This window comes from Gadus morhua, chromosome 16 (genome assembly GCF_902167405.1).
Source record: "Gadus morhua chromosome 16, gadMor3.0, whole genome shotgun sequence".
Lineage (NCBI taxonomy): Eukaryota > Metazoa > Chordata > Actinopteri > Gadiformes > Gadidae > Gadus > Gadus morhua.
This window is the reverse complement of record NC_044063.1, coordinates 406,314-529,017: the sequence shown is the minus strand read 5'-3', so window position 1 is coordinate 529,017 and position 122,704 is coordinate 406,314. Positions and strand designations below refer to the sequence as shown.

Genomic DNA, 122,704 nt, shown 5'->3' with positions numbered 1-122,704 from the left:
GGGGGGGGGGGGGACCAGCATGTCCATCAGGCTAGGGGGGGGGGGGGACCAGCATGTCCATCAGGCTGGGGGGGGGGGGGACAGCATGTCCATCAGGCTGGGGGGGGGGGGACCAGCATGTCCATCAGGCTGGGGGGGGGGGACCAGCATGTCCATCAGGCTGGGGGGGGGGGGGGGGGGGGGACCAGCAACAGGAGGGAGAGCGTTTTGGCTGTCTGCATCGGCAACGACTCGGCCATGAGAGCCATCAGGGTTCAAAGCTCCCCACGTGCAGAACAGCAATGGAGGACATCAAGCTGTCTGTCAAAGACAATAATGTTTAACAAGACTCTTGTTTGTGCTCCCGTTCCCGGGCAGCAAACTGCTCCTGCTGGACGCAGGTGCTCATCCAGGATTCAAGCATGTGGTTTCACCTTAGAGCTGGATTTAAATGAGTCCATTTGCTGTATGTCCACACACACCATTCATTGGCTTTATGTCTAAATCAATGTAATAATTGAACAATGATTTGATACAGTCGTACAGTACATTTGTCTGTCGGTACATTAAGGATGTTCATAGAAATAAGTGCCAAGCACAAACAATCACTAGGTTAACCCATCCCCGTATACAACACAGATAGCTAGGATAAGATGCTACACAATGCTAGGTACTTTTAAGGGCCCGGTGTGTAAGAGGGGTGTGGGGTGTGGGGGGTGGGGGGTTGTCAGGGGGAAGGCTTTCATAGTCCAGGTGAACTCTGAACTAGTAGGTCTTCTCTCTCCCCATCACATCCATAACATCTCATTTCAACCCGTCTGGCCATCGGCCCGTCTCCATGCCAACGCACTCCTTTCACAATTGAAGAAAAATAATATGAATCACGTCTGTTGGTTGTTGTTGAGAAAAGAGATATTCTGAGCATCTGTTCTTTCTGCACGCATACAAAACTAAAACACACCAACACACAAAAACACAAAACAAACCAAAATAAACGCAAACACACACGTCCACAGGTTGTAAGAGCCGTCTGAGAAAGACCTAGACTGTCATCAGATGACGTACGTTGATGCATATTGACCGGTGGAGAACCTCGGCGCAATAGAAGAGGGCTGAACTGATTTAAAGACGGTAAATAAACATAATGCCTTCCTCAGGATGGAGAACCGTTCTGAAGACGAAGGAAGATCACCAAACAACCGTTGAAGTTATCGTCAAAGAAGGAAATATATACCTGGGAGAATGATGCAGTAGAATAAAAACAGAGCATTAATCTTCTCTTCTCCCCCGTATAAAGAAGGCCTGATGGAATCGCCCATCGGCGTGATCCATACAGCAGACCTCCGGGTGCAGCCACAACCCTGGCCCTAGCCCCCTGCCTCGGTCAGGCCCGGACCACCGGGGAGACCCCTGGACCGGGTTCTGAGCGCTCCGCTGAAGTGATGCGTCCCCTGAGCGGGCTCGGGGTCGGTGTGTGATCTGATCTGAACGCTCCACGCACTGCAGAGAGGAGCGGAGCGCACACACCAAGCGCACGCACACGCTAAAAAAAAACACACGCACGCACACACACAGACAAGCGTGCACACACACACACACACACACGCACACAAACACAGACCCACACACGAACACAGACCGGCACACACACATACACACATTCACAGACCCACACACAAAGAGACACAGACGCTCCCAGAGACACACACACACACACACACACACATATAAAGGCGTTTTTGGCTCGCGCCATTTTTAATTTAGGTGAAAACATTCCTGCAGCTTCCTGAATGGCAGCTGGTGAGTTGTTTCTGTCAAAAGAGTCTCAGTAGATCCTGGGAGGGTTCACAGGGTTAGGGTAGGCTAGGGTTAGGGGTAGGGTTAGGGGAGGCTAGGGTGCAAAGGAGTAACGAGGGAGGTTTGTAAGAGATCGCACTTGGACAGGCTGTTCTATAAAGACACAGATATTGTCTGGGGAAGGGTTCCTGAAACAGCTACCGTAACCCACAGAACCGTCATATTAAACCAGCATGTGAGGAGAGCTCGCTCGCTCGCTCTCTCTCTCTCTCTCTCTCTCTCTCTCTCTCTCTCTCTCTCTCTCTCTCTCTCTCTCTCTCTCTCTCTCTCTCTCTCTCTCTCTCTCTCTCTCTCTCTCTCTCTCTCTCTCTCTCTCTCTCTCTCTCTCTCTCTCTCTCTCTCTCTCTCTCTCTCTCTCTCTCTCTCTCTCTCTCTCTCTCTCTCTCTCCTCGTCTCTCTTCCTACACGGCCGTTCCCAGGGAAACGGAGGGAGGGGCACAGGAAGTCTCGCGAAACAATTCAGAGACACACAGAAATTAATATTAAAGTTCTGTGTGTGTGTATGACGATTAGGTAGCAAGAGTTTAAAGCAAGGAAATCTATACAGAACTTCATTATATACACTGGATAATAGAGAGAGAGAGACAGAGACAGAGAGAGACAGAGAGAGACAGAGACAGAGAGAGAGAGACAGATACAGAGAGAGAGCTGATAGGAGACAGGATGGAAGGAGTCAAAAACAGACGGAGAAATAAAAGAGGGGAAAGTGGGAGCGCTGCCAGCTGGGATGGAGGAATGAATCACAGTGGAAGAAAATGCCTTTGTCTTCCTTTTCCCCTTCGCCGTCCAATGACGTGGCGGATGTGCTGTGTGTCTCTCTTCATCCCCCAAACACACACACACACACACACACACACACACACACACACACGCACGCACGCACGCACGCACGCACGCACGCACACACACGCACACCAACACACTAGCACATAGACATGCACACGTACAGAGACACGCGTGTACTGTATGTCGCATTACCTGTGCGGGTGTCAACAGGCCAGCAGCAAACCTCTAATCCAGAGGTTAGGGTTAGTGTTGTGTACATGTTAGGGTTAGTGTTGTGTACATGTTAGGGTTAGTGTTGTGTACATGTTAGGGTTAGTGTTGTGTACATGTTAGGGTTAGTGTTGTGTACATGTTAGGGTTAGTGTTGTGTACATGTTAGGGTTAGTGTTGTGTACATGTTAGGGTTAGTGTTGTGTACATGTTAGGTTAGTAATAGGGTCAGTATTAAGGTTACCAAAAGGGTTAGTATTAGTTTTAGGTTAAAGGGTTAATGGTATGGATGTTAAAAGTGTAGGTCTTAGCTTTAGGGTTAGTGTTATGGTTATTAAAAGGGTAAGTCTTAAGGGTTTAAGAGTGGATGCACAGAGGAAGACCCAAGCTCTCGGCAGAAGGGGGAAGGTGTCCTGAAACTGTTTGGAGACGAACTGGCTGAAGAAGATACCGGTCAGAATGGTCTGTTTAGCATAACCATCCGCTACATTGTCCTGCTTCTCAGAGGCGAGGCGGGTACCAGCAGGCTAAAATGGGAAAGGCAGGTGAGAGAGAGCTTTTACAACCCAGATTTACCGGTTAAAATGTACACATTACATAATTGTTATCTGCTGCATCTCAGAATGATGTTGATTCAGGTCAAACCATAATTGTATGGGTCATACTATTATCTGCATGCCTACTCGGAAGAACGAAATGTAATCAAATTGTATCACTTACTGTGTCTGTAATTAGATCAAGGGGAACTTAACCTTGAGTATTTATCACGACGTTCATTTTGTTTTGTTGAACTATGTCATTTCAGCACCCTCTGCTGGTGGGTGCTGGGTGTTAAAGATCCATGGTCATCCGTCAGCTATTTAATTATATTTAATTAGATGTTCCACGCGAATGTCGCAGAAGTTTTTAGAAATTTAGATATATTCTAGCCCGACCAATTAGCAAATGTGTCAAAGTCTAAAAGCTCTAAGCGTTAATTTTCCAGTTTCAAAAGGCATCAACGTGTGTGACGTCAGGGGCAGACATCTTGATCGTTTTTTAAACGGCCTCAGCGGCTTCCGTAGTGCAATCCTCTTTGTTTCAAACCAACCCGGTCTGCTGAACAGGAGGGAGGAAGTATTTTTCATGTATAATTATTTACAATTTCAAACACAAATTATATTTTTTGTGCTTGACAATATGCATGCATGAATATAGTAAAAATGCATTACTTTTACTTTATGTGAGGGCTATAGTGACAAGGCATTCAACTAACCACATGAAACCGGCTGACTCATACATGAAGGAGGTTTTCATTTTACAACACACAATGTTTTTATTTCACAACATGGCAATTAGAATACAATTTAAGAAGAATTTGTTAAAACAACTAAAACATTTTTGGATGGCCGTCCAAACCCTTTTGAAACCAAGTGAAGTAGTGTGTTATAAAACTCGCCCCTGCCTGACCAACTCTAAGCCCTGACTCTAAACCCTAACACTAAGGCCTTACTGTGATCTCTGAACCTCAAGCTGAAGGGAATACCCCCAGAACAGAAGAGTGAGACATGGGTTAGGAGCAGGAGTGGTCCTCCACCCACAAACGGGTGGAGGAGAGAATAGACAGGCAGGAACCTAGGGTGTCATGTGTTTGACCAAATAGAGTTGTGCTTGGGCACAAGAGGTAATTCTGCAATGATAACTCCAGCGGTCTGTTCATTCTTTGGTCATTCTGAAATTTGCCCAAGAAAAATGCATAAATATGTTTGCATAATGATAACTTAAAGGTGGAGTATGGGATTTGCGAAACGCCAGCAGATTTTGAAAATACACAACTCAAATGGTCCTACCCCTTCTCCTTCAACGCCGACTCTGACTCCACCCATTCCAAGTACATCGACGCGCAATCATGCACGAGCGAACACAGATGCGCGAGAACGAGCCATTAGCTAGTTAGCTAGCTCCAGTAGCTACCGCAGGATAACAACAGAAGCTTGCATCAGGGTCACAAGCTTTGAGTATGTGCACGAAGGGGTCGGGAGGGGGAGTGCAGTACGACCGTTTGATTGACGTACTTACTGTCCAATGCCACTCGGTGGGTCAGGAAACCATTGGCTGGAGTTTTTAGAGCCCTGCCCGTTCCACAGATGATTGCCTTAATTTTCATGTCAGTACTTCTAACTCGGTGGCTGTAAGTGGGTTATGATTAGTATTTCAAGTAATTTTGCAAAAATGGCCAAAAAAGAGAATTCCATACCCAACCTTTATGCCCCGTTTACACCATCCTGCTAATGGCCGCTAATGGCCGATGGACCACCGATGTGGAAGTCGGGGTGATTCGGGTGACATCGGGCTAAAAATGTATGATCGGGTCAATTTATCGGGGTAGCATTTACACATACCCGATGTTATAACGATAACATAACGATGTATGCCAGGAAAGACACCCGAAGTGCGTTTGGCGTCATTTGACGTCATTTCGAATGACGCCAAACATTTCAAATGACGCGTTTGGCGTCATTTGGCGTCATTTCGGGAGAAGGCAAAGGGGAGACTGGTTTAGACTGATATTTATTTATATATTTATTTATATTACAATAGCGATTTTATAATAATAGAACGCCGGTTCTAAATGGGCGAAGTACCCTGTAATTATAAAAGTAGGACATCCATCCATCACCCCCTATTTATACACAAGTGGCAGATTGAGGGTCTTCCTTAACACAATCTGGTCACTCACTCTGGTTATTTGTCTAGGGTTCTCGAGGGTCTTTCGTGTGTTGAGGTTGCCGATATAAAGACAATAAAAAAAGATAAAGCGCGGAAGATTAACGAATATAGCCGATGTGCCCAGGAAAATTCCCGAACGATTTGCGATGTCTTACGTTATACTCCCGATTATAGCCGATTAGCCCATAGCAACACCTGGTAACCGATTCTACCCCGATTGACCCAAAATTAACAAACATGTTCGTTCTTTGCCGATGTTGCCCGTTGTTGCCCGATCATTGAGCATTTCTTCCCGTTGTCTAACGATGTTCCCGGGAAGAGTAACGGTGTTTCCCGATGCAACCACGCTATTTGCCGATGTTATAACGATAGCTGCTGATTTAGCCATCGGGCACCATCGGGGCCCACTATCGGGTAGGTGTAAACAGGGCATTAAGGACAATGGGGATTTATTTATCATCGACTGATTCTTTCAACTGTAGTTAATATAACCTGGCAGTGGAGTGCTGACCTATAGAACCTCCATATTCTCCTTGAGGATGATGCTGAGATTAATCTTTTGAGGAAGGACCAGAAGGACGTCAGGATACAGGTGTGACCAACCTCAGGTGCTTCTACTCGACCCACAGGACCTCCACAGCATCCTGGAACCGGGGATTATTCCTGTCCCTCCTCCTCCTCCTCCTCCTCCTCCATCTCTCGTCCACCACTCTCTTAACAAATGGTGGTAGAGTGTATGGTAACGAACACGGTGGTAGGTTGTTTAGTCTGGTCACAAACCAAAGTCCTGGCGGCAGGGTAAAAGATAAGATATTAAACTTTAACAAACATGGACATTCCTGGCAATAGCAGAGAAGGACCGAGCTTCTTCAGTTATTTCTTATACAGAAAAATGTCATACATCATGTCATACATCATACATCATACATATATTCATCAACACTAAAAATCATCTCTAAGGCCGCCATATTTGACCCGGTAACAAACCCATTATTAGAAGTTTGTCTGGTCAGGTCACAAAGACTGCGGTAGTTGGCCCCAACCGTCTGGCAGTAGTTGGCCCCAAACATCTGGGGGGCCAACTTGGTCCCACCATCCACCCTCAACCTCTGGTCCTGAGGGGGGACCCAAACATCCACCATTAACCCCTGGTCCTGAGGGGGGACCCCAACATCCACCATTAACCCTGGTCCTGAGGGGGGACCCCAACATCCACCATTAACCCCTGGTCCTGAGGGGGGACCCCAACATCCACCATTAACCCCTGGTCCTGAGGGGGGACCCCAACATCCACCATTAACCCCTGGTCCTGAGGGGGGACCCCAACATCCACAAATAAACCCCTGTCCTTTAGTGAAGCAGTACATAGATCAAGATGCAGTTCACCCAGTGGGGCATTACCTGATTCTAGTCGCAGCTTTCCTCTGGGTCTGAAGGACAAAACACTACTTCTTATACAGGTCATTTTGAGAAACGATTTAACTGTACTACACATCCAACAGCAGCCAGGATGCAGTCTACAATTGGGAACTTTTCTCTACAAAACAAACGACAAAAAACACAAGGTCTGGTTTGGCCAGGGGTGGTGGGTTTCAACACAATCCTGAACCAAAGTCCTGGCATTAGTGTAGAAGATACGATATTCAACTTGCTTTAACAAACATGGACATTCCTGGCAATTGCAGAGAACGACCGACCTTCAGTTATTTTTTATTAATTAAATTGAACTAATTTAGAAGCAATCCTTTATCAAAATTAAACACCTCTGGTGTAATATAAGTTCAGGGCAAATTCTTTCTAAACTAAAAGGTTGACCATCAGTTGGTATTTACCTCCAAGATGCTAGCAGTCCCATGGTTGTCCTCCCATCAGATCCTAGTGGGACATCAGCTCCATCTTGCCACCACACAAACAAAAACATAAAACTTTTAATTACACATCAAGAGATATATAACGTTCTCCCTCCTCAGCACATTTAGTTCCATTTGTTAAATTATCCACGCAACACTTAAAGTCTGCTGTACTGTGTGAGACACAGTACAGCAGACTGTAGCCTTCATATTGTTGAAGGAAATTGTGAGTAAATAAAACAAAATTACCCTGGGACTCCTCTCTAAATGTTGCTCTGAAGCCATGTCTACAGTGACGGGTAGTAGTAGTAGTTGAGTGGCTATTTAAGGAGTTGTACTCCATTACCAGGCTCAGAAAGAGACATTACAGTCCAGGGCCATCATTCTCCAGGCAGGTCCTTCAGCACGGCCCCTCTTTCAACACAGCTCCTCCGTCAGCCCGGCACCACCGACCCCTGGTCCGGTAAAACCCCACAGCAGTTTGTTCCAACATCTGGTAGAAAGGGCCATAACAAAACTTGGGACGCAAAACCTGTAAACTATTTGCATTGTTGGTTCATTGTAAAAGGTGCAGTCAATATCCAAGAATTTACTCTGATCACATAATTAATAATAAAAAAAAATCCCAGTACAATAACTGGTCTCCAGAGCTAAAGAACTTCAGTGCTTTGAGATTTTAAAGATACTCTTTGTGATGTTTACCCTCTGGTGGCCAGCATTAGCCTCTTGTCCTCCCTGACATATTGGGCATTGGGCAGGATCAAGGCAGCTTGAGTCTGCCCTACTGTCATAAGAAACATCCAAGACAAGACCTCATGGTGCCAACACACTCATTCATCTGGCCCAATAATCATCCTCCTGTATAATTGGCTGACTCATTAATTCCCTCACTCACTCACTCACCACCTCAAGCTGGTGTGTGTGGTGAGCGTTCTGGCGCAGATTGGCTGCCGTGCATCACCCAAGTGGGTGCTACACACTGGTGGTGGTTAGTGAGGTCCCCCCTTCACTGTAAAGCGTCTTTGATAAATTCAATCCATTATCGCTGGGCAACACTACAATGGACCAGAGACTGGAGGCTTTCCCACAAAAGCCTTGTCGTCACTTTAGCAAGGCGGTATAGAGCTGGGAGGTATAGCGCTGGGTGTGGTAGCAGACACCTTCAGACAAACTACATTTTAACTGAAGCTCTATTTTTGGATGGGAACTAACACAAAGTGTAACGGGGGGGGGGGGGGGTAAGGCAGGACCCAAGTGCACAGACTGACAATGGTAACAGGGCGGTCCAAAGGTTTATTGTTGGCACAGATGATCAGGATCGGGCAGGCAGAGTAAACGGGGGCAGGCAAGAGTTCGGGGACGGGCAGGCAATCAGGTAGACTTGGGGTTCCGTCGGTGGGCGGGTGGTCAGACAGGCGAGGGATCGGGAACAGGCAGGATCAGCTTTGTAGAAACAGTTCTGGAGTTAAGGGAAAGCTCTGAGTAACAAGAGACGATCTGGCAGAGACTGAGGCCACGTTTATACGTAGCAGGGTATTAATAGAAACGAATATTTCCCCCCCTCCGTTTTCAAAAATAACATTGTGCACACATGGTTTTCAAAATAGTTGTCGTTTACATCAAAACGCATAAATACGCCGTCGAGCGAAATTAAAGCCATGCAAACCAATCACAATAAGCAGAATCAACAACAACGAATAACACGAGCGTCTTCCCGTAACAAACAAACTGTAAACATAGGGCGCTCATATGACGTTAAGCATTTCCTGGCGCATAATGTGACGCTTCAGAACCTAAAACCCCGTTTCCCCCCGTTGACACGACAACACGTAACCGGCGTTTTCAGAAAACTCCACTTTGGCCGGAGTTTTTAGAAATGATCGTTTTCTGTGACAAAAACTGCGTTTTCGTGTAAATGAGAGGCCAAACCGTGTGGAAATATCTGCGTTTTCACTTCGTGTAAAAGGGGCAAGAGTGGAGAGAGAGGATTTATATAGAGGGAGCACAGGTGAAGGTGGTTGGGTTAATTAGGGGAGATCAGGGTGGCAGGCAGGTGAATGTGAAAACCATGGGCGGACCATGACACAAAGTATGGTTTCAAAATATATACATTAGCAATTAAAATGGTTCAACTTCTGTGACAATAAATCACTTCCTTGATATTTAGAATGAACATAAGGTTTGTACCAAAGAAGACTGGCATCATCAAAAGTAAATAGAATATTAAAATGATACTCAAGCCATGGTCAGGTGCTGTGTGAATGTAGGAGCCATTGACACTCCAGGGTGGAAATGCCAATTTGCAGCCGCTTGGAAATTATTTGCAGCCTGATCGCTGAATCTATTGCCAAAGTGCGAAATTTTTCCGCAGTTAGAACTTAGTTTTAGGTTTATGTAAATTTGCAGAAAAATGCAAATTCTGTTGATTTGTTTGTCAGTTAGGCTTTAAGAAAGCTCTTCCTAAAGTACCGCAATATGTAGGTAAACAATGACAGTTGGCCATTGTTGTAAAGCAGGGATGGGCAACTTTCATGATAAAGAGGGCCACATTTTTCATCATAACCATCAGAGGGCCACATGACTGCACACTTCAACTAAACGTGAGCTGAGAGAAGCTACACAATTTTGTATTCGGTAGATATGATTTCCTGTATTCTGGTGCATTTTGAGGATGGCCACTAACTAAAAAATCTTCCAGAAACATAATCTATGTACGGTATTTTAATTGAACCAACATACATTCATTTCATGTTTTCCATGCTCAAACAGCCACATGAATTGGTAGTATTTTTATCAGTGCAAAGGGCTCACATACATCATCATCATCATATTAAGCGCTATATAAATTTCATTTATTATTATTATTACTATTCAATGATGTCACAAAACTGAAAAACAGTGGCCCAACATTGAGTGCAACACTCAATGAACTCAAACCCAACAAGCATGATATTCATTACAGTTGTAGTAGTTGTAGTGACGACTTAAGTGGAAATCTCTAATGACTGATATCGTTTCTAAGCAAACTAGACGCATGGGTTTGCCTTTGAATTCTATGAATTCTTCTCATCTTTCTTGACCGAGTTTTCTGTAACTCAATCAATTTTTTTTTTTTTTCTTTTTTTAATTATGTGCAGGCCTGACTGAGTGAGGATGCGGGCCGTATGCGGCCCGCGGGCCGCCAGTTGCCCATCCCTGTTGTAAAGTAATAACATTGTTGTGAAGATAATAAAAACTACTGCCACGTGGTTCCCCAAATCCAATCCTGAACATACAGCCAGGTGCATCACCCCTCAGCCAACTCAAATCAATTCCCACCATAAACTAACCACATCAAGTGACCATTTTAGCCTAAATTATCCTGCAGTATATCTCCAGCATTAAAGTTTCACAAACTTCAATTTTTTAACTACTAACTACCATCCTCTGCATGAATCCTGACATCCTAGTAGGATCCAAACCAGCAATACGGAAAATAACCAGCTGTAGTCCTTCGATCTTCTCATTGTAAACACATCCAACAGACTTACCTTGAGGTTATCTAGTAGTTTGCTGCTGTTGGTTTTTATTTCAGTGACTTTACATTACAATAACTAAGTAGTGGACTGCATCAACACCCAGACATCCCTCTTCTTGGCAACAAAAATGCAACCAAGGTCACCGAGGAGCATAAGTCAACGTTCGCCTCCATATATCTTGAAGCACCAGTGAGGGTTTCTTTACTTCTTCAGCTGAAGAGCAGTTTAAAGAGGATGTTTTACTCAATACCAGTTTAAATCCTAACTTTGTCACATGTAGAAACCTATATCAGCTCAAACCCTGGCCACACTGACCCATGTATAACAAAGTCAAAGTCAAAGTCAAAGTGTGTTTATTGTTGCATGTACCAAATTGCTTCAGCACAGCAAAATTCTTACGACTTGGCAAGCATCATTCATCTACGCAGTAGACGTCACACATATAACAAAAATAACATAAAACTCTAAAACAATATGACAATAAACCAAGTTTTTTAAATCTCTCAATTTAAAAAACAACACATATCTCTGTAGCACTATGACATTATAACAATATAACATTTAACATTAACATTCCACAATTAGAGTACAGTAGAAGGGCTAGCAGCAGTTTAAGTGTGAATAGAGAATAAGTTAAAAAGAAATGCTAAGGATAAGTTAAAAGTTTTTAAAATTGTGCAAATATATCTCTGAAGTGAATTGTATGAGTGGGGGAGCAGGGAGTAGGTGGAGGTGGCAACTGTTCAGAGGTTCAGTGTTTCTGATTCAGAAGCCTTACAGCCAGGGGGAAAAAGCTATTTGTGAGTCTGGTAGTCCGTGTTCGGATGCTCCGGTAGCGTCTACCAGACGGCAGCAATGAGAACAGTCCATAGCCTGGGTGGCTGTTGTCCTTTAGAATCTTTTTTGCTTTCCTCAGGCATCTACTGTTGTAGATGCCTTGCACGGAGGGGAGATGGCTGCCGGTGATACGCTCCGCTGTCTTCACCACCCTCTGCAGGGCCTTGCGGTCGGCAGCGGAGCAGCTACCATACCAGGCAGTGATGCAGCCTGAGAGGATGCTCTCAATGGTGCATCTGTAAAAGTTTGTTAAAGTTTTTGAAGACATGCCAAACTTCTTGAGTCTCCTCAAGAAGTATAGCCGCTTCTGTGCAGTTTTGACTGCTGAGCCTGCCTGCATGGACCAGGTTAGGTCATCCTTGATGTACACACCGAGGAATTTGAAGTTGGAGACTCTCTCCTCTGCAGCTTCCTGAAATCCACAATCATTTCCTTGGTTTTGCAGACGTTGAGAGACAGGTTGTTGTCTTGGCACCATTCTGCCAAGACCCTTACCTCATCTCTATAGGCGGTCTCATCGTTGTTAGAGATGAGACCCAGGATGGTAGTGTCGTCTGCCAGACAGTCATGCGTGTACAGGGAGTACAGGAGGGGACTGAGTACGCAGCCCTGGGGGGCCCCGGTACTCAGGGTCAGTGAGGAGGAGGTGTGGTTGCCCATTCTCACCACCTGGGGTCTGCTCGTCAGGAAGTCCAGGATCCAGTTGCACAGGGGTGTTTTAAGACCCAGGCCCCTGAGCTTCGGGACGAGCTTGGCAGGCACAATAGTGTTGAATGCTGAGCTGTAGTCCACAAACAGCATCCTCACATATGTGTTGCACTTTTCCAGGTGGGAGAGGGTGGCATGTGTAGCTAGGGCAATGGCATCGTCTGTTGATCGGTTTGGACGGTATGCAAACTGAAAGGGGTCCAGGGTGTTGGGAAGGGTAGAGCAGATGTGGGTTCTGACCAGCTGCTCAAAGCACTTCATAATTGTGGAGGTCAGTGCTACCGGGCGGTAGTCATTCAAGCAGGTTACTGATGTTTTCTTTGGTATGGGGATGATGGTGGCCTGTTTGAAGCAGGTGGGGACTTCAGACAGATGCAGTGATAAGTTGAATATGGAGGTGAATACCTCCGCAAGCTGGTCAGCGCACCCCCTGAGGACGCGGCCTGGGACTCCATCGGGCCCCGATGACTTCCGGGGGTTCACCCTTTGGAGCTCTCGCCTCACGTCAGCCACGGTCAGGGACAGAGTGTAGTCGTCCTGGTCCTCGGCCAGTCTTGCTGAAGGAAGGGGGTTGGTTGCCTCAAACCTTCCGTAAAAGGTGTTGAGGTCGTCAGGGAGAGAGGCGGCAGGCTGATCATCACTGCTATTTCTCCCTTTATAGCCAGTGATGTGTCGCAGGCCACCCCACAGGCGTCGGGGGTCAGAGCTGAGGTAGGTGGACTCCAGCTTGTCCCTGTATTCTCTCTTTGCATCTCTGATGGCCGTCCGCAGGTCACATCTGGACTTCCCCAAAGCCTCCTGGTCACCAGAGTTAAAGGCAGAGGACCGTGCTTTGAGCTTAGCACGGACATTACCATTTACCCAGGGCTTTTGGTTTGGGAAGGTCCTAACACTGACCCTAGGTACGACATCATCAATGCATTTGGAGATGTATGAGGAGACAGAGTCTGTGTATTCATTGATGTCCCCATCAGCTGCAACAAAGAACATCTACCAATCTGTTGTGTCAAAGCAGTCCTGCAGAGTGCTAATGGCTTCAGCACTCCAGCGTTGAACTGCCCTAGAAACCGGTTTTTCCTGTTTTAGGCGCTGTCTGTAGGTAGGGATAAGCATAATGGAGGTGTGATCCGATTTTCCGAAAGCGGGGCGGGGGAGGGGTTTGTAACACTTTCGAATCTGTGAGTAGCAATGGTCAAGAATCTGATCACCCCGGGTAGGAAAGTTTATGTGTTGATAGTACTTCGGTAAAACTTTCTTCATATTGGTCCTATTGAAGTCTCCAACAACAATAGAAACCGCCTCAGGGTGAGCATCCTCAAGTCCATTAATTACTCTGTAAAGTTCCTCTAACGCGCACGTTTTGTCCGCCTGCGGTGGAATGTATACTGCTGTGACAATAACGGAGCTGAATTCCCATGGGAGGTAGAAGGGGCGAACTTTAATCGATAACAGCTCCAGGTCTGGTGAGCAGTGTGCTGAAAGTGCAGCAACATCCGAGCCCCAGCGAGAGTTAACCATCAAGCATACCCCTCCTCCCCTTCTTTTACCTGACTCGGAAGTCCTGTCCTGCCCGTAGATGGAGAAGCCGGTCGGAGTGACGGCAGAGTCAGGCACCATAGGATCCAGCCAGGTCTCGGTAAACGCCAGTACACAACAGTTTGCAGTGTCCCGCTGGAATTCAATCCGTGCGTGTAGCTCGTCCAGTTTATTGTCCAAAGATTGCACATTCGCTAGTAGAATGCTTGGAAGCGGTGGGTTGCAGTATCTCGTCCGAGATCTGCACAGGATGCCGGCTCGCTTGCCTCTCTTCTTTCTCTTCCGTCGGCGTATTGGTAGGCATACCGGCGGTAAGACAAAGGAGTCACAGCAAGCACTCCGGTAAGTTGAGAAAAACTCTGTTTTAAGTGACGAACGAATTTCCAAAAGTGCCAGTCGATCATACTGAATGAGCGACAGTGCAGTACGTACAAAAAAACTAACAATAAAAACAATTATAAACATAAAGCTGCGTAGTGCATGCGGAGCCATTGTCAGTGCGACCATCCTCTCGGCGCACCCTCTCTCAGTACCTATACCAGGTCCAACCATGGCCACATGTATAAGCCTATACCAGGTCCAACCATGGCCACATGTAGAACCCTATACCAGGTCCAACCATGGCCACATGTAGAACCCTAGACCAGGTCCAACCATGGCCACATGTAGAACCCTATACCAGGTCCAACCATGGCCACATGTAGAACCCTATACCAGGTCCAACCATGGTCGCATGTAGAACCCTATACCAGGTCCAACCATAGCCACATGTAGAACCCTATACAAGGTCCAACCATAGCCACGTGTATCACCCTATCCCAGGTCCAACCATGGCCACATGTAGAACCCTTTACCAGGTCCAACCACAGCCACACTGACCCATGTATAACCCTATACCAGGTCCAACCATAGCCACATGTAGAACCCTATACCAGGTCCATCCCTGGCCACATGTATAACCCTATACCAGGTCCAACCTTGGCCACATGTAGAACCCTATACCAGGTCCAACCATGGCCACATGTATAACCCTATACCAGGTCCAACCATAGCCACATGTAGAACCCTATACCAGGTCCATCCACAGCCACACTGACCCATGTATAACCCTATACCAGGTCCAACCATAGCCACATGTAGAACCCTATACCAGGTCCAACCATAGCCACATGTAGAACCCTATACCAGGTCCATCCCTGGCCACATGTAGAACCCTTTACCAGGTCCAACCACAGCCACACTGACCCATGTATAACCCTATACCAGGTCCAACCATAGCCACATGTAGAACCCTATACCAGGTCCAACCATAGCCACGTGTATCACCCTATCCCAGGTCCAACCATGGCCACATGTAGAACCCTATACCAGGTCCAACCATGGCCACATGTAGAACCCTATACCAGGTCCAACGATGGCCACATGTAGAACCCTATACCAGGTCCAACCATAGCCACATGTAGAACCCTATACCAGGTCCAACCATGGCCACATGTAGAACCCTATACCAGGTCCAACCATAGCCACATGTAGAACCCTATACCAGGTCCATCCCTGGCCACATGTAGAACCCTTTACCAGGTCCAACCACAGCCACACTGACCTATGTATAACCCTATACCAGGTCCAACCATAGCCACATGTAGAACCCAATGCCAGGTCAAACCTTGGCAATGTTCACATGGCGCCCAATGATAGGTCGAGACCCTGATACCCCTCACACGGAGAAGCCTATACCAGGTCCAACCCTGACCACACTGAGCCATGGTGTACCCTATGCCAGGTCCAACCCAGTGCGTTTGAGTTTCCTTTAAAGTATTTGCAATGCCCGCCCGCCATATTACAATCAGCGCCAGAGATTCAAATGATGCACACCATTCTTCAGTTGCGTCCAGGTGTAGGGTATCTCCTGAAGTCACACCCTAGCAGTGGAGTCGTTTCTTGGATGAAGAAGCCTTCATAGATGCCAGCTGTTGCTTTGATAAGCCTGAGGTCAGGGACAGGACTTGGGCTAAGTGGAGAACAGAAGGTGTTCCGTTCAGAAGGACAACCCAGTGGTGAAGTTGTAGGTCTTGAAGAGCAGGATTCCCCATCATACCCTCTGAGCAGCAGGACAGATGATCCCCTGCTGGCTCAGAGGGAAGCATTCTGTGGACTGTGTTTTGGATCCTCCCAAGAAGCCCTCTCTTGCCCTCAGAGTTTCTCAGTGGACATCTTTGAGGATATTCCAGTTCATGCACCTGATATTATGACAGACTGTTAAGATAAGATAAGATAAGATAAGATACAACTTTATTAATCCCCCGAAGGAGAAATTTGTTTGTTGCAGAATATAAGCACATAGCATCTCCTGAACACCTCCAGAACGGCAGCCTTGAGCATCAACTCTTGATATTCATCCAAACAAACTACCTCAACGCTTCCCAGCATAAAGAGAAACAGTGACTAAAGGCCAATTTCCACTGGAATCGGCACGGAAGCGGCACGGCAGCGAAGCGGCTGTGGTCCGTACTGCAATCCCCACTGGACACGGACACGTTCCGACTATGGCTCAAGACGTGCATAATTATAATAATTATTCATACAATATTATTCACGAGTTATATTCAAACCCTACATATTATCTATGCGTCAATATTATAACCCATTAAATACGGTATGATTTATGCCTTAAGTCATGATTAAGCAACGTCTCGGTCAGCTCGCGACAATATTGCGACTAGAGAATAGAGGAGAAATTGACGCAGAATTTCATTTCTTCTCTAATCATCTCATCATTTTCCATCGATCGACCATGGGTAAGTAAAAAAGCTCAGTTATCACGTTTCATCTATTTTAATTGTGATATAGGCTATTGTTTTCAAGACTATAGCCTTCACTTGTTCGTAGAGAATTTTATTGAATAAATGTTAGCCATGAGCTAGCTGTAGTTATAAAGTAACCTAGGCAACACAATCATGACTTCCATTTTATCCCGGTGTTGTTCCGAATATGGATATAGCAGTGTTTATATCATATCGTCACAAGATGAGCAACGTACACGATAATGAACTACGAGGGGACTAAAATACGTAATAGCACAGACGAAATAAGCGAAAGCGCGTTCACGCGGAGATTGGGTGCTATTTGACGGGTATTACATTTTCGGCACAACACCTGTATGGGCTATAACCAAACCTACCATCCTTTTCTGACAATATTTTATTGTTGGAATTTATATGTTGTCAGGATCCTGTACAAGTCTTTAAAACATTATCTAACCTATTATTTTGTGCGATTTCATATTTGATGCAGTGCCAGTTAACAGAAGGAGAGTAGCGTGTCTACTTCTCCTTGAACAGCAGAGGATGAGGAGAAGTCGCTATTGGGTACATCCCATAAATCAGAGGAGGAGAGAACAAGGGGATTTTCATCACCTTGTAGCGGAGTTGCGGCTGGACAGCCAACGCCACCATCAATACTTTCGAATGAGTGTAGTGCAAATGGAAGAGCTTCTGTCCACAATTGGTCCTGAACTGACCAGGCAGTCAACAAATTACAGAGCTGCCATTGAGCCCAAACAGCGACTGGCTGTTGGACTGAGGTAAGCTATACTTTTCAGACCTCCACTAAATACCCACACGGTGTGATCTGCGACATACATGGTGTGTCCAACCACAAAGATTACCGAAAGGCCACTAGTGATGTGTTTAATGATATGCCTGTAGGGACTTGCTCTGGTTAAGTCTGCAATATGAAATCATGTCAATGCATTATTAACTCAAGGGTTTCTTCCTTAAATATTTAGTCATTTAGTGAAGTTTAACTTTTGCTGATGTCCTCCCTTGCAAATTAAGTCTCTCTCCCGTAGCCACATCTGTGGCCCTGAGTTAGATCGATTGTAATTGCCACCTACTGACCTTTCTTGGTAGTGCTAGCTGTAAATACTAAAATCAGTAGGTTGTGTGGCTACTTCAAGAGAATGCTCTATTTGCCAACAGTGTGCAGTTTAAGTGACTGGCAATTGCAAGTTCAAAGTGGGCCTTATTATGGACAGTGAGAGACAAGAAGTCGTTCATTGAATTAAATAATTTAAATTGTTTAATATAAAACAAATCAAAGAACCTGGAATGAACCCATTCAATATATGAACTCATTTTACATCAACAATCAATAGTAGAATTGATTGAACAAAAAAAACATATAACAAAAACAAACTAAATTACTAAATTGCCATATTACAACATGTAAAAAAAAAACGACTACAGCTCTTGGTAGTAAGGGTCTTTGGACATGTTGGGGTACGGCTCTTGGGGATTTGGAAATTGTCTAAAGCTTGAGGTGTTGAATGGTGTTGGTGGTGGTGCTTGTTGCCAATGTTGTGGAGGAATCAAATTGGGCTGTAGTGTGTTGCCTTTTTCTAGGTTATGCAATGTTTGTAAAAAAAGGATCTTCGCTTGTTGCCTCCTGTCAGTGTCAAGCCTGTACAGAATTGGGACCAGGCTTAAAGCAAAGTGATGACATTCATCAAGTTCATCTTCTGGTGGCTTGTATGGCTCCTGCAGAAATGATAGAAGCTGCTCTTGAACATCAGTGTTGTTCTGCCTCTTATTGTGACGTCTAAACTGAATCCCCTCTCCAGTGGTCTGCTGTTGCTGAGGAACGTCTTTGCTGCATCCAGCCTCAGATGTTTGCTGGGTATCCCATGCCTCTGTCTCTTCACTATTTCTTTCTTTGTCACTCAAGTTGCTTTTAGAGCTAAAGGATATGAGGACAAACAACAGAAAGAAATATAATTACTCTAGGCTAAGGGCTATTGGAAACATACACAGGGAACGTTTATAACTGTATGCATGGAGCATCTGTCCACCTATGCATTAACCAGTGCAATTATGTTAGTCACGATTGAAGTACTGTGATTGAAATATACATGCTGAAATGTTGAAACAAACCTTCTCTTTTGTAAGTGAGGCAGGAGGAAAGACATGATCTCTGCATATTTCCATTCCCTTTGAGTCCCACCAGCTGATCCACTTGGCGTGTTTTTCTTACAGCTCTTCACGAATGACTCATGCAAAATTGCCCATCTCAGCTTAGAAACTCCAGCTGAAAAACAGAAGAATAGCATATGAATAAACTGTAATTATTAACCTTTGCTTTTACTTCTAGGTACCTTGCTTCTGGCGACTCGCTGATCAGCCTGGCATTCAGCTACAGATTAGGGCACACAACTGTGGCCAACTCTGTACATATGGTGTGTGCTGCCATTGTCAAAGTGATGATGGATCAATTTCTGCCCAGGCCAACACAACAAATGTGGGAAGAGGTTGCAGAGGGCTATTGGAGGAAAACACAATTTCCTAACTGCATCGGGGCAATTGACGGGAAACACGTCACAATTCAAGCACCACCACTCTCTGGTAGTCAGTATTTCAATTATAAGAAATATTTTTCAATAGTACTCTTTGCACTAGTGGATGCCTACTGCCGGTTTAGGGTGATTCAAGTGGGGGATTTTGGACGCACAAGTGATGGCGGGGTATATGCCAATTCCGATTTAGGAAGGGTAATGGAAAGCAAAACACTTCATGTGCCACCTAGTGTCTCTCTGCCTGGAGCGGCTCAGTTGGGCGATGTACCATTCGTCATGGTTGGTGACGCAGCATTCCCACTGAAGCCATACCTCATGAGACCCTACCCTGGGCAGAATTTGACCCATCCCAAGAAAATTTACAATTATAGACTGTCCAGGGCAAGGAGGACGGTGGAGAACGCTTTTGGCATCCTGGCTGCTAGATGGCGGATATTCCACCGTAAAATCAACTTGCACCCAAAAAAGGTTGACAATGTAGTGATTGCTGCTTGCATCCTGCATAACTTTTTGCTGAACCCCACAGACAATCAGAGGTACATCAATGAGTCAGAGCAGCAGGGGAGAAATATGCCCGCAGTTCCAAACATGGGAGGGAAAAGGGCGTCAAAAGAGGCTCACCAAGTGAGGGAGGGGTTCTGCACATTTTTCAGTTCTCCAGAGGGCAGCGTCTATTGGCAGGACAGGATGGTGTAATATCATGTTTTTGTTTTGTTCAGCACTTTGGTCCACTGTTGTTTTTTAAATATTCTTTACATATAAATGTACATTTACAATTAACATTTATCAGTGTCCTTGTTCCCTAACCTGTATCTAAAGAGAGAATGTATTACACACTGCGGCATTTTTTTATATGTTGTATATTGACCTTGTTTTACTTTCTTTTTGTTCCCTATCTGTGCCAAATAAATCAAATATTTTTCTATCATTACATTTTTGCACGGAATCTCCCTGCTTCTGAAATGCATGAACATCCCCGCCAAGCGCTCCTCCGCTGGTCTTACGTCAGCATTCCACTGCGACCATCCTTGTTGCGTATGCTATGACCTCACACATTGTTGAAATCATATGCTGCTGGATACTTTAATCTTTCTATGTGGTTTTTAGTTAATGATCGGGCTATGATAACACCACGTTGGCTATATAATCTCGGACAACAGGGGACATTTCATAGTGGTTGGTGGAAACTCGGGACACTCAACTCAAAATCGGGTACCGGGACGTCTGGTCAGCCTATCTTAGCTGAGCTATAAATGTATAGTGCTAGTCGCTAGTTAGCCTATATGAAAGTTGGAAGTGTTGATAAATTACAAGATTACTCACCGTCCACTTTCATCACTCCATCGATTGTGATCCATGCTCTTTCCCTCTTTGTGTTGTCTTTGTAAAAATGATAAGAAGTGTCATACAGGAGGGTCCGTGTACTTTGCGGCCAATGGATTTTCGTTTTGAAATGAGAAAACCAAAATCGGGAAACGAGCTGTTTCCCGATTACCATATAGAGATAGGAAAACAAAAATCCGAAAATGACCCATTTTCCCGAATTTTGTTTTGAGAATAGAAAACGGAAAACGGTAAAACGACCAGTTATCTGATTTTCTTAGATGTGCTTAAACATGGACATCGGGAATTAAAATACTGCGTGGAAATCTTCTTTCTCAATTTTGCGAAGATTTTGTGTTGTGACCCGGAAGTTGCTCTCACAAGCTTAACCGTTACATGTAATTAAACATGGAATGGAAATGGAGGGCTTCATATTGTTTCGCGGACCCAAACGGCTGACTATGAAGCAAGAGGACATGTCTGCAGACAAAATTTGCAGGATTTTTCAGGTGATGTTACTTTTCAACTTATAATTGACACTTTTATCCATTGCAAAAAAAATGCTCACACAGTTCACAGCGCCTTAGCTTGGTGGCATGTCATTCTACGACAGGTAGAATGAGTTAATGTTAGCATAGCCGCGGCTATTTTTTGAGCGCAAAATAGTTTTTTGACTTCCCACATGCAATTTTACAAACGGTAACATTAACATTTTGATTTTAACATTAACTCATTTGTTGGAGAGACTAGTGATGTACTAGTAGTGGTAATAATACTAGTTGACATGACATAACTGTTTAGGGATGTTCTCTCAACTAGATTGATTAGTTAGCATAGTTCGCTAAATATCTAACTGCCAGGGCTCGCAAATATCTAGCCACTCCTTCATCCACGATGCCGTGTGAAAGACGTTGTTGTCACTTGTCAGTCACAGGACACATGGTGCTAAAGAAGCCGTCAGCTTTACTGTCAGGGAATGTGAACAAGGTAGTTTGCCACACCAGCTGGCGAAAGGAAGACTAGATTGTGTCATGGTGTGGTCAATGGTTGTTTGACAATAAAGAGACATTTTCAACCATCCACTAAAACAATGGCTAAGAAGCCCAAATCATTTCTGTTTGATTTGAAAAGATAAGAAACATTTGTATTCAACCAAACAATAGCTAAAAAGCCGTAATTCCGACGCCTCATTGTTCCGACGTCTCAATGTTCCGAAATATTTCCCATTAGATCGACATGTCACTATTCCGATGGTTCAATGTTCCGAAAACGAAACCCATTGGTCCGAAGGTCCGTTAGTCCGACTTTTCGAAAAGGAGGCGCATTAGGCCGACGGTTCAATATGCCGAATAGGAAAAATAGTTTTATACCTCGCTCGCTCCCTCTCCCTCTCTCTCTCTCAATCTCACTCTCACTCTCTCTCTGTCTCCAAAATACAACCTAGGCCTACATATCACGTTCACGATGAATTTTGGAGGGCAAAAAGACAACGCTTCACTTCATTTCGACACGTTGTTGCAGCACCATGGACAGAGAGCGGAGGTCTAATTCTCAACACGGGCACGAACACACACACACACACACACACACACACACACACACACACACACACACACATGCACACGCAGAGTGAGAGTGAGAGAGAGAGGGAGCGAGCAAGGTTTAAAACTCTTTTTCCTATTCGGCATATTGAACCATCGGCCTAATGCGCCTCCTTTTCGAAAAGTCGGACTAACGGACCTTCGGACCAATGGGTTTCGTTTTCGGAACATTGAACCGTCGGAATAGTGGCATGTCGATCTAATGGGAAATATTTCGGAACATTGAGACGTCGGAACAAAGAGGCGTCGGAATTACGGGCAGGCCCCGATATATTAATGTTCCATATGGAAAAGCAAAGAGAACTGCTAAAGACTTGGCGCTCTGAGATTCTTCTGAACAAACTTCTGAAGAGTGCGTTACAAGTAAAATTAATTATTATTATAATTATTATTAAAGAACTGCTGAATTACAGCACCATTGTTTAAGTTTTTCATTAATGAAAAAAGAAAACATGTTAAATGTATATATCCGTCTTTTGTCATGATTAATATACAGAGAAAATCGGTAATATGTGATAAATCATGATTAATCCACAGATTAATCCACACTTTTTTTTAATCATTTCACAGCCCTAATATATATATGAATTGTTTTAAGAATGTTGACCTGTGATGTATATTTGTTATGGAAACACGGGATTAGCATTAGTATTTGTACTATTTAATTACAATGTTTTTTAATCCTTTATGGTATTTTTCATTTAATTCTATTAAACAGGTCAGTTGCAGCAGTCTTTATATCACGGACGACTCCAACACGGCAATATTTCCAGAGCCAGCAGGCCATTTTTCAATAATTAATCTAACTAATCGCAGTCATTATGAGGTCCACGGCGATGCAGAGCACCTTCCACCCGCTGCTGGTGCTCCTGCTTTTGGGTTCATGCGCCGACCCTCACCGGCTTCTGCTTCTGCCACATCTTTTTCTGCGTCTGGTTTTTCCACTGAAACACCACCACCACCACCACGAGCTGGAACTCCACGAGCTAGTGGAGCTAGCTTGTTCCAGGGAAGATCATTCCAAAGGTTACTTGTTAAATATGTAACTGATCTCTGCTGCTAAAATCTCGTCCTATAATATATAAATATCATTTTAGGCCCATAGGTGTGATTTTAAGACGGTCTGATTTATCCCCAGGTCAATTTATCTGGCAGAAATTGTTAATGAGAAACTCAGTCCTTCCAGGACAGTAGTTGTGCGCTTTTTGGAAGCTTAGGCCTGCGTTGAACGAATTTCGGCCAAAGTTCAAGATGCCGCGGGCTCTGATGAGCCTATTACCTTGACGGACACCCAAGGAAACGAAATAATGGACTCTGAGGGCACAAGAAGTAAGTTGTATGATCAGAAACTTGCTTCTAATTTGTGGTTTCTAATAAACCTTAATGTTGATTTTAAGGGAGTCATTGATTGCAAAAAACAAATTTACCTTGTCACAGTTGATTAACGACAGTTCAGTGGGTAAAATGTACATACAATGAACCCTTAAAGTCCATTGACACTTCTTTCATATGCAAATCTCACAATTAAAAACCGGTAGGTATGTAAAGCAGGATTTGCTAAGAAGATGTAGCTGGAAAGGTGCTGTTCTGACCCTTTGTTCATTACAACCGCAAGCTGTAGTATTATGTTGTTGCTAACGTATCCTCCCTGTTTCTATTATCGGTAGATGTGATGGTTTAGTTTATTGGCAATGTGGCTAACGTTATTTCATGTCCCTGACTGTGTTTCATTCAAATAAATAACACGTGTTTGTTTACAGCCCAACCAATGTTACATACCCTATTCGGAGACCGTAAGGAACCGTGTGAAATACCCCCAAAAAGTCAATGACCCCTTTTAAAAACAGAAGTGAAGTTAATGTTTTCTGACTTCTTAGGTTCCCAGTTCTGGAAACAGAACTCAAGAAAAATATATGCTGTGCCTGAAAGTGACTTTGTGGAGTTTCAGAATGGGAGAAGAGCTAAAACAAGGTAATACAACATTTGATCTGTAGGCAAATTCATATATGAACTAAAACTTCCTGAAGGAAATACCAGTGTAATGCAAAAGTTAAGAAAGGAAAAAGAAAAGAAAGTAGAGTGGAAGAATAATTATTATTTGAACTTAATTTGGTCTGCTTTTTTGAGTGATGATCATGAATGAAGTCATTATGATTCAATTATATGACAACAATGTCTCATAGGTTGACGCTTTTACAGAGTAAAATAAAGATTTATAAAATATTCAGAAAGATATTCAAACATTTGTTCATATGCACCATTTGAAAAAAATCTTTAATCCTTTCTTTTCTGTTCATACATTTAAGTCGAAGGGATGGAGATTCAAGCCTGCAGGAGGTCCTTGGACGTGTTGACCAGCTGAAGCAAGCCGCCGGGAGTCTCCAAGAGGTCACTAATTCAATCATCCAGCTGTCTCAGCTGGCCAAGTCTCAAAAGGAGGAGATCATGGCAAATGTCGGTTTGCAGCCCTTAAAGGAAGCCTTTGCATGTCTTGTGTGTAAAGGTACGTGTAAGATATGTAACAGTAGGTCATTCTACAGTACAAAACATAGCCGCCTGCCACCCTCAAGCACTGCGCTGACCAGCTGTCACGGGTGTTCATCGCCATCTTCAACATTCACTCGGCGATAAAACACACTTCTGATTGCTTACAGTTAATTTCCTTCTATATTGCAACTAACAATTAAATGTTATTTTCTGCATCAATTTATAATATATCTTTTTTTAACCTTGCAGCTGTAATGGCAGATCCCATGTTCGCCACATGCTGTAAATCGATAATTGGATGTCGTACCTGTGTGGAGCTGTGGTTAGTCACATCAGACCACTGCTTGAAATGCAGGGCAGGAGACTTTGAAAATAAAATACATGAAGTGAAGGGTCTCTCTGCTGCCTTGTCACTTTTCAAGGAGAGAATAATTGGATAGATAATTGTTTGTTATTGTTTGTTATGTTTACATTACTGGAACTACCTCAGTTTGTTTGTTGGATGTTATTATGGGTACATGACCAGAAAGATGTTGTTTGTTGTAATGTTTATATTGTGTGTGACCGTTTAAAAAAAATAATAAAAAAAGAAGAAAAAAAAGACAACTTCCACTTTATCATTGTTGTAATAAAATGTTATTTTTGGTATACTGCTTCTTCATTGACCATTGCAGGTCACTGTGTAACAGGTCGCACATGTCTTGAGGTGATATCAATCAGAGACCTCACTGCATTTTTAAAAGGGCCATAGTTATGGTTAACCACATTTTGGTAGAGGGATAGCAAATCAAAGAGAGAACCAAACTCAGTTTCAGTCCATTGTTGGGCTTCTTCAGAGGGGAAAGGATCACTTCCAAAAATGGATTCTCTTTTCAAGGCTGATCCCATTTCCTGCTGATACAGGTCAGCTGCAACTGCACCGACTGGCAGAAGGTCCTCAGAAAGTTTTGCAGGACACCCTTCTTTAGCCAGTTCGTTTGGTATTCCCCTTCCTGCAAGACAGTAAAGCGAGTAGTGAGATTAAAGGGGTTACACTTGTGGGGAGGTAATCATTTTGCCCATGATGTTTTGACTTGTTATTTTAGTTGTCTTTCACAGCATATTGGAGTTGACAATAATGACTAAGCTTCATTCAGATGGGGGTCATTCCTACAAAATTCACCCAATGTAAATGCCCTCAAATTAAAGATGAATGTCTGTGCTTTGAGCATGTATTCATTTACATTCAACTCCAAACCTGTAGAAGTCATCTAAAATAGCAAGAACATGGTCAACGTCCAAAAAACTTGATTCTAACGAATAACATGTTTTACTAATTGAATCTGCCCCTCTACAGTAAGTACTGGATTTGCAGTGTTGCAATTTGAGCTACACATTTGTGAATCCATTTCAGATTGAACTCTACAATAGAACATCAAAATTAATTTACACTGCTTTATTAGCAAGTTATGCCTGTAATACAGCCAGTAAAATGAAATTAATCATACCTGGGATCCTGTGTGCATTCCATGCCTGTATGACATTTGTGATGCCAATCCTAGCCAGCTGGCATGTCAGGTTTGACACACAATACCTGGATGTGTTGTCCTCCATGTCCAGTTCCTCCTGGTCCACCAGCTGTACCAGAGCTGTCTTCAAAGGGTAGTTGACTCGAGCATTCACCTCCGACCACATTCTCTCTATCACATGGTTCTGTGCAGGTTATAAGGATAGTGTCAGTCTGCCTGCCCTCATTAGAAATACGCCTCAATGGCAAGAAACCAGGATTCATTTTTAACAACACATTTATTTTACCCTTGTAGAAGGTGTCTGAAGGTAGGGCTGCCTTTGAGTATTGTGTCGATGTTCTGCCAGTTTTTCCTGGATGAATAAAGCCAGATAGAATTCTTTCCCACAGTCAACTCTGACCTGGTCCCATAGTCCATAGGAAAGAACAGCAGGCCTGAAGATAAATCACCGACAAACATAAAATATACATAAACAGCATCAGTCTCTTAGCCATGGCCAGCTAAAGTGACAATTACATTTTTTGGTCAAAATTGGAATGATATCAATAATAGTAAAACTGGAAAATGAACTAAGAAACTGGAAGAGGGAAAAAGTTTTGTTTTTTCCAAATTAATTATTTCCATATTACAAATCTAGGTTTTAACCTTTTTTAATGTACTTGTTCAAGTCTGGGTCCTCCTAAGGAGACAACTTTGGGTTCCACCTTACAAAGTCTGTGAAGTTAATTTACCGGTTCACTTCCTCATAAATCACGATGTTGTTCTTTATTGGCATGGTGGAGTGACCGACCACCTTCTTGCTGAAACCATCGATAGCCATAACATGAGTCACTCCAAACATAACAAGCTTCTCATTCTGATCTACATGCAGCTTGTGACCCATGTATTCTGCATTGTAGGGTATGGGGTTCAGATTCCGGGCACCCTAAAATATAAGAATTACATTATAATAAAAACTCAATAATTTTCATTCGTATGATTAGAATCTCAACACGTATGTTCTATTGAAATGTAGAAAACACAATGCTATTTGACCTTACCTGCTGTCTTGCAATGTGGTAGGGTTGATGAATACTTCTCAACACATTGCCCACTCTGCTTTCAGAAGCTTTAACCCCTTTTGCGGGTAGATATCCAGTCATCATTTTTCGACCAAAAGACAATCCAGTCTGGGGGGGGGGGGGGGGGGTAGGTTTGATGTTTAGCACACATAATATATATACATATTTTAAAACAATTGGGTTCTATCGAGTTATTAAGCTGTTTCTGATTGGACGAGAGACGTTCCATGAGTTGGAATATCCCAGGACATCCCAACTCGGACTTTCACAGCTAATAATAAATCACTCTGCGATGTAACATTCTAAAGCGCGTTGATGATAACTGTTAGTTCTTGTAATTCCAAACCAAGACGTTGACTGGAACTATTTTTTGTTGCGGAGAAACAATGGTGAAATTAACATTTTTTAAATCAATAACTTCGTGTTGAAATGTTAATTGGTTGAACATAAAATTGTTTTATAAAAGCAAAATATAGTACTCGTGCGAGTGGGGTAGGTAAGGGATATTGTTACCTGCTGTTACCTACGGCTGAACACCACCCGTGGGAATATCCCTTACCTACCCCACTCGCAGCCTACTATATTGCTTAAATATATATATTTAATTATAAATAATAAATCATCTTAGTTTCAATGTAAATTTTATACTAAATGTTACATTTGATAATAATGTGATTAAGACGTGCATTTTTTAAAAATACAGAAATATTTTCTGTTGATTAACAACCAACGTGTTTATGAATTAAATCCAAAAATTGCATTAGCACCAGTCAGATGCCCGACTTTGCATATAACTGTGGTCAGCTTTTTATGTAAGAATAGCATTCCTTTGTATGTTTAACAAAAGCGGTAATCGTGAAAGGTGGATGATAAAAAAAAACCTACCTCGAGAATACCTTCAGCGACTTCAACTTCAAGTTGACTATCAGGGCAGAAGTCCCTGACAAGCCCCTGCTCAGCACACCACCTCCGCACATTCCTCTCGGAAAACCCCCGTGTAGTTCCAAACTGGGTGCATAACGCAGTGGCGATATCCCCACAGGACATTCCATTATTTCGGTGTTCTGAAATAAAACCTGCATATTCGTGCAATGCCATTTTGAGGTGCGTCTCAAGGATGTCTGGCTCCAAATTAAATACACCGCCAACTACTGATAGCTTGGCTCCAAATTAAATACACCGCCAACTACTGATAGCTTCCGGGTCACAACACAAAAATCTTCGCAAAATTGAGAAAGAAGATTTCCACGCAGTATTTTAATTCCCGATGTCCATTTTAAGCACATCAAAGAAAATCAGATAACTGGTCGTTTTACCGTTTTCCGTTTTCTATTATCAAAACAAAATTCGGAAAATGGGTCATTTTCGGATTTTTGTTTTCCTATCTCTATATGGTAATCGGGAAACAGCTCGTTTCCCGATTTTGTTTTTCTCATTTCAAAACGAAAATCCATTGGCCGCAAAGTACACAGACCCACATGGTGTTTTTCCACCTCGAGGATCAACAATTCATCATCCATATTTCACTTGGTATGACTTCTGACTGAAGTATCAATCGGGGGGGAAGTGTAAATACATGAATATTCATAGATTATGCTTTCAAAACGGGTAGACTACGTCTTGGTGGCTCAAGACGTGCCGAATTATAATAGCCTATATGAATTGTAATTAGAATGATTAATACAATATTATTCACGAGTTATAATCAACCATACACATAACCCATTAAATACGTTAGACCTATGATTTCTAGATGTCATGGCAACGTCCACTCGCGACACTGGACTTGCGAGGCATCGACACAGACTTTCATTTATTCTTTGCCACTGATTGGCTATTGATACCATAGATAGACTGTATAATATGACAATACCCTGTGAATTGTATAGGGATCGATGTGAGCTCATGAATATTCATGAGCAAAGGCAAACTGATTGGCTGTAGTTGTGTTCTGAGACACGGCAGCGAACCGGCAACTTTCAGAAATAGAGGAGGCAAGTATCGTAAACGAAGTGCCGGTTTGGGGACGGTTCCGTGCCGTGCCGGTGCCGTATCCAGTGGAATAGCCTACGTTGACTTTAATGGTTTCTATTATTTTCGGCGAGCGATTCGCTACCGTGCCGCTTCCGTGCCGATTCCAGTGGAAATTGGCCTTTACAGTTCGCAGTTCCTTGTTCTTTGAGTTACACAACAGAACCACAGTTTGTCCTTCATAGTTGACCTGTGAAGGTGTGTAACAAGCAGATTAGTTTCAGAGCTCAAACTAACCACTCAAGAGTGGCAATGTTGATTGAAGTTCCAATACACAATCAATAGGCATTTGTTTTTAAGTGACAGTCAGTGAGCCCTTGGGGATGACTACAGAAAGATAGTCTACCTTGACAATCAGGACAAGGCAAATAAAACATATAGGCTACATATTCAACCCATAACTCTTTAACTGTATAGCAACACACACACACACACACACAGGATAAAGGAAGGGATGTGGGGGTGAGACGAGGGAGACACACTAATACAAATTGTCTAGGGTTAGCCCACCTCCCCTGGCGGGGGGGTGGGCGTGGGCAGCATACTCAACTCCCTAACCCTAACCCTACCCACCGACCATTTTAAGAGGATTGCCAACCTATAAATATTAGAGCTGTCAAGCGATTAAAATATTTAATCGTGATTAATCGCATTAATGTCATAGTTAACTCTAATTAATCGCGATTAATCGCAAATTCTTTTTCTATGCTAAATATCCCTTGATTTTTTCGTCCCATAATTCTTCTCATTTTAATTCTCTTATCAACATGGTGAAGTGCATCGGCTTGCCTTGTGCAAATGATTTTTTATTGATAACAACATTGGCATATACACTGATCAAAACAGGACGATACAAAAAAAGAGCCTATAGTGCAATTAAACGACTGCTTTGAACAAATGTCATTTGAACATAGCAGTCAGGCTACTGCTTCTTTGTTTTGAGCAAAAAAAAAAAAAAAAAGATTTTTTTTTTTTTATAAAGTAATTACGTTAATCGCGCGATAATTTTTTTAACGCCGTTAAATTTGGTTTGCGTTAACGCCGTTAATAACGCGTTTAACTGACAGCTCTAATAAATATGCTAACATGTTTCTTCCCACCTTGATGATTTAATACACTGTCTGTGCTTGGCACCCCTGCCCCAGTCTGAGTGCTAATGCCGCAGCAGAGAGCAGGCAGTTTGTACTGCATCCTTCTGCTCCATGGGCCTCCGCCACTTAACAACGCGGCTCTGGGTGTCTGTAGTCCAGCCCACCAGAACCTTCATAGAAATGATGAGTGGTCATGTGATCATCTCAATAAAGTAATCAAGACTAAAGAGGTCTCCTGCAAAGAAACCTGGAGATGAAAGCGAAGAGGAGATGAAAGGAGGAGAAGAAGTGAATGACAGGACACAGAAGAGGTCAGAATTAGAGATCAAACGCTGAGGTGTCGCCCCGTTTCCCAGCCCCTAAAGGAGAAGGGTTCCCCTTGTTACTTTGTTGCCTCTTCCAACATTAGTTCCAGAAAAGGTATGCACAGATCTTACATGCTAGACCTAGGGCACCTAGGGCGTTACTTATACGGGTAGTCAGCCCGTAACCTAATGTCTGTCTTTACGTGGTGCGTTGAACTTGAAGTATGTACCTACAACTTCCTAGCCTGGGTATACCCATGCTGCCTTGGGCACGATTTCATTTCGTGCTGCTTGGCAGCATGGATTCCATGGATCCGAATTTCACCTGAGAGGGAAACAATCACAGGGGGGGAGAAACGGCAAGACGAGGACGGCGTCTATTCGACACACCCATCGTCTTCTTCCTCATCTAATTTCTGTCGCTCTACATTCGTCATCTGGTATAATTGATACGATTGGCTATGAGCTACGTACAGACTCATTTGAATGACATTCGTAGCTCCCAATAAACGGCTCCGGGCAATCGTAAACCACGCCTCAAATGAATGTGGGGTTCCCAGAACTCATCTCAATGTAGATTGAGATGAGGCCTGGCGTTAGCCAGGCTAAAACTTTCCCTGGGTGAGTGCAAACTTACCTATGACCGCCCCGGTCAGGGGTACTCTTATGGGGGTCGGTCAGGTTAGAGGTACATTCCGCAGGTCCACTGCACCTGGTCTTGGTGGGGTGAACCGTCAGTCCAGGTGACCATCCCGTGCTTTAAATCCAGTCGTCTAGGTTCCCCAGTGTACTCACAAACCAAAGGTTTGCTCATGGAAGAGACGGGAACAGAAACATGTCCTCCGTGTTAGGGCCTACCACTCGGAGAATCACCTGCAGACCGACCTCCAGACACTCTCAACTCAGAGTCTCACTTCCTGAGACTCACCTGCAGCCTCAGCTGTCGCTATTTACAGCTAATGAGCACCTCAGCACCGGCCCCCTGTGTGATGTCAGTACTGACCCACACCATCAGCACACTAAACTAACCCCATTCCTAATTACGTAACACAGGAAAGACTTCTGGTCCACACAGAGATCTCATAACATTATTGCTTTTCCAGACCCAAGCCTGGGCCTATTTTCGGACGTGGTTTGAGAGGCGAGCTGAGGCGGGCTGAGCAAGGAGGAGATGCAGAACAAAGTGCAATACATGGGAGTCATCATGGAATTCCCCATCCAAGTGGAACACAACAGAAAACATGTTTCTAGACACAAAATATAATCAATGTCATACTTCCCACACCAAACACGATTAAATATATGAATTTAATATTAAAAACAAGGTTATATTAAGAGTGTGTGTGTGTGTGTGTGTGTGTGTGTGTGTGTGTGTGTGTGTGTGTGTGTGTGTGTGTGTGTGTGTGTGTGTGTGTGTGTGTGTGCTATATAATGTCCTTCACACAAATAAGTTACTGATGAATAACATGCGTGCAGTTACTTTTAGAACCTGGGACGACTCAAGAGTGAAGCAGAGTGAAGGAGAGTGAAGCTCCTTTACACAGAGTGAAGCTCCTCTACACAGAGTGAAGCAGAGTGAATCTCCTTTACACAAAGTGAAGCAGAGTGAAGCTCCTCTACACAGAGTGAAGCAGAGTGAAGCTCCTCTTGACAGAGTGAAGCTCCTCTACACAGAGTGATGCAGAGTGAAGCTCCTCTTGACAGAGTGAAGCAGAGTGAAGACCCTCTACACAGAGTGAAGCAGAGTGAAGCTCCTCTACACAGAGTGAAGCAGAGTGAAGCTCCTCTACACAGAGTGAAGCTCCTCTACACATAGTGAAGCTCCTCTACACAGAGTGAAGCAGAGTGAAGCTCCTCTACACAGAGTGAAGCAGAGTGAAGCTCCTCTTGACAGAGTGAAGCAGAGTGAAGCTCCTCTTGACAGAGTGAAGCTCCTCTTGACAGAGTGAAGCTCCTCTACACAGAGTTAAGCAGAGTGAAGCTCCTCTTGACAGAGTGAAGCTCCTCTACACAGAGTGAAGCTCCTCTACACAGAGTGAAGCAGAGTGAAGCTCCTTTACACAGAGTGAAGCAGAGTGAAGATCCTCTTGACAGAGTGAAGCAGAGTGAAGCTCCTCTTGACAGAGTGAAGCAGAGTGAAGCTCCTCTACACAGAGTGAAGCTCCTCTACACAGATTGATGCAGAGTGAAGCTCCTCTTGACAGAGTGAAGCTCCTCTACACAGAGTGAAGCAGAGTGAAGCTCCTCTACACAGAGTGAAGCTCCTCTTGACAGAGTGAAGAAGAGTGAAGCGCCTCCACAATCAGAGTGAAGCTCCACTCAGCATCTGAATCCTTCCACAGCTGGGCTAACCCACAGCAATTATCTCTACATTAGCTTCCATTTACATCAGGACCAGACACATTCTCCTCCATTCAGCTGGCAAAGTGTAGCACTGTCTTTGTGGTTGTCTGGCTCTCTACTTATGGCCGAAGAACGCACAGTTACACCCTTTGTGAAAGTTGATATCTTTGAATGGAAATCGAGATGTTGACAGTGTTTCTCTCTTTTATTGTAGTTTGGGACGATTGAGAAAAGCAGTGCTATTTTACCATGTGTGCACACTTCAATTGTGCGTGTATGTGTTGGAACATATTTTTGTGCATACTTTGTGTGTGTTTGTAAAAAACTGGTGTTGTAGCAAGTGAAATTAGTCTGTCTGACCACACATCCAAGTAAAGATACCATCTGCTGTCCAGGAAAGAGCACACACTAACTTAAGCTTGCTCGTATAAGCTCATGTCCACAAAACCACACACACACACACACACACACACACACACACACACACACACACACACACACACACACACACACACACACACACACACACACACACACACACACACACAACTACACCCATCTGGCCCCACTGTAAGCTTTGAGCCAATGCGTCTGTTTGTTTGACAGACGCATTGCTTACAGGAGTTCATTCTGAATTAGATACAGCCACCAAAACAAACCTATCAAATGTAAAGTAAGGCATTGGGTGATTTAAAAGGACGGTGGTTTGCCATTATGCTGTCCAATGTTGGAACCAACTACCAACAGAATTGAAATCTGGCCCTACTGTAACTTATTTTAAAAAATCTCTCTGTAACTCTATTGCCTTCAATTAATCTTATTTTTGTTTGGTTTTATTCTGTTGTTACTTGAATAATTATATATGTATTTCTTTATTTCTATTTATTTTTTTATTTTTTATAAATTTGACTTTGACTGATCTGAGATTCTAAATAAACAGTTTCTCTCGGGTCCTCTATGTTTCCTTTCGTCTTGCTTCTACCAGGCAGCAGCGTTACCAGGATGTATCATTGGCTGGCTACCTTCCCAACCAGGTTTCATTGGTCAGTCCCCCTACTGCTGCTTGAGCCATACCACGCCATTTAGTGATTCTGGACCGCCACTCAAAATGTCTTTCATTCATCCAGTACAGTGCTGCCATCTGCTGTTTGGGTTTGCACCCGTAAACGTCAGACCATCGAACATCAAATACTAATGTATGGTTGTACAAATGGGCTACAGTAGAGTAACTTCTACTGAATAATTTCCTGCCCCTAAATGTGACTCATGCTGTTATTCTCAAAACAAACCGATAACAAAGTGCTACACGTGGTTTAATTCATTCATGTTATCATTTGTTTTTCCGCGTAAATGAGGTCCAAACCTAAAAGCAGCCATAAATAACCATATAGCCATATATCCCAACATGGGACAGGTGCACAGAGGCACACGTGTATAAACGAAGATTAACAAAAAGGTGCTGTGGCTTTTAACACGATCATCAACGGTTTTCCTCGGATTAAAATAATGTTTGGATATAACTCAGGGTTCCTAACGACTTTTGGAAATAAAACGATGAAGGAAATAGACACTTTTCCTTCGTGATTTGTTTTGTAACAAACCATCTGTTGTTTTGTAACGCGGGTCTCTTGAACGCGCACCGCCGTGACGCGCCCGTGACGTAGTGACGTGTGGACAACAAACAGTCGTCGGGTCTCCAGCTAGCTAGCAGAAGCTAACGCTTTATACACGTAGCGTCTCCTTCAAACCCCGTACGGGGGGTTTCCACTTGCGCCGGGATATTAATTTAATTCCCCCCAAAAATATCGAATAGCATCGGTTCATTCGGTGGACGTAGCTGTCTCTGGGAAACAAACCGCTAGCGCTGACGTTAGCCACCGAGACGTGTTCCCTGCTCGCTGTTTTTCTCCTTGAGTCCAGGCTTCTGGTGAGCCGCTGTCCAGGGCACCGAGACCCGGTCACCAGCCAACCGAGACGCGATCCCAAGCCCACCGAGACTCGTTCCCCAGCCCACAGAGACCCGGTCCCCAGCCCACCGAGACCCGCACTTCAGGGCAGCTAGACCAACTCTCCAGACCTCCGAGACCCGCTTTCCAGCACCGCAAGACCCGGTCTCCAACACACCGGGACCCGCCGCAGGTGACGGGACCGTTTTACCGACAGAACACCATATAGTTTGTCAGAGGTCAAGCCTTTGGGTCCCACGAAAAAGTGGACAATGAAGCCTCATCTCGGCCTACATGTCATCGGGCATTAAGTTGAAGCTAGGTAGCGCAGCCAAGTTCATGCAAATCCACTGGTCTGGACTGGCTCACTGTACTGGCTCACTGTACTGGCTCACTGTACTGGCTCACTGTACTGGCTCACTGTACTGGCTCACTGTACTGGCCTAATGGAGGCGCCCTGACTGAACTGGACGTCCTGATCTTTCAAACGCTGCATGCAGTTTGCTGATGGCCTGACGGCTGTTCCTGCGTTATCACAGGGGTATGTCTACTTTGGTTTATTGGTCAAACAAAACAAAATCCGTGTGTGGATATCAAGGTGGGGGTCAGAGAGGTAAAAGTTACATAATGTACAAGGAACTGAAACACCCTGGGGAATGAGTACATGAATCGACCATGTCCTTCTGTTATACATCAGTTTATTTTAATCATTATGCATACAAAGTCAGCTTCATAATTTGAGCAGTAAATATGAATGATAGTACTTTTGCATGTCAGTAACTGTAAATTGCAACCATTGTTTATACTAATTCATCTAACATTTATCTTTTTTCATCAGGGTCAAATTGTAGAACCAAATAATGTCCACTGCCTGATTGATTGGTACTAGTAGTTCTAGATCTAGTACCCAGCCTCTCTGCCAAAACTGAAGACTGCATTAACTGGAGATGAGAACATGAACATCGAGGAGCAGCCTTTAGATCTGTGCAATGTTAAAACACAGAGCAGCGTGAACCATGAGCACAACAGCAGCCACACAGAGGGCGTCCTGTCCCGGATCACTGAACTGATGATGGACGGGGACACAGGCAAACAGAACAATGTCCCCCCACAGCCCTGTGAGACGTACTTGCTCCCCCCGCGGACTGACCCCCTGAGGGGGGTGGAGGAGGACAACCACCCGGGCCCGGGGACTCGGCTACTCGACGAGTTGAACGGGAATATGAACAGCAGTGGTGCCCCAGACGGCCCCACAGCTGGACACCCTAAGGACCGTTCGGGTCTGGAGGAGACCCACGGGGACATCAGGGTGGAAGTCATCGAGCAGAGCAACACGGAGAGTGCCAAGTTCGCCATGGGGGACGGCGGCGGGGACATGGACATCGGGGTGGACTTGAGCCTGGATGAGAGCGGGGTCCTGGAGGGCGACTTAGAGAGCCCGGAGCCGTCGGTGACCGTGGAGTCGTCGGCGGCCGCCTGCAGATACACCAACAAGGAGGCAGAGAGCCCCTCCGAACGAAGCCAGGAAAGGACAGAAGCTGCTGCGGCCCCCGACCAGGCCCTGTTGCCCCCCAGCCTGGAGGATGGGGGGGACCACCACAACGCAGATACCAAGAAGGTGACCTTCCCCTCAGATGAGGATATTGTTTCTGGAGCTGTGGAGCCCAAGGACCCCTGGAGACATGGTGAGTCCTTGTGCGTCGACGTGGACACTGTGTTGAAGTTTGGTAATGTTACGATGGTTGAGTTCATCACAGGCAGTGTGGTGGTGCCCAGGAGTCTCTCCATACATTGGATTGGAACATGCCCTCAAATGATGAGATGGAAGCCCAACAACAGAGCCCTGTTACTGGAGCCATGCAATCATTTGAGTATTTTCATAATAATAATATCATGCTATTTGATACACTTTTATCCAAAGCGTTGGATAATTCTGTGAGTGCATACATCGGTTCCCATGTGCCTCTCAAGGCTAGTGAGGGTTCTTGGAGCAGCCTGGAAGCCTAACCTGAACCCCAACTGCAAGATCCCAAGGCCACGTTCTCGCCTGGCTAAGAAAACGGAATGCATGCAATACGTCTACAGACGGAGCAGCACTGGGCCTCACTGTCTACCACTCCTTGAGGTGTGCCTTCTTTGGTAAAGGTTTTGTTTGTTCAGAGAGAACGTCGCTGTAGGAAGCACTGCAGGATGTGTTGTGAGCGTAGCACTATTGATCCAGGGTCCTTCTTTAGCAAACGTCCAGACAGGCTACAACTGCTCAGGCTAGGGAGTTGTGCACAGTGTCCATTGTCAGAACACGTGTCATTTACGAGTAGCCTCTGTTTGTTTTTGTGATCATCGTAAGGGCTGAAGTGTCTCTCAAGTCGGTTGGTTTTTTCTTTCTACAGTTCTGTTGTTGTGTGTTGTGTTGACTCAGCCTACTTCCTGGTAAAACTTGTGTGTTCAGCGTTCTGCTGGTCATGCTTGTCTCTGAATTGAGTTGTTGCTCAGTCTATCAAAATACAAATGTGGGCCACTTGAAGCCAAGGGTCATTGAGGTAGGGCCGCCCGGCAGGGGGAGGAGGTGCAGGACACAGAGACACGAGCAGCGAGGTTCAGGTACACTCAAAGCTGGTCCGTAACGTGCAGACTGCTGCTCACCAGCAGGGAGGAATCCATCTACATTCAGGGCATTTAGCAGACGCTTTCTCCAAAGAAACTTACAATTAGTCCATTAGTCAAAAGGAGAAACGACAATATATCGCTGTTGGTACAGTGGTACCACAGGTACACAATATTTGTGTACAGTAAGCGCCAGGACGTACAACATACAATATGTGTGTACAGTAAGTGCCTGGACGTACAACATACAATATGTGTGTACAGTAAGTGCCAGGACGTACAACATACAATATGTGTGTACAGTAAGTGCCAGGACGTACAACATACAATATGTGTGTACAGTAAGTGCCAGGCACAAAGCAAAGGTATCCAGATAATATGTTCTTGTTCTACATGATTTATCTCTAGTGCTATTGAAGTTCCAAAAGTCCAACTGATAGTATCGGGATAAAAAGGGAAAGGCCGTGAGTGTCTGCTGCAGAAATCACATGATGTTTCATGTTCCATGAAAGCCTTAACTATAACAACTTAATCACATGATCATGTTCCATGAAAGCCTTAACTATAACCATTCAATCACATGATGTTTCATGTTCCATGAAAGCCTTACCTATAACCATTTAATCACATGATGTTTCATGTTCCATGAAAGCCTTAACTATAACAACTTAATCGCATGATCATGTTCCATGAAAGCCTTAACTATAACAACTTAATCACATGATCATGTTCCATGAAAGCCTTAACTATAACCATTTAATCACATGATGTTCCATGAAAGCCTTAACTATAACCATTTAATCACATGATGTTTCATGTTCCATGCAAGGCTTAACTATAACCATTTAATCACATGATGTTTCATGTTCCATGCAAGGCTTAACTATAACCATTTAATCACATGATCATGTTCCATGAAAGCCTTAACTATAACCATTTAATCACATGATGTTTCATGGTTATAGTTAAAGCCTTAACTATAACCATTTAATCACATGATGTTTCATGGTTATAGTTAAAGCCTTAACTGTAACCATTTAATCACATGATGTTTCATGGTTATAGTTAAAGCCTTAACTATAACCATTTAATGCCTTAGGAAACGTTTGAGTCTAGCAGGACGCGTCTTGCAGGGGACTTCTCGTGTGTGTGTGTGTGTGTGTGTGTGTGTGAGTGTGTGAGTGAGTGAGTGAGTGAGTGGGTGAGAGAGAGAGAGAGAGATCAGGCCAGTTTGTTGGACCACTAGTTTTAACGTCAAGTCTGTATGACCTTTAACCCTCCGCTGCCATGAAGCTATGGTCCCTTAGTCGTGATCTGTTGTAGAACCGTCTTGGGACCTCGAATTATCCTTGTGAATCTACCCCTGGTCTCTGTCAGAGATTGCCGAAGGCTCCTGAATGACTGCTTAGAATGACAAAGCATTTGTGTTGTAACACTAAACCAGACGCATGGGAACCATGGGACTTGAAGTTCCACGAAATCTAGCTTTCATCACAGTCAAGAAGTGAAATACTACAGCTGTTGTCAAGGAGGATCAACTAACCCTAACCAGATCTAATGAGTGGTGAGGGGTTAACCCTAGAGCATCTTTACTAAAGCACTAGTTAAAGTGGAAGTAACTAACAAGCCAATGTGGCCGTTTATTGTTTACTTCCATGTAGGCCGTAAAGTGATGATTGAATAAATAGGCACCATCAATGTTTGTAAGTGACGGATATGGACATCCGCTTAAATCCCCTGAAAGTTCTGGTGTCATGATGAATGCTCATAATGGAGTTGTGAGGCAGGTCTGTCATCGTTCCTTCCTGCGTTGACCTTTCCCATAGTGAGTGGATAAACCCGGCAGACTTTTTTCCCGTCAGGTTAACGAGAGATTTGCTATTGAAAACTGCATCGAATCGGTCTGGAATTTCCAAAGAACAAATGTCAGGTATCCGATATTCACCTGGGTCTGTTTTACCCTGGCTTAAGGCCTTCCACGCACACGTCTGTCTGGGTATGTCTCTGCTTGTTCGGAGGCGGAGACCACAAGCCAGGAAATGAAATGTATCTGGGGGTTGGCCCCCCGGCCTCGTCATGGTTTACCCCAACCACAACGGGGCCAGTATCCCCTGAGCCGGTATCAGGTGCTGCAGGCGCTAGTCTTAAATGTCATTCTCCAGGACTAACGGCCATTCCAGTTTGTAGCCTAGCTCTTCCTCTGTCTTATCTTGGATCCCTTGTCGTCTCCATTTGTCCTTCATCATTGTAGGAGAAGCTGCTATCAAATGTCTCCATCCTCACCCCAGGTAGTCAATACATGAAGGTGTTAACCATGAGTCTATCGGGATTGTTTTAGAATGGATGACATTGTACTTAGAAAATAGGAATGGACCACTAGGGCTGGGCGTAAAATCCACATTTTATCGCGATTTGGATTTTAGCGACAAACGACCACAAAACTAATATAATCGAATTTCCTTTTATTTAATTTTTTATGTTTAATTGAAACTAAAAAAAGATAAGAACAGCTGGATCTGTACATTTTTTTAGATTTGAACATTTTCTTTTTGACAATTTTGTGTATTTTTTTCAGGCGTAATTTCAAAGTTCTGTTGCAAACGTTTTTTTTGGTAGGGACATGCTGATTAACTACATCATTTTTTCAATCTCAAAAATAATCATTTGATAATAAACGTGACATCAATATTGACCAATATAATCGTGACTATGATTTTCCATAATCAAGCTGCCCTAGTGACCACTATACAGTCTGTAGGCTTCTACAAAGTCACTGTATTCTCCATGTGAAGAATCTCAACTCAGATGGGGTTAATTGTTGCAGAAAGCTATTGCATATTAAAGATGTAGACTGTCAGCTTTCGGTGTTCTTGCCTTTATGTCACAGAATGCACATAACATTGTAGCGCAAATGTGAAATATAGCCTGTATGAATTCTTTGATGACAGACAATGTTGCCTCCCAAAAGATCATCCTAATGAATCATTTAGTTGAACACTGGATTCATGACGTGTGTGTGTGTGTGTGTGTGTGTGTGTGTGTGTGTGTGTGTGTGTGTGTGTGTGTGTGTGTGTGTGTGTGTGTGTGTGTGTGTGTGCGCGCGTGTGCGCGTGCGTGCGTGCGTGCGTGCGTGCGTGCGTGCAGTGCAGTGCAGATTGTAGGAACGTCCTGCGGTACCTCTCCATCACAAACCGCGGGTGTCTCAGCCTATCACTGAAAGTGCTGCTCAGTGATGGGACTCGTGAAGGAGGCGGGACGTGTTCTCCAACATGGATGACAGGAGGATGATGGCTTTGCCATCATCCTCCTGTCACCAACAACCTCCACTGGGTCGAACAAGCACCCCAGGACAGCTGGCTCTCTTAATGAGTGTGTTTAGTCTCTTCCTGTCAGCAGCCGTGATGCTGCTGCTCCAGAACAAAAGATGGCTGATGCCACCACCGATAATTAAAGGTTCTCAGGAGCGCCACCTGCCCACCAAAGGAACTGTGTTTCTTCAGCAGAAAGAGTCTGCTCTGGCCCCCGTAGAGGGCATTGACCATCCCGCTACAGTCCATTTTATTGTTAATGTGTACTCCCATGTACCACGGACTCAATGTCGACTTCCTGGACGTTCATCGTGTGGGTGGGGGTTTACGCCTGCCGAAGTCCACCACCAGCTCCTTAGTCTTCGCCACGTTTTTCTGGAGGTGGGTCCGCTGGCACCAGTCCACAAAGTCCCAGTTTAGTCCCCCGTTCTCTGTGTCGTCGCCGTCTCTGATCAGACCGTAGGCCGCAGAGTCGTCAGGGAACTTCTGGAGGTAGCAGTGTGAGAGGTTGTACCTGAAGTCTGCAGTGTGGAGGGTGAAAATGAAGGGAGCCAGGACGGTTCCCTGCGGGGCCCCTGTGCTGCAGACCACCTTGTTGGACTGGAAGTCCTTCCTCCTCACATACTCTGGACGGTTTGTGAGTTAATCCAGGACCCAGGCAGCGAGGTGAGGATCCACTCCAGCATGTTCCAGCTTGTCCCTCAACAGAGATCATAGAACATGATCCTCACAGGGTGAGGGTTAGGGTTAGCTTCCAGGTGGGAGGGGGATCTTTTGAGGAGGTTGATGATGGCGTCGTCCACTCCAATGCCAGACCGGTATGGTCATGTAGTTGTGTACTCGTGTTTTTGTAATAATGTATTTGTGGTATTGTGTTTGTGTATTCATGGTATTGTAGTTGTGTAATCGCGGAGTTGAAGTTGTGTACTCGTGGTATTGTAGTTCTGTACTCATGGTATTGTAGTTCTGTACTCGTGATGTTGTAGTTGTGTATTTGTGGTGTTGTAGTTGTGTACTTGTGGTTGTGTATTAGTGGTGTTGTAGATGTGTACTCGTGGTGTTGTTGTGTACTCGTGGTATTTTAGTTGTGTGCTTGTGGTATTGTAGTTGTGTACTCGTGGTATCGTAGTTGGGTATTTGTGGAATTGTAGTTTGGTATTTGTGGTATTGTAGTTGGGTATTTGTGGTATTGTAGTTGTGTACTCGTGGGATTGTAGTTGTGTACTCGTGGGATTGTAGTTGTGTATTCGTGGAATTGTAGTTGTGTACTCGTGGTATTGTAGTTGTGTACTCGTGGTATTGTAGTTGTGTACTTGTGGAATTGTAGTTGTGTACTTGTGGTATTGTAGTTGTGTACTTGTGGTATTGTAGTTGTGTACTCGTGGTATTGTAGTTGTGTACTCGTGGTATTGTAGTTGTGTACTTGTGGTATTGTAGTTGTGTACTCGTGGTATTGTAGTTGTGTACTCGTGGTATAGTAGTTGTGTACTCGTGGTATTGTAGTTGTATACTCGTGGTATTGTAGTTGTGTACTCGTGGTATAGTAGTTGTGTACTCGTGGTATTGTAGTTGTATACTCGTGGTATTGTAGTTGTGTACTCGTGGTATTGTAGTTGTGTACTTGTGGTATTGTAGTTGTATACTCGTGGTATTGTAGTTGTGTACTCGTGGTATTGTAGTTGTGTACTCGTGGTATTGTAGTTGTGTACTTGTGGTATTGTAGTTGTGTACTCGTGGTATTGTAGTTGTATACTCGTGGTATTGTAGTTGTGTACTCGTGGTATTGTAGTTGTGTACTTGTGGTATTGTAGTTGTGTACTCGTGGTATTGTAGTTGTGTATTTGTGGTATTGTAGTTGTGTACTTGTGGAATTGTTGTTGTGTACTTGTGGTATTGTAGTTGTGTACTCGTGGTATTGTAGTTGTGTACTCGTGGTATAGTAGTTGTGTACTCGTGGTATTGTAGTTGTATACTCGTGGTATTGTAGTTGTATACTCGTGGTATTGTAGTTGTGTACTCGTGGTATTGTAGTTGTGTACTCGTGGTATTGTAGTTGTGTATTTGTGGTATTGTAGTTGTGTACTTGTGGAATTGTTGTTGTGTACTCGTGGTTTTGTAGTTGAATGTTGTTGTCCTTCTCATATACTCTCCACACAGCTGTGGTGTGTGTGTGGACGCATTCAAGTGAAGCATGTGCTTGCAGCATCATTGCATCATACTACAAACTTGTGCTGCCAGGTCATCTTTTGTTGTCCTGCTACCTGTGAATGTTGGCCAATCACTAAAGCCTTTTAAAAAGGTGTCCTTTACTTACTAAGAACCAGGAGCGGCTCTTGCTGCTGCAAATGATGTGCTGATTGAGTTCTATGGCTGAGAGCTCACAGTGTAATCATAACTAGTCCGTACTATGTGTAGGCCCACCTCTTATTCCACATGTTGAATGGGCATTGAGCTCTTACTAGCACTGGATTTTGTGTTTAACCCTGTACACCGAGGGGGTTGTATAACCTGCCGCACAGCAACAGGCCTAAACCTAAACATCTCTCTTGGACTCTAATCAATACATCCGGCTCTCAGTCCATTCTTATTCAGCAGCGTGTGTGTGTGTGTGTGTGTGTGTGTGTGTGTGTGTGTGTGTGTGTGTGTGTGTGTGTGTGTGTGTGTGTGTGTGTGTGTGTGTGTGTGTGTGTGTGTGTGTGTGTGTGTGTGTGTGTGTGTGTGTGTGTGTGTGTGTTGTTTTAATGATAAGGACATGAGACCCACCAATAAGAGATGGTTTACAAAGGCCATGTTGGGCTACTTCACAAAGGGTATGGGATTTATGTTGAAATATAGCCATGGAAAAACGTTCAAAGCATTTGAGGGCAGGAGTTTCTGTAGTTGAGTAAACGTTATTTCTAATAATCCCATTTTAACTTAATTTCTGTGTGGGAACTGGGGTTAAGACAGTGCTATGTAGTGTGTTGGGGATGCTGAAAGCCCTCTACCGCATTGTAATGCCACACCGTCATCATGGGCAGTGGTAATGGCAGCATGAACAGCAACAGTTCAAGTGAAATCAAATGAGTGATGGAGAGGGTTGGGTTAGGGTAAGGGTTAACCCTAGCCCTAATCCTAACCCATGGTTGTGTTAAGGGGCTGGCTCTTGTGTCAGCTGATGGCTGTCAGGGGGGTGGCCATCTGTCCAATCATGATCAGTCACAAACTTAAACCAATCAGCGTTGGGGCCATCGCTGAAGACTTTGATTGTTCCGTCTCTACAATGACGTTTGGTGACACATCATGTACCCTACATTGATCTCTAAGGCTTTTATTACGATCAAATTAGTTCATGAAAACCAAAACCAACGTTACGTACGTAATAATGATCTAGAACAGTAGGCCTACAGTTTACATTTACTACTTTTTATAGCATACTTTTGTTCCTGGTTTTCCTCCCTCAACATACAGGAAGGTATGTCCTGCAGCGCTCTTATCAGCACTAGGATGCTCTAGCCCAGTCTGAGTCCTTCCTGATGTAAATATAGTCCATCCAGTTGTCATGCTATCTCTTGTCTGAGGGGAGCCACTTGGAGTGCCAGTGTACTTATCACATGGCCCTCAGAGCTCCGCCGGTCCTGCCCAGACACGCGCTTATCCTTTTGTCTTTTCTTTCTAAACGTCACTTTTTTTTTAATCCACTAACCCTAAAAATGTAATTTAAGAATAAACATTATAAATATAGTTGCAAGCAACTATGCCAGGGTCCTGACGATTATGGACTAGAACCAGCGCACCGATGGTCTTGAGACTGACGTAATACCACAACACTACGTGGACATGTAGACTGCTAAGGGCAGATTAGAAAATATTTTGAGAAATAGAAGTCTTCCGTACGTGGAGGTATGGAAGACTTGTATGACTGTTTAAACGTGAGAGCTGAGAGCTGATTACATATGTATGTACTTTGTAGACCGACATTAGCCTTATTGCTATGAATTTTACACCACATAGTCCCAGTCACCTGATACATGTGTGTCGAGTTTTCTGACTTTTAAAAACTCTGGCACAAAATCTGTTTTAGTGTTTGCCTTAGGTCAAGTTGCGGTCACTGCACTGAATCCAAATGGTCTGAACATATGCGCTGCGTTTTAAAAGTTGTTCATCAGGGCGAATGGTGCAATGTATAATCATTTTCATGCATATTGCACTTTCCTAGATGTAATGGCAGTATGTTTAAACGCTGAACTTGCAGGCCTTTTTATAGCGCTACCTATATGTTATTGTGGCCCATCTTTTGATTCCCTGACTAATTTTAAGAGTCATACAAGCCTTCTACAACCCAAAAAGTCAGAAAAAGAGAATTGATATAAACGAATACAATAGGGTACGTTTTACGTAGGATTCCTGATGAATATTTTCTTCTGCTAATCAGAATAATAATATACTATGTAAGAGATAATGTATAGAACGCCGGTCATTATCGAGAAAATAAGCCCCGACAGGGCAGCGGAGGTGTCTTGCTTCGCCATCGATAATGACCGGCGAAGTTCTATACATTATCCCGCTTATTACACGGCTACTTCCCAAAACGAAAACAATTATGTACAATGTATTTGTTACCAGCATTCATAGTGTTGATCAGCAGAGAAATAGTCCGCCCAAGTGATACCAAAGGCAAAAAGTCCTTTTGTTTACCTTGACAGCGGTCGTTATCCATTGGCAACGGTCAATTATCCAAAAATAATTGACCGCCGGAAGTTGTGAAGTGCCCATGCAAGTGAACGGAACGTTGAAAAGACCCGTGTAATAAGAATGGATATTGTTATTATTGCTAATAATTAAAGTTACGTGCTTAATGTCCAAATCTTAGGAAACGACATGATGTGCAAGTTAACTGTGTATCCCAAACCATCCACAGGTGCTTAATTTATCAATTGATGCGATCGATTTCATTATGAAGATCATTTGCTGGAAGGTGCTGAACCGGTCTGAACTCACCCGTTTAAAAGTCTCCAAGGGACACACCCCATATCTCCTTCATAGCATGCATTGTCTCTAACCACCCGACCTTAAACCATGCTCTGGATCCCGGCCCACACATGCTTCACCCAGCCAGACCACGCTGCTGTTTGGCAGCGGCTCACATCTACGTGTCCTCTGCCTTGAGCAGGCAGCTCACAGCAGAGGTCATGCCTAACCCTGTCCCCTAACCCTAACCTTGTCCCCTAACCCTGTCCCCTGTCCCCTAACCCTGTCCCCTAACCCTAACCCTGTCCCCTAACCCTGTCCCCTGTCCCCTAACCCTAACCCTGTCCCCTAACCCTGTCCCCTAACCCTGTCCCCTAACCCTGTCCCCTAACCTTGTCCCCTAACCCTGTCCCCGAACCCTAACCCTGTCCCCTAACCCTGTCCCCTAACCCCTAACCCTGTCCCCGAACCCTAACCCTGTCCCCTAACCCTGTTCCCTAACCATGTCCCCTAACCCTAACCCTGTCCCCTAACCCTAACCCTGTCCCCTAACCCTAACCCTGTCCCCTAACACTAACCCTGTCCCCTAACCTTAACCTTAACCCTGTCCCCTAACCCTGTCCCCTAACCCTAACCTTGTCCCCTAACCCTGTCCCCTAACACTGTCCCCGAACCCTAACCCTGTCCCCGAACCCTAACCCTGTCCCCGAACCCTGTCCCCTAACCCTGTCCCCTAACCCTGTCCCCTAAACCTGTCCCCTAACTCTGTCCCCTAACTCTGTCCCCTAACTCTGTCCCCTAACCCTGTCCCCTAAACCTGTCCCCTAACCCTGTCCCCTAACCCTGTCCCCGAACCCTGTCCCCGTCCCCTAACCCTGTCCCCTAACCCTGTCCCCTAAACCTGTCCCCTAACTCTGTCCCCTAACCCTAACCCTGTCCCCTAACCCTATCCCCTAACCCTGTCCCCGAAGCCTAACCCTGTCTCCGAACCCTGTCCCCTAACCCTAACCTTGTCCCCTAACCCTAACCCTGTCCTCTGCCTTGAGCAGGCAGCTCACAGCGGAGGACAGGGAGATCCTAGTTTGAACCCTTTAACAGGAAAGGAGAATAAAACATAGCCTACCCATGACTGCTATACTGGGATGGTATCTCCCACCCCCCCCCCCCCCCCCCCCCCCCCCCCCCCCCCCCCCCCTATCCTGGAGCTATGGGGTGCTGGTCTCTCCTCCAGACCCTATCCTGGAGCTATGAGCTGGTCTCTCCTCCAGACCTTATCCTGGAGCTATGAGCTGGTCTCTCCTTCATACCCTATCCTGGAGCTATGAGCTGGTCTCTCCTCCATACCCTATCCTAGAGCTATGAGCTGGTCTCTCCTCCAGACCTTATCCTGGAGCTATGAGCTGGTCTCTCCTCCATACCCTATCGTAAAGATATGAGCTGGTCTCTCCTTCATACCCTATCCTGGAGCTATGAGCTGGTCTCTCCTTCATACCCTATCCTGGAGCTATGGGGTGCTGGTCTCTCCTCCAAACCCTATCCTGGAGGTATGGGGTGCTGGTCTCTCCTCCATACCCTATCCTAGAGCTATGAGCTGGTCTCTCCTCCATACCCTATCCTGGAGCTATGAGATGGTCTCTCCTCCAGACCTTATCCTGGAGCTATGGGGTGCTGGTCTCTCCTTCATACCCTATCCTGGAGCTATGAGCTGGTCTCTCCTCCAGACCTTATCCTGGAGCTATGGGGTGCTGGTCTCTTCTTCACATCCTATCCTGGAGCTATGAGCTGGTCTCTCCTTCATACCCTATCCTGGAGCTATGGGGTGCTGGTCTCTCCTCCAGACCCTATCCTGGAGCTATGGGGTACTGGTCTCTCCTCCAGACCCTATCCTGGAGCTATGAGCTGGTCTCTCCTCCATACCCTGTCCTGGAGCTTTGAGCTGGTCTCTCTTCCATACTCTATCCTAGAGCTATGGGGTACAGTGTTTTTATGTTCTAGTAAATCAGGGCAGTTGATTAGTGGATGTGGCGTTCCACTTTGCTGGGGACCAGACTGCATGTTAGCACTAACCCTAACCCTTTCATCAGTTAGGGTTAGCCCTAACCCTAGCCTCTGAGTTAAACGCTGTCTTTCATCAATTAGGGTAAGCCCTAACCCTAGCCTCTGAGTTAAACGCTGTCTTTCATCAATTAGGGTTAGCCCTAACCCTAGCCTCTGAGTTAAATGCTGTCCTTCATCAATTAGGGTTAGCCCTAACCTTAACCCTAGCCTCTGAGTTAAACGCAGTCTTTCATCAGCTAGGGTTAGCCCTAACCCTAACCTCTGAGTTAAACGCGGTCTTTCATCAATTAGGGTTAGCCCTAACCCTAACCTCTGAGTTAAACGCTGTCTTTCATCAATTAGGGTTAGCCCTAACCCTAACCTCTGAGTTAAACGCTGTCTTTCATCAATTAGGGTTAGCCCTAACCCTAGCCTCTGAGTTAAACTCAGTCTTTCATCAGTTAATGGGAGCTTTTTAAACAGAAGCGTGACAGTTAGAAGTTACAAACGTGACCGGGACACGGACCTTTGTGCTAATCAACTAACCCCCTTTTTCCCTGGGGGTTGATAAGCATCTCAGAAGGTGGACTTTTATCAAGGTTTATTCTCCACTTCTTAATACTCTGTATGTTATTTAGAATAAACTTTGCTGGTGGAGCATTTGGGTATTGTCTGCACCTTCAACAAAAAATCTTTGCGATTACGGGATTACGCATTTTTTTGTGTGTTTAATCTTCTGTGTGGCTTCACGTATCGCTTCAACGTTGGGGTCAAAGGTTCTTCAGGTTCGTGTCTCAATCATTAGTGGATGTGGCGTTCCACTTTGCTGGGGACCAGACTGCATGTTAGCACTAACCCTAACCCTTTCATCAGTTAGGGTTAGCCCTAACCCTAGCCTCTGAGTTAAACGCTGTCTTTCATCAATTAGGGTTAGCCCTAACCCTAGCCTCTGAGTTAAACGCTGTCTTTCATCAATTAGGGTTAGCCCTAACCCTAGCCTCTGAGTTAAATGCTGTCTTGGGGGTTGATAAGGTTAGCCCTAACCCTATCAATCCCTGGGGGTTGATAAGGTTAGCCCTAACCCTAACCCTAGCCTCTGAGTTAAACTCAGTCTTTCATCAGTTAATGGGAGCTTTTTAAACAGAAGCGTGACAGTTAGAAGTTACAAACGTGACCGGGACACGGACCTTTTATGCTAATCAACTAACCCCCTTTTTCCCTGGGGGTTGATAAGCATCTCAGAAGGTGGACTTTTATCAAGGTTTATTCTCCACTTCTTAATACTCTATGTTATTCAGAATAAACTTTGCTGGTGGAGCATTTGGGTATTGTCTGCACCTTCAACAAAAAATCTTTGCGATTACGGGATTACGCATTTTTTTGTGTGTTTAATCTTCCGTGTGGCTTCACGTATCGCTTCAACGTTGGGGTCAAAGGTTCTTCAGGTTCGTGTCACAATCATTTTTACTGTATAAGAGGCGAGTTCACTAGGGCCATGTCTGACCTCTTTCAGTCCTCACACCAAATCCCTTTGGATCCCCATTGAGATAATTTTCTCAGTCACTCATGAAAATGTTCAGTAGATTTGTGGTAAATTGCTAATAAGCATAGCAATTACCCACAGTCTTGTGTGCTTGTGTCATTTCATGCGGAAGCATAAGGCCACCAAACTCACATTCTGCTTTTTTAGCTGCCCTTTTTGTGTGGTGAAGTGATCACCAATGTGTGTGCCTGGATTCAGAGCTAGAAACAGAAAAGCAGAATGAGGAGAAGCAGATGCTGACTCTGTCCATAGCTGGAGATAAGCATCTGAACATTGCACGTCAAGCAGGCACTTCTGTTTTCAAGGCTGTGCCAGTGATTTGTGTGATGCACGAATTAGAGAATTGTGTGACCTCATACAACTTGTGCGTTCGTCTGTGTGTGTTTGTTTCGTTTCGCCCCCATTACCCTTTAATCACATAACTCTTAAGTTGTATAGGTAGTACTTAGTGTAGTAGATGAAGGTAGTTAAATGTTTCCCAAATCAGTTTCATGTTAATCAAACATAGCAATCATGAAACGCAGTGAAAGCAGTATTCAAATTTAACTAATGGCTAAAGAGTGATGGATAAAAGTATCTGCTGATAATCCCAAATACAATCTATCAACAGAATTAATTCCTCAGCCACTCTTCAGGCAAAGCAATATTTTCATGGTATGCCAAGGCAACTTTGGACTGATAACTTGTGCTTGGCATTAGCCATTATTTATAAACTGAAAGGCCGCGTTGGCGACAGCCTCTTCCCCGGGGTGGTGAGCCCTTGTGTCTTCCCCAGTGTGTGTTCTGTCAGTCCTGCTCCACGCATTCAAACACCTGTCTTTACTTGTTCCCTCACTGTTGCTGGGGTAAGGGGAGAGCCCAGCCCCCAGAGCCGATGTGTGTTACACCTGGCTCCTGCTGAGGACAGCGGTGTAGAAACAGGAGATGGATCCGTGGCCACGGGGTGGCTGGCCGCTGCTGGGGCCGTGTGTGCATTGGATCAGTACCCTGCACACCATGCAGAAGGAATGCATTGTGGACCCTTTGTAATCCCAGTCATGCTGTGAATCTTATGCAAGATCGATGTGAGTCGGACGGGAGAGCATCCTCGAACCACCGTATCGGGGAATCTGCTGGCTTCTACAGAACGGATAAATGCTGGTTCTTCCGGGATTTGATTCATTATTTATGTCCTTTCAAGTATAACCAACTATTTGTTTTTTAATTTTATTGGCATATGTTGTTCCACACTGGAATAAAGATGAGGGACGGGAACACCTTCCCATGTTCAACACGTGATGGTGGAAACACAAGCTATTGAATGGCCCTTGTTATTCCACATGACTCATGTGTTGGCTGCTGTGTATCTGGGGAGATGTGTTTACACTTCATAATGGGCTGAACGGGTTCCTCCCCTTCCACCGGTTGCAGGGTACGGTTCACACTCCCACTCGTTGATCCTGTTAGCCAGGGCCGAGGCCTGAGTCTCTCTTCTATTCAGTATTCATCAACATACTTGAACCCGGTCCGGCATTGTTGGGAAGTCCTGCTGTGCATTCCTTCCTGTACTGATTTTGTACTGATGCTTTTACAATTCTTCTTGTTATCCGAGGAGAGACGGAGTAGACGTCTGGGTGTACCTGTGTCTCTTCCGCTCCGTGAGTGTCACAGAAATACAAAAACAAACAGTTTCCAGCCGCTGATGTTCTCCAGTTTTCATAGAAGCACTTACTAACTAGCGTTTTGTATATTTTCCAAAGTTCAATCTTTTATTACGTTGGTCCTCAACAGATTGGCAAGATTAGGCCACGCAGCAATCTGTTGGGGTATTTGGGCGTGGCTGTTCCTCTGTGTCGTGTTATTATGGGATACTCCCTTGTTGGCAGCAGGGCTGCACTTCTGGTTCCCACTGTGGCACCAATTCTACAGGGCTGGCCCGCCGCGCTGTACCCTCTCCCGGTGCACTGAGGCCAGGACATGAATGAGAAGTCAGTGAACCTGTTTCTTCCTCAGTCCTCTATTAGCCTGGTCTGGCCCGTTTCTCAGGATTCAACCTGATGCATAGGATTAAATAAGGGAGACAGAATGACAAATCACATGTTTTGGTGCAAAATTAACTTTTTGAATGGTTTGATAAAAAAATGCTGTCACAAATGAGCCTCATTACTTCCTATGCCAGCTTGAGGAAGAGTCACACCTTCTGAAGAGAAGGTGTGTGTCCTGGGGCCAAGGTTCCTCACTGCTGCCTGTTGCCGTCCATTTCATGCTTTCACTGAACCTTGGCTGCAAGGGGCCTCAGAAATGTGTGTTTTGACCATTGGCCATGGCTTACTGACCCTGGGTTAGTGCACTCAGACCCTGGTCACTGGAGAGAGCGCTCGCCCCAACCAGCAGCAATATCCTCCAAGCTTTAACCAGCCTTTAAGTTAGCCTTTCATTGAGTTTGGAAACTCCACTGTGATGGCAGCACTTGATCAAGCGTGTTGTCTGATTTATAATTGTACACCCCCGTTCCCTGGAAGTTGCCCAACAGGGCCAGGAAAAGGGAAGGTGTGTTGCTCCTCAATAACACTGAGCGCAATCGTGTGGCCAGCAGCAAGTTTACGCTAGTCTTTGTCTAACTGCTCTTCCCCACCTGTCGTCTCCGGTGGGCGGGCTGTGAGTTCACCACACAGCTGGCTGTCTCTGCTCCTCTGTGTTGATCTGCTCGACTGCATCGAGTTGCACGCAGTGTCCATGGAGCCACTTGGTACTGGTGGCTAACGGCAGCCAAACCACAGCAGCGCAACCTGCCGTCTGAGACCCATAATGCAACAGTTACTGTGGCGTAGACCTCAGATGTTGGTGTCATCCTGCTGCAGGTTGCCTACATGTAGACAGCAGCCAGACATCGGGATCAAACCCTGTACCTTTTGTGATGGCGCTTGGACACGCTGGCCGCTACACTATCCCACTCTTCACTTTCATGGGCTTTTCGTGCGCTACGATGGATTGCAATGGCGCACTCTTAAACTATCTCACTCAAAAACCTGGGCTGTTGCTTTTCACTGCACATGTTACAGATGCAGTTTCCCAGAGCAAAGACTCAGCCTTGTTAGGAAGTGCCTTTCGATTCCTATGTTAGAGATGGGAGGGATCAACCCTCACACGAGTCCACCCATTCTTCTCAAAAGCCAGCAGACAGGGCTGGCATTAATGCCGTTTACGACCGTAGAGGCCTGCTGCTTCCGTTTAGCACCTGGTTTAGCTAGCACAGTTCTGGGTACATTGTGTACTACTGGCTTCGTCGCCAGACACACCCTCTTTCAATCCCCCTCTCACACACATAAACACAAACATGGATGCATTTGAACCAGTACAACCCATGTTGTGGTTTCTTCACTGCTTCTCTTGAGCAATAATGAAATCAACTCAAAGCAATATATCTTTATGTTTTGCTACTCGTATTTTATGGTCTTTTGTTTTTACAATCTATCGATCTCTATTTTTAGCAAATGTACGCATGCTCACACAATATGAGGAGAGGAGAGGCGATAGATGGAAGAGGATAATTTAAGATTTAGGATGATAATTTACGTTGACGGCAACAATTCTCTATCCACGCCCTTGGTGGGATTTCATCATCGATGCATTAGAAAAGTGCAAACATCTGTATGAGCCGATGTGGCTCCCTGCCTGCAGACAGTATGCCCTGCACAGAGCGGGCTTGGGGTCGGGAAACCTTTATGTACCTCTGCCATGGAAAATAGTTGGGCATGCTACCTCGTGCCCATGACCAAATTGGTACCACTCAAGTCCCCTTAATAGGACTCTCGCTCCTGGTGTCAGGATTAGTCCCTTAGAGCGTCGCATCAAGACTCTTCTCTCCTTTCGGTTAAAACATCATATTTCGGTCACTAGGACATCAGTTACTTGGAGCGTTAACTTTGCTCAAGAGCCACGCATTAATTCAACATCAATCATTATTGTCCCATAAGTGTCTTAATTAGGCTCGAAAGGCTTATTGGTTTATTGAGCCTTTATTTCATTGGGCAACTTGGAGACGATAACGGTTAATGGTGAATTAATGCCCTTAAACAAAGCCACACTTAATCCGTCCCCTAGCTCTGTCCGCAGTGAACACTGACATGTGCCATGAGTCAACAGTCCCGTTATCCACTATTAATAGGCCGGCACTGGATTGACAGGAAGGGAGGTCAATCAACCAGGAAAACCCACAGTGCTATTCAGTGTACGGGGTCAAAGGTTAACTTCCATCAGGAAAACCCGCAGTGCTGTTCAGGGGTCAAAGGTTAACTTCCCCGTAGAACACAGGCACACACATACTGTAGCTGGAAGGGATCTGAGAGGAGATGGAGGCAGTGGGTTAGGGTTAGTGTTAACCCATACTGTAGATGGGTTAGGTTTAGGGTTAACCCATAGTGCTGGGTATCGTGGCCAATTTCCTAAATCGATTAGATTTCGATTCATAAGGTTCTCAATGGATTAATCCTGATTCGATACAATCTGCTCATAATAAATGAAAATGGCTCGACTGTGTTACAAAATACAAATGAACTTGTAAATTGGGCAGTTTAAACTTGAGCTGTAAACAAAACTGTCTCAAGTCTAGAAAGTGCAATTTTGAAATTAGAAGGGAATGTCAAGTGAAAGTATACTTCAACTGCAACATTCCATCGCTGCAAATTGCATCAAGGCATTGTTTATTTAAGTGGAGAAATAATAATAATGGTAACAAAAGAAATAAAAAGATCTTGATATTGCAGAATTTAAATGATATCGATCCAAAATCGATTATATCGATTTTTTTTACCCAGCCCTATTAACCCATACTGTAGATAGGTTAGGGTTAACCCATACTGTAGATGGGTTAGGGTTAGGGTTAACCCATACTGTAGATGGAAGGGATCTCAGTGGAGACGTAGGCAGTGGGTTAGGGTTAGGGTTAACCCTACTGTAGATGGGTTAGGGTTAACCCATACTGTAGATGGGCTAGGGTTAGGGTTAACCCATACTGTAGATTGGTTAGGGTTAACCCATACTGTAGATGGGTTAGGGTTAACCCATACTGTAGATGGGCTAGGGTTAGGGTTAACCCATACTGTAGATGGGCTAGGGTTAGGGTTAACCCATACTGTAGATGGGTTAGGGTTAACCCATACTGTAGATGGGTTAGGGTTAACCCATACTGTAGATGGGCTAGGGTTAGGGTTAACCCATACTGTAGATGGGTTAGGGTTAGTAGGGCCATATGAAATCCGTTTTATTTTTTTCCAAATTCCGTTTTATTTTTTTCCAAATTCCGTTTTTTCCGTTTTAATTTTCATTAATTCCGTTTTTACACTTAAAATCATCAGAACGAGTGTCAAATAAGTGCGAACGAATACAATTTAATCAGATAGAAGACTACATTTATTAAAACATCACAACATTGCACTGTTTTTAGTGCTTCAAATAAAAACATGACATAAATATTAAAGTGCTTATAAACTCTTTTTTTATAAACTCAAATTGTTGTTTGAAGGGGCGTGCCCTGGCTACGGCGTTCATTGTTTTTCATATGGATTTTGGACTTCAAGTGGTCATCGCACGTATCTTTGCGTTTCCAATCGATAGTATGTTGACATATTCTACAAAACACCTGAGTGATAGAAGTGTTTTGGATATTGTTCGGCTCTGAATTTGGGGTTAGAACCGAATTACGGGCGCTTCAACTTCTTCTTCGGCTTCTTGTTTCCCGGAGCGGGACCTATTGTTTGCGTGGTGGACCGGGGATTTTTTTTTAACATTGTTGTGCGAGGGACTGCTAAACATTCAGTGACGTTAATGTCACCTGTGTTGTTTCCCTTTTCCCTCAAAACTGAATTTCACCAAAATAATGGCGAATTCCGCTGCATTCCGCTGCATATTGTAAATGTGACGTCTGATGTGCCTTGTCCCTGTTGCATGTTATATGTGCTGAAGAACAGGAACCTGCTGGAAATCAGTTATTTTACTAAGACAGGCCCGTTTTAAATTGTAACTTTGTTACTTTTAATACTTTCCTGCTTAATAAAAAAAAAATAATAATAATAATTATCAGTTGATTCCGTTTTTATTGACCAATTCCGTGATTCCGTCCGCGTTTTCGTTATCGCGGATTTCATAGGGCCCTAGCTTAGGGTTAACCCATACTGTAGATTGGTTAGGGTTAGGGTTAACCCATACTGTAGATAGGTTAGGGTTAACCCATACTGTAGATGGGTTAGTGTTAGGGTTAACCCATACTGTAGATGGGTTAGGGTTAGGGTTAACCCATTCTGTAGTTGGAAGGGATCTCAGTGGAGACGTAGGCAGTGGGTGTTATAGGGTAGAGGAGAAGAACATGAAGTGAGGACTTGGTCTCACCTTGGTGCCTGCATTCAGAAATTCTGACAGTAGCACAAAGACAGTTTTCCCCTATTTCCCCTTACTCTGCCCACAGATCTCGCAAGTTTCTTAATTTTTATTTCTCATCTTAAGAAATAAGTTTTCTGCAAACTTCTTTCTTCTAGTTTATGGCGAGGTAGGTTCACTCCAGTTACTAACATGCCTAAAATAAATAAAAAAGAAGTTGCTATATGTCGAAGTATTTGGATTTTTCTGAGCAGTTTTCCCTTGGCCTTAATTTGTTAAAGGGTTGAACTGCCCAATCAAGGCCCTGATATAATTCTAACTCAATTTTAATATGCTTGGTTGCAAAGGCTGTGGAACATCTGCCGAATACTACAGGAAACGCCGACTTTCATCGGATCGCTCCGGACTCGCCATTTCGGCTGCTTCATCGTGTGTGTGTGTGTGTGTGTGTGTGTGTGTGTGTGTGTGTGTGTGTGTGTGTGTGTGTGTGTGTGTGTGTGTGTGTGTGTGTGTGTGTGTGTGTGTGTGTGTGTGTGTGTGTGTGTGTGGGCTTGTGTTTAAAAACAATGGCTTCGATTGGCTACCATGAAACATGACTGCCTTAACCAATCATCATCGCTTATCTCTGTCTCCTCACTAGCAGTTTGTGTTTGGAGCCAGGGGTGCGTTCGGATGACGCAGTTTATTACATAAATTCATAGTAACGCACCGCATTTAACGTACAGTAATTACAAACACTGGTGGTCAGAGATGATGTTTGGTTAAGTGCAACTCAAATGGAGTAGCATTCCCTGGGAGGGTTGTTAAGAAGTTTTCACTTTGAGTACACCACACAAAAGGTTTACTAAAAAGACTTTAACATACTACTTGCATAGTATGCTTCTGTGATCTGAGAGCTGTTATTAACCAGCGAAGGGTGTGTCCACGCCCCGCTCAGCTGGTCCAATGAAGAGGTCCCACAGTGCAGGGTCCCCCACCAGCCGGTTCAGGGGCCCCCACCAGCCGGTTCAGGCCCCCCCCCCCTCCCAGCCGGTTCAGGGGCCCCCACCAGCCGGTTCAGGGGCCCCCACCAGCCGGTTCAGGGCCCCCCTCCCAGCCGGTTCAGGGGCCCCCACCAGCCGGTTCAGGGGCCCCCACCAGCCGGTTATGGGCCCCACCCCCCTCCCAGCCGGTTCAGGGGCCCCCACCAGCCGGTTCAGGGGCCCCCACCAGCCGGTTCAGGGCCCCCCCCTCCCAGCCGGTTCAGGGGCCCCCACCAGCCGGTTCAGGGGCCCCCACCAGCCGGTTCAGGGCCCCCCCCCCCCTCCCAGCCGGTTCAGGGGCCCCCACCAGCCGGTTCAGGGCCCCCCCCCCCCCGCCCAGCCGGTTCAGGGGCCCAGCCGGGTCAGGGGCCCCCGCCCAGCCGGTTCAGGGGCCCCCGTCCAGCCGGTTCAGGGGCCCAGCCGGTTCAGGGGCCCAGCCGGTTCAGGGGCCCCCCCGCCCAGCCGGTTCAGGGGCCCCCCCCCCGCCCAGCCGGTTCAGGGACCCCCCCCCCGCCCAGCCGGTTCAGGGGCCCCCGCCTGAGAGTCGGGACGATCTGATGATCAGAGTAGAGCATAAAGTAATCACATAGGCCTGGTGTTATCACAGTGACCTCCCAGCAGGACGCAGCCTATATGGGCCATGGGGATGTTTGGAGCGAGGCGGGGATGTATATCGCTGTAGAAGTAATAGAGATGTTATGCAAAAGGCCCTGTTAACCTTTGACCCCTTGTTGTTATAATTTTCCAGCCCAGAACGTGACCGTGGATGAGATTCTCAACGCCTACAGACAAGGCTGCCAGAAGCTCAACTGCAAGCCCATCGCCAAAGTGCTCAAACAGATTCAGGTGAGGCCCGGACTCCGCTGCAGGGCACCAGGGACACACACACAAGCATTTGTGCACAAACACGCACACAGCGTTTTCCTGGAGGCTGAAGCACCAAGTGCTAAGGAGAGCAGGGTCTCAATGAATTCTGTCCAGCCCGGTCCAGTCAGCAGCAACCCTGCTGTCTAGGGTGATGTGTGTGGACATGGGGAGATGTGTGTGGAGATGTGTGTGGACATGGGGAGACGTGTGTGGACATGAGGAGATGTGTGTGGAGATGGGGAGATGTGTGTGGAGATGGGGAGATGTGTGTGGACATGGGGAGACGTGTGTGGACATGGGGAGACGTGTGTGGACATGAGGAGACGTGTGTGGACATGGGGAGACGTGTGTGGACATGGGGAGATGTGTGTGGACATGGGGAGACGTGTGTGGACATGGGGAGACGTGTGTGGACATGGGGAGACGTGTGTGGACATGTGGAGACGTGTGTGGACATGGGGAGATGTGTGTGGACATGGGGAGACGTGTGTGGACATGGGGAGACGTGTGTGGAGACGTGTGTGGACATGGGGAGATGTGTGTGGACATGGGGAGACGTGTGTGGACATGGGGAGACGTGTGTGGACATGGGGAGATGTGTGTGGACATGGGGAGATGTGTGTGGACATGGGGAGACGTGTGTGGACATGGGGAGACGTGTGTGGACATGGGGAGACGTGTGTGGACATGGGGAGACGTGTGTGGACATGGGGAGACGTGTGTGGACATGGGGAGATGTGTGTGGACATGGGGAGATGTGTGTGGACATGGGGAGACGTGTGTGGAGATGTGTGTGGACATGGGGAGACGTGTGTGGACATGGGGAGACGTGTGTGGAGATGTGTGTGGACATGGGGAGATGTGTGTGGACATGGGGAGACGTGTGTGGACATGGGGAGATGTGTGTGGACATGGGGAGATGTGTGTGGACATGTGTGTGGACATGGGGAGATGTGTGTGGACATGGGGAGACGTGTGTGGACATGTGTGTGGACATGGGGAGATGTGTGTGGACATGGGGAGATGTGTGTGGACATGGGGAGACGTGTGTGGACATGTGTGTGGACATGGGGAGATGTGTGTGGACATGGGGAGATGTGTGTGGACATGGGGAGATGTGTGTGGACATGGGGAGATGTGTTTGGACATGGGAGATGTTTGTGGACATGGGGAGATGTGTGTGGACATGGGGAGATGTTTGTGGACATGGGGAGATGTGTGTGGAGATGTGTGTGCGCTCTGTGCCAGGCTGGAGCCTGCTAGTTGTAGCGTGTAGTCTTTAACATAGACGGTTTTAATATTGTGTGAACAGGCACCAACAACATCAGCTGCATCTTGTAGAAGCCCACAGAAATAACCTCTGAGAAGGCTGTCTTCCAACCAGATCTCCGGTACCTGAGTATAACACGACCAAGGAAACCCCCCACTTACACAACTCAAAGTCCGGTTCCTATGAAAATTAATAAAATTTAAGGATTGTTTTCCGTTTTGTTATGGAAGTCATGCTGTTTTTGAAACTTTGGCTTTGTTTCTTTGTCAATCTGCTATTAAACAGCTAAGGGTTGTTCTTCAAAGACAGCTTTTTAAACGCCACCAAGCGTGTACTTGCTTATGAAAGACAAAATGTTGTATTCATATTTAATTTTCTTTGGTTGACTTTGTGTTGGGATTAGGCAGCACAGTTTGTCCTAATCCTCCCTTTATAAGCCTTTTTTAAGGTTGCTTTCACTCTTCATTTAGTTTGGCTTTACACAGCCGAACAGAATCACTCAAGGTGAATAAATTGATGTGTTGCCTACTCTTTAGTTTATGAGTCGTGACGTTGTATGAATAAACCAATCATGCTCATTATGAGAATGTATTTGAAAAACCTTAAGTGGTAATTAATTAATATAGAATAGTGTCAAATAAAAGAAGGGCAACGGTGAGAGATATAGAAGGTTCTGAGCAGTCTGGGAGGTTCTGAGCAGTCTGGGAGGTTCTGAGCAGACCGTCTGGGAGGTTCTGAGCAGAACGTCTAGAAAGTTCTGAGCAGAACGTCTGGGAGGTTCTGAGCAGACCGTCTGGGAGGTTCTGAGCAGAACGTCTGGGAGGTTCTGAGCAGAACGTCTGGGAGGTTGTGAGCAGAACGTCTGGGAGGTTCTGAGCAGAACGTCTGGGAGGTTCTGAGCAGAACGTCTGGGAGGTTGTGAGCAGAACGTCTGGGAGGTTCTGAGCAGAACGTCTGGGAGGTTCTGAGCAGAACGTCTGGGAGGTACTGAGCAGACCGTCTGGGAGGTACTGAGCAGACCGTCTGAGAGGTACTGAGCAGACCGTCTGGGAGGAACTGAGCAGACCGTCTGGGAGGTTCTGAGCAGTCTGGGAGGTTCTGAGCAGACCGTCTGGGAGGTTCTGAGCAGACCGTCTGGGAGGTTCTGAGCAGACCGTCTGGGAGGTTCTGAGCAGTCTGGGAGGTTCTGAGCAGAACGTCTCTGTAGATATTGCAATATTTGTATTTGTTTCTGCTTTCCTGAGCCACAAGTGCTGGGTGGCCCCTGTAGTCGTTTAATGAGGGAAATGCTAAAAGAATAAAGATAAATGGTACTATGAGCCAACAAGCAGTAAATATGTTCTGATGTTTCTTAAGAGCAGGGACATACAGTCAGAGTACATCATTAAATGCATTGAACTAGTTTAGCACCAGAGAGAACGCTGTATTGAGCTATTATATTCCACCCACACTACGTCTAAAGTCGTAAACCAAACCTTCAGTACGTTTAGAGTACATTAAGACAAACATAGGCCAGGATTTCACACATCTTGCACACATTCAGAGCGTAACTCAATCAGGCTTCATTCTCTTTCTAATCACAGGATTCACACCAAGGCTGTAAATCCTCCCACGTTTGAATGCATTTAATGAAACACGACAGATGTGAACGCACCCTAAGAATCCGGTCCTTTCTCAGAGGAAAGGCTGCCTGGCTCACGTCTCACTAGGGCCCCTCGCTTGTGATTGGTCACGGAACGGAGTGATGAGGAATTAAAGGCTGGAAATGACAGAGGGATCGCATTGCCTCTGGATGACTGAGTTAGTAATTTGCGTCAAAAGTATGTAGAGTGATGGATGGTAAAGGTGAATGACATATTTCTTAATTTGCCGCAATTTCCTGCCCCTAAAAACCCACCCGCTGTTAAAATAGTCTTTCTCCCAGTGATGCAATGGAACATTTGAGGGTCTATTTACATAAGTACCCAAGTCCACACAACAGCCTCCCTCGCTGAAACATAAACACAGCGGAGTTCTGACAGCAAAATGCAGACAGATTCAACTCTGGGTATTGGTACTGGTCCCATACGGTCATACTCAGCCTATCAGGAGCAGCGCCCATACGCTCATACTCAGCCTATCAGGAGCTGAACACCAAGGAGCAGCGCCCCATACGCTCATACTCAGCCTATCAGGAGCTGAACACCAAGGAGCAGCGCCCCATACGCTCATACTCAGCCTATCAGGAGCAGCGCTCCATACGGTCATACTCAGCCTATCAGGAGCAGCGCCCCATACGGTCATACTCAGCCTATCAGGAGCAGCGCTCCATACGGTCATACTCAGCCTGTCAGGAGCAGCGCCCCATACGCTCATACTCAGCCTATCAGGGGCTGAACACCAAGGAGCAGCGCTCCATACGCTCACACTCAGCCTATCAGGAGCTGAACACCAAGGAGCAGCGCCCCATACGCTCACACTCAGCCTATCAGGAGCTGAACACCAAGGAGCAGCGCCCCATACGCTCATACTCAGCCTATCAGGCGCAGCGCCCCATACGCTCATACTCAGCCTATCAGGAGCAGCGCTCCATACGGTCATACTCAGCCTATCAGGAGCAGCGCTCCATACGGTCATACTCAGCCTATCAGGCGCAGCGCTCCATACGGTCATACTCAGCCTATCAGGAGCAGCGCTCCATACGGTCATACTCAGCCTATCAGGAGCAGCGCCCCATACGGTCATACTCAGCCTATCAGGGGCAGCGCCCCATACGGTCATACTCAGCCTATCAGGAGCAGCGCCCCATACGCTCATACTCAGCCTATCAGGGGCTGAACACCAAGGAGCAGCGCCCCATACGCTCATACTCAGCCTATCAGGAGCAGCGCCCCATACGGTCATACTCAGCCTATCAGGAGCAGCGCTCCATACGGTCATACTCAGCCTATCAGGCGCAGCGCTCCATACGGTCATACTCAGCCTATCAGGAGCAGCGCTCCATACGGTCATACTCAGCCTATCAGGCGCAGCGCTCCATACGGTCATACTCAGCCTATCAGGGGCTGAACACCAAGGAGCAGCGCCCCATACGCTCATACTCAGCCTATCAGGCGCAGCGCCCCATACGCTCATACTCAGCCTATCAGGGGCTGAACACCAAGGAGCAGCGCTCCATACGCTCATACTCAGCCTATCAGGGGCTGAACACCAAGGAGCAGCGCTCCATACGCTCATACTCAGCCCATCAGGCGCAGCGCTCCATACGCTCATACTCAGCCTATCAGGCGCAGCGCCCCATACGGTCATACTCAGCCTATCAGGCGAAGCGCTCCATACGGTCATACTCTAGTATTTGGTGGTTCAATGGAACCCGTTCTGCAGGGTCAGGGTCTGGTTCCCCACAGGCTGGTTCTGCCCAGCCTGTAAGAGGGCTGGTAGGATGGGACAGTAACACCACTGTCTCAGGGACTGTTTGTACTGCCCCCCCCTCCCCCCACCCTTACGGTCCCTGTAGCCGGGCCTCTCTCTGCCTTTATAAACACGCACACACGTCTGCATGCGCGTGTGACCCTGCATCATGAAGAGTGATGTAGGCAGGCCGGCCCCAGAGGCTGTGACGTGGCGCGGTGGAAACCCTGGACCTCACCGCCTCGCCCGCAAGTCAGCTGAGACACTGGGCTGACATCACAGCCACTTGTGGAAAGACACAGTAACATGCTAAGCTGCTTCTGTCCCATGCCCGCAAGCTGCTTTTAGACCTGCTGTGTGGGTACATTTCCACTGGGAGTTAACTGGCTTTGGTCCCTCTCCCTCCCTTTCCTATCACTCTCTCTCAGCTCCTAGTGTCTTGCCTAGCTCTATCCCTTATTCACTCCCTCTCTGGTTGTGTCTATGAACACTCTCCCCCTCACCCTCTATCTCTCCCCCTATCTCTCTCTACAACCGAAGCACCAGGGCTGCCTTGACGGCCCCGTCGTTGTTTAGCCCTGCGGTCAGTGGGCCGCTGCTCTCCATTCTGCTTAGTCATCCTTGTGCTAAACCGGCCGTATAAACAGGCCAGGCTAACTAAATAGTTGGCCAGTGGGGGGAGGGGTTAAGGTGAGTTCAGCCATTTGCAGTTCCTCCCCGGTGGCTGTAAATGCGTTCTCTGTGAGGGCCCCGCTGGCGTGTAGACGTGGCAGGGGGCCAGGGCCCAACAGTTTATGTGCATTGAGGGATATTTACAGTAGCAATGCTTCTAGGTGTTGGAAAAGTACATCTCTGACAACTCTGGGCCTGGTAGCTCTCCAAAACCGGACCCTTTGCAGCCTGTCTCTGATCACTGGCTCTTCAGTGCACTGAAGGTTTCTCTCTGCATCACACGTCCAGAGCTCAATGAATAAGTGAAACTATTCAATGTGGTATCCTAGGAACAACCAAAAAACAACCCAAACCAACAACCTGCTCACCAACGCATCCACTGGTTCTGAGCGGCATGGTTCATCCGCGTGGTCCAACATCTGCAGTCAACGTCCCCACACACACACACACCGAGACCTGGGAGGAGAACACTCAGGGCCCCCTAGTGCTCACTCTGAGACACAGCACAAGGCGCTGGTGTTACTGGTGAATGTAGTTTACGCCTTGTTCACACTACATGAGTCCGTCGACGGATGACCTAGGGCGTGTCTGATGTATAGTTGACTAGTCTTTGTAGATGCTTACTGCAGCCAATCAAATCGCTTCCCTCTAAAAAGCCGATGTGTGGATATAAATACAAAAGATGACACAAACAACAGGTGACTAAAAACAATCCTATCATTCCACATTTCTTTAAAAAAATATAACGGCCAGACTTTTCCTGCTTCTTCCTGCTTGTTATTGCACAATGGATCCCGCAGACGCGTATGTGTATTTGCATAACCGCAATCTGATTTCCGATGGATCCGGCGCGGCCTGAAAAGTTGTACATTTCTCAACTTATTGACGCAGGCCAAGGAGCCGAATGGACGGACGGAGCCACAATGCATTTCATGAGCGCCACTAACTGGTTGCAATAAATAAGAATCAAACTAATGAAATGAGCTGCATGCCCGGTGTGAAGCATGGTCCCCTGACCTCTCACAGGCCTGAACACCATCTGTTACTACACGCACAGACACGCAGACACAAGCACTGACACAAGCACACCCCCCGGTCTCTGCTGCAGAGTCTGGCAGAGGGCCTCCCCAGGACGGATACGGCGGCGTCCTCTGCCAGGCTCGTTCTCATTGTGATGGGCTGATGTTCTGCCCCTCTGACACCGTCAGACATGAGAGGGATTCTTTATTGAGCACGGCTTCAAAAGAGTCACCCAACGCCCGCTGGTTTGGTGTATTTATTTTCTTGCTTGTTTCATTTGTAAAGAAAGATCCCAAAACGGGACAGGCTGAAGGGCCAAACACGTGTGAGAGAGTGTACAGTATCAGACCGTGTGCCCAGCAGAGCCCTGGGCAGGGCTGATGGCGGCCCAGAGGTCATCAGGTGCATTGGAGAGCTGCCCTGCTCGGGATAGGGTTTTGTTACGCATAGTTTAAAGGTGTGTGTGTGCGTTCCTTCCCGGCTGAATTATTGTCACTATAATAACAGGGTACATTTATACATTTAGATTACCTCCATCAATTGTTTACCCCCCATTGTAGGAATCCTAAAAGTGCACTCAGCACTCTTCCGTTCTCCAATCCTAGATAATTCAGGTTTTTGCTCTGTGTCACTTATCGTTAAGACTAAAATGTTCCAAGATGGCCTTGCCTCCTCTTTGGGGCATGAGTCATGTCTGCCCCCCTGGGCTCGCTGTGTACGCAGTGATGCTGAACGGCCTGTAGGGCGGCCGTAAGGTGGCCCGTAAAATATATTCTAATCTGCCCTTGGCAGTCGTCAGTCACACTGTCATACTGTCATACAATCGGTCATACTATCGGTCATACTGTCATACTATCGGTCATACTGTCGGTCATACTGTCGGTCATACTGTCGGTCATACTGTCATACTGTCGGTTATACTGTCGCTCATACTGTCATACTGTCATACTGTCGGTCATACTGTCATACTGTCGGTCATACAGTCATACTGTCATACTGTCGGTCATACTGTTGGTCATACTATCGGTCATACTGTCGGTCATACTGTCGTTCATACGGTCATACTGTCGGTCATACTGTCGGTCATACGGTCGGCCATATGGTCATACTGTCGGTCATATGGTCATACTGTCGGTCATACTGTCGGTCATACGGTCATACAGAAGGACCCCGTCCTGGTTGCTTGCTACAATATGTATTATTGTTATCCTCCTCGATGGTTGGACCTGTGATTGGTGTAAGGTGTGCCTCTCGTACTACTCAGTGCTTAACCAGGAGTCCTTTACTAATGCACTGTTGCCTCCTGATCCCTGTAGGAACTGAAAGATCTGACTCAGCGAAACGAATGCCTGGATCTTAAAGGTGAGTGCGCAACACACTAATATGTGACATTCTGGGATTGAAATGGATAATCACCAACAACACATTGTGTTACACTGCTGAGGTGTGTGTGTGTGTGTTCCAGGTGAGAAGCTGGACTACAAGGCCTGCGAGTCCCTTGAAGAGGTGCTGAAGAGGGTGCAGTTCAAGTTGGTGGACCTGGAGCAGACGAACCTGGATGAAGATGTGAGGGAAACGCTCACTCATTCCACCTTCATCCAGTTTCTATTTGTGTTTCTCTGCGTTGCCTCAGACCTTGTGCGACCGGATGTTGTAGGGGTTCATTATGGCGGTTCACAACTTCACATCACTCACATGCCTTTGTATGTGAACAGCATCAGGCACACAGACGCACACACGCACACTTTGAAGACTGGCCTGGGGAGTAGGCTGGAAGGAAGACCAAGCCACAGACTGCATCCTGTCCCGCATGGCTCAGGATATACACAAACAGCTTTGAGGGTTGTAAACCTAACCACCTCGACATTCAAATACTTCCTCAAACAACAACCGTTAACGCTCTGAACCCCAACCCCAACGCACCAGAGAGACGTTAACACTCTCCCTGGCCCCCCTCCAACACTCACTCTAAAGGCTCGACAACAGGGGGTTAATATTGATAGAATAATAATAATAATATCAAACATAATGATCAATCTATTTCTTTAATCTCTTTAGCTGTAAATAGGGTCAGGGTTAACCCTAACCCTATTTCTTTAATCTCTTTAGCTGTATAATACTGACTAAATGCTTGGCGCTCCTGGCCCTGCCCTCTGGAGGAGTAGTGTGTTGCACTCCTCATTCTCCAAGGAGGTTACCCTCACGTCCATCAGAGAGGGTTAGGGTTAAGGAGGTTACCCTCACGTCCATCAGAGAGGGTTAGGGTTAAGGAGGTTACCCTCACGTCCATCAGAGAGGGTTAGGGTTAAGGAGGGTACCCTCACGTCCATCAGAGAGGGTTAGGGTTAAGGAGGTTACCCTCGCGTCCATCAGAGAGGGTTAGGGTTAAGGAGGTTACCCTCACGTCCATCAGAGAGGGTTAGGGTTAAGGAGGTTACCCTCACGTCCATCAGAGAGGGTTAGGGTTAAGGAGGTTACCCTCACGTCCATCAGAGAGGGTTAGGGTTAAGGAGGGTACCCTCACGTCCATCAGAGAGGGTTAGGGTTAAGGAGGGTACCCTCACGTCCATCAGAGAGGGTTAGGGTTAAGGAGGGTACCCTCACGTCCATCAGAGAGGGTTAGGGTTAAGGAGGTTACCCTCACGTCCATCAGAGAGGGTTAGGGTTAAGGAGGTTACCCTCACGTCCATCAGAGAGGGTTAGGGTTAAGGAGGTTACCCTCACGTCCATCAGAGAGGGTTAGGGTTAAGGAGGTTACCCTCACGTCCATCAGAGAGGGTTAGGGTTAAGGAGGTTACCCTCACGTCCATCAGAGAGGGTTAGGGTTAAGGAGGTTACCCTCACGTCCATCAGAGAGGGTTAGGGTTAAGGAGGTTACCCTCACGTCCATCAGAGAGGGTTAGGGTTAAGGAGGGTACCCTCACGTCCATCAGAGAGGGTTAGGGTTAAGGAGGTTACCCTCACGTCCATCAGAGAGGGTTAGGGTTAAGGAGGTTACCCTCACGTCCATCAGAGAGGGTTAGGGTTAAGGAGGTTACCCTCACGTCCATCAGAGACGCTCAAACGGATGCAGGAAGTTAGGAAGTTCCACAAAATGGTGTCTGGATATGGTCATGAAGTGACTAGTGAATGTTTACTCTCATCTCAATCTCATTGGCTCCTCCGATTGGCTGATGTCATTGTAGCCTGCCATTAGCTCCTCCCATTGCATGGTCTCATTAGCTCCTCCCATTGTATGGTCTCATTAGCTCCTCCCATTGCATGCTCTCATTAGCTCCTCCCATTGTATGTCCTCACTGGCTCCTCCCATTGGGTGCTGCTATCGATGAGTCATGCTGGAGTGCTCCTCTCGTCATCCCCCCTGCCTCCCAGTTGAGGAAAGGTTATTCTGTACGTGATGACGCGGCCGTGATGGAGATGCAGAGCAGCCCATCAAGTACGACTTTGTCCCCTCTTGGAAAAACAACCTTTACGACCGTGGTATTACATCATAGGACGGTGACGGACGTCTCTCCCACGGAGCGTCCTTCAAACGCTGCCTGCAAACAGACGGTGCAGTTTATAACCACGGCCTTCCTGCCCTGTGGCACCATGGCGCAGTGTGGTGTCGGTCCACTCTGCTGTGAAGGACCTTCTGAGGCCTCGTTAGCACTAATCCGGCTCACCTGCCCCCGCCCTGACTCCATAACTGTGTGTTCACACCAAACGCGAAACTTGTCGCCCGTTCGCGTTGTCGCCGTAGTTTTGTCGCGCCACACATCATAATCTGTCGCTGTGCAAGTTTTGTCGAATTAGTCGTGCCACAACAAGATAACCACCATTGCATATCTTTACCTTTTGTGGAAGAGGGAGAGACGTCGGAGGACCCGACGCAGTATATTCATAATATTGTAATGACCACGGAAGAGGCAGTGAATGAAGTATTGAATAGACAGAGATTCATTAGATAGGTCTACCTAATAAACCGTTGGAACACACAAGACCGGAAACATAGCAACGCCGGTGAACAAACCCCGAGAAGCCCAATCCCTATGAGAGCTCCCCGCGCTACGGCCATCCGGAGGCGCACAGAGCTTTTGGCCGTGATATTATATATACAAATATTATAATATATACTTTTATAATATATATAGAGCTCCAGGAGTCGCAAACGGCAACATTCACTCTCTTCTCCATGCTGTCGTTCACCCCGGACTGCACTGCACTGAGTTTGACGGTTGAACGCTGATTGGCTGTTACGTTACACATGTGACTCGGTGGCCAAGCTGTTGAATGCTGATTGGCTGTCATAACGCGAAATTCGCGTCGAAGTTGAAATATTAAAACTCGAGCGAATTTGTCGCGCCACAAATCCTCGTGAACGCGCTCGCCTGTGCACGGCGAAAGTGTGGTGCGACAAGTCAAAACTTGTCGCCGGTTTTCTCTCGCGAAAAATTTGCCCGATACGCGTCGATAGTTCACTTTGTATGGGATCCTGTCGCCCCGTCGCGTTTGGTTTGAACGCACAGTAAGGGTCTGGAGCCTCTTGGAGGAGCTCTGCCCCGGCCGACTCATCCCTCCTTTACTACATTTATTATATCCTCCATCTTGTTTGGTCTTTGCCTGACTGTGCCAGGTGCACTCGTCCATGGGCTGTCTGTGCAGGACCTGACAGTCTGTTACCACGGCGACCAGCCCCGCTCTACACTGTCAACACGCTACGGCGCAGCACCGCCAACATCCTCCCAGCGAGGAGAAGAACGGGGCAGCGCTTTTTGAAGAGGATAGACCACCTTTAATGTGTGTGTGTGTGTGTGTGTGTGTGTGTGTGTGTGTGTGTGCACCAGGGGGCGTCGGCGCTGTTCGATATGATCGAGTACTACGAGTCGGCCACGCACCTCAATATCTCCTTCAACAAACACATCGGCACGCGGGGATGGCAGGCCGCCGCCCACATGATGAGGAAGGTGAGAGGTCACACTCACTCCCACCAAAGGTCAACGGCCGGGTTCACCAGATGAAGACTACAGAGCAGAGCCGAAGGTGGCCCTCATCCTCGAGGTCCCATCAGTAGAGTGAGAGGTAGAGAACAAACAGGGTTTCTAGAGGAAGTAGCCGGTAGCGTAGGTGAGGAAGGGGGGGTTGGACGAGGAGACTCTTCCGGTGTCTGAACCTGGAAGGCCTATGTGTCACACTAGCGTCTCTGTATTCACCGTCCTGCCTGCTATCGTCTCAAATTGATCCCATTCAAATAACTAGGCCAGCCAAATCTCAAAAAACATGGATCAAACCAAACATGAGCGTTTACCCAACACTGCGACCTGCTAGCATTTAGCCAGAGTAGAATCAAGCTCCTCAAACGATTTTGAGAGTGAGGGGGTGGTATTTGGTTCACCACTGGTCACACTGGGCACCAGAGGTACTGTGTCCCTATCCTGGTCCTCCTCTCAAGCTAGCATCAAGCTAGCTGAGCATCAAGATAGCATCAATCTAACTGAGCATCAAGCTAGCATCAAACTAGCTGAGCATCAAGCTAGCATCAAACTAGCTGAGCATCAAGCTAGCATTAAACTAGCTGAACATCAAGCTAGCATTAAGCTAGCTGAGCATCAAGCCAGCTGAGCATCAAGCTAGCTGATCATGTTATCTATTCGTTTATTAAACCTGCATACACCTCTGTTAAAGTTTAACTTGAATTGTATAAAAAGGAAATGTTTCCCTTCAAGTCTGAAAGATGTATTCTACCTAAATGGTGCTAAAGTCGATCTGCCAACATTGCGGTTTTCAGGGAGGGGGTCTGCTGGGTAAACGGCTCTCCCTCAGGGGAGGGTAGATCTGCTCACTGGTCAGAGGCCCCCGTCCTGTGGCTCCTCATCGTCATCATCCTCCTCTTCCCTCTGTCGCCCTAACCCTAACCCTTCAGACCAGCTCCCTCCAGTACCTGGACGCCCGCAACAGCCCCCTGCTGGACCACTCGGCCCCCTTCGTGGCCCGGGCCCTGAGGATCAGTGGCAGCCTGGTGGTCCTCCACCTGGAGAACGCCGGCCTCTCAGGACGGCCCCTCATGCTGCTGGGTGAGGCCCGGGGGGGGGGGGGGGGGGGGGGGGGGTGGGGGGAAGAGACGGAGGGGGAGGGGGAGAGGTTAGCTAACCCTAACGCCGGCTTGTCCGGACGGCCCCTAATGCTGCTGGGTGAGGCCCAGGGGGGGGGGGGCGGGGGAAGAGGTTAGCTAATCCTAACCCTAACGCCGGCTTGTGGGGCTTGTGGGGGGACCTGAGACCGGGAGGGGGAGGGGGACGGGGCGACGGAGGGGGACCTGAGAGACCAGTTAGGGGGGAAGGGGGCAGACGTCCCTGGAGGGGGTGGATCCGTCGTCTAACCGTCTTGCTCTGGTCCAGCCACGGCGCTGAAGATGAACATGAACCTGCGGGAGCTATACCTGGCGGACAACAAGCTGAACGGCCTGCAGGACTCTGCGCAGCTGGGGAACCTGCTCAAGTTCAACTACAACATCCAGATCCTGGACCTGCGCAACAACCACATCCTGGACACGGGTGAGTGTCTGGGAGGTGACCCCCTCCCCGTGGAACGGCGGGGGGACGGCGTGTTCACCCGGCGCTAGCTCATGTGTCTCCCCCCCTCCCCCCCACAGGGCTGGCCTACGTCTGTGAGGGCCTGAAGGAGCAGAGGAAGGGCCTGGTCACCCTGGTGCTGTGGAACAACCAGCTCACGCACCACGGCATGGGCTACCTGGCAGCCGCTCTGGTACGTGACGGTGGACACGCCCGGTCTGAGTGGCTCGCCCAGTCTGAGTGGCTCTCCCGGTCTGAGTGGCACTCCCGGTCTGAGTGAAAACATGGCGTCTGTGACGCAGGTTCCCGCGTCAAGCTCGCCATGGTCGTCTCACTGGTCAGGACGTCCCCAACATGAGGTTCTCTTCTGCCCCCCAGCCGTGCACCCAGAGCCTGGAGACACTCAACCTGGGCCACAACTCCATTGGGAACGAGGGCGTCCACCAGCTGAAGGACGGCCTGATCTCCAACCGTTCGGTGCTGCGTCTGGGCCTGGCCTCCACCAAGCTCTCCTGTGAAGGTAGCTCCCCCCCCCCGCTCCATACCCCTAACCCGGGTTAGTGTAGAGGGGGCAGTGTGGCTCAGGAGGTAGAGGGGCTCGGCTGGTAACCCTAACCCTAACCTAAGGAGGTAGAGGGGCTCGGCTGGTAACCCTATGGTTAACCCTAACCCATGTATTCATTAACATGACATTGTTTTTTATTTAACCATAGCCAACAAACGTCATAAATCATATTAAGGTACAACTTATATGTGTTATACAGTATTAGTGATTACTCGATTAAGGACAATGAAGCCGTCTCACCTCAGGAAGTAAACAAAACGGTGGAAAGCGTGACATTTTTGTAAGATTAACATACATTTTGACAGCTTTAGTGCGTATATAAACCTATAAACACAAAAGAGGTAGTAGACTTAAATGTACTTGCAGAATATAACTGTGAACATTGGTAGTAGTGATGCTACACTATTGTCACACGCTCACAAACGTACACACACACACTTTCTCGTGCATGCCCACATGCTCCCACTCTCTCTCACTTTCCCTCTCCCTAACTCACTCCTCCCTCCCTCCCTCTCCCCCTCCCCCAGGCGCGGTGGCGGTGGCTGAGTTCATCGCTGAGAGCTCCCGGCTGCTGCGTCTGGACCTGCGGGAGAACGAAGTGAAGACGGGCGGCCTAATGGCTCTGTCCCTCGCCCTGAAGGTCAACACGTCCCTGCTGAGGCTAGACCTGGACCGCGAGCCCAAGAAGGAGACGGTAAGGCTCAGCCCTAACCCTAACCCTAACCCAAGAAGGAGACGGTAAGGCTCAGCCCTAACCCTAACCCAAGAAGGAGACGGTAAGGCTCAGCCCTAACCCTAACCCAAGAAGGAGACGGTAAGGCTCAGCCCTAACCCTAACCCAAGAAGAAGACGGTAAGGCTCAACCCTAACCCAAGAAGGAGACGGTACGGCTCAGCCCTAACCCTAACCCAAGAAGGAGACGGTAAGGCTCAGCCCTAACCCTAACCCAAGAAGGAGACGGTAAGGCTCAGCCCTAACCCTAACCCTAACCCAAGAAGAAGACGGTAAGGCTCAATCCTAACCCAAGAAGGAGACGGTAAGGCTCAGCCCTAACCCAAGAAGGAGACGGTAAGGCTCAACCCTAACCCTAACCCAAGAAGGAGACGGTAAGGCTCAGCCCTAACCCTAACCCTAACCCAAGAAGGAGACGGTAAGGCTCAACCCTAACCCAAGAAGGAGACGGTAAGGCTCAGCCCTAACCCAAGAAGGAGACGGTAAGGCTCAGCCCTAACCCTAACCCAAGAAGGAGACGGTAAGGCTCAGCCCTAACCCTAACCCCCCCCGGTGGACTGACCCCGGGGGGGGTGGTCGGTTGTCTGACCCCGGGGGGGTGGTCGGTGGTCTGACCCCAGGGGGGGGGGTCGGTGGTCTGACCCCAGGGGGGGGGGGGGGTCGGTGGTCTGACCCCGCGGGGGGGGGGGGGGGGGGGACGGTGGTCTGACCCCGCGGGGGGGGGGGGGGGGGACGGTGGTCTGACCCCGGGCCAACAGCTGTGGACCTGCTCTCCCTCCAGGTGAAGAGCTTCATCGAGACGCAGCGCGGCCTGCTGGCCGAGATCCAGAACGGCTGCAAGAGGAACTTCATCCTGGCCAAGGAGAAGGAGGAGACGGACCAGAAGATGAGGCAGTCCGCCTCCATGGCGGAGATCGCCACAGAGGACGGCCCCCCCACAGAGGAGGAGCCCTCGGACCCCGCCCTCCAGAAGGCGGGGCTCCAGAACCAGGGGGACGGCGAGGTCGGAGACGGCCAATCAGAGAAGAGCAGCCTCCTGTCAGAGTCGAGCGCTGGCCAATCCGAGTCGAACGTCGGCCCGGCAGAGACCTGCCTCGAGACGGAAGCCCCGCCCCTCTGCGAGGAGTCGGACTCGGACACAGAAGAGGAGGAGGAGGAGGAGGAGGTCCAGGCCGAAACCTCCTCCGGCTTCACCGAGACCGGCCCCCGGCCCCAGGCCGCGCCCCCCCGCGGCGCCTCCCGCGTCCCGCCGCCCTCGCCGGCCGTCCCCATCGCCGGGAGGAGCGTCCTGTCGGCCATCACGGTGACGGAGTCCCCCCTGCACCGCGGGCCGCCCCCCTCCCCCGGCCGCCTCATCGCGGTCTCCAGCCCCGGGAGGGGCCACAAGGTCTTCATGGTGACCCGGGTGGAGAGCCCCCCCGACCAGCAGCAGGCCACGGGGGGCCACCAGAACAGCGGCAGCCGGTCCGGGTTCACCGCCCCGCCGTCTGCTGAGTCCGGCCCCCACACAGACGACCCCCGCAGCGAATCACAATCCACGGACCTCACGGACCAGAACCTGCCCGTTGCCGTGGCTGCAGCGGACCCTGTGGCCCCCCCAACCCCCCCACTGATGCTCCCCGAGGGGCCTGAGGGGGCACCAGATCCCCGGGTCCCTGCGGAGGAACGGAACCAGCAGCTCACCCCGGACCTGTCTGCGGGGGCCCGCACTGTAGACCCTGAGGGCCCCCCAGCCAACCAGACTTCCTGCTTCCCCAGCACTCAGGCAGACCCAGGGGTGCCCCCCCAGACCCCCAGTGGACCCCAGACCCCCAGCGGACCCCAGACCCCCAGCGGACCCCAGACCCCCAGCGGACCCCAGACCCCCAGCGGACCCCAGACCCCCAGCGGACCCCTGACCCCCAGCGGACCCCAGACCCCCAGCGGACTCCAGACCACCAGCGGACTCCAGACCCCCAGTGGACCCCAGTCCCCCCTGACCCCCAGTAGACCCCAGACCCCCCTGACCCCCAGTGGACCCCTGACCCCCAGTGGACCCCTGACCCCCAGTGAACCCCTGACCCCCAGTGGACCCCAGACCCCCAGCGGACCCCAGACCCCCAGCGGACCCCAGACCCCCAGCGAACCCCAGACCCCCAGCGAACCCCAGACCCCCAGCGAACCCCAGACCCCCAGCGAACCCCACACCCCCAGCGAACCCCACACCCCCAGTGGACCCCACACCCCCAGTGGACCCCACACCCCCAGTGGACCCCAGACCCCCCTGACCCCCAGTGTACCCCTGACCCCCAGTGGACCCCTGACCCCCAGTGGACCCCTGACCCCCAGTGGACCCCAGACCCCAAGTGTACCCCAGACCCCAAGTGGACCCCAGACCCCCCCCCAGACCACGTGGTCCGGCCCCCGAGAGCCAGCGGCCCCAGCAGCAGCGTGGGAGAGCAGCAAGGAGGGAGAGGAGGTACAGGGGGAGGATCCAGAGGATAAAATGGCCGCCGCCGAGCAGCATCAGGCAGTAGGGGGCGTGGGGACCCCCCAGGCAGGCATGCAGGAAGTGCCTGAGACTCTGAAGGAGGCGCAGTCGCCCAGCCCCCCAACAGGGGAAAGCCTGCCCCCGCCCTCCTGGGAGGACCATCCTCTGAGCCCACTCCTGGACCTCACCCCCCAGGGGAGGGTTGCCGACCAGGGGGGGCAGGGGGCGGGGCCAGCAGCCCTCCCCAACGGGCTCAGGGCGGAGTTCGCCCTGCTGGAGGCTGAGGGCCCCAAGGCAGCCGGCTCTCTGCTGGAGGCTGAGGGCCCCAAGGCAACCGGCTCTCTGCTGGAGGCTGAGGGCCCCAAGGCAACCGGCTCTCTGCTGGGGGCTGAGGGCCCCAAGGCAACCGGCTCTCTGCTGGAGGCTGAGGGCCCCAAGGCAGAAACCTGTCTGCTGGAAGCTGAGGGCCCCAAGGCAGAGACCTGTCTGCTGGAGGCTGAGGGCCCCAAGGCAGCCGGCTCTCTGCGGGAGGCTGAGGGCCCCAAGGCAACCGGCTCTCTGCTGGAGGCTGAGGGCCCCAAGGCAGAGACCTGTCTGCTGGAGGCTGAGGGCCCCAAGGCAACCGGCTCTCTGCTGGAGGCTGAGGGCCCCAAGGCAACCGGCTCTCTGCTGGAGGCTGAGGGCCCCAAGGCAGAGACCTGTCTGCTGGAGGCTGAGGGCCCCAAGGCAGCCGGCAGTCTGCTGGAACACGGTGAGGCCCAAGGTTCACGTTCTGATGGAGCTCCTCCACCACTACACACGGCTTTAGGTCAAACGTTCTCTAAGACTATTGAACCAAAGGGACCAGAGACACAAGTCTGAACCGGCGTTAGTCTGAACCGGCGTTAATCTGAACCGGCGTTAGTCTGAACCGGCGTTAGTCTGAACCGGCGTTAGTCTGAACCGACGTTAGTCTCAACCGATGTTTGTTTGTTCAATCTTAGTCGACACCAGGTGACTTAGATGCTACACAATTAAGTACTATGAATAAATATCGCATAGGTCTAGGTGAACTCTGAACAGGTGAGTTTTGAGTCTTTTGCGGAAGCTGGTGAGCGACTCTGCGGTCCTGACATCGGCAGGGATCTCGTTCCACCACAGCGGTGCCAAAACAGAGAAGAGTTGGGACTTTGATGATCGACCTTTGCTTGCTGTTAGCAATGGCGGTAGCCGACTGAGGTAGCTTGAGTGGAGCGCCCGAGCTGCGATGTGGTTTGACCAACGCTTGGAGGTAGGCAGGGCCAGTTCCATTGACCACCTTGTATGCCAGTACCATCATCTTGAATCTGCGAGTTACTACAGGAAGCCAGTGAAGTTCCTGGAAGAGGGGGGGGTCAAATGGGAGGACTTGGGTAGGTTGAACACGAGGCGCGCTGCAGCGTTCTGGATACGCTGCAAAGGTTTAATCTTGGAGGCAGGGTGTTCAGCCAGGAGCGAGTTGCAGTAGTCGCGGCAGGAGATGATGAGCGCTTCGACCAGGAGCTGAGCTGCTTTCCTCGTGAGGAAGGGCCGGATCCTGCGGATGTTGTAAAGGGCAAATCTGCAGGATCGGGCCACTGCGGTGATGTTTGCGGTGCAGCATAACTGAATGTCCAGTACCACACCGAGGTTTCTGGCAGTTAGAGAAGGAGATGCAGTAATGTTCTCGACAGTGACAGTAAGTCCATGTGTGGGCAATCTTTCCCTGGCATTAGGAGTAGCTCAGACTTGTTGAGGTTAAGCCTCAGGTGATTGACAGTCATCCAAGTGCTGATGTCTGCCAGACATTCCGCTTTCCGTGTTGCAATCAGGGTCAGAGTAAGGGAAATAGGAATAGCTGAGTGTCGTCAGCGTAGCAGTGATAGGAAAAACTGTGATGTGATGGTATAGAGGGAGAACAGAGGGGGTCCCAGTACAGAGCCTTGAGGGACACCAGTGTCAAGAGTGCAGGGTTATGACAAGGAGCCATTCCATGTTACCTGATGCGATTCTTCAGGTAGGATGTGAACCAGGATAGGGCAGATTCAGCAATGCCAAGTACGGCGAGAATGGCAGGAGGATCTGGTGGTTCACGATGGCAAATGCCGCTGACAGGTTGAGGAGAATGAGGACAGATGAGAGGGACGAGGCTCTGGCTTTGGCATATACCCTCCTCCCTCTGGAGGAGGGAAGAGAACATGGAAAATGTTCAAGGATTGCGCAGGTCTGGAGTGGAAGGGACAGAGAGGGAGTCCAAGGAGGAGGAGACAGGAGAGGGAGGATAGAATAGTGTTGGAGATTTTCTCGTGGAGACCTGAGAGAATCGTTCGACAGAAGGTAGTGAAGACAGGAGAGTTGGGGCAAACGTAGAGGGAGGGATTTCAGGTTACGGCGGGTGGTGACAATGTGAGGAATACAGAGCTTGGAGGGGAAGGACTTCAAGGGGAGAGAAAAAGCAACAAAGTGATGGTCAGACACAGGGAGCGGGGTGACAGAGAGAGTGAGGTACCGCAGGACCTTGTGAATATCAGGTCAAGTTGGTTCCCGGCCCTGTGTGTGGGAGGAGAAGGGGAGAGTGTTATGTCAAAGGTGGCGAAAAAGGTTGTTTATTGAAGTGCAACTTCTCAGGCAAAATGTTGAAGTCGCCAAGGAGAACGAGCATCCATCTCATCGTATAAGTCGTGGAAGGGACCTGGAGGATGGTAGATCACCACAATGTAGAGCTTTATGGGAAGGGTGACAATAACAGAATGGAGGTCAAATGCAGATCTGGTCAAGTGTTCCAGTGGAAGGACCACTTAGGACCACTCACGAAATAATAATAATAATGGATTGAATTTATATAGCGCTTTTCTAGACACTCAAAGATGCTTCACAGTGAAGGGGGGAACCTCACTGACCACCACCAGTGTGCAGCACCCACTGGGGTGATGCACGGCAGCCAATCAGCGCCAGAACGCTCAAGCTTGAGGTGGAGAGTGAGGGAACTAATGAGTCGGCCAATTTTACAGGAGGATGATTAGGGGTCCAGATTGAATGAGCCTGATTGAGCCAGGACACCGGGGAAACCCCTTCTCTTTGCGATAGGTGCCCTGCAATCTTTTATGACCTCAGTGAGTCAGGACCTTGGTTTTATGTCTTCTCCGAAGGACGGAAAGTGAGAGATGAGGAGTCCAGTCCCCCCTCCTCGCCCCGATGGTCTTAGGAGGTGTGAGAACGAGCAGGCGGTGGAGAGGGCAGCAAGAGTGGCAGAGTTCTCTGGAGTGATCCAAGTCTAAGTCCAAATCTGTATGGCCTAGGAAGTGGAGTCATGAGGGAGGCCATAGGCCGAGATGGAGTCTGCCTTTTGACTGCTGATTGGCAGTTCCAGAGTCGTCCCATCACTTTGAGGTCAGTGTAGGTCGAGGGCGGTGGGTGCCACAGATGGGTTGCGCCGAGATGGGGATCTCGGGTGGCGTGTACTCCGGATGGGTATCCTGACGATGATTGAAATACGACAAACAGCTACAATAGGGGTGGCTTCCTTGGTCTTCCTCGAGGGACTCCCGCAGAGAGACTCCCTTATTCTTTGTTTCCCAGGTCTTCGTTTTGAGGGTCCTGACGCTGCCTATTTAGCAATATAAATGTGGCATTAGTGGTGCTTTAAGGCCTTGGGCCCTATTTTAACATTCTGAAACGCAAGTGAGAAGCACCAAGCGCAAGTAGCTTTGTGGGCGGATCTATGGCGATGTCGCTAGTTTACCGGCGCGAATAATGACTTGCGCCCGGCGCATATCTAATAAGAGTTGGTCTGAAGTAGCCTCATTACCCGTAGGTGTGGTTTGGGCGTAACGTGCAATAATCCAATGAGAGTGCCAGCTCCCATCCCCTTTAAGAGCCATGAGCGCATTTGAATCTGACGAGTTGAAATTTTGCAGTGCGTCTGCAGTCTCCGATGAGACAGATGCACATGAATTACAAAATTCAAATGGCTCAGTTTTAGGCCAAATAATATGGCCTAATTCACACAGGGAATAAGGTTTTCTTCCACAACTTCAGAAATACTGAGTCCTTAAATAAATTTCGGCATATGATGTATGTTCGTATATGATCTAACATATGATATGCGGTAACTGTAGTTCTATTTAATGATATACACAATACATTATAAACATCGTTTATCAGTATTGTATGCATTATCGTTATCGACTTGTGTTCCTAATATGCATGTGTCCCCCCGTTAATATACATTGCCATGGACTATTATGCGTTACGTGTTTAGTTTGCATGTGTTCAAACAGATGGACGCCCACGCGCACGCCTACTCGCGTGTGTGTGTTACACATACACACACGCGCTCCAGCATTCATTCATTCTTCTTAACACTCACTCGCGGTAAAACAATGTTTTCTCACAATCCAATACTCATCAATCCTAAAAGTTATGGGCATGTACACGATGTCTGTGTCAAGAAAATATGTGTTTGTTGTATGGTGTTTGCAGATGCATTGATTTAAAAGTACAACTTATTACCGTGGTATCAGCTGTTCTTTCTCAAATAATTTACCAAGAATGTGTGGCTAGGTAGATGAGAGAAGCAAAGTGTATGCGCGAGGTGCACAAGCAAAAATATATGCATGCGCCCTTAAAATAGCATCTGAACAACGCGCCGCTGACTTTAAACTAGGTATTTCCTTGTTTGTGGCGCAGGTGGTTTCTGAAACGGCAAGATAGCACCAGGGAACGTTTGTGCCAGAACACGCCTCCTCCTTTCGCCGAGCCGCCCCTTGGGGCGCAAGATCATTCCCTAATTTACCGACGTGGTGCAGGAGGGAAAAGAACGCTCTGTGCCAGTTGCAAACTAGCAACGACACATGCGCCAGTGATTAAGTCAATTGTGCCAGATGCAAGATAGGGGCCCTTGAGTCTGAGGACAGACTCTAAATGGATGTTGTGTTGTGTTGTTGGCAGTGAGGGTGCACAGACAGTTAAGGGGTGTTGTGATGTGTTGTGTTGTTGTGATGCTGTGTTGTGTTGTTGTGATGTTGGCAGTGAGGACAGACAGTAAAGGGATGTTGTGTTGTTGTGATGTTGACAGTGAGGGTGAGGACAGACAGTGAAGGGTTGTTGTGTTGTGTTGTGATGTGTTGTGTTGTTGTGATGCTGTGTTGTGTTGTTCTGATGTTGGCAGTGAGGACAGACAGTAAAGGGATGTTGTGTTGTTGTGATGTTGACAGTGAGGGTGAGGACAGACAGTGAAGGGTTGTTGTGTTGTGTTGTGATGTGTTGTGTTGTTGTGATGCTGTGTTGTGATGTTGTGATGTTGGCAGTGAGGACAGACAGTAAAGGGATGTTGTGTTGTTGTGATGTTGACAGTGTGGGTGAGGACAGTGAACTGATGTTGTGTTGTGTTGTTGTGATGCTGTGTTGTGATGTTGGCGGTGAGGACAGACTGTAAAGGGGTGTTGTGTTGTGTTGTGTTGTGTTGTGATGCTGTGTTGTGATGTTGTGTTGTGTTGTTGACAGCAGAGCTGAGCTGCGGGCCGGACGTGGAGACGCTGCTGCTGGACGCCAGCCTGGAGACGGAGCGGAGAGACGCGCCCTGAAGACCCCAGGTAACCCTAACCCTAACCAGGTCACCCTAACCATGTCACCCTAACCATGTCACCCTAACCAGGTCACCCTAACCAGGTCACCCCAAACCCAGGTAACCCTACCCCTAACCAGGTCACCCTAACCAGGTCACCCTAACCAGGTAACCCTAACCCAGGTAATCCTACCCCTAACCAGGTCACCCTAACCAGGTCACCCTAACCAGGTCACCCTAACCAGGTCACCCTAACCCAGGTCACCCTGACCAGGTCACCCTAACCCAGGTCACCCTAACCCAGGTCACCCTAACCCAGGTCACCCTAACCCTAACCCTGGTACAACCGAGCTCCGGGCGCTCTGACATTAAGATAGCACCTAGCATGGTGTAGCGTCTTATCATAGCTGCCTCTGTTGTCTACGGGGAATGGGTTAACCTGGTGTTGGTTAGTGCTTGGCACTTGGTTCCATGAACATCCTTACTGTAGCGACAGCGATGTTATCAGATGTATCAGATCTATTCTAGATGGGGGTTAGGGTTAGCGATGTATGGTTAACAGATGTATCGGATGTATTCTAGATGGGGGTTAACCCCCCCTCCCTGTGTCTCTCTCTGGTCCTCAGGCTGCGTCGTGGGACCCCCGGTCTGCCTCCTCAGATGGTCGCCTCTCTCCGCCAGACCCTCTGCCGGCTGGAACACCGTACATAAAGATATACCAACATGTTAAATAGACCAAAAAGATAGAGCATCTCAGACAGAAAGACTTTTGAAAACAACTCCACCATCACCACGCTTTGGCACCAGGCATCAGAGCTCCACCTGCCCCACACTACACCCCCCACTGAGCCCCAGGAGGAGGTGCTACCGTCGGGCGCTCTGCTCCATCGACGCCCCAGACCCCCACACCACAAGAGGGGGCTGATGACACTAACCAAAGACTACAGAATACAGCCCCCCCCCCAGGCAACAGGTGTGGTATGGTGTGTACCCCACCCTGTCAGGCGCTCCCAGGAGCCAGGCGTCTTCCTCGCTGGGTTCCTCAGCCTGGGGGTCTCCAAGCTCACAGATCTGTTTGGTCCCCCAGGGGAAATGAGTTGAGAAAGTTGTTGAAAGTGTCCCTCTTGTGTTGCTGTGTCCCTGCCCCGGCCCCCCCTACACTACTGTCCTCATTCTGATGAGTCGTGCTGTTAATGGAAGTCAAACTGTACGGCCTTCAAATCTGCCGACCAAATCCAATCGCAGACACCTTAACGTGGTCTCGACCCCCCCCCCCCCCCACCGGCTCACAGCTGCGGGGGACACATAAGGCGTCTTGATACGAGTAGATGGTCCCCTGTTCCTTCCTTCCTGGTCTTCTTTATTCCGTCTTCCACTAGTACCGCCCCCCCCCCGTGATTCATGTTGCCTTCACTTCATTCTTAGTTTGAATTTTATCCTGGCTTTTGTTTTGCTGCTTTGAGAAATCGATTGTTTTTGTATTTATTTTATAGATCTATGAGCGTCTCTGTGTGGATTATTCCCCTCCCTTCCCTTTTGTGTTTAATGTTATTTCTTTATTAAGGGTTTTTGCTTTAAGCGACTTGCCCCGTTGGTGTAAATGTCCTGTTGGATTAGGTGGTTGTTTCTCTTGATTGGGGAAAGGGTCTTGGTAATAAAGATATCTTCGGGTGAAGGGTTTACGTCAATGTTGGAATGATTGAACTGTTAAGACAACAAGCACGAAGAGCGTTGTTTTCAGGAGGGGCAGCACTTGCAGGCTCACACCCGACCAATGCTCACACCGACCACCGCTCACATCCCGCTCACATCCCGCTCACAACCCGCTCACACCCGACCAATGCTCACATCCCGCTCACACCCAACCACTGCTCACATCCCGCTCACACCCAACCACTGCTCACACCCCGCTCACACCAGACCAATGCTCACACCCCGCTCACACCCGACGAATGCTCACACCCCGCTCACATCCCGCTCACACCCCGCTCACACCAGACCAATGCTCACATCCCGCTCACACCGCTCACACCCGACGAATGCTCACACCCCGCTCACACCCGATGAATGCTCACACCCCGCTCACACCCCGCTCACACCCGACCAATGCTCACACCCGACCACAGCTCACACCCCGCTCACACCCCGCTCACACCCGACCAATGCTCACACCCGACCACAGCTCACACCCCGCTCACACCCGACCAATGCTCACACCCCGCTCACACCCGACGAATGCTCACACCCGACCAATGCTCACACCCGACCACAGCTCACACCCGACCACCGCTCACACCCCGCTCACACCCCCGCTCACACCCGACCACCGCTCAAACCCCGCTCACACCCCCGCTCCCACCCGACCACTGCTCACACCCCCGCTCACACCCACCCCCGCACTCACCACGGCTCCCACCCGACCACCGCTCACACCCCGCTCACACCCACCCCGCTCTCACCACGGCTCCCACCCGACCACTGCTCACACCCCGCTCACACCCACCCCGCTCTCACCACGGCTCCCACCCGACCCCCGCTCAGACCCACCCCGCTCTCACCCCGCTCCCACCCGACCAGCGCTCAGTTCAAACGGGTCAGAGATGGACCGTTGGAGGAGGGGTCTGCTGGTCTACTGTAGACAGTCATCACTTCAGAGGAGAATCTGTGTGACTTGTTAAAGGTCAAGTCGTGTGTGTGAGGCAGCCTTTGTGGGGAAGCTCAGGCTATACTGCTCCCGTCTCACAAACCACGGCGTTAGAGCTCCAATCAGTCCCTTATTCCCTTTGTTTGAACCCCCCAGCCCCCCCCCCGTGTCTCCGGGTGTGAGTCTGGGACAACGTGCTGTGCTGCCCAGTCTGTTTGTAATGCTTTAATTTTAAAATATTTTTAATAATTTGTTAACTTAATCAAAATGTGCTGGTAATCACAAAGAAATGTAAAGGCAATTTTTTCCTCAAATAAATGCATGTAATGATGGATGATGCGTCTGAATGTTTGGACTTACTTCTGCGTTCTCATGTGAGAGAATGGTTGCCTGGTTAGATTAAAGTTTCTAAGAAGAGAAAATAATGATATGAAGAACAAAGAACACCAAATGGAGGTTGAGTTTGGTAAGCAACACATGGGAGCCTTAGAAGTTACACAAATATATATATATATATTTATCCCTCCCCCAACACCATTCTATTAAATTAAAGCACATTATGTAACCGTTTCATTCTAATCTATGATTACATTTTCCCAGTTGAGTGCGGATGTTGAGGTCAGGGTTCACTAAGTCTGGTTCTTCAGAGAGCTGGCCCCTGGCTCTTCAGGGAGCTCGCCTCTAAAGGTGAAATACACGACTGAACCAAAAGGTTCACGTTCCACGACATGGCTGATTAGGCATTGGGTTCTTTCCCAGGGTGGGAGCCCTGCCCCCCATGCTACTGTAAGTCTCCTGGGAAGGAATTCCACACCTCCCTAATCCTCCCACCCCACCCTCAGACGAGAGGATGGTGGAGAGGCCTCCAAAGATCTGATGGTTCTGATCAAACCTCAGCCGTACAGACAGAACCAAACCATGATGATTCATGATTGTCTTTATTTGACTTTGTACGTTTACAATGTTCCCCTGTTCTTCAGTCGTTAGGAAATGAGTGACAGATGAAACCAGCCAATCGGTGATCAGCCAGGAGTCCTAATGAACCACTAGCATCGAACAGTCGGTCTTACGTTGCGTTCTCTGACAGAACCGAGCCAATCAGAGCGTTATTCTCGTGGGTCAGGTGTGATCTCGATTGGATAAAACAAAATTAAAAAAATTATTGTTTCGAAATCTGCACTGTTTTTATTCCAAATCATAAGAAAAATGTGATGACGTTGTTTTGTTTGGAGATGTAAATGTTTGTTGTGTTAGAGCCCTCAGACAGCAGCACATGCCCAGGAAGAGCAACAGCTGATGAATACAATATCTCCCCAAGGGGATGGTTTGCCTGAACAATGATCAATGAGCACTATTAGATGTTCGAACCAGCTTCAAAGTCAGCATCATTGGGTCCTGCATCGCCCCTCCTCCTGTTCTGTGAGTGTTTGTGTGTTCATTCTTGTGTACATTTGTCCCATGGCTTGTCAACTGAAGATGGTTAGTTCTATTAAATGATGGTCTTTCTGGTGCCTACAATTAAAAAGGATCTTAAAATACCCTCTCCATACTAATCTGTGTTCTGTTCTGTATGGTTTAAGATACAGCCTACTTCCATTCTATTGTCTCAAAATCATTAGATAGTGTGTTTTTATCTGATGAAGTCGTTTGGCTGGGGTCAAGAATCCCATCCCGGATACCACTTGCTTTAATGTGTGGTACGCGGACCGCAGGTTCGATTCCCCTAGATCTCCGATCTCAGTAGGAAGCCCACAAAGTCAGGGTGTCATGCTGCCCTTCAGTCTTGAGCACACAACACTTCCTCCTCACGAGGAGCGTTGGGCCCTCACTTCCTTCTCATGAGGAGGAAGTGAGGGCCCAACGCTCCTCATTTCCTTCTGATGAGAAGCCTTGGGCCCTCCCTTCCTTCTCACGAGGAGGAAGTGAGGAAATAAGGAGCGTTGGTTCCCTCACTTCTAGTTCAAAAGGGGGACGATTGGATGGAATCAGAATAAGAATGGAAGAATTTTGCGTCCGTTCTTAAAGTGGTAGTACTGATGTGAAATAAGTTGTTGCAATGAATTCATGTTGCCTTGAACACCTTTTTAGAAGCAGTTTGTACACATGAACTGACATGCGGGTTGGTGTGTGATACAGAAGACCTTGACTGAGGTAAGACCAAGGTACAAAATGCACCCCCATCACTTTTTGGAGTAGAACACTGAAGTAGATAGACAAGTTTAAATAAAACATTAACTTTCCCTTCTTTTATTTTTTTATTCTTTGAGAAAAATTTGGAAGCAGCAGTTTAGGCCAATTCAATTGGCAAATAATTTAGAGGCAGTAGAAATCACGTAATTTATATAAACAGTTTTTACTGGTTACTCATTAAGGAAAGCATCCTGTGTGTTGGCTTGTGTATGTGTTTTAGTGTATGTGTGTGTGTGTCTGTGTCTGTGTGCGCCAGTGCGTGAATATTTGTGTGTGTGTGTGTGCGTGTGTGTGTGTGTGTGTGTGTGTGTGTGTGTGTGTGTGTGTGTGTGTGTGTGTGTGTGTGTGCGCGCTACTTGGGTGCATGCAAATCTATCGCCCTTTTATTGAAGTGTGTGCTTGTGTATGTATTCATTGGGTTTGTTTTTGTGTGTGTGCGTGCAAGCATATATGTGTGTGTGTGTGCGCGTGTGACTGTCTGTGTGTATGTGTGTGTGTTTGTCTGTGTGTGTGTCTGTGTTTGCGACTGTCCGCACCGTCCACTGTGTGTGTTTGTTCGAGTGTGTGTGTGCGTTCGTGCATGCGTGTGTGTCTGTGTGTGTGTGTCCGGCCATGTGGCTTTTTGGGTAAAGCTTTGCCTCAGGAATTTGCAAGCATGTTGATTTATAAAATTCCGTAGTGTCAACTCCTGTCAGGTCCAGTCCAGTGGACCCCAGTCCTCACCTTACAGGAGACAACGGCTGCAGCTTGTGATGGGAAATCCATATGTTGTTTCCTTTTAGTCATCTAAGGCTGTTTCCTATTCCTTCTATGTCTGCCTTTCCTCAGTGTCGTCCAAATGTTAACCTTTGTGCTTGGGTCAGCCACCATACCTTCCTCAGAGTCATGTGCTTGGGTCAGCCACCCTACCTTTCTCAGAGTCATCTGAAGGTTAACCTTCTGGCTTGGGTGAAGCGCCCACCAGGGACAGAGCATCCCCTTATGCACTCTGTGTCTTGGGTAAACATTACTGATTTGATTATTGACATCTGCAATGTGGGGAGGCTGCGAAACTGTTTAAATTGCTCTGTCTGCCACATCCTGGCCTCACTCTGCTAGAGAGGAGTCTAATGTATGCGTGCACTAAAATGGGTTAATTGTCTACAACTATATTAGTGCTTTTTGCCTTTAGAAATCCCCTGTGTTCTAGACGCAATATCTCTTAAGGACATTGCCCTGGCCATTTTGGGGGATTGTCCGGGATACCTAACCTGAAGAATCTACAAAATATGACCTAGTCCTACGTCTGAGCACTAGGTCCCAGAGCTCTACCTTGCCACCAGGTGAAGGCAACCAGCTTACTGGGGTGAGAAGAGGGCGCTTGTTGGGAATAGATTTCCTTTTTACACAGGACAGATGAGATCACAATACACAATATCCGTTTTGGTAGTGCATATGTTACGGAAAAGTGGAACAATGTGGGTAATTATAGGTAAAATACTACTACAATCACAGTATATTAGCTACAAAAAGCTTGTGGTAATAGTAAGGAATAATTTAGGTACTTGTCCGGCAAAAATATGTTTATGGTAATAGTAGAACAAGTTGGATACTTTAATAGCTAAAATGCTGTTTGGGTAGGTAACTTGAAAAAGATAAATAGATAAAGTGACAAATTAGGAACACAAAGTAGTAAGAGAATTGTAAAATAATAATTCATAGTGTGTACGGATCTAAATGGGAAATAAATCGGGAAAATATAAATAACAGGTCCTGCAAAGCTAATGTTGGAGAAACATGGTGAAAAGGCTCTGGAGGGTTTAAAATATTGGCGTAAACTGGGCTTTCCTGAAATGGGTATTTTTTGTCAAAACGGTTTAAGAAGTTAGAGGTTGTTGAATTCAGAAAAGTGAAAGAAAAGAGTTAAAACATGTTGGCATGCATTTCAATGGTGTGAAAGAGAGAGCCAGGATAGAAAAAAATGACACTAGGGACGGAGAGCGTAGAGAGTGTAGGGATTCTTAATCTCATTGTCAACCAAGATGTCCACCTCCACCGTATGACAATGCCCAGGCGGCCGCTCCATCAGTCAACCTCTATCCTGACCTCACAGCAGAGGAGGGAGCCCCGCGGGGGTTACCACTCGTAGCAAGCTAGCCAGCTGGCGGCCGAAACAACCAAGAAGGAACCCATAGCCATCAGCTGAAGGAACCAGGGAATGGCGTTTTCCCCACCTCCCCTATACGAGGGCGGGAGGATGGACTGTTCCTCATGATTGAAGTCCTGAACTCCCAGGATGACAGTCTGGCATACGTTTTCATGCATGGAGACCCAGTGACATTAAGGACATAGCAGAATGCCTCCCAGACCCATCTGTAATGGGAGGGGCAGCCCTCGCCGCGACCATTCTTGAAGTGGCCCAAGAACACAGGTCATCCATCGGCAAACTGCGTCAAGTCTGTATGTTCAGGGCCCTAACCCATTCCAGGCAGAGACCAAGCTGATATGATGTTAGGGACCAAGGATCTGTATACCGCCTCCTGGTGGAGGGACTCTACGATCGGGCTACGCTCGCAGAGCATACCTTCTGTGAGTGTATGCGGTTTTAAAGTAACAAACAAACAAACTCAGAGCCGATGCATGCATCCAAAACTATTCGTTCAAAACCATATCAACTAATAAAAAACTGTGCCTCGCTTCAATTACTTTTTTTTCCTTTCAAAACTTGGGAATTAATACGGAGCGGTACCAAGCGGTGGAAAAGCATTCCTGTTGGCGTCTCCTGTGTCAACAGAAATTGTGATCTAACATCTTTGTGCTAGATCTCTGTTAGATTACTTATTATGTCACGGGATACGCAGTGATCGCCTCATTGCTCAAAAAAACAAAAGAGCAACGCTTATAGTTTTTTTAATCAAATGGCTCCCACAGGACCTAAAATAAGAAACTGGCAAAAGCGACTGCAGATAAAGGCATGTAATGGGTGAAGGTCTTGCCACTGGTCTTACTGGCTATTAGGGGATGCATCGGAGTAAAATTAGGTCTGTCCCCCAATGAAGTCCTGATGGGACGGCCATTGTCAATTGGGACAGGTGCACCAAACAACAGCGACATATCACAGCGTGAATGATTATTGTATTCATCTCTCCCGAACTTTGCAGTCTATCAGTGCACTGGTAAAATAGTCATCAGAGATATGCCTGGAACTTACCAAGGTGTTTGGGACCATTCCAAGTCCTGTTGATCACATCATCAGGAAGGTAGCTGAGAGTTCTACCTGGATTCACGCCAGCAACTACAAAGGTCACATTTGACCCAATCCCCTTGGCCATCCCCCCAACATTGAAACCTGGGTGAAGTGCTAGTAACTAACCCTTTCACACACAATCACATCAGAACCAGGCCCAAAAACTGTCTCTGGTCTGGGGAGAGAAGAGGCCAGAATCTACATCATTCAGAACCAGACCTGGACAATGGTATCTGATTGGATTGAAAGTGGGACTGTTTAAATAGCTCTGTCTAACTGTATTCTAGACTCACTCTGTTAGAGAGGATGTATCTAATGTATTCCTGCATTAACATAGGTTAATACAACAACTATTGGGTGCTTTTTGCATTTAGAAATCTCATCTATCATAGACGCAATATCTCTTAAGGAAATTGCCAGGACAAGCATTTACGGTATGGATCACTATCACTCAAAGATGAATGATCATAGCAGATATTAGACCTTTGAAACTAGCACCTTTGTGATAATTGGAGATAGATTTGATGGCGCTACCTACCAGTGATAACGGGGTTTACCTTCTGAAGCGACTTTTCTCCTCAGTAGATCTAAGAGTTAAGTTAGTGAAGACGATTCCTTCAGCTGCCTCACATGACCGCGGCTGGGTGAGAGGAAGGCTTAGGGGGGAGAGAGGGAGGTAGAGCGAGAGGGGGAGGGAGAGAGGCACAGCAGCCACTCACATGAACTGACATGCGGGTTGGTGTGTGATACAGAAGACCTTGACTGAGGTAAGACCAACTTATGTTCTATCAGGCGTTGCCCAAAGAGTTGAGGAACAGGCTTTTAGAATTAAAGCAATTTGCATTCTGTGACAAGGTCCTTACTTGACTCAATTTGTGTTCAAACGATTGTTTGAATTCTTGTTTTAACACAGAGAAGTGTTCAAACAAGTGTTTCATGCCATTTTAAATCCAAGAACATGTATTGACGTTAGTATTAGTATTGCATTATCATTAGTAGTAGTAGTAGCAGTAGTAGTAGCTCTAGTTGCATTACAATTGCAAACAATTAGATTCAAACGTTACAATAAATTTACCAGACTTACATATATTTGATATCTATTCGAAATATTTTGTGTCAATTTCTTTGTCTGTCTGTCTGTCTGTCTGTCTGTCTGTCTGTCTGTCTGTCTGTCTGTCTGTCTGTCTGTCTGTCTCTCTGTCTCTCTCTCTCTCTCTCTCTCTCTCTCTCTCTCTCTCTCTCTCTCTCTCTCTCTCTCTCTCTCTCTCTCTCTCTCTCTCTCTCTCTATCTCTCTCTCTCTTTCCGACGTTCATCTCAAGCACATGTGGTTTATCATGTCTGTTTTATATTAGTTTAAATGATTAGCTGACGAGTGGATTACCATCAAAGAGAACATCACTGCCCTACATCTGATATAACTGTAATGTATAAGATGTCCATTATATATGTTGTAATCGGCTGAGAATCCAGAGGAGGAAGACATTCAGTTAGTGTGGAACTGGGGAGGGGGACAGAGGGGAGGGGGACAGAGGGGAGGGGGGACAGAGGGGAGGAGGACAGAGGGGTGGGGGACAGAGGGGAGGGGGACAGAGGGGAGGGGGACAGGGGGGAGGGGGACAGAGGGGAGGGGGACAGGGGGGAGGGGGACAGAGGGGAGGGGGACAGAGGGCAGGAGGACAGAGGGGTGGGGGACAGAGGGGAGGAGGACAGAGGGGAGGGGGGACAGAGGGGTGGGGGACAGAGGGGAGGGGGACAGAGGGGAGGGGGACAGAGGGGAGGGGGTGTTGTGATAGGCCAGTGTATGTAGGAGGAATCCACCATGAACCTGATCCAGCACGCTTCTTCCCCTTTAGTTGTACCTTGTTTTCAAGTGATAATAAAGTCCTCTGTCTCCCTCTGTCCCCTGTGTCTCCCCTTCAGGCATGGCTATGTCCGCAGGCGGGCTGAATGTGCTGCGGGGCTGGCTGTGGCTGCAGACCCTGGGGCTGCTGCTGGCTCAGCTCGTCATCAGCAACGTCTGCAGGTCTCTGACCACCATGACGGACGGCTTCCACACACTCTACCTCTTCATGCACATGTCCGTCTTCCTCCACGCCCGGCACCGAGCGGGCGACTGCACCACGGAGTCCGCTCCTACATCCCCTCCTACTTCCCCCCCTACATCTCCTCCTACCTCACCTCCTACATCACCTCCTACATCACCTCCTGCGTCAACTCCTACGTCACCTCCTACCTCACCTCCTACCTCACCTTCTCTGTCACCTCCTGCCTCACCTCCAACCTCGCCTCCTTCCTCCTCTCCCCGACCTCCGACCCCTGATCTGAAGGCTGATTCTGGTCGACATCCCGAGGGCGGCTTGGGCCCGCCCCCCCCCGGCTCCGGGCTGTCCTACCCAGCGATGAGGACCCAGAGTGTGGAGGTGTTCTCCTCAGCGCTCTGCCTGGCCACTCTATGCGGGACCTACTTCCTGGAGGTGCTCCCTCAGATAATGGAGCCCACGGAGAAGCGCTTCCCGCTGGTGTCCACGGTGGTGGGGGTGCTCAGTGTCCTCCACAACGCCCTGGTGCTGGGCTTGACCTGGGCCCGTCTGCCGGGGGGCGGACCGGACCATGGAGCCATCGGACGGGGTAACCTCCCATCCTCCATAAAGCAGCTTCTACCAGTGGGAACTCAGCCCCGTGATAGGATGATAGCGTCCTCAGTGGGAGACCAGTGCGGTGTTGATGCAGCTGGGAGATCTATCACATACCTCTTCCTGTTTGTCTCCACTCCTCTGCTCTGACCCCTGGAGCAGCGGAGACAGGAGGAGGAGAGCCAGGGCGTGGCGGGGCCGAGGCCGGCCGAGCCGCCTCCTACTGGGCAGACGCACTCGTCTTCTCCAACCCTGACGCCCTCGCTGCCCTGGAGCCCGAGGCCAGGGAGCCCCGTCAGGACCCGGGGACACTGGTCCCCAGAGGACCCCCCGGACCAGGTAAAGGATCTCCATCCGGTGTGGGACGTGACCCAGACGATCACGTCCTGTTCCCCTCACAGCGGGCGGCTTGAGGCGGGTCCTGATGGCTGCTGTTTGTTTGTCATTCTGCAGCCTCTGAGGTCCGAGTCCCGAGCATCCGGTCTGACGGGTACCCTGACGGGGTGGGATATGGGCGCCGGGGGCTGGCCCGTCTCCGGGCGGCGGCGGCGGCGTTCCCGGCGCTGTTCCCCGCGGTCCTAGCGGTGGTCCAAGGGCTGCTTCTGATGCTGGCCGCCCCGCAGTGCGTTCCCGCGTCTCTGAGCTGCACCTCCCTGGTCCATCTGGATGTGGCCTTCTCCATGATGGCCATCGCCGTGCTGCTGGTCAGCGCCGGGCCGCAGGTCAGAGAAGCCGCTCGTTCTTTTCATAGTTTGGTCAAAATAAATACGATAAATGTCGTAAATCCGAAGCGCGGACCACCCTACCCCAGGTGTACCGATACGGCCTGCTGCTGCTGCAGGCCAGTCCGGCCAGCGTGTCCATGGCAGATCTCAAGGGGGAGATCTCCCGTGTCCCGGGAGTCCAGTCTCTGCACGACTTCCATGTTTGGCAGCTGACAGAAACGCGAAGCGTGGCGTCCGTGCACGTACGGTGCCAAGATGGCTTCCAGAAACACCGGTGAGCCCGCCACGCTGCGTCCCTGATTAGAATAAATTGACACCGAACTACCAGGTATATATAAACTACATGTTCTACCAGGTATACATAAACTACATGTTCTACCAGGTATATATAAACTACATGTTCTACCAGGTATATATAAACTACATGTTCTACCAGGTTCATATAAACGACATGTTCTACCAGGTTCATATAAACGACATGTTCTACCAGGTTCATATAAACGACATGTTCTACCAGGTTCATATAAACGACATGTTCTACCAGGTTCACATAAACTACATGTTCTACCAGGTATATATAAACTACATGTTCTACCAGGTTCACATAAACTACATGTTCTACCAGGTATATATAAACTACATGTTCTACCAGGTTCATATAAACGACATGTTCTACCAGGTATATATAAACTACATGTTCTACCAGGTTCATATAAACGACATGTTCTACCAGGTATATATAAATGGCATGTTCTACCAGGTTCACATAAACTACATGCTCTACCAGGTATATATAAACTGCATGTTCTACCAGGTTCACATAAACTACATGTTCTACCAGGTATATATAAACTACATGTTCTACCAGGTTCACATAAACTACATGTTCTACCAGGTATATATAAACTACATGTTCTACCAGGTTCATATAAACGACATGTTCTACCAGGTATAAATAAACTACATGTTCTACCAGGTTCATATAAACGACATGTTCTACCAGGTATATATAAACTCAGTGTTCTTCCAGGTTCATATAAACTACATGTTCTACCAGGCTCATATAAACGACATGTTCTACCAGGTATATATAAACTACATGTTCTACCAGGTTCATATAAACGACATGTTCTACCAGGTATATATAAACTCAGTGTTCTTCCAGGTTCATATAAACTACATGTTTTACCAGGTTCATATAAACAACATGTTCTACCAGGTTCATATAAACTACATGTTCTACCAGGTTCATATAAACGACATGTTTTACCAGGTATATATAAACTACATGTTCTACCAGGTTCATATAAACTACATGTTCTACCAGGTATATATAAACTACATGTTCTACCAGGTTCATATAAACGACATGTTCTACCAGGTATATATAAACTACATGTTCTACCAGGTTCATATAAACGACATGTTTTACCAGGTATATATAAAGTCAGTGTTCTTCCAGGTTCATATAAACTACATGTTCTACCAGGTTCATATAAACGACATGTTCTACCAGGTAAACTACATGTTCTACCAGGTTCATATAAACGACATCTTCTACCAGGTATATATAAACTCAGTGTTCTACCAGGTTCATATAAACTACATGTTCTACCAGGTATATATAAACTCAGTGTTTTTACAGGTTCATATAAACTACATGTTCTACCAGGTTCATATAAACAACATGTTCTACCAGGTATATATAAACTACATGTTCTATCAGGTTCATATAAACTACATGTTCTACCAGGTATATATAAACTACATGTTCTACCAGGTTCATATAAACGACATGTTCTACCAGGTATATATAAACTACATGTTCTACCAGGTTCATATAAACGACATGTTCTACCAGGTATATATAAACTCAGTGTTCTACCAGGTTCATATAAACTACATGTTCTACCAGGTATATATAAACTCAGTGTTCTTCCAGTTTCATATAAACTTCATGTTCTACCAGGTTCATATAAACGACATGTTCTACCAGGTATATATAAACTACATGTTCTACCAGGTTCATATAAACGACATGTTCTACCAGGTATATATAAACTCAGTGTTCTACCAGGTTCATATAAACTACATGTTCTACCAGGTATATATAAACTCAGTGTTCTTCCAGGTTCATATAAACTACATGTTCTACCAGGTTCATATAAACAACATGTTCTACCAGGTATATATAAACTACATGTTCTACCAGGTTCATATAAACGACATGTTCTACCAGGTACATATAAACTCAGTGTTCTACCAGCTACAGTATATATAAATGACACGTTCTACCAGGTATATATAAACTCAGTGTTCTTCCAGGTATATATAAACTCAGTGTTCTTTCAGATATAAACTGTGTTCCACCAGGTATATATAAACTCAGTGTTCTTTCAGCCATATATAAACTCAGTGTTCTTTCAGGTATATATAAACTCAGTGTTCTTTCAGCCATATATAAACTCAGTGTTCTTTCAGGTATATATAAACTCAGTGTTCTACCAGCTATATATAAACTCAGTGTTCTACCAGCCATATATAAACTCAGTGTTCTTTCAGGTATATATAAACTCAGTGTTCTACCAGGTATATATAAACTCAGTGTTCTTTCAGCTATATATAAACTCAGTGTTCTACCAGGTATATATAAACTCAGTGTTCTATCAGGTATATATAAACTCAGTGTTCTTACAGCTATATATAAACTCAGTGTTCCACCAGGTATATATATTACTCAGTGTTCTTTCAGGTATATATAAACTCAGTGTTCTTCCAGGTATATATAAACTCAGTGTTCTACCAGGTAGATATAAACTCAGTGTTCTACCCGGTATAAATGAACTCAGTGTTCTTCCAGGTATATATAAACTCAGTGTTCTACCAGGTATATATAAACTCAGTGTTCTTCCAGGTATATATAAACTCAGTGTTCTACCAGGTATATATAAACTCAGTGTTCTTCCAGGTATATATAAACTCAGTGTTCTACCAGGTATATATAAACTCAGTGTTCTACCAGGTATATATAAACTCAGTGTTCTACCAGGTTCATATAAACAACATGTTCTACCAGCCATATATAAACTCAGTGTTCTTTCAGGTATATAAACTCAGTGTTCTACCAGGTATATATAAACTCAGTGTTCTTTCAGCTATATATAAACTCAGTGTTCTACCAGGTATATATAAACTCAGTGTTCTACCAGGTATATATAAACTCAGTGTTCCACCAGGTATATATAAACTCAGTGTTCTACCAGGTATATATAAACTCAGTGTTCTATCAGGTATATATAAACTCAGTGTTCTTACAGCTATATATAAACTCAGTGTTCCACCAGGTATATATATTACTCAGTGTTCTTTCAGGTATATATAAACTCAGTGTTCTTCCAGGTATATATAAACTCAGTGTTCTACCAGGTAGATATAAACTCAGTGTTCTACCAGGTATAAATGAACTCAGTGTTCTTCCAGGTATATATAAACTCAGTGTTCTACCAGGTATATATAAACTCAGTGTTCTTCCAGGTATATACAAACTCAGTGTTCTACCAGGTATATATAAACTCAGTGTTCTTCCAGGTATATATAAACTCAGTGTTCTACCAGGTATATATAAACTCAGTGTTCTACCAGGTTCATATAAACAACATGTTCTACCAGGTATATATAAACTACATGTTCTACCAGGTTCATATAAACGACATGTTCTACCAGGTATACATAAACTCAGTGTTCTTCTAGGTATATATAAACGCAGTGTTCTTTCAGCTATATATAAACTCAGTGTTCTTCCAGGTGTGGTGATCTGATAGCAGCCGTCACCAAGGTGTTTCAGGGCTTCGGGATCAGCTGCTGCACCATCCAGCCAGAGTTCCCCCCCCCTCCGGCCCTGGGCCCGGCCCCTGCCGACAGGACCCCCAGCAGCGCTCCCCCGGGGCCCCCTAGCAGGGCCTGTGGGCTGGCCTGTGGGGCGGCATGTCAGGAGAAGATGTGCTGCTCGCCAAGAGAAGAACTGTGACAGCGCCCCCACTGGAGGAGGAGCTCATCGAGAACGACTCTCTAGTGGAACAGTGATTACACATAGCATTAAACGTATTAACTTGAGAATAGGGTCGTAGGTATGCTATAGCAGAGAAGGTTAGGGTTAGCTAACCCTAATCCTAACCCTTATCATATTAACTGAAGAATAGGGTCGTAGGTATGCTATAGCAGAGAAGGTTAGGGTTAGCTAACCCTAATCCTAGCATTAAGCATATTAACTGAAGAATAGGGTCGTAGGTATGCTATAGCAGAGAAGGTTAGGGTTAGCTAACCCTAATCCTAGCATTAAGCATATTAACTGAAGAATAGGGTCGTAGGTATGCTATAGCAGAGAAGGTTAGGGTTAGCTAACCCTAATCCTAACCCTTAACATATTAACTGAAGAATAGGGTCGTAGGTTTGCTATAGCAGAGAATGTTTCTCATCCCTGAGCCTCAGGGTAAGGCTTTAGATGCCCCCAGACAGGACTCAAACCAACAACCTCTGCCTGAGGGCCCACTGCCTGTCCTATTACACCACTGGGGGATTTACTGGTGCAGGCTTAGGGTCATGATGGGGCTAGGATGTGTTTGGGCTTTAATAAAGTAGGCTTATTTTATGTATAGTTTAGAGATTCTATTTGTTTGCATTTATATATTCAATGAAATAAAATGAATTGTCTCTCATTCTCTCTTAATGTGTGCTACTATGCTACTCTACTTTAATACTATAACATATATTCTGTATACCAGCATTAACCAAGAATAATCAATACTAAATTTGATTGCCAACAATTATTTCACAATTTTTTTAACATCATGGCAAAAGCAAATGCATGACTGTCAAATAATCCCCACATAATTGTACAATTATGATTCAGATTTGGGACATCTCTGAAAGATAAAAATGACATCACAAAAATGACTTGATAAAAAAATATGTTAATATTTATATGAGGCAAGTCAAAGGACTACCTATGACTCAGGTATCTGACGCCTCTTTTTGTTCTCAGCTGGCCAATAGACATCAAGCTAATTTGCATATTCCCGAGTATCCTTGCTATTTCTCGCACTTGTGTTATGAAGTCATCGAAACATCTATAACAGATGCTCACCGTCAATGTTTTCTATGGGGATCTTACGATTTACATTCATTATAGCCAAGGTGTGTAAAACAGACCGAGAACCAGTTAGCACCATAAGAGGGACATCAATACCACAGATGAGGTATAAATAGTAGCCAGACGTCAGCCAACAATGCCCGGATGACCCTCGGTGGTCCGGGGTGCAGGCTTCAAACCTGTAGCTGCTTAGCGGCAGAGTGGTTCAATTCCACCTTTCGGGCGGTGTGTCGCCTTTTCCAATACGATTTCTCTCTTATGTTTACCTTTATTATTGGTGGGAGTTTGACGCTTAACACACATAGTGGAAGTGGAAATAGGTCGACATCATCCCACAGCGGCATCGCTAATAGTGTTGCCATATTGGGCCAGATTTCCTGCCCAATCTGGCTGAAGCGTATTACATGGGGACAATGTAAGTCAGGGTGAATGAGGTGTAAGGAAACTGAAATTTAAACAATAGTGGGTTAAATATTGAAAAGCGATGGGATCGTAAACTTTCAATGTCCACACACCTATACTTGCCAACGCCCATGCGCGACCTCGACTTGGCCCGGAAACACTAAAGACGACCGCTTGAGCGGCCAATCATCAGCAAGAATTTCAGCTCAGCCAATCATCGCATAGCTTGCTTCGGTGGGCGGGTTTGATAAATACGGAAGTGTTCCATGTGTGCGGGTGGCTGTGTGTCCTTGGTTGTAAGGTAATCATGCAAAAACTGTTATGTTATGAAATCTATAATGATTTGGAATATTTTTAGTCTATGACATGAATGGTGATCATTGTGCTTTCTCGGTGGTATGCTTTGTCCGTCGCTTTAAAGTAATCGTAGAGCCACATGAAATGTTTAATTTTCTTTAACCTACGAGGATTATTCGCTACTGCTTGACAGCAAGAACACCAAACTATTCATTTGCAGCATAAATTCATTATGTATTATTATTATAGTGTTTTTCTTATTGTTTGCGAGCAGTTTTCCATGGTTAAGTTGTGCAATCATATTGATTATATCCATATAAATTGTTATGTATTTTGGTGTAAGTCTTTCACCTCTTAAACAAAGACACTGACTATAGAATGTTTCCCTGAATGAAACCCTTTCAAGTTCTCTTCTGATGTTTATTATACGTTCATGAGAATGTCGGTTGCATTGGAGTATGTTTTAGTTGAGCAGCATTGAGTAGCACATCATGACAGTGAACGCATAAAGGAAAACGATGGCACGTCTTGGCCTAACGTTGGTTTTAACTTTACTGCGAACCTTCTCAACAGGTAGTCCTGGGCGTTTAGGGTCTTAGGCCTGACGCAGAGCCATGCCTCTCCACACGCATGGGTTAGGGTTAGGGTAACCTTAAACCTAGCTTTACTGTGACCCTTCTCAGCAGGTAGTCCTGAGCAGTTGGGGTCAGGGTCTTAGGCCTGACGCAGAGCCATGCCTCTCCACACGCATGGGTTAGGGTTAGGGTAACCTTAACCCTAGCTTTACTGTGACCCTTCTCAGCAGGTAGTCCTGGGCGGTTAGGGTCAGGGTCTTAGGCCTGACGCAGAACCATGCCGCTCCACAAGTATGGGTTAGGGTTACCTTAACCCTAGCTTTACTGTGACCCTTCTCAGCAGGTAGTCCTGGGCGGTTAGGGTCAGGGTCTTAGGCCTGACGCAGAGCCATGCCGCTCCACAAGTATGGGTTAGGGTAACCTTAACCCTAGCTTTACTGTGACCCTTCTCAGCAGGTAGTCCTGGGCGGTTGGGGTCAGGGTCTTAGGCCTGACGCAGAGCCATGCCGCTCCACACGTATGGGTTAGGGTTAGGGTAACCTTAACCCTAGCTTTACTGTGACCCTTCTCAGCAGGTAGTCCTGGGCGTTTAGGGTCAGGGTCTTAGGCCTGGCGCAGAGCCATGCCGCTCCACAAGTATGCTCCCAAGCTGTGGGACGCCATGAAGCTGAAGCAGGGCATCCACGCCCGCCTTCCCGAGCATTACCTCCGGGCCCTCGAGCCCCGGGAGCCCACTCCGGTCCACTGGAGGCCCCTGGGGGTCCAGTACAGAGCCAACCCCACCACAGGGCTCAAAGAACGGGTCCAGGACGTCCCCATCCCCATCTACTACCCCCCGCAGTCCCAGGACGGCCTGTGGGGGGGCGAGGGCTGGATCTCAGGCTTCAGATACGCCAACAATGACAAAGTGAGGGGCTACTAATTACTTTATTCAAGTCATTTGAATCAGTAAACGTAAGCATTTCTTTTTAAGGGTTAGGGAATCCAACCTTCAGGTAAATTATTTTCATGATTAGCAGCAACTCATTTTCACAACCTTTTGACACTCCTCCTTTGTCCTTCCCAAGATGTCCAACCGTGTGAAGAAGCTGTGGAAACCGCAGCTGCTGAAGAGGGAGCTCTACAGCGAGATACTGGACCACAAGTTCACCATCACCGTCACCCCGCGCACCCTGGACCTCATCGACGCCGCCTACGGCTTTGATCTGTACATTCTCACGGTAAGCGCTCTGCTCTCACACGAAGCGCTGTGGTTAGAGATGGTCCGATGACAGTAAGCTGAAGTCGGTTCACCTACTGTCGACAATGTATTTTTACATGTGGACATTTACACATTTACATTTATAATCTATAATTATAATAATACATTTGAATTCTTGTAGTCAAGCATGAGCATTCATGTTTTTGCCACTTGGTAGATTGAGGACACGTAGGTCGAAAATGACTCGTTTCCCATTCCGACTTTCCAGCTCCCACCGTTAAACTAGCAGCATTACACCGCACATGTTTGTGATGTTCTTTGCCTGTGTAGTCAAGGAGCTATAGTCCCGTGATGGTATCTGATCGGCGCATAGACTTGCATACACGCCGATACTGGATTTGAGGCAGTGTTCTACCAAATAATTTCCGATGCTGGTATCGGTATCGGAACAACTCTCCCTGTTGCGGGAAACTGGAAACAATGCGGCTCTCCCGGAGGAGCCCGTTGATACGATGGGTCAACTGCTGTTCTTACGAGCAGTAAGGGTTAGTAACCCTAACCCCAACTAGTTACTAGCACCTAGCACTAACCCTAACCCTCGAGGTGATGGGTCCACTGCTGCTCTCACTAGCAGTACCTGCTTTATTGTGTCTAACTGAATATGGAAAGTAAGGCAAGAAAGAATTGAGAGAGAATAGATTAACAGAACTGTCTACTTTAGTTACAGAACATTTATCAAGTATGCGATCCCAGAAGTACAGTATGTGAATGCAATTGTTTTCAACGTCAACAAATTCATGCGAAACAGACAAACAAATAATCCTGTATATGTAAGATCTGATGCTGTAATATCCAATACACTAGCGAACGAAATGCCAGTTCCTGTGACGCAAGTCTGAGTATTTCATTTGTAGCATTTCTGTAGGATGTAGTATTTGAGTATTTGATACTGTGCATGAACCTCATCAGACCTCAAAGGAAGACCTGAATTCCAAGCTGGGGATGGACCTGAAGAGGGCCATGCTGCTGAGGCTAGCTCGCAGGGAGACCGAGCTCTACCCCACGGACCACGTGAAGAGGGCCACGGTGTACAGCAAATACAAGGTGTGTGAGGCTCCGCTGCACACTAATGTGTACTGGTCAGAGGAAACACAGCCATGAGCTATGAGCCCCCTCCCCTCAAGCATTAGAGTAAGGGCTAACACTAACCCTAACCCTTAGTGATAGGCTTAGTGTTAGGGTAAGGGCTAACCCTAACACTAACCCTAACCCTTAGTGATAGGCTTAGTGTTAGGGTAAGGGCTAACCCTAACACTAATGTGTGCTGGTCCGAGGAAACACAGCCATGAGCTATGATCACCCTCCCCTCAACCATGGATATTGTCTTCTGCAGAACACTCAAACACAAGACGGTATAAAGCACAGCCAAGTGATGGGAATAAAGGATCTGTATACAGTGTTTTGTTAGCATGAACTCTTTGATTCTGGATGTGAACATCAACATGTGCTCTGGTGGCTCCCTGTGGCGAGCAGCAGTTTGAGGTCCCAGAGGAGGAGGCGGAGTGGCTGGGTCTGAACCTCGAGGAGGCTGTGGAGAAGCAGAGACAGCTGGAGCACAAGGTGAGCCCGTCTGGTGAACACTGCACTCTGTGGTCTGGTGTATCAGGGCAACCTGCTCACTGTACTGCCCTCCTGCCCACAGATACAGCATTTATACAGCAACACGCAAAAGCACATCGCTCAATACTTTATCGCTTGTTCTGCACTTTTGTATAAAAGTTTTATTAAAAATGTCATACAAAGGTTTTATTTTAGGTTAGGTATGTATATGCAAGGTAATAGGTAATAATAATAATGGATTTAATTTATATAGCGCTTTTGTAGACCCTCAAAGAAAATAATAGGTAATACACCTTCAGCGTGCTTTCATGCAAAGATCCTCTTCACTCTCAGATCCTTCATAACAGTGTTTGAGTGATCTAAACGTGTTGTAACAGGACAACGTCACAGCCTGCATTGTTATGCTGTCCGCGTCCACACGGGGCAGTGTTAGAGCCTGTGTTATGCTGTCTGCCTCCACATGGGGCAGTGTTAGAGCCTGTGTTGTTTTGCTGTCCGTCTCCACACGGGGCAGTGTTAGAGCCTGTGTTATGCTGTCTGCCTCCACACGGGGCAGTGTTAGAGCCTGTGTTGTTATGCTGTCCGTCTCCACACGGGGCAGTGTTAGAGCCTGTGTTGTTATGCTGTCCGTCTCCACACGGGGCAGTGTTAGAGCCTGTGGTATGCTGTCCGTCTCCACACGGGGCAGTGTTAGAGCCTGTGTTATGCTGTCCGTCTCCATACGGGGCAGTGTTGGAGCCTGTGTTATGCTGTCCGCCTCCACACGGGGCAGTGTTAGAGCCTGTGTTATGCTGTCCGCCTCCACACGGGGCAGTGTTGGAGCCTGTGTTGTTATGCTGTCCGTCTCCACACGGGGCAGTGTTGGAGCCTGTGTTGTTATGCTGTCCGTCTCCACACGGGGAAGTGTTGGAGCATGTGTTGTTATGCTGTCCGCCTCCACACGGGGCAGTGTTGGGGCCTGTGTTGTTATGCTCTCCGCGTCCACACGGGGCAGTGTTTCCTCCCCTCTAACGTGCCTCCCCTGGCCCCCAGGATCCCGAGCCCCAGTTCAGAGGCTGCGTGGAGCAGCTGCTGAAGGAGCTGACCGTCCAGAAGCTGTCGGAGCCCACGCTCGTGGAGAAGAAGTGACCGCTGGAGCCGACGCGTGGGCACGCACGTGCATACACACACAGTGAGGACTTGTGTGTGTGTGTGTATGCGTGGGCAAGCACACGTACACCTGCATACAGACTTGTGTTGGCAGGTCTGGGTTGCCCCTGACCCCCAGCCGGCCCTTGACCCCTGACCCCAAGCCGGCCCCTGAGGACCCCCGACCCCAGCCAACCCTTGACCCCCGACCCCAGCCGGCCCTTGACCAGCCGGCCCTTGACCCCTGACCCCAAGCCGGCCCCTGAGGACGAACCGCGTCTCCTCACTTTGAGTTGGCGAGGCAAAGTGACCCCAATGGATTTGTGTAGAACGGTCTCCATCAGTGTAAATAAACCCTGGGCTCAGTGGGGTCGCCTGTGCAACCAATTAAATATTGTTCTTTAAGACCTTGTTTTGTGTATTTCTTCCAGTCAGTGTTGACGTTTTTATCCAGAAGCTCTGTGCTGCGTTGTCAGAGCTCTCTTCCTCCTCCGACAGGAGAGCCACTGTTCCCCCAACCACGTTGTAGAAAACTTTTCTCTTTTGGCTATCTCATTTAGCTATTTACTTGGAATTATTTCAGGGGGGGAAATGCCGTGAGCAAATGTATGCACAGTGCGTTCAGGATTGGGACTGATATATATGTCGGCCTAGGCTTAATCAATTGTGTTTTAATATCTTTAGCATTCATATTATTGCAATCTATTCTTTTCGTAGGCTACTCTGCGGTTGGCCTTGATGGGGCGATATTTTAACCCTTTTTAACCCTATTTTCCTTTGACATTCCTGCGTCTCCCCCTGCGTCATTGCCCATTTCAGCACCATGTCAGTGGACAGGTACAATCCTACGAACGTCGTGAGTGCAGCGAATGCGCGTTCATGTTAAGGAGTATCCATCCATAAACATCCATCGTGAGAATGATTGTACGAGCAAAGATCCATCGTTATCGGGAAACTGGGCCCGGTTCTTCCACATCAATGTGAAGTAGGCTGAACCGCGACAAGGAGAAGAAAGGGATTGTTGCTGGGCAGCGCTTAGGCACCTCCGCCTCCTGCAGCGCCAAGGCGGTGGTCCCTCGGCGGGGCTCAAGCGGGAGACATTCGCCGCCAACAATGACTTTCTCCTACATGTCGTGGTTCATGTTCTTGAGGGAGTCAAAGCCAAAGTTCCTTCCCCCAATTCATTCTCACCCCCACTACAGTCTCGTTGTGGAAATACAAGAGACGTCAAAGAACCGACAAGAAAAACTTGAGTTACAGTGTGTGTATTCACACACACACACACACACACATGTCGCGCTCGCACGGTAGTGTCTCATTGGCGGGCCAAGTCTCTGGGCGGGCCAGGCAGAGTAAGGGGAGGAGCTTACTGCAGCGTGACGACATAAGAAACCACATTCCAAATCAGCGCGCTTGAGCCTCCGTTTTTTTCAAAGGCCAGCAGAACACCTAGTGCTCTCTTTACACCGAACGCAAGTTTTAGCCACTGGGGGACCATAGTCAGGCTAGGGGAACTCATATTTATATTAGAAAACCTCATAAAGTGAGATTTTCATGCCATGGCACCTTTAATGATGGTGAGCGCTGTTTGCTCCCTGAGGCAGGTGGATAGGTCAGGTGAGCCAAGGGTCAATCCCGGTGGGATAGGGTCTTTGGTGGGAACACCTAAGAAAGAGATCGGAGGAGGTGAGTGAGGGCAAGGGTGAATTTGGGCACTAAAGGTGAACAGTTCTGATTGTTTATATCCTTACATCCTTACTAATGTTACTCTGCTTGCTGTTTTTCAGATCAGTCTCTGAAAAACAACGGAGAGGTCGAGGCCGCTAGCACCACCGCTGGGCGACGGGGTGCCTGGGCCCCTAGCACCACCGCTGGGCGACGGGGGGCCCCTAGCACCACCGCTGGGCGACGGGGGGCCCCTAGCACCACCGCTGGGCGACGGGGGGCCTGGGCCGCTAGCACCACCGCTGGGCGACGGGGGGCCCCTAGCACCACCGCTGGGCGACGGGGGGGCCCCTAGCACCACCGCTGGGCGACGGGGGGCCTGGGCCCCTAGCACCACCGCTGGGCGACGGGGGGCCCCTAGCACCACCGCTGGGCGACGGGGGGCCTGGGCCCCTAGCACCACCGCTGGGCGACGGGGGGCCCCTAGCACCACCACCGGGCGACGGGGTGCCTGGGCCGCTAGCACCACCGCTGGGCGACGGGGGGCCTGGGCCCCTAGCACCACCGCTGGGTGACGGGGGGCCCCTAGCACCACCGCAGGGCGACGGGGGGCCTGGGCCCCTAGCACCACCGCTGGGCGACGGGGGGCCCCTAGCACCACCGCTGGGCGACGGGGTGACGGGGCCGGACGCTCTCCGAGGGAGAGGCCTTCAGGCTGGGGGGTTAAGGAGGTAAGAGCCGCGGTTCAGGGCAGAGGGCCTGGCGTGGGTAGCTTAAGAGTCACCACTGAGGCATAGGTGGGCTGGGGAGGACGTGGGTCCGCTACGGCGGTGGTCCGTACTGGGATGACAGGAGGCGGGCGTGGCCTAGTTACCGGGAGGCGCTGTGGTAGGGGAGGGCGGTCAGGTCGTGGTGGTTGGAGGTCAGGTGGGAATGTGGACGAAGGAGGGAAGTAACGGGTCGGATTAAGGGGAAGGGATGGGAGGGACCAGAGAGGGGAAGGTGGAAGGCCTAGACGGTAACGTTAGTGTGTTACGGTGCTTTAAGGAGCCAGGGTGACCTGCGGTCGTACAGGGAGCGGTGGGAGAGCCATGCTATCCCCGATGAGTAGCGGGGAGCAGGCGGTGGCGAGGGGTTCAATAGAGAGCGTAGTGTGGTGATAGAAGACGCAGTGAGGTGTCTGCGGTGCCGCTGGTGGGCCCCCCTGAGGGCTCTGGCTGAAGCCTCACTGCTAAAAGGCCCTAAGCCAACGCTGAGGTCCCTTTGGGTCTCAGCGTTCCTCTGGAAGGTGGAGGTTGTTGGTCATCCAGCTGATGGTGTTATCCTTGATCTTAGGCAGTACAGTGTCATATGGAGCCGCTTGCTTTATGAAAGCTGTTCAGTAGGGGACCTTCTTTGCCGTCCCTAGGGGAGGGGCCCCTTTTAAGAGGGCTTTCTCCAACATCTCTGTATGGTGGATGGCCTGTAGTAGTTTAAAATAGGTTTTTATTAATTGGAGGTCTGTATTAATGATTGTGTTTGTTCCAACAGGGATAACCCTTAATGGAGGAGGTCTATGTGGTCCGGTGGGGTTAGTCCCTAATACCCTAAATCGAAGCAAGGAGACAAAAGAACAAAAAACACAACAGAAGAGAGATGTAAAGTAGACTATAATTAGGTTAAACTGAAACTTGCATTGAAAACAGATACTGTGTAAATGATAAATAAACACAAAATTGGGTCATAGGCTGTGTAGGTTAAATCTTAAAATAAGATCAAATAAACAAAAAAAGCACCACAACAGAGCCTATAGATAAAAAATAATAACAGATAAATGGTCAAATGGAGACTGCTTGAGTGTGTGGTGGAGAGGCGGGACGCTGCTGGTCTGACCGGTAGGTTGGTGGAGGGTCTCTTAGAATGTCTTTAGCTGGTGTGTAGAGAGAGGGGGGCTGGAACTGGACCGGGGGGGGGGAGTAGGCCGCAGCAAGGGTCAGGTCTTCAGCTCGCACGCACGCTAGGGTTAGGGTTAGGGTTAGGGTTACGCATGCACGCACGCACGCACGCACGCACGCACGCACTCAACATTTACTTCTTTTATGAGGCCTTGTTCCTGGGATAAGTACATTTAAATTTCACTCGTCCAGGCACAAAAGTCACTTTTCCGAGTAAAAATTTGTCATTTCACAATAGTAATAATTTTTCATGTTGTTTCCGAACGGAAAATGCAGAATTCAGACGAACAAACAGTTGCAACCATTCACACCATGTTAACCACATCACTAAAACAGCCATATCCCTCCTCTCAATCACACCACCTCTGAGCAATCACTGTTTAAATTCTCTCACTCACTCACTCACATGCTCATCACACACAGAAAAACAAGCTCACACGCACTCTCTCACACATAACTTAAACACACACTCTTCCCAATTCCCGATTCCCAATGCAATATTCCCTCTGTGAGTCCAACTCTCTCCTTGTGATTGAACGACACTGTGTGGATCAGAGTGAGCGTACGTTAACCTGCTGACAACTGATTGGTCACCAGAGCTCCCCCTGCCCCAGGTTGGTTTTCAAGACTAATGAGAACCCTCTCTCTCTCTCTCTCTCTCTCTCTCTCTCTCTCTCTCTCTCTCTCTCTCTCTCTCTCTCTCTCTCTCTCTCTCTCTCTCTCTCTCTCTCTCTCTCTCTCTCTCTCTCTCTCTCTCTCTCTCTCTCTCTCTCTCTCTCTCTCTCTCTCTCTCTCTCTCTCTCTCTCTCTCTCTCTCTCTCTCTCTCTCTCTCTCTCTCTCTCTCTCTCTCTCTCTCTCTCCCTCCCTCTCTATCTATCTATTTATATCTATGTATCTATGTATCTATCTATGTATATCAATCTATGTATATCTATGTATGTCTCTCTCTATATATATAGTGGGTCAGTAGGTGCTTCGATTAAACTTACAGTCAGAGCCTTCAACGATGAAGATGTACACCAAAAGTGCAAGAATCCTTTAAGTACATGGAAAACAAAATCATGAAATAACTAAAGCAACCGCTTTTAAGTGTTGCACTATAAAGACTAGAGATAGCGATGGATAGAGGATATCTCTCAGATAGCAGTTGTTATGCTACCATTACGTCTGCACATTATTCTGGCTCCTATTGCACTCCTACCATCCCTGGAGAGGCATCCCTCTTCTGGGGTCCTTCTAAATTCTTAAAACTATGAGACTTATTAGAAAGGGTAATGATGATAGTTTCATGATATTCTCTTGCAAAACAAAATAGCTTGTTGAATAGATCTGGTTCAGATTATCTGGTTCGGTGAGACCTATTCCAGTTTCCCCCAACAGGGCCATACAGCCGAACACAAACAAGTTGCCCTGGATTGTAAATATTTTACTTTAAACAAAATTAGTATGGACTGAATTGAGAATAATGTTGGTCTACAAGTGTCACAGCTTTCACAACAGCAATGTGCGTGCGTGTGTGTGTGTGTGTGTGTGTGTGTGTGTGTGTGTGTGTGTGTGTGTGTGTGTGTGTGTGTGTGTGTGTGTGTGTGTGTGTGTGTGTGTGAGTGTGTGTGTGTGTTGACTTGTTCCTGGGATAAGTGCAATTACGTTTCACTTGTCCAGGCATAAAAATCACTTTTCGGAGTAAAAATTTGTCATTTTACATAGTAATAATTTTTCATGTGGTTTGCGAACGGAGAATGTAGAATTCAGACAAACAAAAAGTTGCAATCATTTACACTATGTCAACCACATCACTAAAACAGCCATATCCCTCCTCTCAATCACACCTCCTCTGAGCAATAACTGTTTAAATCCTCTCGCTCACTCAATCACTCACTCACTCACACTGCTCACTCAGTCTGGCATTCCTGTGGAGGTTGGGGGCATTGAGCCGGAGTGGGCGGTGTTCAAAGCCTCCATTGCTGAAGCTGCGGTGGCTAGCTGTGGCCTCAGGGTCTTAGGCTCCTCAAGGGGCGGTAACCCTCGGACACCGTGGTGGACACCGGTGGTCAGGGAAGGCGTCCGATTGAAAAAGGAGGCCTTCCGGGATATGATATCCTGGAGGACTCCTGACTCGGTTGCAGGGTACCGACAGGCTCGAAGGGCTGCAGCTGCTGCTGTGTCAGAGGCTAAGCAGCGGGTGTGGGAGAAGTTCGGAGAGGCCATGGAGAAGGACTTTCGGTCGGCACCAAAGTGTTTCTGGAAGACTATCCGGCACCTCAGGAGGGGGAAACGGGGAACCATCCAAGCTGTGTACAGTAAGGATGGAACTCTGTTGACCTCAACTGAGGAGGTCGTCGGACGTTGGAAGGAACACTTTGAGGAACTCCTGAATCCGAATAACACGCCCTCTATGTTGGAGGCAGAGCTCAAGGTTGATGGTGTTTCGTCGTCAATTTCCCTGGTGGAGGTCACTGAGGTAGTCAAACATCTCCGCAGTGGCAAAGCCCCAGGGATTGATGAGATCCAGCCAGAAATGCTAAAGGCTCTGGGTGTTGAGGGGCTGTCATGGTTGACACGCCTATTCAACATCGCGTGGGAGTCGGGTACAGTGCCAAAGGAGTGGCAAACCGGGGTGGTGGTTTCCCTGTTCAAAAAGGGGGACCAGAGAGTGTGTGCCAATTACCGGGGTATCACACTTCTCAGCCTCCCTGGTAAAGTCTACTCCAAGGTGCTGGAAAGGAGGGTTCGGCCGATCGTCGAACCTCAGATTGAAGAGGAACAATGCGGTTTTCGCCCCGTACGTGGAACTACGGACCAGCTCTTCACTCTCGCAAGGATCCTGGAGGGGGCCTGGGAGTATGCCCATCCGGTCTACATGTGTTTTGTGGATCTGGAGAAGGCGTATGACCGGGTCCCCCGGGAGAAACTGTGGGAGGTGCTGCGGGAGTATGGGGTAAGGGGGTCTCTCCTCAGGGCCATCCAATCTCTGTACTCCCAAAGCGAGAGCTGTGTTCGCGTCCTCGGCAGCCAGTCAGTTTCGTTCTCAGTGGGTGCTGGTCTCCGCCAGGGCTGCGCCTTGTCACCAATCCTGTTTGTGATATACATGGACAGGATATCGAGGCGTAGTCGTGGTGGGGAGTGGTTGCAGTTCGGTGGCCTGAGGATCTCGTCACTGCTTTTTGCAGATGATGTGGTCCTCATTGGATCATCGGCCTGTGACCTTCAGCACTCACTGGATCGGCTGGCGGCCGAGTGTGAAGCGGCTGGGGTGAGGATCAGCACCGCTAAATCTGAGGCCATGACTCTTAGCAGGAAACCGGTGGATTGCTTACTCCGGGTAGGAAATGAGTCCTTAGCCCAAGTGAAGGAGTTCAAGTACCTCGGGGTCTTGTTCGCGAGTGAGGGTACTATGGAGCGTGAGATTGGCCGGAGAATCGGAGCAGCGGGGGCGGTATTGCGTTCGCTTTACCGCACCGTTGCAACGAAAAGAGAGCTGAGCCGCAAGGCAAAGCTCTCGATCTACCGGTCGATCTTCGTTCCTATCCTCACCTATGGTCATGAGGGCTGGGTGATGACCGAAAGGACGAGATCGCGGGTACAAGCGGCCGAGATGAGTTTTCTCAGAAGGGTGGCTGGCGTCTCCCTTAGGGATAGGGTGAGAAGCTCAGCCATCCGTGAGGAACTCGGATTAGAGCCGCTGCTCCTTTACTTAGAAAGGAGTCAGCTGAGTTGGTTCGGGCATCTGGTAAGGATGCCCACTGGGCGCCTTCCTTGGGAGGTGTTTCAGGCACGTCCAGTGGGGAGGAGACCTCGGGAAGACCCAGGACTAGGTGGAGAGATTATATCTCAACACTGGCCTGGGAACGCCTCGGGATCCCCCCCGTCAGAGCTGGTCAATGTGGCCCGGGAAAGGGAAGTCTGGGGCCCCCTGCTTGAGCTGCTCCCCCCGCGACCCGACCCCGGATAAGCGGACGAAGATGAGATGAGAACTTTGGATATTTCTAAGTAGGTGTCTTTATTTTACCAGCCTTCATGGTTCTCCCGTTACACTTGTTCTGTCGTTCTCAAGTCTAGCTCCATCCAGAGCTAGACTTGAGACTAGGCTTCTTTGGGGGGGTCTATGACACTATCAACAGAAGCCTTACATCTCAGAACCTGCCTCACCCACAAAGCAACCAGCCTTGTGCGTGACCCCAGCCCCCCCTCCAGCCCCCCCTCCAGCCCCCCCTCCACCCCCTCCAGCCCCTCCAGCCCCCCCTCCAACCCCTCCAGCCCCTCCTCCAACCCCCCCTCCAGCCCCTCCAGCCTCCTGCCGTCTGGGAGACGGTAGCAGCCTCCGGGCCGACTCCGCCAGACTGGGAAACAGAATATTTCACCAGGCTGTCAGGAAGCTGGACTCTCCCCTCTCTCCCTTCCCTCCCATTTGTCCCCAATAACCCTAACCCTAACTTTCTCTTTGCCAGAATGTGTCTGTGGGACACACTTACTAAGATGCATATTAATAAACACATTTCCTAGCCCTAACCTTAATCTCTCCCTAACCCTAGCCCTAACCCTAACCCTAACCTTAATCTCTCCCTAGCCCTAACCTTAATCTCTCCCTAGCCCTAACCTTAATCTCTCCCTAACCCTCTCCCTAACCCTAACCTTAATCTCTCCCTAACCCTAGCCTTAATCTCTCCCTAACCCTAGCCTTAATCTCTCCCTAACCCTAGCCTTAATCTCTCCCTAACCCTAACCTCTCCCTAACCCTAGCCCTAAAACTCTCCCTAACCTTAATCTCTCCCTAACCCTAGCCCTAACAATCTCTTTTTAACCCTAACCTTAAACTCTTTCTAACACTATCCCTAACCTTAAGCTCTTTCTAACACAATCCCTAACCATAAGCTCTTTCTAACAGTATATTGTTAATATATAACATAATGTTAACATATTACATGTTAATGTGTTAAACAGTTGGGTCCAGGGTATTGTGCTGATGTTAACGTTGATGTATCTATTGAATAGTCTATTAATGCCGCTTTTCTGCATTAATAGACTATTTTACACCACACTTGTTTATCTTTAATTAATTTCATTCTCTGTAAAATTATCTTACTTTAATAAATTCTTTATTATTACAAAACGGCGTGGTCTCCCCCATTTCATGTTCATGCTAGAGCCAGCATGTGACACTGGCCAACATTACAATTGTTATTACTGTCTTTATTATTATTACTGTTATTATCGTCTTTTTAAATGTACGAATGTTACTTGTTTTATTTTGTATTTCTTTTCTTATTTTTTTAGCACTTGTGTGAAATGTTGTTTTTTAAATGTGCTTTAGAAATACATTTACGTTACATTTTATTTTGAAGTACTGTTGTTAGTTAAATGCCACAGCCAGGACTTTAATGAATTATTTCTGTCCTGGGCCTCTTCAAATCTAGGCTAAAAACCGAGTTATTTAGGATGGCTTTTACTAACCAGCAGTACGATAACCCTTTTATTTTAACTTACATATATACTACATTTATTTTGAAGTACTGTTGAAAGTTAAGTAAAGTTAATTCTGTGTGACTTACCTTTTATTGTGTATTTTATTGACTAGTGTTGGTCAAGGTGTGGTAAAGCCTATTTTGTAGGAAATACTTAATTTCTTGGTAAAAGCTCTCCATAGCTGCTGTCGATGACCGAAACACCGGAAAAAAACTCTCCGATACAGCCAGAGCTATAGCGTAAAACAGCCAATCACAACTGTCCGACGTACAGCCAATCACAATGTACTCCCATTCAAGCGTACAGCCAATGATATTGTGTGACGTAATCAGCAGACGACGTTCCCCCAGCCGATCTGGAAACCACACTGGCATAATTTACGACTCCTCCTTTCGTGACGGTGAAGTGCTCTTCTGCCTTAACAAACTGTTGTCAGCACAGTGGAACTGTCTGTTAACGCTGTCCAATTCGGTACAGGACAAGTGCTGGCACGGGAATAATATGATAATAATAACTGAGTCTGATTTTCCATATTTAGTTAAGTACGATGATAAATTTACCAAATTTTGCGTATTATTTCGGGGCGGCAATTAGCTCAGGTGGTAGCGTCGTCGACTGGTGATCGCAAGGTGACCAGTTCGATCTCCGCTCAGAACCTAGCTGATCGTCGAGCGTCCTTGAGCAAGACGCCTAACCCCGAGCGCTCCTGACGCGCGCTGTCGGCCCTTCTTGGCCGGCACCGCCGTTGGCGAGATTTTTATAATGATGTATGTAACAAATATTATTACAATTACAAATCAGGCATTAAAAAGTGGGTGATTACAAAGTGATTATCCAAGGTGTTGAGACTGACCGACATAAATCACCCACTTTTTAATGCCTGATTTGTCATGAAAAGCATCAGCTAATAATATAACGATTGTGATGAGAAGTATGTGGCTTGGTTTTCCACACTTGGGATTTAATTGACATTTGTTGACATAAAACTATTATGTTATTGACACATGTTGCTTTATTCCATGCAGTGGTAGCCTATAAATGTAGAATATTTTAATTTGTATTCTAATGAGATGTTTCTGGAATGTCTATGGAGGCCTATTCAACATATTTACAAACTATTATTTAAAAATGAAAGAGGGGTTGTTTCTATTCTTGCTCGTTCGTAATTCGTAAAATTGAGAAACGGCAATCTCATACACCTGGCTTGCCGTGTGAATACGCATAACTTTTAATTTATATTGATTGAAAATATTAACATACTATTTTAAAACTAAAGTGGTTGGTGTTTTGTTTTACATCAGTTGTTTATATTGTTCAGTAGTTATATGCCTACATGAGGCCGTAGTACAGTTAACCGACGAGCTGAGCGGGTGACGTCATCGAGTCTGCTGCTGTTCCAATTGCAGGTGCGTACTCCCGTCCTCGGAAGCGTTTAGTTAACAGTTAGCGCGCATTTTTGAAAAGTGAAGCTGGATTTCATCATCATGGATATTCGTAAGTGGTTGAAAAGCCCACCAACAGTCTAATAATCAGTCCGATAATTTCCTGGACCCATCAAAGGTTACCTTCCTCCTGCTATTAGCTGGAAGTGATGTGGCTGAATCTGAATATACTGTGGCTCGTGAGTTCCTGGTTAAGGAAGACGCTAAATGGACAAGAGCAAACATCCTTAGCACATTCAACTGTGCACTCCAGGCAATGCCGACTGTTCTCGCAGCCTACACCCTTGCCCTAACTTTCGGAGCTTCCACAGCAATGTGTGAAAACAACGCTGAAAAACGTCTTCTCTGAGCATGCTGCTGCACAGACGCAAGGCCCAGCTGATTCAGCTTGCTTTTGAAACGGACCTGACTCACAAGAGTTTACGTGTGAGTGGAAGGATACAGGGAGGACAGCGCTGACTCAACTCAAAGTAAGCTACCGTGTGTGCGTGTGTCTAATGGCAATGCATATCCCTCTCTGTTAACTGCTTTTACACCTAATATGTTGTATTGTCCAGTGTTTTATGGATATTCATAGCATTGCTTCTATGTAATGTATTGCTTTAGATGATGAGGAATGATGTGATGTTGTATGTGATGTTGTAGGCCAGGCCTATTCAACTAGCGGCCCCTCTTAATTTTTTTCTGGCCCGCAAGAGATGCATGCAAAAAATAAATAAAATAAAGGAGAAACATATTTGCATGCAAATCATGTTTCTGTGTGCAGCCGTTAATACTAGCCAGTATCAGTACCCACAATCAGGAACTGGCATCACTTATTCTGACAATGTTTGGCTCAACCGATACGTGTGAGTCTAGTCTGCGCGCACACCCCCGCCGTGGTGTGTGTGTGAGTGAGCAGTCAGTCATCACCCGCCGTGGTGTGTGTGTGAGTGAGCAGTCAGTCATCACCCCCCGTGGTGTGTGTGTGTGAGCAGTCAGTCATCACCCCCCGTGGTGTGTGTGTGTGTGAGCAGTCAGTCATCACCCCCCGTGGTGTGTGTGTGTGAGCAGTCAGTCATCACCCGCCGTGGTGTGTGTGTGAGCAGTCAGTCATCACCCCCCGTGGTGTGTGTGTGTGAGCAGTCAGTCATCACCCCCCGTGGTGTGTGTGTGTGTGAGCAGTCAGTCATCACCCGCCGTGGTGTGTGTGTGTGAGCAGTCAGTCATCACCCCCCGTGGTGTGTGTGTGTGTGAGCAGTCAGTCAGCACCCGCCGTGGTGTGTGTGTGCGTGCGCACAACAATAAAACCAATTAGCCTCATGCTCATTGCGACTGATTAAAGTATTTATTTTTTTATTAAATGCACGTTATTTTGTCTTCAATGTCAACTTTGAAACACCTTGCTCAGTATGGTATTTCTGTATGGTTGAATAATATGCGTTTACTTGTGTATTTTTCTGCCGGTCAGGTATAAAAGTCCAATGGCGCCATCTAATGCAAAAACAAAGACAGTAAATGGGTTAGGTTGAGTGGATGGCACGAGGAAATATGTTAACATAATAACTTTGACTTCAAAATAATAATAATAAAGTAAAATAAAACAATGAATAAAACTAAGTAGTAGGGTCAGGAAAATTGAAATATCTCATGGATCTCGCCACGTCGTCCGACGACTTCGCAGTTAGGATAGAGATCGAAGGTAAGGCACTGGTCGGCTCTTGTTATTCGTTAGGGTTAGGGGTTAGGGGTTGGGGTTAGGGTTAGGGGTTAGGGGTTAGGGGTTAGGGGTTAGGGTTAGGGTTAGGGTTAGGGTTAGGGTTAGGGTTAGGGTTAGGGTTAGGGTTAGGGTTAGGGTTAGGGTTAGGGTTAGGGTTAGGGTTAGGGTTAGGGTTAGGGTTAGGGTTAGGGTTAGGGTTAGGGTTAGGGTTAGGGTTAGGGTTAGGGTTAGGGTTAGGGTTAGGGTTAGGGTTAGGGTTAGGGTTAGGGTTAGGGTTAGGGTTAGGGTTAGGGTTAGGGTTAGGGTTAGGGTTAGGGTTAGGGTTAGGGTTAGGGTTAGGGTTAGGGTTAGGGTTAGGGTTAGGGTTAGGGTTAGGGTTAGGGTTAGGGTTAGGGTTAGGGTTAGGGTTAGGGTTAGGGTTAGGGTTAGGGTTAGGGTTAGGGTTAGGGTTAGGGTTAGGGTTAGGGTTAGGGTTAGGGTTAGGGTTAGGGTTAGGGTTAGGGTTAGGGTTAGGGTTAGGGTTAGGGTTAGGGTTAGGGTTAGGGTTAGGGTTAGGGTTAGGGTTAGGGTTAGGGTTAGGGTTAGGGTTAGGGTTAGGGTTAGGGTTAGGGTTAGGGTTAGGGTTAGGGTTAGGGTTAGGGTTAGGGTTAGGGTTAGGGTTAGGGTTAGGGTTAGGGTTAGGGTTAGGGTTAGGGTTAGGGTTAGGGTTAGGGTTAGGGTTAGGGTTAGGGTTAGGGTTAGGGTTAGGGTTAGGGTTAGGGTTAGGGTTAGGGTTAGGGTTAGGGTTAGGGTTAGGGTTAGGGTTAGGGTTAGGGTTAGGGTTAGGGTTAGGGTTAGGGTTAGGGTTAGGGTTAGGGTTAGGGTTAGGGTTAGGGTTAGGGTTAGGGTTAGGGTTAGGGTTAGGGTTAGGGTTAGGGTTAGGGTTAGGGTTAGGGTTAGGGTTAGGGTTAGGGTTAGGGTTAGGGTTAGGGTTAGGGTTAGGGTTAGGGTTAGGGTTAGGGTTAGGGTTAGGGTTAGGGTTAGGGTTAGGGTTAGGGTTAGGGTTAGGGTTAGGGTTAGGGTTAGGGTTAGGGTTAGGGTTAGGGTTAGGGTTAGGGTTAGGGTTAGGGTTAGGGTTAGGGTTAGGGTTAGGGTTAGGGTTAGGGTTAGGGTTAGGGTTAGGGTTAGGGTTAGGGTTAGGGTTAGGGTTAGGGTTAGGGTTAGGGTTAGGGTTAGGGTTAGGGTTAGGGTTAGGGTTAGGGTTAGGGTTAGGGTTAGGGTTAGGGTTAGGGTTAGGGTTAGGGTTAGGGTTAGGGTTAGGGTTAGGGTTAGGGTTAGGGTTAGGGTTAGGGTTAGGGTTAGGGTTAGGGTTAGGGTTAGGGTTAGGGTTAGGGTTAGGGTTAGGGTTAGGGTTAGGGTTAGGGTTAGGGTTAGGGTTAGGGTTAGGGTTAGGGTTAGGGTTAGGGTTAGGGTTAGGGTTAGGGTTAGGGTTAGGGTTAGGGTTAGGGTTAGGGTTAGGGTTAGGGTTAGGGTTAGGGTTAGGGTTAGGGTTAGGGTTAGGGTTAGGGTTAGGGTTAGGGTTAGGGTTAGGGTTAGGGTTAGGGTTAGGGTTAGGGTTAGGGTTAGGGTTAGGGTTAGGGTTAGGGTTAGGGTTAGGGTTAGGGTTAGGGTTAGGGTTAGGGTTAGGGTTAGGGTTAGGGTTAGGGTTAGGGTTAGGGTTAGGGTTAGGGTTAGGGTTAGGGTTAGGGTTAGGGTTAGGGTTAGGGTTAGGGTTAGGGTTAGGGTTAGGGTTAGGGTTAGGGTTAGGGTTAGGGTTAGGGTTAGGGTTAGGGTTAGGGTTAGGGTTAGGGTTAGGGTTAGGGTTAGGGTTAGGGTTAGGGTTAGGGTTAGGGTTAGGGTTAGGGTTAGGGTTAGGGTTAGGGTTAGGGTTAGGGTTAGGGTTAGGGTTAGGGTTAGGGTTAGGGTTAGGGTTAGGGTTAGGGTTAGGGTTAGGGTTAGGGTTAGGGTTAGGGTTAGGGTTAGGGTTAGGGTTAGGGTTAGGGTTAGGGTTAGGGTTAGGGTTAGGGTTAGGGTTAGGGTTAGGGTTAGGGTTAGGGTTAGGGTTAGGGTTAGGGTTAGGGTTAGGGTTAGGGTTAGGGTTAGGGTTAGGGTTAGGGTTAGGGTTAGGGTTAGGGTTAGGGTTAGGGTTAGGGTTAGGGTTAGGGTTAGGGTTAGGGTTAGGGTTAGGGTTAGGGTTAGGGTTAGGGTTAGGGTTAGGGTTAGGGTTAGGGTTAGGGTTAGGGTTAGGGTTAGGGTTAGGGTTAGGGTTAGGGTTAGGGTTAGGGTTAGGGTTAGGGTTAGGGTTAGGGTTAGGGTTAGGGTTAGGGTTAGGGTTAGGGTTAGGGTTAGGGTTAGGGTTAGGGTTAGGGTTAGGGTTAGGGTTAGGGTTAGGGTTAGGGTTAGGGTTAGGGTTAGGGTTAGGGTTAGGGTTAGGGTTAGGGTTAGGGTTAGGGTTAGGGTTAGGGTTAGGGTTAGGGTTAGGGTTAGGGTTAGGGTTAGGGTTAGGGTTAGGGTTAGGGTTAGGGTTAGGGTTAGGGTTAGGGTTAGGGTTAGGGTTAGGGTTAGGGTTAGGGTTAGGGTTAGGGTTAGGGTTAGGGTTAGGGTTAGGGTTAGGGTTAGGGTTAGGGTTAGGGTTAGGGTTAGGGTTAGGGTTAGGGTTAGGGTTAGGGTTAGGGTTAGGGTTAGGGTTAGGGTTAGGGTTAGGGTTAGGGTTAGGGTTAGGGTTAGGGTTAGGGTTAGGGTTAGGGTTAGGGTTAGGGTTAGGGTTAGGGTTAGGGTTAGGGTTAGGGTTAGGGTTAGGGTTAGGGTTAGGGTTAGGGTTAGGGTTAGGGTTAGGGTTAGGGTTAGGGTTAGGGTTAGGGTTAGGGTTAGGGTTAGGGTTAGGGTTAGGGTTAGGGTTAGGGTTAGGGTTAGGGTTAGGGTTAGGGTTAGGGTTAGGGTTAGGGTTAGGGTTAGGGTTAGGGTTAGGGTTAGGGTTAGGGTTAGGGTTAGGGTTAGGGTTAGGGTTAGGGTTAGGGTTAGGGTTAGGGTTAGGGTTAGGGTTAGGGTTAGGGTTAGGGTTAGGGTTAGGGTTAGGGTTAGGGTTAGGGTTAGGGTTAGGGTTAGGGTTAGGGTTAGGGTTAGGGTTAGGGTTAGGGTTAGGGTTAGGGTTAGGGTTAGGGTTAGGGTTAGGGTTAGGGTTAGGGTTAGGGTTAGGGTTAGGGTTAGGGTTAGGGTTAGGGTTAGGGTTAGGGTTAGGGTTAGGGTTAGGGTTAGGGTTAGGGTTAGGGTTAGGGTTAGGGTTAGGGTTAGGGTTAGGGTTAGGGTTAGGGTTAGGGTTAGGGTTAGGGTTAGGGTTAGGGTTAGGGTTAGGGTTAGGGTTAGGGTTAGGGTTAGGGTTAGGGTTAGGGTTAGGGTTAGGGTTAGGGTTAGGGTTAGGGTTAGGGTTAGGGTTAGGGTTAGGGTTAGGGTTAGGGTTAGGGTTAGGGTTAGGGTTAGGGTTAGGGTTAGGGTTAGGGTTAGGGTTAGGGTTAGGGTTAGGGTTAGGGTTAGGGTTAGGGTTAGGGTTAGGGTTAGGGTTAGGGTTAGGGTTAGGGTTAGGGTTAGGGTTAGGGTTAGGGTTAGGGTTAGGGTTAGGGTTAGGGTTAGGGTTAGGGTTAGGGTTAGGGTTAGGGTTAGGGTTAGGGTTAGGGTTAGGGTTAGGGTTAGGGTTAGGGTTAGGGTTAGGGTTAGGGTTAGGGTTAGGGTTAGGGTTAGGGTTAGGGTTAGGGTTAGGGTTAGGGTTAGGGTTAGGGTTAGGGTTAGGGTTAGGGTTAGGGTTAGGGTTAGGGTTAGGGTTAGGGTTAGGGTTAGGGTTAGGGTTAGGGTTAGGGTTAGGGTTAGGGTTAGGGTTAGGGTTAGGGTTAGGGTTAGGGTTAGGGTTAGGGTTAGGGTTAGGGTTAGGGTTAGGGTTAGGGTTAGGGTTAGGGTTAGGGTTAGGGTTAGGGTTAGGGTTAGGGTTAGGGTTAGGGTTAGGGTTAGGGTTAGGGTTAGGGTTAGGGTTAGGGTTAGGGTTAGGGTTAGGGTTAGGGTTAGGGTTAGGGTTAGGGTTAGGGTTAGGGTTAGGGTTAGGGTTAGGGTTAGGGTTAGGGTTAGGGTTAGGGTTAGGGTTAGGGTTAGGGTTAGGGTTAGGGTTAGGGTTAGGGTTAGGGTTAGGGTTAGGGTTAGGGTTAGGGTTAGGGTTAGGGTTAGGGTTAGGGTTAGGGTTAGGGTTAGGGTTAGGGTTAGGGTTAGGGTTAGGGTTAGGGTTAGGGTTAGGGTTAGGGTTAGGGTTAGGGTTAGGGTTAGGGTTAGGGTTAGGGTTAGGGTTAGGGTTAGGGTTAGGGTTAGGGTTAGGGTTAGGGTTAGGGTTAGGGTTAGGGTTAGGGTTAGGGTTAGGGTTAGGGTTAGGGTTAGGGTTAGGGTTAGGGTTAGGGTTAGGGTTAGGGTTAGGGTTAGGGTTAGGGTTAGGGTTAGGGTTAGGGTTAGGGTTAGGGTTAGGGTTAGGGTTAGGGTTAGGGTTAGGGTTAGGGTTAGGGTTAGGGTTAGGGTTAGGGTTAGGGTTAGGGTTAGGGTTAGGGTTAGGGTTAGGGTTAGGGTTAGGGTTAGGGTTAGGGTTAGGGTTAGGGTTAGGGTTAGGGTTAGGGTTAGGGTTAGGGTTAGGGTTAGGGTTAGGGTTAGGGTTAGGGTTAGGGTTAGGGTTAGGGTTAGGGTTAGGGTTAGGGTTAGGGTTAGGGTTAGGGTTAGGGTTAGGGTTAGGGTTAGGGTTAGGGTTAGGGTTAGGGTTAGGGTTAGGGTTAGGGTTAGGGTTAGGGTTAGGGTTAGGGTTAGGGTTAGGGTTAGGGTTAGGGTTAGGGTTAGGGTTAGGGTTAGGGTTAGGGTTAGGGTTAGGGTTAGGGTTAGGGTTAGGGTTAGGGTTAGGGTTAGGGTTAGGGTTAGGGTTAGGGTTAGGGTTAGGGTTAGGGTTAGGGTTAGGGTTAGGGTTAGGGTTAGGGTTAGGGTTAGGGTTAGGGTTAGGGTTAGGGTTAGGGTTAGGGTTAGGGTTAGGGTTAGGGTTAGGGTTAGGGTTAGGGTTAGGGTTAGGGTTAGGGTTAGGGTTAGGGTTAGGGTTAGGGTTAGGGTTAGGGTTAGGGTTAGGGTTAGGGTTAGGGTTAGGGTTAGGGTTAGGGTTAGGGTTAGGGTTAGGGTTAGGGTTAGGGTTAGGGTTAGGGTTAGGGTTAGGGTTAGGGTTAGGGTTAGGGTTAGGGTTAGGGTTAGGGTTAGGGTTAGGGTTAGGGTTAGGGTTAGGGTTAGGGTTAGGGTTAGGGTTAGGGTTAGGGTTAGGGTTAGGGTTAGGGTTAGGGTTAGGGTTAGGGTTAGGGTTAGGGTTAGGGTTAGGGTTAGGGTTAGGGTTAGGGTTAGGGTTAGGGTTAGGGTTAGGGTTAGGGTTAGGGTTAGGGTTAGGGTTAGGGTTAGGGTTAGGGTTAGGGTTAGGGTTAGGGTTAGGGTTAGGGTTAGGGTTAGGGTTAGGGTTAGGGTTAGGGTTAGGGTTAGGGTTAGGGTTAGGGTTAGGGTTAGGGTTAGGGTTAGGGTTAGGGTTAGGGTTAGGGTTAGGGTTAGGGTTAGGGTTAGGGTTAGGGTTAGGGTTAGGGTTAGGGTTAGGGTTAGGGTTAGGGTTAGGGTTAGGGTTAGGGTTAGGGTTAGGGTTAGGGTTAGGGTTAGGGTTAGGGTTAGGGTTAGGGTTAGGGTTAGGGTTAGGGTTAGGGTTAGGGTTAGGGTTAGGGTTAGGGTTAGGGTTAGGGTTAGGGTTAGGGTTAGGGTTAGGGTTAGGGTTAGGGTTAGGGTTAGGGTTAGGGTTAGGGTTAGGGTTAGGGTTAGGGTTAGGGTTAGGGTTAGGGTTAGGGTTAGGGTTAGGGTTAGGGTTAGGGTTAGGGTTAGGGTTAGGGTTAGGGTTAGGGTTAGGGTTAGGGTTAGGGTTAGGGTTAGGGTTAGGGTTAGGGTTAGGGTTAGGGTTAGGGTTAGGGTTAGGGTTAGGGTTAGGGTTAGGGTTAGGGTTAGGGTTAGGGTTAGGGTTAGGGTTAGGGTTAGGGTTAGGGTTAGGGTTAGGGTTAGGGTTAGGGTTAGGGTTAGGGTTAGGGTTAGGGTTAGGGTTAGGGTTAGGGTTAGGGTTAGGGTTAGGGTTAGGGTTAGGGTTAGGGTTAGGGTTAGGGTTAGGGTTAGGGTTAGGGTTAGGGTTAGGGTTAGGGTTAGGGTTAGGGTTAGGGTTAGGGTTAGGGTTAGGGTTAGGGTTAGGGTTAGGGTTAGGGTTAGGGTTAGGGTTAGGGTTAGGGTTAGGGTTAGGGTTAGGGTTAGGGTTAGGGTTAGGGTTAGGGTTAGGGTTAGGGTTAGGGTTAGGGTTAGGGTTAGGGTTAGGGTTAGGGTTAGGGTTAGGGTTAGGGTTAGGGTTAGGGTTAGGGTTAGGGTTAGGGTTAGGGTTAGGGTTAGGGTTAGGGTTAGGGTTAGGGTTAGGGTTAGGGTTAGGGTTAGGGTTAGGGTTAGGGTTAGGGTTAGGGTTAGGGTTAGGGTTAGGGTTAGGGTTAGGGTTAGGGTTAGGGTTAGGGTTAGGGTTAGGGTTAGGGTTAGGGTTAGGGTTAGGGTTAGGGTTAGGGTTAGGGTTAGGGTTAGGGTTAGGGTTAGGGTTAGGGTTAGGGTTAGGGTTAGGGTTAGGGTTAGGGTTAGGGTTAGGGTTAGGGTTAGGGTTAGGGTTAGGGTTAGGGTTAGGGTTAGGGTTAGGGTTAGGGTTAGGGTTAGGGTTAGGGTTAGGGTTAGGGTTAGGGTTAGGGTTAGGGTTAGGGTTAGGGTTAGGGTTAGGGTTAGGGTTAGGGTTAGGGTTAGGGTTAGGGTTAGGGTTAGGGTTAGGGTTAGGGTTAGGGTTAGGGTTAGGGTTAGGGTTAGGGTTAGGGTTAGGGTTAGGGTTAGGGTTAGGGTTAGGGTTAGGGTTAGGGTTAGGGTTAGGGTTAGGGTTAGGGTTAGGGTTAGGGTTAGGGTTAGGGTTAGGGTTAGGGTTAGGGTTAGGGTTAGGGTTAGGGTTAGGGTTAGGGTTAGGGTTAGGGTTAGGGTTAGGGTTAGGGTTAGGGTTAGGGTTAGGGTTAGGGTTAGGGTTAGGGTTAGGGTTAGGGTTAGGGTTAGGGTTAGGGTTAGGGTTAGGGTTAGGGTTAGGGTTAGGGTTAGGGTTAGGGTTAGGGTTAGGGTTAGGGTTAGGGTTAGGGTTAGGGTTAGGGTTAGGGTTAGGGTTAGGGTTAGGGTTAGGGTTAGGGTTAGGGTTAGGGTTAGGGTTAGGGTTAGGGTTAGGGTTAGGGTTAGGGTTAGGGTTAGGGTTAGGGTTAGGGTTAGGGTTAGGGTTAGGGTTAGGGTTAGGGTTAGGGTTAGGGTTAGGGTTAGGGTTAGGGTTAGGGTTAGGGTTAGGGTTAGGGTTAGGGTTAGGGTTAGGGTTAGGGTTAGGGTTAGGGTTAGGGTTAGGGTTAGGGTTAGGGTTAGGGTTAGGGTTAGGGTTAGGGTTAGGGTTAGGGTTAGGGTTAGGGTTAGGGTTAGGGTTAGGGTTAGGGTTAGGGTTAGGGTTAGGGTTAGGGTTAGGGTTAGGGTTAGGGTTAGGGTTAGGGTTAGGGTTAGGGTTAGGGTTAGGGTTAGGGTTAGGGTTAGGGTTAGGGTTAGGGTTAGGGTTAGGGTTAGGGTTAGGGTTAGGGTTAGGGTTAGGGTTAGGGTTAGGGTTAGGGTTAGGGTTAGGGTTAGGGTTAGGGTTAGGGTTAGGGTTAGGGTTAGGGTTAGGGTTAGGGTTAGGGTTAGGGTTAGGGTTAGGGTTAGGGTTAGGGTTAGGGTTAGGGTTAGGGTTAGGGTTAGGGTTAGGGTTAGGGTTAGGGTTAGGGTTAGGGTTAGGGTTAGGGTTAGGGTTAGGGTTAGGGTTAGGGTTAGGGTTAGGGTTAGGGTTAGGGTTAGGGTTAGGGTTAGGGTTAGGGTTAGGGTTAGGGTTAGGGTTAGGGTTAGGGTTAGGGTTAGGGTTAGGGTTAGGGTTAGGGTTAGGGTTAGGGTTAGGGTTAGGGTTAGGGTTAGGGTTAGGGTTAGGGTTAGGGTTAGGGTTAGGGTTAGGGTTAGGGTTAGGGTTAGGGTTAGGGTTAGGGTTAGGGTTAGGGTTAGGGTTAGGGTTAGGGTTAGGGTTAGGGTTAGGGTTAGGGTTAGGGTTAGGGTTAGGGTTAGGGTTAGGGTTAGGGTTAGGGTTAGGGTTAGGGTTAGGGTTAGGGTTAGGGTTAGGGTTAGGGTTAGGGTTAGGGTTAGGGTTAGGGTTAGGGTTAGGGTTAGGGTTAGGGTTAGGGTTAGGGTTAGGGTTAGGGTTAGGGTTAGGGTTAGGGTTAGGGTTAGGGTTAGGGTTAGGGTTAGGGTTAGGGTTAGGGTTAGGGTTAGGGTTAGGGTTAGGGTTAGGGTTAGGGTTAGGGTTAGGGTTAGGGTTAGGGTTAGGGTTAGGGTTAGGGTTAGGGTTAGGGTTAGGGTTAGGGTTAGGGTTAGGGTTAGGGTTAGGGTTAGGGTTAGGGTTAGGGTTAGGGTTAGGGTTAGGGTTAGGGTTAGGGTTAGGGTTAGGGTTAGGGTTAGGGTTAGGGTTAGGGTTAGGGTTAGGGTTAGGGTTAGGGTTAGGGTTAGGGTTAGGGTTAGGGTTAGGGTTAGGGTTAGGGTTAGGGTTAGGGTTAGGGTTAGGGTTAGGGTTAGGGTTAGGGTTAGGGTTAGGGTTAGGGTT

General features: G+C 47.6%; 4 protein-coding genes and 1 long non-coding RNA gene across 7 annotated transcripts; 4 read left to right on the top strand and 1 right to left on the bottom strand.

Moving 5' to 3' along the window:
• Positions 1–24,223: 24,223 nt before the first annotated feature.
• On the bottom strand, positions 24,224–27,430 carry LOC115560785 (uncharacterized). The gene is made up of 4 exons (XR_003979842.1): positions 27,300–27,430; positions 26,546–27,184; positions 26,239–26,443; positions 24,224–25,743 (listed from the first exon to the last, which is right to left on the bottom strand). It is a non-coding gene; the product is annotated as an uncharacterized LOC115560785 (long non-coding RNA).
• A 7,307-nt stretch (positions 27,431–34,737) lies between these two features.
• Positions 34,738–81,640, top strand: ppp1r37 (protein phosphatase 1, regulatory subunit 37). Its single transcript, XM_030380789.1, has 16 exons — positions 34,738–35,577; positions 35,875–36,721; positions 57,603–57,700; positions 65,390–65,435; positions 65,539–65,639; positions 68,900–69,019; positions 69,976–70,126; positions 70,451–70,606; positions 70,705–70,817; positions 71,003–71,144; positions 71,717–71,883; positions 72,703–73,906; positions 74,079–74,131; positions 74,179–75,142; positions 79,894–79,982; positions 80,581–81,640. Exons 2-15 carry the CDS (start codon positions 35,992–35,994, stop codon positions 79,971–79,973), a joined length of 4,125 nt encoding a protein of 1,374 aa, XP_030236649.1. The 5' UTR covers positions 34,738–35,577; positions 35,875–35,991; the 3' UTR covers positions 79,974–79,982; positions 80,581–81,640.
• Positions 81,641–81,697: 57 nt separating this feature from the next.
• On the top strand, positions 81,698–82,933 carry LOC115560977 (36.4 kDa proline-rich protein). 3 transcript variants are annotated; one of them, XM_030380703.1, is made up of 2 exons: positions 81,698–81,830; positions 81,937–82,933. In XM_030380703.1, exons 1-2 carry the CDS (start codon positions 81,729–81,731, stop codon positions 82,630–82,632), a joined length of 798 nt encoding a protein of 265 aa, XP_030236563.1. In that variant the 5' UTR covers positions 81,698–81,728; the 3' UTR covers positions 82,633–82,933. The 3 variants fall into 3 exon arrangements, with proteins under 3 accessions (XP_030236563.1, XP_030236565.1, XP_030236564.1); XM_030380705.1 differs by having other exon boundaries at positions 81,819–81,876; positions 81,955–82,933; XM_030380704.1 differs by lacking the exon at positions 81,698–81,830 and adding an exon at positions 81,847–81,925 and having other exon boundaries at positions 82,013–82,933.
• A 5,774-nt stretch (positions 82,934–88,707) lies between these two features.
• Positions 88,708–96,088, top strand: LOC115561690 (zinc transporter 10). Its single transcript, XM_030381876.1, has 6 exons — positions 88,708–88,781; positions 89,936–90,643; positions 90,811–90,987; positions 91,102–91,370; positions 91,460–91,647; positions 95,178–96,088. Exons 2-6 carry the CDS (start codon positions 89,938–89,940, stop codon positions 95,398–95,400), a joined length of 1,563 nt encoding a protein of 520 aa, XP_030237736.1. The 5' UTR covers positions 88,708–88,781; positions 89,936–89,937; the 3' UTR covers positions 95,401–96,088.
• Positions 96,089–97,047: 959 nt separating this feature from the next.
• mrpl28 (mitochondrial ribosomal protein L28) lies at positions 97,048–102,150 on the top strand. The gene is made up of 6 exons (XM_030381875.1): positions 97,048–97,225; positions 98,369–98,703; positions 98,864–99,016; positions 99,967–100,101; positions 100,531–100,617; positions 101,650–102,150. The coding sequence occupies exons 2-6, from the start codon at positions 98,419–98,421 to the stop codon at positions 101,743–101,745; spliced, it is 756 nt and encodes a 251-aa protein (XP_030237735.1). The 5' UTR covers positions 97,048–97,225; positions 98,369–98,418; the 3' UTR covers positions 101,746–102,150.
• The last annotated feature ends 20,554 nt before the right edge of the window (positions 102,151–122,704 follow it).

What these genes read in the sequence shown, in the direction of transcription:
- mrpl28 (XM_030381875.1), top strand. Translation starts at nt 98,419, where the DNA reads ATGCCGCTCCACAAGTATGCTCCCAAGCTGTGGGACGCCATGAAGCTG. An exon ending in CGGTGTACAGCAAATACAAG is followed by an intron (nt 100,102 to 100,530) that starts GTGTGTGAGGCT and finishes TGTGGCGAGCAG; the next exon opens with CAGTTTGAGGTCCCAGAGGA. An exon ending in AGAGACAGCTGGAGCACAAG is followed by an intron (nt 100,618 to 101,649) that starts GTGAGCCCGTCT and finishes CCTGGCCCCCAG; the next exon opens with GATCCCGAGCCCCAGTTCAG.
- ppp1r37 (XM_030380789.1), top strand. Translation starts at nt 35,992, where the DNA reads ATGAACATCGAGGAGCAGCCTTTAGATCTGTGCAATGTTAAAACACAG. An exon ending in CACCAAGCTCTCCTGTGAAG is followed by an intron (nt 71,145 to 71,716) that starts GTAGCTCCCCCC and finishes CCCCTCCCCCAG; the next exon opens with GCGCGGTGGCGGTGGCTGAG. An exon ending in CAGCGAACCCCACACCCCCA is followed by an intron (nt 74,132 to 74,178) that starts GTGGACCCCACA and finishes AGTGGACCCCAG; the next exon opens with ACCCCCCTGACCCCCAGTGT.
- LOC115561690 (XM_030381876.1), top strand. Translation starts at nt 89,938, where the DNA reads ATGGCTATGTCCGCAGGCGGGCTGAATGTGCTGCGGGGCTGGCTGTGG. An exon ending in CAGAGGACCCCCCGGACCAG is followed by an intron (nt 90,988 to 91,101) that starts GTAAAGGATCTC and finishes GTCATTCTGCAG; the next exon opens with CCTCTGAGGTCCGAGTCCCG. An exon ending in TGGTCAGCGCCGGGCCGCAG is followed by an intron (nt 91,371 to 91,459) that starts GTCAGAGAAGCC and finishes ACCCTACCCCAG; the next exon opens with GTGTACCGATACGGCCTGCT.
- LOC115560977 (XM_030380703.1), top strand. Translation starts at nt 81,729, where the DNA reads ATGCTCACACCGACCACCGCTCACATCCCGCTCACATCCCGCTCACAA. An exon ending in CACACCCAACCACTGCTCAC is followed by an intron (nt 81,831 to 81,936) that starts ATCCCGCTCACA and finishes CATCCCGCTCAC; the next exon opens with ACCCCGCTCACACCAGACCA.